This window comes from Leguminivora glycinivorella, chromosome 24 (genome assembly GCF_023078275.1).
Source record: "Leguminivora glycinivorella isolate SPB_JAAS2020 chromosome 24, LegGlyc_1.1, whole genome shotgun sequence".
NCBI classification, from domain to species: Eukaryota; Metazoa; Arthropoda; class Insecta; order Lepidoptera; family Tortricidae; genus Leguminivora; species Leguminivora glycinivorella.
Genome location: NC_062994.1, coordinates 4,308,835 through 4,423,004, shown reverse-complemented (window position 1 = coordinate 4,423,004; position 114,170 = coordinate 4,308,835). Strand labels below are relative to the sequence as shown.

The window sequence follows — 114,170 nt, the reverse complement described above, 5'->3', positions numbered from 1 at the left end:
CAGAAAAAAGGGGGGGGGCCTCGAGGGGGGAAGCATGAAAGAAAGATCAACGTAGTATTTAAAATAAGTTGGGTTAGCGTTTTCTTGTGACCTTTCAGAGCAAACAAAGGGGGGTTCGGGGGCAAAGCCCCCCCCATAAAAGAAAGATCAACGTTGTATTTAAAATAAGTTGGGTTAAGGTTTTCTTGTGATCCTTAAGAGTAAAGAAAAGGGGGGCTCGGGGGGCGAAGCCCCCTCATGAAAGAAAGATCAACGTAGTATTTACAATAAGTTGGGTTAGCGTTTTCTTGTGACCTTTAAGAGCAAACAAATGGGGGCTCGGGGGGCAAAGCCCCCCGCATGAAAGAAAGATCAACGTAGTATTTAAGATAAGTTGGGTTAGCGTTTTCTTGTGACCTTTAAGAGCAAACAAAGGGGGGCTCGGGGGGCGAAGCCCCCCGCATAAAAGAAAGATAAACGTTGTATTTAAAATAAGTTGGGTTAGGGTTTTCTTGTTACCCTTAAGAGTAACGAAAAGGGGGGCTCGGGGGACGAAGCCCCCCGCATAAAAGAAAGATTAACGTAGTATTTAAAATAAGTTGGGTTAGCGTTTTCTTGTGACCTTTAAGAGCAAACAAAGGGGGGCTCGGGGGGCGAAGCCCCGCATGAAAGAAAGATCAACGTTGTATTTAAAAGAAGTTGGGTTAGGGTTTTCTTGTGACCCTTAAGAGTAACGAAAAGGGAGGCTCGTGGGGCGAAGCCCCCCGCATAAAAGAAAGATCAACGTAGTATTTAAAACAAGTTTGGTTAGGGTTTTCTTGTTACCCTTAAGAGTAACGAAAAGGGGGGCTCGGGGAGCGAAGCCCCCGCATGAAAGAAAGATCAACGTAGTATTTAGAATAATTTGGGTTAGTGTTTTCTTGTTACCTTTAAGAGCAAATAAAGGGGGGCTCGGGGGGCAAAGCCCCCCGCATGAAAGAAAGATCAACGTAGTATTTAAGATAAGTTGGGTTAGCGTTTTCTTGTGATCTTTAAGAGCAAACAAAGGGGGGCTCGGGGGGCGAAGCCCCCCGTATAAAAGAAAGATAAAAATTGTATTTAAAATAAGTTGGGTTAGGGTTTTCTTGTTACCCTTAAGAGTAACGAAAAGGGGGCTCGGGGGGCGAAGCCCCCCGCATAAAAGAAAGATCAACGTTGTATTTAAAATAAGTTGGGTTAGCGTTTTCTTGTGACCTTTAAGAGCAAACAAAGGGGGGCTCGGGGGGGCGAAGCCCCCCGCATGAAAGAAAAAATCAACGTTGTATTTAAAATAAGTTGGGTTAGGGTTTTCTTGTGACCCCTAAGAGTAACGAAAAGGGGGGCTCGGGGGGCGAAGCCCCCCGCATAAAAGAAAGATCAACGTAGTATTTAAAATAAGTTTGGTTAGGGTTTTCTTGTTACCCTTAAGAGTAACGAAAAGGGGGGCTCGGTGGGCGAAGCCCCCCGCATGAAAGAGAGATCAACGTAGTATTTAGAATAATTTGGGTTAGCGTTTTCTTGTGACCTTTAAGAGCAAATAAAGGGGGGCTCGGGGGGCGAAGACCCCCGTATGAAAGAAAGATCAACGTAGTATTTAAGATAAGTTGGGTTAGCGTTTTCTTGTGATCTTTAAGAGCAAACAAAGGGGGCTCGGGGGCGAAGCCCCCTATAAAAGAAAGATAAACGTTGTATTTAAAATAAGTTGGGTTAGGGTTTTCTTGTTACCCTTAAGAGTAACGAAAAGGGGGGCTCGGGGGCGAAGCCCCCGCATAAAAGAAAGCTTAACGTGGTATTTAAAATAAGTTGGGTTAAGGTTTTCTTGTGATCCTTAAGAGTAAAGAAAAGGGGGGGCTCGGGGGCGAAGCCCGGGGCATGAATGAAAGATCAACGTTGTATTTAAAATAAGTTGGGTTAGGGTTTTCTTGTGACCCTTAAGAGTAACGAAAAGGGGGGCTCGGGGGGCGAAGCCCCCCCCATAAAAGAAAGATCAACGTAGTATTTAAAATAAGTTTGGTTAGGGTTTTCTTGTTACCCTTAAGAGTAACGAAAAGGGGGCTCGGGGGCGAAGCCCCCCGCATGAAACCTTTTGTGATGTGAATAATTTGGGTTAGCGTTTTCTTGTGACCTTTAAGAGCAAATAAAGGGGGGCTCGGGGGGCGAAGACCCCCGTATGAAAGAAAGATCAACGTAGTATTTAAGATAAGTTGGGTTAGCGTTTTCTTGTGATCTTTAAGAGCAAACAAAGGGGGGCTCGGGGGGCGAAGCCCCCGCATAAAAGAAAGATAAACGTTGTATTTAAAATAAGTTGGGTTAGGGTTTTCTTGTTACCCTTAAGAGTAACGAAAAGGGGGGCTCGGGGGGCGAAGCCCCCGCATAAAAGAAAGCTTAACGTGGTATTTAAAATAAGTTGGGTTAAGGTTTTCTTGTGATCCTTAAGAGTAAAGAAAAGGGGGGCTCGGGGGGCGAAGCCCGGGGGCATGAATGAAAGATCAACGTTGTATTTAAAATAAGTTGGGTTAGGGTTTTCTTGTGACCCTTAAGAGTAACGAAAAGGGGGGCTCGGGGGGCGAAGCCCCCCCCATAAAAGAAAGATCAACGTAGTATTTAAAATAAGTTTGGTTAGGGTTTTCTTGTTACCCTTAAGAGTAACGAAAAGGGGGGCTCGGGGGGCGAAGCCCCCGCATGAAACCTTTTGTGACCTTTAAGAGCAAACAAAGGGGGGCTCGGGGGGCGAAGCCCCCCGCATAAAAGAAAGATAAACGTTGTATTTAAAATAAGTTGGGTTAGGGTTTTCTTGTTACCCTTAAGAGTAACGAAAAGGGGGGCTCGGGGGGCGAAGCCCCCCGCATAAAAGAAAGATTAACGTAGTATTTAAAATAAGTTGGGTTAGCGTTTTCTTGTGACCTTTAAGAGCAAACAAAGGGGGGCTCGGGGGGCGAAACCCCCCGCATGAAAGAAAGATCAACGTTGTATTTAAAATAAGTGGGTTTAGGGTTTTCTTGTGACCCTTAAGAGTAACGAAAAGGGGGGCTCGGGGGGCGAAGCCCTCCGCATAAAAGAAAGATCAACGTAGTATTTAGAATAAGTTGGGTTAGCGTTTTCTTGTGACCTTTAAGAGCAAACAAAGGGGGGCTCGGGGGCGAAGCCCCCCGCATAAAAGAAAGATTAACGTAGTATTTAAAATAAGTTGGGTTAGCGTTTTCTTGTGACCTTTAAAAGCAAACAAAGGGGGGCTCGGGGGGCGAAGCCCCCCGCATAAAAGAAAGATCAACGTTGTATTTAAAATAAGTTGGGTAATGGTTTTCCTGTGACCCTTAAGAGCAAATAAAGGGGGCTCGGCAAAAAAGAAATACTTAAATTTTGTTTGAATTAGTTGAAATGTGACAATATTTTCTAATCGAGTCAAACAAAATCCCACTAGCTGAGAGCTTCAAAACAATGTATGGCGAAAGTATGTCTCTCTAATGTCTTCAAAAAGTCCGCGATGGCACATGTCTATATTGTCTACCTTTACGGATAACTTACTAGGTATAAACATTTTTATGATAATACCGTAATAAGAAGGTAGCCGCTAGTTATTATTAAGTAGCAATTAGCAATAAGTACACGTTAAGCCACAAATGGCATGTAAAATCCGCCTACTTGAAATAAATGTATGTATAAATGTTAAAAGTATTTCATTATTAATGACTAAAAAGTATCAAATAAATTAATAGTTTAAAAAACACTATAAAACACGCTTTTATAAATGCACGTAAAAGCCAAAAATAAATTATGGATCGTTCAAGTTGTCTCTATTTGTGGGCTGAAGTTTAAAAACTATGTGCTTTTAATTATAATATTTGATTGTAAAAGCGTGGGGCGTTGGAACAGGAAAGACTTTCTTGTAAACAAATACTAATCCGAACTTCCTGGCGAATGAAGTTGCATAAGAACATAACGTTTACATATGCCGCCTAAGGGTTACCAAAGAGAACCAAAGATATCTCGTCCACGAACAAGAACTCTGCATCCTGTCACTGTAGACACTTTCCCCTTTTGTACTTTTATACCGGAAAAAAGCGGCGTTCTACGTGTCGGTGACTGTCGACTCTCCTCGCTACTAGCGCATATTTTGTCTGAGTTCGACAAACTGGTACCTACTTTGAACACTGACTTTTAATTGATTTGACTGTTTAATGTAGAACCTACTAGTCATGCTGCAACTCCAGTTAGCGCGTCAATCTGTGTAACCTCCTTCCCGTAACATAGCATAATTTGATTTATCAGCAAGTTATACAAAAAGTCTTTCCTGTTCCAGCGCCCCACGCTTTTACAATCAAATATTATAATTAAAAGCACATAGTTTTTAAACTTCAGCCCACAAATAGAGACAACTTGAACGATCCATAATTTATTTTTGGCTTTTACGTGCATTTATAAAAGCGTGTTTTATAGTGTTTTTTAAACTATTAATTTATTTTTTCTAAATGTGTAGGTATTGACGTGATATCATGATTTTAAAATAAAGAAATATGTCATTTGTTCTTATAAAAAAATAAAAACAAGCAAAATATTTGGGGAAAATATGATTTTGGCCACTTCCAGGCTGCGATTAGCGCCATCTAGTTTTAAGCCTGAAAGGCCCATACATTTCAGGGGTACGCTTTTTTGTATGGGCTTTGTCAGTCCAGTATTAAATCGTTTTTGGTACTACTTTCGCCATACTACAGCCGCTACCGCCAGTCGGACTGTACACTTATTTACCACCAAATAGGAATAAAAAATGGCTAATGTAATATGAATGACAGTAATCACTTTTACATTTATGCTAACGGCCATCATTGAAAATGAGGGTAGTTTACGATTGGAAATGATTCGTAAAATACTCGTTTTGAAATAATTTTCAACACATTAAAGAAGTTTATGGGCGTAAGCAAAAAAATAACCGATTGATATTACAGTTGTCTTTTTTAATGTTACCTACCTACTGTACTGTACCTCGTCAATCGTTGCTAATACTTAAACTAAATAAGTTAAAAAAGTATCTTTAATTTACTTTAACTAATCCTTTATCAAGATAAGCTTAAGCCTGTTATGTTGTATCAATAACGGGGCGAGAAGAAACCAGTCATATTTACATTAAGAAATAAAAATAAGAATAAACAATAAAATGATTCTAATTTCAAGATGAAGCATGTCTTATTAAAAGAATGTGGCATAGATTGTAATAAAGGGGTTGTACTTGTATTGTATTGGGGTCAAATCTTGCAACCATTAACCTCATTTCGATAGAGCTAAAACTTTATAAACATAAGTCGGGTGTCAATGCAATAGGTATTCTAGCAAAAACTTACAGCTTTGACTCATTCAATCACCTTAAACTGTGCTTTCACTGATATTACTGTCCGTGGCTTTACACGAGTCTTTATCACAATTAAAATTTACATCATCTAATCCTCTTATTCATTAACGTTAACTCAAGTTAACAAGCTGATAAAAATCGTTTGTCCTTTTCTATCACATCAATACGGAATGGGACAAACGATTTTTGTCGGCTTGATAACTTTAGTGAACGTTCATGAATAAGGTACTAAATCTACATGTATGCTCTTTAAACCAGTTGAAGGTCAATGAAGAGATTACACGACTAAATAAGGAGGTTAAAATTTTAACTTAAAAACAGATTGCTTAGTACCAGAATTCCTTTCCTCCCTGCATAAGGATGCAAAGGAAAGAAGGCTTTCCTTTGCATTTGGTCCCTTTTTTTGGTTTGTCCTTTCTTTTGCATTTGGTTGGTTAACCAACCCGCAAATTTACAAATAAAATCTAAAAGTACCTACAGAGTAAAAACCTACCGTTTATGTTAAGATCGGACCCCCAACCGCAAATTCTTTATTATTATATTAGTACAAATCGTGTTTCCCATTCGACCATTAGATTAACGGTTTATTTGGTCCGGGGTTCGGGTCCGGCATAAATCTTCGGGTTTTTGAGTTACACGAGCGAATGAACACGGATTTAGAATGGTGACTTTAGTTTCATTTAGTGAGTAAAGAGGGAAGTTTTTGCATGTTTTACAGGTCGATTTTTTAATGTCGACCATTCGATTTCGTGAATTTCGTTCAATAATATACTAATAACGATTTAAATTCTACTAATAGGATCAAAAACGAGTGGTCTTTACCACTAGATTTAACATTACTAGCCGTCCTTTTTCAAAAATAGCATTACGTCGTTTTCCACAGACTTTCGAACGACGAATTCATGCGTGCGAGATTAAAAAATCGGTCCCACTAACCATGTCATGATTAGACGTACCGAATTATGGGAGGGAAAGGAGGGGAAAAGCCAAAGGACATAGGTACTGCATAAAACTCTGCCAATAAATCTTAAAATTATCAATAACAAATTTGTTTTTCTCAAACATGCAATGAAATATTGTCTTTACGTTCCTTAAAATGGGCTGGGAAGTATCGCTTTTTGGGCGCAACAACTCGAGAGGACTGTAAAGGGATTTCATATTATTTTTCAGGCCTAGGCCTGCAAAGTTACTTTTTTTAATAAAATATTGTCCTTTAGAGCATTTTTTTTTTATTTCATTGTATGTTTGAGAAAAGCACTATACATGCCTCGGCGTGAAAACGGATTCCCGGCCTCGTATCCCTATCCGGGATATACCCACTTGGCCGGAAATCCTCATTTTCCCGGCCTCTGATGTAATGTACTATTTTATCATGCAGAAACGTCTGCGAGCGATATTATATATTTTTAAATTAAAGGAAAAATGGAAAAATTCACACCTCCGGCAGGCCTCGAAGGTCACAGGTTCGACGCCAAAGGTCGCAGGTTCGAGTCCTGCCGGAGGTGTGAATTTTTCCATTTTTCCTTTAATTTAAAAATATGTAATTATCAATAACAATTACGACATGTTGATTTCTTTGTGTTTTTGTCTGTACCACAGATCATGTCTGTACGACCTCAATAGAATAACATTTGCACAGCTATACCATCTCCTTGTCACAGAGAACTCTTTATTGTAAATATTTGTCATTTGTCAAAATCACAAAAATGTTGCCTCTGTCAAGTCAATCAGTTTAGCTCCTTCGAAAAACGTATATTTTGAAGATTTCCTAGTTCTTGCAGGTGTAGATGCCGTTTCTTCGGAATCCTTGTTTAGTACAGGATTCCTGCTCCTACTTCTCCTTGTTGATTCAGTTTTCTTATGCGACATATAGAAATTATAAAATAATTATTTTTTTATTTAAAACCTTCAACCTGCATTGTAAAACGTTATGTCGTGTGTCCAACTCCAGTTTCTAATAGGTCGGCAACTCGCATATGACACCCCTTGAGTTGCAGGCGTCCATAAGTTACGGTGATCGCTTTCCATCAGGCGGGCCGTATACCTGTTTGCCACCGACGTGGTATAAAAAAAACCGTTTTCCGGAATCTTACATTGGAAAACTGCATCTACTTCACTTATAAAAGCCATCGCTTTAAAGCAATAAGTTCTTTAAAACGACCTCAAAATAACCCAACCCGCTTTAAATCAACTAAAATCGACACAAAACCGCAAATGAGCGCAAAATTAAAAACTGATTCCCACCAATAATACCCTTTAATGGGTTTTAGGGTCATTCTGCCCCTTATTAATGTCCTTTCTGACCCCCCCTGTCGTTGTTTAGTGCCTAATATTATTAATGTGGCCTGTAATGAGGGTCCCAAGGCTTTTTCTCAGTAAATATTTTTTATTACGGGCGTATAAAATATCTGGTTGATAATTTATTTTAGTGTTTAGGTGTCTTGTTGTTTGTTTGGACAAAGATTAGGGATTATTTTTAAACGTATTTCGAATATAATTGTACATATATGTACTACGATGGTTTTGAACTTTTTTAATCCTTAAACGATGCGTTGCGTCCAGATTTTTAGTTAGGATAGCGTGGAAAATAAATATGAACATCGAGTTTTTCATAAATTTTAAATAATGAGTATAAATAATTTTGGATTTAGAAGGAAGAATTTTGGATCTTGTAGGCACAGAATTTTGTTGAAATATTAAGGGCCATATAATCCACTAAAGGTTTTAAGGAAACAAGAGGTTACAAGAGCAAAATTTTATAAAGCCAGGATTTTAGGTGGACTGCCGGTTTTTTTTTTCTATAAGTATTCCAATTTTTTCCACACATACTTTGGATACGTCAGTTTAATTTATTAGGTACAGTGAGCTACATAATTTTTAATTCGTGATACCTATAGATGAGAATAGAAAACTGATGCTATCTCATTCGCACACCGCAGCGGCTTGCGGATCAGAAAACCATAAACACACAAGGTAATCATAGCAACACTAATGAGAAAGCTTGACGAGGGTACACTATCGATCACGCCACCGTGCACCGCAAGTCATACTAAGTCGGATATTAACATTTTGTCAAAATAGGTTAGAACAATATTTATACTATTTATACACCGTGTTTTATTGAATTCCGTTAATTTCAGCAAATACTTAGGTCCATTATAAGAAACAGAATTTCATAGTTAGTTTTCTTTAATGGCGTTTCATTGCTTAGTCGTTTAATTGGCGATAGTTTTCTTTAATTCGTATGTTTTTCTTTAAAAAAAACCATACCACCTACGATAGATGTTATATCAATTGCTGTTAAGAAACTGCTGTTCTGTTTCCTATAATGGACCTAACTGTATACCGAAGTTAACGGAATTCAATAAAAATACTGTGTATTTAGCGAGAAAGAGTTAGCAAATTCGCGCCTTTTTATTTTATTTTTTATTTTTATGAAAGTTTTTTTTTAGGCCAACCTCTATAACACGATTTTTGTGCAAAGCAAGAGAGCGAAATAAGTTTTTTGTTCGACGAAAGCCGATGTCGCGTATATGTTTCAGGGTTCTAGGACATATATCAATGGATATATATCAAGATATATATCCGATATATATCGGATATACTAGTGTATATATTAAGCTGGGTTCGACGATATATATCAATGGGTATAAATGTCTGATATATTATATGTTTTTTTTTTTATAAATATTGTAATACAAAAATGGTTCAAAAAATGTAAAATTGTTAAAAATATACTTTTTTTGTGTTTGTTACTGTTTGTTCTACTAAATTTTATGTTTTTTAGTAGACCTTTCCTTATTTAAAGTAGTATTCATAAACAATGCAACAAAATAATAATATGCCTTCCATACAAAATGGATATATATCAAAGTTGATATATACCAGATATATCATAAATATCCGATATTGGATATAAATATCGGATATTTTCGAACTCTGATATGTTTGGGGAGACTCTTGGGGTGCGCGCCCACGGGCGACAAAGCTGCTCGGCGACTTACGTATTTGTCAGAAAAGTTGCGTTGCTTCGTGAGCGCTATTTCATACTAGCACATGGTCGCGACAAAAAAGTCCCTTCGAAAAGTCACCCGTGGGCGCACCCCCTTAGCCGGCTGTTCGCGGTCGCTTAAGACCCAGCCCAATAGAGCGTAGTTGAAAAATCTGCTGCGACTACGAGTGAGTGGCCGCACGATAAATTATGTGGACTGTACGCGACAGGTGGGATTAACAATCGGTTGGGTTTTATGTTGCAGTTTTTTCGTCAGGCCTAAGGTCTAATAGTCTTAAAGTCACTTTATTACATACTAGCTTGTGCCCGCGGCTAGCTCGCGTTAGAAAGAGACAAAAAGTAGCCTATGTCGCTCACCATCCCTTCAACTATCTCCACTTAAAAAATCACGTTAATTCATCGCTCCGTTTTGCCGCGAAGGACGGACAAACAAACAGACACACACACTTTCCCATTTATAATATTAGTATGGATTGACTGGTAAAGTATTCCTCAAGGTTCGCCATTTGTACTCTTTTTGTAGTAATAATAAAGTATATTATAAATAAAATAATAAAATAAAATTATAAAATACAAGTACTGCATTAATATTGTACTAGATATAAACACCAATAAGCGCAGTCCAGTTGACAGTTGTGTCATTAAAACGGGGTTAGAAAATTTGGGATTGTTCTGATAATTTTATGACAGCAACAAAAACATTTTTTTATTTTTATTAAAGCTCTTCGTGTTACTAATTAGATTATATAATGTGTGATGTCACCTACTGTTAAAAAATATTTCACTTAAAAACTGATTTGTCACAGTCACCCCTGTATTATAATACCCCGTTCATGCTATCGAACTGTCTTAAAACATTTAGCTTTCGTGTAATTACCCACGTCGCAACGTATCTAATAATATTTTTTTATTGTTTCAGATAATCAAAGAAACTACACAACAATCAAGTCAAAAAACCGATCATTTCTTGCATTTTACCTAGTAACTATGTCACACATAGCTTACATTTAGGATGCAGGAAAGAAACGCCATCTATGTTCCGCCAAACGAACTAAAAGTTTCACTACGTTAGTTCGGCTACTCGCCGGCAGATGGCGCTGTGCTCGACAGTTGAAGGGAAAATGAAGATTTTAGATGTATTGTGATGTGCCCTTGTCATTCTTCTTGCCTGTGTGTTTATACTACTGGACGGAGAACTGATAAGGGCATATCCTTTACGATTTCGTCGTGGGACCGAAGAAGACAGAAGATTTTGTGTGATACTCTAATACTATTTTATGCCTTTGCTCTTTTCCTTTAGATAATGCCTAATGTGACAGTAGAAAATCGGAATTTTAATAATGTATACTTATTTAATATTTATATGTATGTGTATTGGCTACGTGCACGACAATTACGCCCACTACCATGTGAAATTGAAGTGGAAAATGTCAAAAAATTACATGTAAACAAACATATATTTTAACGATTTTTCGTTAATTTTAAATAAAGAGCTACTTTTTCAAGTGTAATTTATGTAGATAGATTATAAAGACATGGATATAATAATAAAAATCAGTTTCCAAAGCATTACTCACGGTATAAACTTCCAACCCCAGACCACAGAAAGAGGCAATAAATTGGTGCTGGCAGGGCATATAAGGAATCTTGAAGAACATAGGAGTAATGGTAGAAGTTCTACGAGCGAGTGATATGGTACTCGCTAAACCTCCGTCCCGTTAATGCCATATAAAACAAATCTGAACGTAAGTACCTAGTCATGTCCGCGGCCGCAGAAATATCCGACACGGGCCTATTCCCAGGCTAGGCCTGAATCTTTAAGCATAATCTTTTACGGTAGGAAAAATTCTAAGAGCGTATTGAACAATATTAGGTAGGTAAACAAAGCTTAAATATAATTTATTATAATGTTTTGTTTTGACATGTCACTTACGTTTTCTTTTCACGGTAGCTATCCATTTAGTTCTTTGATCCAATTTCCAGCGTGCTCTAAGAAACGCATTGAACGTGCAACGACTATTTATGCCATTATTTTTACAATGAACAACGAAACAACATTGGTGCCCCATATCAAACATTACACATTGTATTATATTTTATGAGTTTTGATAGATGACAACCACAATCAGTGTCGATTTTGACCACCGCAAGCACTGCGATCGCTTTGCTTACCCCCTCCATGCACTTCGCACGAAGCCAATACACGGTGCTCATGAGCATTACGAGAGATTTTAGCGACGCATTTAAAATTTTCAAAAAACCCTCGACATAGTGGACCGATTTTAATGAAACATGGCTAAGAACACTCCCGACTGACAGCTTTAAAAAAACTATATCTAAATCGGTTGATCCCGAACAGCTACGATGCCACAGACAGACAGACACGTCAAACTTATAACACCCCGTCGTCTGGGGTAAAAAAAATAATTAAAAAAATCCAGGGAATATGCTGTTAAATTATCTCTCAATGCTCACGAGCACCGTGTATAAATAATAAATAATAAATAAATAAATATTATAGGACATTTTTACACAGATTGACTGAGTCCCACGGTAAGCTCAAGAAGGCTTGTGTTGTGGGTACTCAGACAACGATATATATAATATACAAATACTTATATACATAGAAAACATCCATGACTCAGGAACAAATATCTGTGCTCATCACACAAATAAATGCCCTTACCGGGATTCGAACCCGGGACCGCGGCGTAGCAGGCAGGGTCACTACCGACTGCGCCAGACCGGTCGTCAAATGTATAGGAATGGTGTCGTGATTTCTCATAGCATCTATCATCCTGATACAGATTGTCGTGCTGGCTAGGCCCCCTTGTGTTACCCTTACCACCCCTTACCATAGCGGAATAAGTAAGGGAAGATTTGTAACTCACACTCACTACATCAGTAAATCCAAGTTATTTGTAGTGACATCTAGCGTCATCCACGCATCAATCACGCGTCAACTAGCGTAAATTATCAGTACTGCTGTTTGTCAATAGATGTCGCGACAAATAAAAAGTCTATAATGCTCAACACTTTTAGCTAATATTTTATTTTACATTTTTGGCAGACGCAACACTGTTGGCAGCTAGTGTCGAGTAGTGGTACTGATAATTTACGCTAGTTGACGATAGATGTCACTACAAGTAACTTGCATTTACTGATGTATGGAGTTACAATTCCTCCTACTTATTCCTCTATGCCCTTACCCTATAAAGACGCGTATAGTACCTACTGCAAACAACAAAGGAAATTAAATATGCCAGGGGGCCGATTTTTGAGTCTACCTGTCACTAAAATACCGGTTGAAAATGGTGACTTGCCTATTATTTTCAGTGACAATTTTCTGAATTCGAACGCCGTGAGACTCAAAAATCGGCCCCCAGGTGTCAAAAATAGACCCTCAATTATTTTATAGTTACTACTTTTAGTATTTCTTTATTGTTGCTGTTATCGTACGTACCTATATTATGAATATGAATGACATGAATTTGGTATGTTACCTAGGTATGCCCCGTATGTCTTATTGATTTTTTGATAATGATATATTTATTGATTTAAACTAACACGATCTTCACTCATATTATTAAATTAAAACGGGACAAGTACGACGGGACGGGACGGGAAGTGCGACGGGAGTTAGGGACGGGGTAAGTTTTACGCGATTAAGTCCCGTTTTAATTTAATAATATGAATGATATATTTATTAATTGTAAGATGTAGGATGATTTTTAAATTTAATAGTATTATTTAGGTATTTAATTTATTGCATATGAGCTTCTTATAAAAAATAAATTTTAGTGACTTAATATATTTATCTCAAATTAAAGTATTGAATGTATCAACTGATATTCATCAATCAATCATCAATTTTTTTATCTATATTAATTTTCAATGTTACCTAAACATGCTGTGCTTTACCAAGGAATAAGTAGGGAAATAAACTTTTCACCACACCAACTGGTAAAGGCTTTCTTTGCTATTCGAAAACAGATAGCAAAACTGCATTTTATCCACAAGGGGGCAAAGTGATTTCATACAAACTCGATGTCTTAATCTGGCTGCTAGAATTTACCTATAAATGATGATTTTGAATCATAAAATATTGAATAAATTGATAGATTTCATATAATTTGATGTTTTATAGTCAGTATTTTGTGTTGGTGTGGTGAAAAATTTTGTGTTTCACTCGGTGGCAAAGTTTGTTTAACCTTCGTGCCTTGATACCCTCGCAACGCTCAAGATTCCACTTTTTGAATCACTCGCTATACGCTCGCGGTTCAATATTGGCATCTTACGCTTGCTCGGGTATCAATATTGGCACGTGCGGTTAAACAACTACTTTGCCCCCTTGTAAAACAAAGAACTATATTCCTCTATGGATGTTACTAAATTCTAGGTTACTTGATGATCTGACTTAAGTTTTCTATGCGTCCTCCTAAAATGTTCTATGCTATTGTTATATATTATATTTTTTGTAATGTGTCCTTATATTAGCGCATTTCATTATCTGTGATAACTGATAAACAATAAAGAAATATTACTTAGAACTGTCTTTTTATTTCCAATTATAGATTTCTTAAGAACAAATGGGGAATTTCTCAAATGGGGTGAATAGGGGTGCCGGGGTAAATAGGGACGAGACTTAACATGTGATTTATCGGACATTTACTAAATATCTACCTGCACAAAGTGTATCATAACAATTGAATGATACAATTTCTGTAGTAGGTATTTTTTAAAGAAATGGGAGGGTGACGGGTTAACAATTTCACCACCCCATTTCTTCCCGTGGGTGTCGTAGAAGGCGACTGTGGGATATGGGGTAAATTGTGCCGTAGGCGAGAGGCTGGCAACCTGTCACTGCAATGTCACAGTTTCGTTTTCTTTCAACCCCTTATTTGCCAAGAGTGGCACTGAAACCTGAGTAGTTTCATGTGCTCTGCCTACCCCTTCATGGGACACAGGCGTGATTGTATGAATGAATGAATGAATGAATGGGAGGGCAAATCACATTTTAAGCCTCATTTCTTATTCACCCCGTTTGACGAAACTAGATTTTCTAAGTTTGGCGAAAGACAGCAGAAAAGTCTTAAGTATCTTGGAAAGAAGTCAATAAATTGGATTCAACTTTCTTCTTACACACTATAATGATGATTATTTTTTCGACTGGTTAAGATAAAATAGAATCTATACTCTATAACATTCTTATATCTAAAGCCAGGGGGCCGATTTATGAGTCTCACGCGTTCGAATTCAGAAAATTGTCACTGAAAATAATAGGCAATTCACCGTTTTTACCGGTATTTTAGTGACAGTGAGACTCAAAAATCGGCCCCCAGACCTGAAATATATGACTATTATCAAGGGGGCGTGTTATTCTGATGTACGCAGTATAGTATGAAATTCCGCAACATGGCGTTTAGTCCTATATGTATTTCTAGGCGGCTTTATATTTATGGTGAGCATTGTAGGCAGATATAAACAATTTAATCAACATAAAATCAGTTAAGTAGTTTAATAGTTATTTGTTATACAAGAGTGCAAAGTTATATTTTAACGCAGAGTGTGGAATTGAAAAACGAGCAAGTGAAAAAAGGATGAAAAAAATGAAAATGAAAATGAAATATTTATTTTTCAAGTAGGCATATTACAATGCGCATATGAACGTCAAATAAAGCTACGCCGGCTCTAACCCTACGCCTCAGCCTCGAGAAGATTTCAGTCCCCCCTCAGTTGGGAGGGGGGTATCCACTATGGGACCGGCAAGAAACTGTAGTTGAACCACGAGCGAAGCGAGTGGTTCGAGAATAGAATCCTGAACTTGCGAGTTTTTTAACACACGAGAAGTAAAATACATTTGCACCCGTGTGTAACATAAAACTTTTCCCCTCACTATAGCGAGGAAAGTACAACGCAAAAAACGCGTTTATCACTGCTTCCAGTACTTTCACAGGTGGTAAAACATCGTCATCACTAGATTCACTCACTTTTATCAATTTTAAATACTATATTCAAAGTCAAATTACTTTATCCATTAGTGGATAAAATACGTTTTTATCCGCTGGTATTAAAGGACAAAACACGTGTTTCCGAGCTAGTGAGGGGAAAAAACCATTTATATAGATAGATAGATAGATAGATATATTCTTTATTCATACCCACAACATACATGGCATTGACAATTTAACATCCAAAAAAAAAATTAAAACAAAAAACAGTAAAAGAGTTACATGCAAACTTAACTAGTAACATTATTTTAACTAATACCTATGCCATGCATCGTGGCAGAGAAAAGGCGCTGACTCAGCGTCGTGATGCGGCAAGCCACATCGCTATATATTATACAAGATCTAAAAAAATGCAAATCTTCTGCTCTAAAGAACTCAAAGCTACAGCAAAAACAATTGCCTATTAAAACAAGATCCGGGCTCTTACATGACGATGATGATGATGATATATTTTGAAAACCCCGACATAGTGGATTGATTTCCATTAAACATGGCTTAGAATAAAGTTATCAAAAAAAAGTACCTTCGAAAAATGGATGCTTGTTTTGAATGTACCTGAGCATTTCTTTTTTTTTTGGCTATATTTTTTTTTATTGTTTTATTGAATTTTAGGTCAATTGTACTCAGAATCACGAGTACTTTCAATCTCACTGGGAGACAAAAGGTGTCCAAGAATTTCCATACATTTTTTTCTTTCCTCTTTTGTTACCCCATACAACATATACGGAAAATGGTAACAAAATAAGAAAAAATCGTATGGGACAATTTTGAAAAGGATTGAAAAATATCACACTTCATAAAAGTGGCAAAAAAAAATGCTCACCTAGCTTTTTATTGATAATTACTCGGTTGTTAGATGGCGACACTATTAATATCTATTGCCAGTGAACCAATTTAAATCAATTTTACTATATCCCCGTACCAATGGTACATACCAAATTTTAGATTATATTCGTTTCAAGATACAAAAAACATGATACTCTTCTCAATTGACGTCTCACGGACGCGAAGCTGTGGGCAGAAATGACAAAATGTAGCGTAAGTACGAGTATTTAGCAATTCAGTAAGTATGGAAAAGTAACGCGTATGTATGTACATACAGTCATGAATGACTTAGTCAGTAACACCATTACATACATACAATCACGCCTGTATCCCATAAAGGGGTAGGCAGATCACATGAAACTACTAATGCTTCAGTGCCACTCTTGACAAATAAGGGGTTGAAAGAAAACGATACTGTGGCATTGCAGTGACAGGTTGCCAGCCTCTCGCCTACGCCACAATTTAACCCAATATCCCATAGTCGCCTTCTACGACACCCACGGGAAGAAAGGGGGTGGTGAAATTCTTAACCCGTCACCACACAGGCAATCTTTATTATAATATCATGATATAACGCCAATACACATTTTGAAAAAATAATTGTAGGAATCATCAGTTTAGTCGTGATAGTACCTATTTATTAGGTGGCGCTAAAAAATCAAGGTACGATTTTTAGTATGAAGATATAAAATAATCCTTGTTTCGATAGAGAGAAACATTAGAGTATCGTACGCTGCGCTGTAAACGATTGGCCATATTCAGACCAGGGTGGCCAGGCCCCGTAGCCGAATGGCATTTCTCCGACGCCAAACGAAAGCGATACGCCGCTGGCTCTGTCGCGCCAATACGCAAGCGCGATAGAGATAGATATCTACTAGCGCTTCGTTTCGTGAGCGTTTCGTGAGCGATTGTGCCATTCGGCTAGCCACCCAGACATTCAGTAAAAATCATAATACCTACCTACAAAGGTCATTGCATATCGGATAGGTTTTTACTCCAACTAATAAGGCTTAAAAGTCTTATTAGTGGGCCTATTTATTGTTTTTCTTCCTTTTGATGTTTTTAACCCCTAACGCAAAAACGACGGGGTGTTATAAGTTTGACGTGTCTGTCTGTGTGTGTGTCTGTCTGTGGCGTCGTAGCTCCCGAGCGGATGACCGATTTAGATTTTTTTGTCTGAAAGCTGAGTTAGTCGGGCGTGTTTTTAGCCATGTTTCATGAAAATCGGTCTACTATATCGCAGTCGAGGGTTTTTCAAAATTTTAATTTTGTCGTTATCTAATAACGTGACAAACGTTACTCTGAAGCTATTTAAGCTGGGCTATTTAAGATCTTCAGGTCTAGCTAAACTTACTGCGTTTTCACATTATCCAATCCGATATCGGATGTGGGAAGGAATTCAAAGGCAAAAATAAAAGATGGCGGCTTAAATGTATGGTATATCGGTCCTACATCCGATATCGGATCGGATAATGTGAAAACGCACTTACAGTAAACGACCATATAAGTAAAGAATGCAAATCGGTTTTTCGTCTTCGTAGAGCGTTGTCTCTTTCTTGCTTATGTGTCGTTAATTGTCTCTTTCCAAAAACTGATGTGCATTCCTTATGGCTGTTTACTGTACTCAGATGCACTTCTGTAGATTACATATCGTTACTAGTTTGGGATAACCACAAAAAAAAAAAACCCGACATAGTAGACCGATTTTCATGAAACATGGCTAAAGAACACTCTCGACTAATCAGCTTTCAAAATCTAAATCTAATATTGTCTTCGGTTACCGCGATAGTTACTCATGAAATAAAACTATGGAAACGGATTAAATCGCGTATAATGAATCTTAAATTTCATAAATCTAAATCTGTTCATTCGTCCGGGAGCTACGATGCCACAGACAGACACACACGTCAAACTTATAACACCCCGTCGTTTTTGAGTCGGGAGTTAAAAATATACAATACTAGCTTTTGCTCGCGGCTTCGCTCGCGTTAGAAAAAGACAAAAAGTAGCCTATGTCAGTGTCACTCTCCATCCCTTCAACTATCTCCACTTAATAATCAGGTCACCGGTTAGGTTTTGCCGTGAAAGACGGACAAACAAACAGACACACACACTTTCCCATTTAGAATATTAGTATGGATCAGTCCTGAGGAAACTCGGTTTTTTTACCGAACTTTTAAAACCTTAAAGGGGTCTCCGTTGACTGGATTACAAGGTGACTTAAAAACGTACCTGAAAATGCATATAAACCCGCGCGTGCCCCCGCATAAAATCGTGCCTAAATACGCCCCTGCTATACGATACATATAGCTTACATATGTATACGACTAGTTATATTATAACACATAATATTTAATCAAATATGGGCATTTTCAAAAATTAGTGAAAGTTGTTGACAAAAATTAACTCGATGTCACGAAGTTTTGTGACGACAATTAAGCACGAAACAATAAAAATATTGCCTTTGTAATATTGTCTTCGATTACGGCGATAGTTACTCATGAAATAAAACTATGGTGCGTTGACCACGAACGCTGTAAAGTGTTCGAAACGTCGGGATGAATTGTAAATTCATTATACGCGATTTAATCCGTTTTCATAGTTTTATTTCATTGCCTTTGTGTTAGTTACATAAACTTTGAACTATAATGTGTATAAATATATTACACGAATTTTATTCTTAATTTTCGTCACAAAACTAACATCGAATAAAAAGAAAATACTCTTTATTTACATGAACATATTTACATAATTATATAAGAACTAAGACTAAACTTAGAAGCTAGCTAATGTCTAAAATAGGCCCTTGAGGCATTGTACCAAGGACACTTAACTGGCGACATTTCCTCGCTGTATCGCAATGCTGATACGTTATGCGAGGAAGTCGCCAGCTCTTCGGTCACCAGTTACCTCAACCAGACGCTTCGCTACTTCTGTGAACAACGACAATTAAGCACGAAATTTCAATAAAAATATTGCCTCTGTGTTAATTACTTTACTTATACATAAACTTTAAACTATAATCTATATAAATATTGTTAAAAGTGCAACTCAAACACTCCTCGATGATCTATGGTGTAATTCTATATTATCTATGGTCGCTCCTCTCCGCCATGATCCTTAGAACTAGCAATGTTGCTGTGTAATGTTTTAATTCATTTAAATAGTAATAAACAGTGTTATAAAATAAAAGAATGTTTAATTGACTAGAACAAACTCAGATCCACCAGACCTCACATTAGTTATGGGCCCAGTTGTCGTGAAAAACAAGAAATAGTGAAATTAAAGAGACGGCGTCAGGGCGTCACTGCGAAAAAATAAAAATGGCGAATGGAAAAGAGAATTTTCATCGTTTCAACATAGAGCAATTTAATGGAGAAGGATTTAACAATTGGTCTTTTAGAGTTAAAAGTATTTTAAAGGAAAATTCGTGTCTCGAAGCAATTCAACAAGATAAGTATGCGGCTGATAAGGAAAACGTAAAATTAGAGGCAAGGGCACAAGCTATTTTGATTGCCGCTGTAGCAGATAGCCATTTAGAATACATAAGAAAAGATACGGCATACGAGATGTTCAAGAACCTTGAAACGAGTTTCAAAGACAAAGGCGTAAGAAGCAAACTGTTTTTAAGAAGACAGCTAAGTGAAATGAAATATAAAGATACAATGTCATTAATGCAACACTTAACAACAATTCAGGAAATATGCACGCAGCTGAGAGAGGCCGGCTCCACCTTGTCTGACGAGGAACAAATAAATTATATACTATTGTCCATGCCAAAGACATATGAATCTGTAGTGACAGCGTTAGAAACAATAGGGGATTTGAAATTAAATATAGTGAAAGACCGACTTTTAGCAGAAGAAGAAAAACAGAAGAAGTATTATAATAAATATCCGGATAATCGAGGTCAATCAACATCATTTAATTGTTTCGTTTGTGGTAAACCAGGACATAAAAAATATCAGTGCCGAGGAAATGGAAGAGGAAATATACAAGGACACAGAGGTTACCAAGGACAAAGAGATTATCATGGACAAGGACAGAGAAATTATCAAGGACAAGAACATAGAGGATATCAAGAACAAGGACATGGATCTGGAAGCTGGAATCGGGGGAGAAGTTTTAATAGAGGACGAGGAAGATATAATGGACCGAACAGAGGAACTGGATATAACCAAGGACGTGGACATAGCAGCACAGGAAGACCGGGCCAGAGTACCAACTTTGTAGAAGATGAATCGACAGCTTTCTATTGTGGAAATGTGAGTAATGAACCAAATTTAAAGTTTTATGTAGATTCAGGTTGTTCAGATCATTTAGTGTACTCCTAGACCATTTTACAGAATATATTGAGTTGAAAGTGCCAAGAAAAATAGCAGTAGCAAAAAATAAGATAAGTCTAGATGCTTTTGGAATAGGAAATATTGAAGTAATGTTCAGAGTAGGCAAAACTTTAAATAAATGTGTAATTAAAAACGTATATTATGTTCCAGATTTAAGAAAAAATTTGTTATCAGTGTCAAAAATGGATGATGTCGGATTGAGAATTCAGTTTGCAAATGGAAAAATAAGAGTTTATAAATACAATTACTTGTTAATGATCGGAAACAAAGAGGGAACACTATACTCAGTAGAATGCCAGGTGAATAAAAACTCATGTCAATTAACTAATACAGTAGATACAGATTTAGATTTATGGCACAGACGTTATGGCCACTTGGGCTCACAAAATTTAAATATTCTTGTACGTAATAATTTAGTAGATGGTTTATCCGAACTAAAAAATAAATTTGTTAAAGATGGTATATGTGAAGCATGTGTTTTGGGAAAAAGTCGTAGACAACCGTTTAATAGAATAGGGACTAGAGCTAAGAAACCTTTAGAATTGGTACATTCAGATGTCTGCGGACCAATCACTCCTGTGACTTGGGACGGTAATAAATATTTTGTAACATTCATTGATGATTACACCCACTTCACAATGGTATTCTTAATAAAAAATAAATCAGAGGTTTTCAAAAAGTTTGAGACATATTATAATATAGTAACAAGACATTTTAATTTAAATTTGCTAAAGCTGAGAATCGATAATGGTCGTGAATATCTATCAGATGAATTTAGGGAATTTTGTAATAGGAATGGAATCATCATGCAACATACAGTACCTTACAATCCAGAGATGAACGGAGTGGCTGAAAAAATGAATAATACCCTTATGGACAAAGCGAGGACTATATTGATAGATTCAGGCATGAAAAAAGAATTTTGGGGCGAAGCAGTCTTATATGCGACATATGTAACAAATAGAAGTCCAGTTTCAGGAAGAGAGAAAACACCTTATGAAGTATGGGAAGGTAGAAAGCCTAATGTATCAAATTTAAGAGTATTTGGATGTGCAGCCTACAATCATATACCAAAAGAATTGAGAAGAAAACTTGATGACAAAAGTAAGAAGATGATTATGATAGGATACAATGTAGGAGGATATAAACTTTTTGATGAAGAAAAACAAGTAGCTGTGACAGCAAGAAATGTTGTTTTTGACGAGAGACCCATAAAATCGAACAAGACAGTTAACATACCGGCTTATGACACTCAGGAAGAGATAGAAAATAGACCTAGACAAGAAAATGAGAATATGGAAATAGAAACGGCTGAAAATAAGATAGAGGAAAATAAAAGTATAGAGACATCAAATAATATACAAGAATGTGAACCAGAAAATGAGGTAAGAAGCAAAGAAAGAGGAAGAGAGAAGAGGAATATTCAAAAACCAAAATGGCAAGAAGATTATGTACTGGATTTAGAAGAAAATAATGATGAAGCACTGATTGCTCTACTTAGTAGTAACTATGAAGATGTTCCAACAACATATGGTGATATTCAAGAAAGAGAAGACAAAAGAGACTGGGAAAAGGCAGTAATAGAAGAACTGAAAGTATTAGAAGAAAGTGAGACTTTTGAGATAGTACCAAGACCAAATGAAAAATTGTTAGATGCAAAATGGGTTTTTACAAGGAAAGATACAGGAAATAATACTATATGTAAGGCAAGACTAGTAGTTCGAGGTTATCAACAGCAAGAAAAATTTGAAGATGTATACTCACCAGTTTTAAGACTACAGACACTTCGGACATTATTATCAGTTGCGGCTAGGAGAGATTACCATATACATCAGATGGATGTTAAAGGGGCATTTCTATATGGAAGAATTGATGAGGATGTGTATCTTAAACCTCCAGAAGGAATGAATATACAGGATGGCTATGTACTAAAGCTTAAAAAATCTTTATATGGGTTGAAAAAGTCACCGAAATATTGGTATGAAAAATTTAATGAGACAATCATATCATATGGTTTTAAAAGATCAGATAATGACTATTGCTTATTCACGAAAGGAAACTTGTACTTACTTTTATACGTAGACGATTTATTGATACTCAGTGATAACTTAAAAGATGTAGAGTCAGTAAAAAAATTTTTGAAAACCAAATTCCGCATGAAAGTTATGGGAAATGATAATTTAATGTATTTAGGTATATCCATTAAAAAACACTCAGAAGGCATCTCAATAGACCAATCTAAATATTTACAGAATGTACTTAAGAAATTCAATATGGAAAATTGTAAAGGTTGTGATACACCAATGGACATTAATTTTAAATTTGATGAAAATGAACCTGTAGATATGTCATATGAACATAAATGTAGATCATTAATAGGATCACTTATGTATGCAACTGTTGGCTCAAGGCCTGATTTAGCAGCTTCTGTGTATTACTTAAGTAGATTTCAATCTAAGCCCAATTCAGGGCTATGGCGTGCTTTGAAAAGATTACTAAGATATGTAAGAAAAACTGTAAATTTATCATTACTGTATACAAAAGATGTGTCAAGTGAACCTTTGGTAGGATATGCAGACGCTGATTTTGCTAGAACTGATGACAGAAAATCAACATCTGGGTATCTTTTCAAAATATTTAATAATAGTGTAGTTTGGAAATCAAGAAAGCAGACTACTGTTACTTTAAGCACAACGGAGGCTGAATTTGTAGCCCTTTGTGAAGCTATTATGGAGGCTTCTTTTATGTTAAAATTGTTAGCGGATCTAAATATTAAAATTAAAAATGTAACCATTTATGAGGATAATCAAAGCACAATTAAAGCTATTAAAAATTCAGATCAGAAAAGATTAAAACATGTTGATGTAAAGTATAATTATATTAAACAAAAGGTTGAACAGAATATTGTCAGTGTAAAATACATAAATACTAAAGAACAGATTGCAGATATTTTTACTAAACCGCTTGGTAAAACAATTTTTGTTAATCTTTTAAATAAACTTGGTATGATCGAGGACTGTTGTGTTGAGGAAGAGTGTTAAAAGTGCAACTCAAACACTCCTCGATGATCTATGGTGTAATTCTATATTATCTATGGTCGCTCCTCTCCGCCATGATCCTTAGAACTAGCAATGTTGCTGTGTAATGTTTTAATTCATTTAAATAGTAATAAACAGTGTTATAAAATAAAAGAATGTTTAATTGACTAGAACAAACTCAGATCCACCAGACCTCACATTAAATATATTACACGAATTTTATTCTTAATTTTCGTCACAAAACTAACATTGAATAAATTTTTGTTAACTGTCACTAATTTTGGGCCCTAATTTCTGAAAATGTCCATGTGACACTGTTTGAGTTGCAGGCGTCCATAGGTTACGGTGACCGCTTTACATCAGGCGGACCGTATACTTGTTTGCCACCGACGTTGTATAAAAAAAAATATAGAGTTAGGTTATGGAAAAAGCGCTGGTAGCCTAGCGGTAAGTACGTTCGAAGGTCGCGGGTTCGAATTCGAACCCCGGCTCACACCAATGAGTTTTTCGGAATTTATGTGCAAAATGTCACTTGATATTTGCCAGTCGCTTTTCGGTGAAGGAAAACACCGTTAGGAAACCGGACTAATTCCAATAAGGTCTAGTTTACCCTTCGGGTTGGAAGGTCAGATGGCAGTCGCTTTCGTAAAAACTGGTGCCTATGCCAAATCTTGGGAGTTGTCAAAGCGGACCCCAGGCTCCCATGAGCCGTGGCAAATGCCAGGATAACGCAAGGAGGATGATGATGATAGAGTTAGGTTATGGATGAATTTTTAAAAAGTACATTTTCTTGTAATTGTGGCGTAGGCGAGAGGCTGGCAACCTGTCACTGCAATGTCACAGTTTCGTTTTCTGTCAACCCCTTATTTGCCAAGAGTGGCACTGAAACTTGAGTAGTTTCATGTGCTCTGCCTACCCCTTCATGGGATACAGGCGTGATTGTATGTATGTATGTATGTATGTACATTTTCTTGTTTAGAAGAGGAAATCGACTACGAAGTACGAACGCAGAATTCGCCAACACTGCCAATACCGCCTCTTAAATAACCACAAAATTAAAATTTAAAAAAAAAACCGACTTAGTGGACCGATTTTCATGAAACATAGCTAAGAACACTCCAGACTAACGCCGTGTCTTGCGTGGGCGACGGTCGCGCGACCGTCGCCGTCGCGTCTCATCGCATCGTCTACTTCCATATCGATAAGGTTTGATTTCGTATGCGTCGCATCGCCGTCGCGCGACCGTCGCCCACGCAAGACACGGCGTAACTCAGCTTTCAAACGACAAAACTAAATCTAAATTGATTGATCCGTTCGGGAGCTACGATGCCACAGACAGACACAAACACAGACAGATAAACAGACAGACGGACTGACAGACAGAAAGACACACACGTCAAACTTATAACACCCCGTCGTTTTTGCGTCGAGGATTAAAAATACATAAACAAAAAAAAATTTTTTTTCTGATATTTATTACCTAACACTCATAGGTAACATTTTAACCTTATTTTGGCCTCAGAATTGCGTAGGTACCTAGATAAAATCTTTTCGGTTCCCTGTATTACATCATACCTATATTGAAACTTGTGACGACCGGTTTGGCTCAGTCGGTAGTGACAGTATCTTCTTAGTAGTTTGTGGTAGTGACCCTGTCTGCTGAGCCGCGGTCCTGGGTTCAAATCCCGGTAAAGGCATTTATTTGTGTGATGAGCATAGATATTTGTGGTGAGTCATGGACGTTTTCTATGTAGGTATATAAGTATTTATATATTTTATATATTATATATATCGTTGTCTGAGTACCCACAGCACAAGCCTTTTTGAGTTTACCGTGGGGCTCAGTCAATCTGTGTAAGAATGTCCTATAATATTTATTTATTTGTACATAATATGACTGTATTGATAGATATCAGCTAAACATTGAAAACTTGTCAATTAGGGCTCAAAATAGCCCTTTTCAAAAAACACATAGTATCAAGTCCAAGGTAAAATAGCAAAGGCTAAAAATTCCGGGCAAGCATCATTGGCGCATGTACTTGTAAACATACTCAGTTTGGGAGTATTAGAGTAGGGCTGGGCAAAACCAGTTATCGATATCGATAGAAAATATATTATCGTACGTGTCTGTTTGTGTTGTTGTACGTGTTGTGTTGTGTGTGTGTTTGTTTATGCCCCGTGTGGTGAGATAAGAATTTCACCAACCCCTTTCTTCCCGTGGGTGTCGTAGAAGTCGATTGTGGGATATGGGTTAAATTGTGGCATAGGCGAGAGGCTGGCAACCTGTTATGTCTTGTCTTTTTGCCAAGAGTGGCACTAAAACTTAGTAGTTCATGTGCTCTGCCTACCCCTTTATGGGATACAGGCGTGATTATATGTATGTATGTAATGTATGTAGATGTTTAAATCTACTAACTAATTGTGGTATACTTAGAAATGTCACTTTATTGAAATAACCTAGTAACAGTATTAGTAAATGTGACATTCTCAGTTTAAAGGCTTTTTTAAAGGAACGTAATCTAGTAAAGTTATTTATGCCCTTTAAGACGATACGATACAGGTCAATTCTCCATACAAACGATCTCGACTATTTCCTCCCTGGTTTTTGAAGATAGAGCAATTATTTGTTCAACACAGATTATTATTATTTTTATCTGTGTCGGACCGTTTTGATTTTTTTGCTATTTTTCCAAACAAACATTTCTAAAAACGGCCTTTTTCATTATGGCTCAAAAAAAGATCGGTAACAATTAGCCAAAAAATCTGAACGGTCCGACACAGATTATTTCATTGTCATTCAGATTCTCAAATTTCGTTCCGTTTAAATAAGTTCTGAAGGAGGAAACAGTCGAGAGCGGAACCTCGATTTAAAAATAATTTCGCAATATCTTTTAACTGAGTTGTTCTTATTTTTTTTTCGATAAATCTAGTTAACTGAAATTCCCAAATTGAAAGGAGGACCCCTTTCCATTTTAGCAGTTTCGCTCCCGTAGCGTCTTAAATCTCTTTTTTTGGCTTATTAAACTGTCTAACAAAAGTTTTATTGCCAGCAATGTACAGCACAGACACATGTCAACTGTCAAGTGAGGGCAATGACAGCTCACAAGTATGAGTGATATGAGTAATGACAAAATATTACAAAGTGCACGCTGTACAGTCTCACCAAAAAGAGGAGAAATTAAAAAATGGCAACATTGTACTGTTATCCCTTTCAAAGAGCCCTAAGGGTTTCCACGGAATCGTCCCTAGCCGACCAAAAATCGCTCGTTAGTATGAGCGAGTTTTGGTCAACGAAAGCCGGTACCGCGTTGATATTGGGGGAGACGCTAAGGCACGCAAAATTCTATCATAAATTAAATATAAGAATACCATCCCATACATTAGAATGCGACCGCCTAAGAACGCACACACACTACACACATAGATGGCGCCACAAAAAAAATGTCTTGTAGCTTTCGATTATATCTGTAGATAGCGTTAAGTGTCACTTTCGACGTAGATTTATGGCTCGAAAGTGACACTTAACGCCAATCTACAAATAATCGATGGCAACAAGGAATTTTTTTTTTAGCTTTATCTATGTGTGGTGTAGTGTATGCGCGTTCTTAGGCGGTGGCATTTTAATGTATAGGATGGTATGACCTTCTTATGTCTATGATTCTATCGATATGTGAATCGACATAATTTACACTTTTCCCTGCACTAACCCCTCTCAACGGTGCATTCAAAAACCTTATATTTCGTACTTTTTGCGGAGCAAACAGTTGCATTCATTTTGAATTAAAAATATATATTTGAAAGGCTAATTCTTTGGATATGAAATTCGTACTTTTGATACATTGATGTTTTTCGTTAAGTTTTGTATGGTATGGTGATTGGATAGTTCCAATGAGTTACTCAAAGCAAGTAATAATGTTCGGAAAAATGTATGTTTATTTGGATTTCTTTTAAATATCCTTATTTAGTGCAACAGAGACTGTTGCGTATCATTAAATTCGCCGCAGAGCGTTATCGACTATAGATACTCTTGACTACAGGCAGGCTACAGGCCTTGGAATCAAGTGGATTTGATTTTAAATTCATACCTAGAAGGGTCATTTTTTTTCAAAATTTTTTTTGGATTTGGAAATTTTTATGTGATTTCCACTCAGAATCGCGAACTCTTTCAATCCTAATAGGAGAAAAAAAGTATCCCAAGGTCTTTTTTCTCATTCCGTTACAAGTTTTTTGCATTTTTAACCGACTTCAAAAAAAGGAGGAGGTTCTCAATTCGACTGAATTTTTTTTTTTTTTTGTATGTATGTTACTCGATATCTCCGAGAATCATGGACCGATTTTCAAATATTTTTTTTTAATCGGTTAGGTATAACCCCGAGATGGTCCCATTGGCATCAAGTCAGGGTCTGATGATGGGATCCTGGAGAAATCGAGGGAACTCTTCAAATGTTATAGGCACATGTAATGTTTTTAGTGTATTTTTCAAAGGTACACCAGTATTTACGCCTCATGGTAATAATTGTATGTGGCTGTGCTGATGATGGAAGGTCAACTCGTCAATGGTTAGGAGTTAAAGGATAATTCTTTCACTACTGTACATATATTCGGACTGATACATATAATATCAATAGGAACCACTAAAAATCAACAAATAAATAAACTTTTTAACAAAAAATAAAACCGCCTTCAAAAATAAGCGCGTTACAAAACACGGAGAAACTAAAAAGCAAAAAATAATAAACCTTTGAATTCAGATTTCTTATCGGATTGCAATAATCTAAACATCCAAATTATAAACAAATCAATTATTTTTGGAGTCGGGGCCAGCCTGCGTATGGTTGGGTGGGGCAAACAGGAAATAGCAAGGCGACGAACAGGTCTGGTACCGACTACAAAAATAATTGATTTGTTTATAATTTGGATGTTTAGATTATTGCAATCCGATAAGAAATCTGAATTCAAAGGTTTATTATTTTTTGCTTTTTAGTTTCTCCGTGTTTTTTTCATACATTTTGTATAGCGGTAACGGAATGGAAGTCTGGAAAATGTATGGAAATCTTGGGATATTTGTTTGTCCTATCAGGATCGAAAGACCTCACAATTCTGAGTATGAATCGCGTAAAAAATACCCATGCCATGTTACAAAAAAGTGGGGTGACAACTTTGAAAAAAAAAAATGACCCAGAAACTAAGAAAAAGAAAGTAAGGTATAAATTTCAGAAGTGCATATTCTCCATCTACAGGTTGTAATTTTTATACCATCACCTTACCTTGTAGATGTCTCATAAAATAAATGACACGACACAGTGACACTGAACATTGACCAAACTTCGAAATCTTTCTAATTTCGAAATACACACTGGCACTAACCAATTTCAATATTATAATGTTAATTAAACCTAACCACAAAATTACAATTTTGAAAAAACCCGGGGTTACATAGTGGACCGATTTTCATGAAACAAGGCTAAGAACACTCCCGACTAAGTCCGTTTTCACCATGTTCTCACACTATCCGATCCGATATCGGATGTCAGAAGGATTTCAATGGAAAAATCCAAAATGGCGCCAGTAATGTATGGGATATCGTATCGGATAATGTGAAAACGCACTAATTCAGCTTTCAAACAAAAAAACTCAATCTAAATCGGTTCGGTCATCCGTTCGGGAGCTACGATCCCACAGACAGACAGACAAACAGGCAGACAGAGACGTCAAACTTATAACACCCCGTCGTTTTTGCGTCGGGGGTTGAACACGGCCAAATCTTTTGAAATAGAATTGTTTATCAATGTATTTTGATTTGAGAAAAACGGCTTTATTAAAATCTAGGTAGGTGTATAACTATAGAAAATACGCAAGTACATATAACGGGTTAGCACTGATTGACTTGAACGTTATCTATTCGCGGATGAGCAAAGGAATGTTCTAGATTTTGATAAAAATATTTAGCAATATAATTGCAGAAAAAACTTTTTTGTCAATTTAAACGAGTAAACTTTGAGCTTAGAACCCCAAGTTTACATTTCGAAATGCCAAATCACAACTATAACGGTATAGTTCGAACGCTAGGGCTGGCACAATGCCGCGCGCGCCGGACGCCGCTAATTGGTACAGCCCTGGGCGCTCCAAGTCAGCGGATGCATATTTTTCTGGATTAAAAAGGAGTGGAGACGCGTTTTGTTGCGATGAAAAAGTTTTCAAGATTTCTGTGAATGAAAATATTTAGTGAAAGAAACAAAAGGTGGTCTTATCACTAAAAAGCGATCTCTTACAGACAACCTTTGGGTAGTTGGAAAAGCAAAACTATTTACCAAAATCTAGCAAGCAATGCAAGGACAAAACGATTTAAATTATTTTATTTAAAATTAATTGACTCAAAATATAATTACTTAGCTACAAATAAATATTTAAATTTAAATGAAGACCCTCATGACATTGTGTCAAAGGCTAATGGCAACATCTATGCGTTGCGAGAGAAAGCTGCCAGCTCTCTGGTCACCGGAGTTTCATGGAGTTTGGCGCTCACTCTTTTTGTATTAGGAAATCATTAAGGTTAAATATTTATATAATAATATTATAGCATCGCTATTCAGCGCGGCAGTGCTACCACCTATTATATTATTGTCAGAGTAAGCGCCTTTTCACATTATCCGATCCGATATCGGATGTCGGAAGGATTTCAAAGGCAAAAATCAAAGATGGCAGCTTCAATGTATGGAATATCGGTCCTACATCCGATATCGGATCGGATAATGTGAAAACGCACTTATGCTTTTCTTCTTTTTTTAAATATTTTTTTTTATGTGTGTTAGATTAAGTTTAGCTAAGTTTTTATGGATCAGAGTTTAAGAATTTTACAGCGATGGCTACTCCATACATTACCCTGTCCGCCGAAGTTGAGTAAGAATGTTAGTTATCCTCAAAAATATATAATATAGTGCTCAGGAAGCAAACTGTGTTGATACTTGCTCTTGTTAGCTCCATACACGACATTGTATTTTGTACGTGTATTTTAAAATATGTTTTTCTTGGTACATTTTCTAGTATTAACTAAAACAATTTTATGAAATATAATTAAACTTACTGACACTGACAGCAGTAAAGCCGGCTACTCACACACCTGCCGCAGGAGCAATCTTAATTGCCACGTGTGTAGGCAAGCAGAAGCGATTTCCTAGATTGGAACTGCGGCAGGACGGCATCGGCAGGAGCGCAAACACTTCCTTGCTCCTTAGATTGGACCAACCGCCCTGCCGAGTTGTCGTGTGTGTAGCACGATTGGATCAATTCCATAGTCAGTTCATTGGCAACAACCGAGCGAAGTAGAGGTCACAAATGGAGAAGGAACAAGAAATGTGGACAAGAATAATTGATTTCTATAAAGATGTGGGATAAAAAAACAAATAATCTGTATCGGACCGTTTAGTTTTTTTTTTTGGCTAATTGTGATCAATTCTAAATACCACACCATTTTTTGCGCCATAATCAAGAAGTCCCTTCTTGGAAATTTTTTATGGACTCTTGGGTCTTTAAAAATAAGAATATCAAAAAATCATAACGGTCCGACACAGATAAAAATAATAATAATAAGTGTAGAAAAAATCATTGCTCTATATTCAAAAACCAGGGAGGAAATAGTTGAGAGCGTTTGTATGGAGAATTTACCCCTCCTGTATAGTCTTAAGAAGGTTAGTACTCTTACGGTAGATGTCGTTACGGGTCCAATAGACCTAAGTGGGGGAAAATTTCCCAGGCTTAGTTGAAGGTGACTCAGTTGGCAGAGCGCTGGAGTATCGATCCACAGGCCGTGAGTTCAAGTCTCATCCATCCAAGGCAAAATTTTCCAATTTTAAAATTTAATTATACCTTCAAATCATATAACTCAAACCAGAATTGCAATAAAATTGACACCGAAATCCTATCACATATCATTATCCGAATTAAACATCATTACCGATTAATGTCAGCACAAATGTGGTTACACGAATCATTCACTCAATCCATTCACTCATTCCATTCACTCAACTCAATTGAGTTTTGCTGTAGGTTGATCGCCTGCAGGTCTGTTTCAGTATTTTCGGAACACAGCTCTGCACTTGAACGGTATTGACCATATTGTGTTTTTGGGACATATTTGTCCATTACAACTATTAATTAAGTGCACAGGAAATAAATTGCCCGTGTGGTGGCTAAGAATTTCACCATCTCCTTTTCTACAACTTTTCGACTACGGGTTAAGTTTACGATACAGCGAGGAAATGTCGCCAGTATCCTTGATACAATGTCTCATGGGCCTATTTTAGACATTAGCTAGCTTTTTTTTATGTTTAGTCTTAGTTTCTTATACACCGTGTTTTTTGTTTTCCGTTAAATTCGACACGCGGTTCCTGATGATGAAACTAAGTTCATCATTAGGAACCACCTTGTATATAGCTTTTTGTTAAATTTGAAGAAATTTTTTTTTCGTTTTCATACATAATAAATAGATTAATTAGTGTGAGAGGACCTTAATCATAACATTAAAGTCATTGTTTCCTAGTTCGGGCGCACGTAACACTGCACGTACTATAAGTAAACGCATAAATGTAACATTAGCAATAAGGTTTTGTGATGTGGGGACTAAAGGACAACTCACTTGTACGAGATATAGGTTTATTGTGTCTTATGTTACAGAGTAGCTTCTTATATATAGGGTAAGGTGAAGCAGTGTGAGTGAGGTGTTGCACTCACACTACATCTCCCTCCTTAATGAAAAAAAGATTAATTTTATTGTTAAATATTGAAATTAATCTTTTTTTTTTTTTTTTTGTAAATTAAAGAAAGAAAGACAATGCATAAAAGTTCAAATTAAATAAAATCAAATACTTAACTGTTTATTCCTATATAAAAAAATTGAACCTACGTATTTTTTCGAAAAAAACACTTGTTAAATTTCGGAAAATTAAATCAGAATTCTCCTGTACATTTTTCATATAGGTAACTTTACAGAAATAAAATCATGAAAAAGAAAAGGACAAATATGAACTAAAAAAAACACTGTAAATATTAAATTTGAAAAAAGTAAATGCTTAGCAAATGTTATTTGTAACATATGCACTGTCTTAAATACATTTTTAAACTAAACTAGAAAATTCATTTTTAATGATGGATTAAGAAAAACTTTTGTACTTAATTCAAATGATAAGTACTTATAAAATTTGGAGAAATGTAATTTGATAGCAAATACACACTATAAACAGTATTAATTACAAAGTAATTTCCAATATAAATCTAAGGGGAAAACATTGTATACTCCTAAAGTGTTAACAATAATGAGAAAAAAAACACGTTTTTTTTTTTTTTTTTTGAAAATTTTAGGTAGAAACCAATTTATGAGCGCTTTTATGACAAAATGGAACTCGAAAAAAAAAACTAAGATTATATTAAAACTTTAAAACATTACTTATAGGTAGTTATATTGTTGAAATCAACGTGAAAAAATAATTCAAGTCCTAACTAAAAGTAAAATTAAAATAAGTATAACTTAATTTTAAAGTAGGTACGTGGTGTATTCGTCAATACACCACGTGTATTTGTCAATTCAGGTAGGTATTTCAATAGATTATTTTTGTTTGGTACCACATATCATTATCACTTGCAAGTCATTTACTTTATGGACGTCTCATCACAATATTTTCTTTAATTGTGCATCTTAAGCGTGCAATACTTGGCAAGGGTACACAACGCATTTACTTGGTCGGCCGACCTTTTATTTATTTATTTATTAGCTCAGGATACAAGTATATTTATTTTAAGCGCGCACACATACATTTTTTTTTTACACATACAGGCAGTTCTTTTAACACACATCCTTACATCAAAACCTTCCACGTGTCCAAGGTGTCCCCACGATTGATACTCGACCAAATCATGGTCAGACGGCCAAGGATTCCGTGCCTGCCTTGTATCCTGGCGTACCCTTGCTAACCTAATCGCACAATGACGCCTCTCGGGCCATCGTTGATGCGACAGGCATATTTATTTATACATATTCAATTTATTCCTTTCACATTACCCTCTCACGAAAAAAAAAAAACATTCAAAATCCAAACACTTACTCAACACCGTGAAACCTTCAACACATAAGAAATTCAAAAACTCTTAGTTGATCAGGCCAATCGTTTACTGAAAAACTTATGTGCTTGCAGTTTACTCAAACACTGCTGAATACCATATTTTAATCGAACAATTTCATTCTCTTTCGTTCTTATTCCATCTTAATTTCAAAACTCAAATAAACATAATATTACTTTCCGTATCTTCTCATTAGTACACACATTCAATTTCAAACTTAAAACCTCCAACCATAAAATCCAACCTTCAAGCAAATGTGACCATAGCACACCTATACCTACACTGTAAAACAAATCATACATATCCCGTTACTATTTTTTTTATACATTATTCATATTCATTATTATAATTTAACATTTTAATTTCATATCCATTATTACAAAAACATGTCATATCCGATAATTACAAATATTCATACGATATCCGTCATCTTAAAAAAGAATTCTAATAGTCTAATTATAACATTATTCTCTTAATTAATATTAACTAAACCAAATCATTACATCATACATAGGTAAGTATTAAAAATTAATCTTTATTTTATCAAGAAATGTTATGGTGAAATTTATATTGTACCTAAAGGATCTAAACAGGTGCATAATAATGACACAATGTTTACTGAAATTTGATCTGTAATTACAGAAGGCGCATACTTTACCATCGCGGTGGCATCGTGACTAAAGCTATGTTGAAATTACCTCTAAGTAACTTGCGCAATGTATTCGCGATACATTTAAAACATTGACACATTTATGAAATTATATATTTGAAATTGAAAACATTTAAGGTATAATCATACAGTTTAAAATGTTCGGATTGATTTGATTTCATTAAAAATTACATTTAGATACACAATAACTATGTACCAAATACCTATCAACCTTTAACCATAAGTATAAGTATTAGTTTCGTCAGCAAGGGGCATAGTCCTGCTCAGTTATGTTATTTAGTTTATTATTTTAAAATCAATTTAGCTTACAAAATAATGAACAAGAAAAAAAAACTGTCATAAAAACTAAACTTATAAAATGTCCTTTTTACTCAGTTCTGGCACGGTTCACTTACGTTACTTTCTTAGTTTTTGATTTCCTACACGGCCTAACTTTTGTCAACACTGCTGCAGCAGTAACAGCTGCTCCTGGACCCGTAGACGCCATTCTCGACAAAGGACACGAACTACTCCCTGCTCCAAACCATCCTTACGCTTTCCGCCTTTTTCCTTTACCGATGTTGCATAAGTCCATTTTTATGTATTTCACTTTTCCGACTTCCTTTTTTTTTATCAAAGTAACACAAGTAGTTCACCGAGTGCTTATCCGACGATTAGTCCGACGTACTTTATAAGAATACATAGTTAAATCCACTGTCCACTATGCTGCACTGTCACATTGTCAATATAACTTTTGATTTATGTTTCGCACATTTGTCCATTAAATTCGTATATGATTTTTTCCATCGCTGGCGCGGCGCGCCGCCAGTGCAGCGCGATGCCGCACTGGCAGGATCGCCATGTGATGTGGGGACTAAAGGACAACTCACTTGTACGAGATATAGGTTTATTGTGTCTTATGTTACAGAGTAGCTTCTTATATATAGGGTAAGGTGAAGCAGTGTGAGTGAGGTGTTGCACTCACACTACAGTTTTTTCAATAAATTATTCTTATTCTTATTCTTATTGTCAAGTGTTTGACGGCACATGTCAAAACAAATAACATTAGGAAGTGGTAAGAGATGCTGATGCTACACACTTGTTCAATATATTTTTTTTTAAGTTAAGAAGCTAGTTTCTTGAGAAATTGATTGAATTTGAACTAACGAATCTTCCCTTAAAACAGTTTCAATTCAATAAAAACAGGGTGTATAATTATGTACCTATAATATATGTTGATGTAAATAAAGAGGAATTGAAGTAAAGTTTCTACATTCTCCTCCACGATACAGGCTACGCCTAGTGTGGAGGTCAGTATAATGTACCACTGACTAAATTTATATTGCCAAATAAACAATTTTGTTTGTTTGTTTGTTTCCAAAATTTCGAATGTGCTCAAAGTTAAAAATTGTTGAAAGTTCTCGATATACTTCGCACATGTGCCTATATTGCCCAGCGTTATGTAGTCAATTTTAATTACAAAAACGCTTACATCCAGGGGGCTTTTGAGTCTCACTGTCACTAAAATACCGGTTGAAAACGGTGAATTGTCTACTATTTTCAGTGACAATTTTCTGAATTCGAACGCCGTGAGATTCAAAAATCGGCCCCCTGATCTTAAAATTCTTAAATGGAATATTTTCAATGGCAACCTGATGGAGGCCCATTTTTGAATCTCGGCCATTCGATTTCGTGAAATTCGTTCAATAATATCTCCACTACTAGCGATTTAAATTCTACTAACAGAATCGAAAAAGAGTGGTCATTACCACTAGATTTAAAATTACTAGCCGTCCTTTTTCAAAATAGTACATTACGATACAAGTGCGTAAAAAAGGAAATTCGAAACGATTGGCGATAAATTAAATCGACACGAGTTACGAATTTCCTTTCCGCACGTGTATCGTACGACGTTTTTCAGTACAGATGAGCCTCTGAAGAGTCTGAAGTTTCGACCTATCATATAATGAACCACTTCTCGCACTAGTGCGTAAAAAACACCATCTGTACTGAAATAGTTATTTGTTATACAAGGGGGCAAAGTTGTATTTTAACGCCGAGTGTGGAATTGAAAAACGAGCAAGTGAATGGATTCTATAGTTGAACCACGAGCGAAGCGAGTGGTTCGAGAATAGAATCCTGAACTTGCGAGTTTTTTAACACACGAGAAGTAAAATACATTTGCACCCGAGTGTAACACAAAACGTTTCCCCTCACTATAGCGAGGAAACTACAGCGCAAAAAATGCGTTTATCACTGCTTCCAGTAGTTCCACAGGTGGTAAATCATCTTTATTACTAAATTCACCTACTTTTATCAATTTTAAAGCAGTTAATTTGACTTTATTCAAGGTCAAATTACTTTACCCACTAGTGGATAAAATACGTTTTTACCCGCTGGTATTAAAGGACAATACACGTGTTCCTGAGCTAGTGAGGGGAAAATAGCATTACGTCGTTTTCCACAGACTTTCGAACGGCGAATTAGTGCGTTCCAAATCCAAAAATCTATCCCCTGAATGAGAATTTTCTCATTTGATTTCCAATAAGCAGAGAGCGGATCTCAGGTAGCGATTTTTAATATGGATATGACTAGTACATTTTTTAAATACATGTCATGTGGTTTATAATAAGGTCTTACAATCTATTATTATCAATAATCTATATTATCGCACACCGCAAATAATTAGATTCGCTGAATGATGAGATTAAATGAATGTTATTTTTGCAACAAACTACAGAAAAACGTGGAAAAACTAAAGAAAAGTTTTTTATTCTAAATAAAGAAGTTTGTGTACAGGAACTCAGGAAGCTAATTATTTTCATTTTTCTATTCTTTGAGTCGCAATAGAAGTGTGCAAAACGTAGACGAAATATTAAAGAAGAGGAGCTTATATAAATAAGCTACTTAAAAAATTTACAAACATTTATTTATTTATTAATATCATCATAATTTTTGCCCAATATTCACAAAAGCATCAAAAAGGGTTTTATTTCTATGTTCCGATACATTTTTTTTTTGTGTGTAGAAAAATAATAAATTATGCGAGTAGTATAAGTCATAATTATTGATTTCAGGTAGCGATTAATATTTAAATCGCTACCTGAAATCCGCTCTCTACCAATAAGTTACGAAAATTTGAAAATGTTCTGCACTTCTGCAACTTGAAAATTGCTAAGTAGTAGGCTTGTAGGTTGCGGATAAATCCATTTCATGGGATCTTAGGAATTGTGTAGATTTTTTTTTTGTTATCAGTTTGACGTGTCTGTCTGTCTGTCTGTCCGTCTGTCTGTCTGTCTGTCTGTCTGTCTGTCTGTCTGTCTGTTTGTCTGTCTGTCTGTGTGTGTATGTCTGTGGCATCGTAGCTCCCGAACTGATAAACCGGTTTCGATTTCGTTTTTTTTTGTTTGAAAGTTGAGTTAGTCGGGAGTGTTCTTAGCCATGTTTCATGAAAATCGGTCCACTATGTGGCTGTCGGGGGTTTTTTCAAAATTTTAATTTTATGGTTAAGTATGTTATTATGCATATGTACGCTATGCAGTTTTAACAATTCGGATCAAGGATAATTTATATAAATTAAAGGATTTATAATCTTCAGTGAGCCGCCCCTGGTATCACGCGACATGTGTAGTTATATCGCTTGGATCAGAGATGGCGTTATGAGTCTCGTACGGAACAGTCTGATTCGGCCAGTTTCTCATCCAAACTGAATCGTATTTATATAAAATACTTCCAATTACCGTAAACGATGTGACAGGGCTAATTTGTATGAAATTAATGACGTAAATAAATAACGCGGTCGCAAACTTTGAGCGAGCGTCTCAGGGGACCGGTGGCACTGGGGCTTAACCGTGCTTTAATCTTCGGTCAAATTATTTTGTTTTTAATCTGCCGTTTAAATAATGACGCTTGTGTTAATTTGTCATATTTTATTTGGTTCCGTGTGGTGACGGGTTTAGAATTTCACCACCCCCTTTCTTCCCGTGGGTGTCGTAGAAGACGACTGTGAGATATGGGTTAAATTGTGGCGTAGGCGAGAGGCTGGCAACCTGTCACTGCAATGTCACAGTTTCGTTTTCTTTCAACCCCTTATTTGCCAAGAGTGGCACTGAAACCTGAGTAGTTTCATGTGCTCTGCCTACCCCTTCATGGGACACAGGTGTGATTGTATGTATGTATGTATGTATGTATTTTATTTGGAGTTCAATGATTGGTTTAAATAGTATTGTACTGCTAAATTCTCTGAAACTTCTTAGTTTTTTATACTACGTCGATGGCAAACAAGCATACGGCCCGCCTGATGTAAAGCGGTCACCGTAACCTATGGACGCCTGCAACTCAAACAGTGTCACATGCGCGTTGCCACCCCATTAGAAATTTGTACATTCCCTTTTGCTGTGTTAAGAACACAGCAAAAAGGAGTGTACAAGTTCTAAGGAGGGTTCGGGTTGCCGACGACTCAAAAGACAATAGACGGAACAAGTGCTAAAAAACTGCGCCTAGCCAAGAGGAATGTGGCAGCCTATAAAATCGACCAGAGAAACCGAGAGAAGCATGCGGTGAAGCAAATAGTTGCAAGTTATGTGTCGAGAGGCCTGCCGTACTAGCCGAAATGACCATCGTTGTCGCTAAACGCCGATCGAAACGCAGTCTTTCTTTATCGCACCAATACTGTAGGAGGTAGGGCATAAAGAATGATATTTCGCTTTGTGTGGTAGGGCACAGCACAGCGGATATCGTCTCGCTCGAATCTAGAGCAGAGCCCAACTGGGGTAGTACCTCCGCCTTACAGAAGACCACAGCCAAATAGCACTAGACCCTACTCATAGTGTTGTGTTCCTGCCGGTGAGTAAGGCTGCCAGAGCTCAACTAGGGTGCGGTGTGCTGATGACGGGAGGACTTACGGAACTAACTTGTTCCGTATATTGTCCTTTGAGTCGTCGGCAACCCGAACCCTCCTTAGAACTTTTGCACTCCTTTTTGCTGCGTACTTAACACAGCAAAAGGGAATGTACGTCTAATAGGGTGGCAACGCGCATGTGACACTGTTTGAGTTGCAGGCGTCCATAGGTTACGGTGACCGCTTTCCATCAGGCGGACCGTACGCTTGTTTGCCACCGACGTAGTATAAAAAAAAACCGGAAGAGCAATAGAAATAACAATATTATCGTAAGCGTAGGGGAAGAAAGGAATCCCGTTTGGCTACGTACCCAGGCCCCGTAGCCGAATGGCATTTCTGCGACGCGAAACGAAAACGAAACGCCGCGAAAGGTGGTCTGGCTCTGTCACGCCAATACGCACGAGCGATAGAGATAGATATCTACGAGCGTTTCGTTTCGTGAGAGTTTGTGCCATTCGGCTACGCACCCTGGTTTGCAGCAATTGCAAGTGTAGCCAACAAACTATTTTTCCCCTCACTGGCTCGGAAACACGTGTTTTGCCCTTTAATACCAGCGGGTAAAAACGCATTTTATCCACTAGTGAGTAAAGTAATTTGACCTTCAATAAAGTCAAATTAACTGCTTTAAAATTGATAAAAGTAGGTGAATCTAGTAATAAAGATGATTTACCACCTGTGGAACTACTGGAAGCAGTGATAAACGCATTTTTTGCGTTGTAGTTTCCTCGCTATAGTGAGGGGAAAAGTTTTGTGTTACACTCGGGTGCAAATGTATTTTACTTCTCGTGTGTTAAAAAACTCGCAAGTTCAGGATTCTATTCTCGAACCACTCGCTTCGCTCGTGGTTCAACTATAGGATCCTTTCACTTGCTCGTTTTTCAATTCCACACTCGGCGTTAAAATACAACTTTGCCCCCTTGTATAACAAATAACTATATAATACATCCCAACTTTGACCAAGAGCGCTGTAAAGAGTTGGAAACGTCGGAATGTATTATAAATTCATTATACGCGATATAATCCGTTTTCATAGTTTAATTTCATGAGTAATTATCACGCTAAGCGAAAAGAAATTTTATATTTCAAATAAATGATAGGTATTTAATTAACCGTCGTTTAAACTCCGGTTAAACCCGTGCCACCGGCCCGGATCAGGTGTTCCGTTAATATCGTTTGAGTGACTCGTCCTTTTTTGTTAACAGTCTGATGTAACACCGGCTTTTGTGCGTGTATTGTATAAAATGTACACTTTTCGGGAAATTATAAACACTGTGGAATTCTACGAATAATGATAATTAAAGTTATAAACCGTGAAACCGCGGGAAAAAACTCGTTAAATATATGTGGATTAACTAGTTACATATACAGTCAGCTGTAGAGAAAAGTAGACCCATAGATTTGTCTAGGAGGTAGGGCATAGCGAATGGTATTCCGCTTTGTGCGGTAGGGCACAGCACAGCGGATATCGTCTCGCTCGAATCTAGAGCAGAGCCCAACTGGGGTAACCTCCGCCTTACAGAAGACCGCAGCCAAATAGCACTAGACCCTACTCATAATGTTGTGTTCCTGTCGGTAAGTAAGGCTGCCAGAGCTCAACGAGGGTGCGGTAAGCTGATGATGGGAGGACTTACGGAACTAACTTGTTCCGTCTATTGTCCTTTGAGTCGTCGGCAACCCGAACCCTCCTTAGAACTTGTACACTCCTTTCTGCTGTGTATTTAACACAGCAAAAGGGAATGTACAAGTTTCTAATGGGGTGGCAACGCGCATGTGACACTGTTTGAGTTGCAGGCGTCCATAGGTTACGGTGACCGCTTTACATCAGGCGGGCCGTATGCCTGTTTGCCACCGACGTAGTATTAAAAAAAAATAGAAATTTGTCTCCTTTTCTCTGCAGCTGACTATACCTGATTCCAATGACAATGCTATGTGGTAAGTAGCATGTAATCTGTAAATAGAAGTTACGGAAAGAACAATGAAGCTGAGTAGTTACAGCTGAATACGGGTTCAATAATGCGGCTCTGGAGAGCTGTGTTGCGGGAATATGCATAACCAGTATAACCACAAAATTCAAATTTTGAAAAAACCCCCGACCGCGACATAGTTGACCGATTTTCATGAAACATGGCTAAGAACATTCCCGACTTACTCAGCTTTCAGACAAAAAAAATCCAAATCGGTTCATTCGTTCGGGAGCTACGATGCCACAGACAGACACACACACAGACAGACAGACAGACAAACAGACAGACAGACACACACACAGACAGACACGTCAATCTTATAACACCCCGTCGTTTTTGCGTCGGGGGTTAAAAATAGGACAGGTTTGTAAATGGTTACATTTTTTCTAAATTCAAGAAAACTACTGACCATAGAGGAATAAGTAAGGAAAGAGTTATAACTTTATACATAACTAGCTTTTGCCCGCGGCTTCGTTCGCGTTAGACAGAGACAAAATGTAGCCTATGTCACTCTCCATCTCCTCAACTATCTCCACTTAAAAAATCACGTCAATTCGTCGCTCCGTTTTGCCGTGATAGACGGACAAACAGACACACACACTTTCGCATTTATAATATTAGTATGGGTATGGATAATATTATAAGTTATTTGTAGTGACATCTAGCGTCATCTACAATCATGCGTCAACTATAGCGCAAGTTATCAGTACTGCTACTTGTCAATAGATGTCGCAACGAACAAAAAGTGTAACACTCAACAATTTTTAGCTAATATTACAATATTATTAATCAGTACTCTGTTTTCAATTCCTTATAAACTTTATAATTCGTTATAAACTGTTTTAATATTACATTTTTGGCAGACGGGACACTGTCACACCTCGGACACTGGCGATCAAATACATGAAAGAGGCGCGTTCCTAGCACACAGTGTAAGCTCGTGTAGGTGAACGCGTGCTATGCTTGTATGAGTGAAATATGACAGGTCGACCGTTCGCGTTTTTGACATGCGGTAACGGTAACCGAGAGGACCCTGGGTGACACTTTCAGCGGGGAGAGGGAGTGGCCATACTGTACGATAGTCGATAGTACTATTTATTATACTGTGACACTGTTGACACATAGTGTGGAGTAGTGGTACTGATTCCTTCCTTATTCCTATGTTGCTGCATGAGGATCGCAACCATGTAAGAAGCTTCTCCAGGGCATATGGTCTTGCGCCATTTGTGTTGCTGCCGCCATCTTCACAGCATCTAACCATCTCAAGGATGCTACCCTGAGCACGGTTGCCATCTATTTGTTTCACAATGATCAGCTTCTCTAGATTATGCTTATCGGAGCACAGTCAAGTGCAATAATATGTATCGAAAAAATCGTCTCATTAATATGGTACTACGCTCTTATTACACCGGACTAAGATGCTATGGGATATATTTTTGAGTAAGATGTGTACACCCATATCTTCACACTTGACTGCACATAATTGTCTGAAGAAGCTGAACGCGCCTTGTTGGCATACTGAGGACAGGTTCATGCGCGGATCCAGGGGGGGGGGGGGTCATGGGGGTCATGACCCCCCCCTGGAGCCTAAGTTGGCCATACAAATAGACCACGTGACCCTCCCCCTGGGGCCCCGGGCCTTTACCACGTGACCCCCCCTTGGGCACGAAGCTGGATCCGCGCTTGGACAGGTTTGTGGATATTTTTAACTCTGGAAGGACTCACGGACTTATGATTTGTGAAAGCAACAAAAGCACCGAGGAAACGGTTTCAATTTCTATTTTCTATATTTTCTATAATAATATAAAGCTACAACCCGACTGACATTTTTCCAAAAATAGCCAGAAGGGGGATTTGAAGGTGGCAGTGTTTGGTGTTATCGTATAGAGTTTGGTCCTGCGACCCCGGATAGATCAGACCGTCGGTCTACCGGTTCCGGGTAAAAAAATGTTGGACGGCCTGGCCAAACGGCTGGAGTTAGCCGGGGAGTGTTCGACCAAATGTCATAGAGGACCTTAGGCAGTTTTTGACGCCGCCATTTTTTTTTCAAAATGGCCGACTTTTTTTTTTTGACGATTTTTCAACTTTGTCGTAGAGAGCTCAAATTTTGGTCATAGAATCTCCAAGTGGCCTTGATTCGAATGAAATAGAAAAAAATTGAAAAATGCTACAAATGTGGGAAAACTGGCCACTTTTATTTTGTATGGCAACTTTTAAACCGTACGAGATAGCCGGGGGGTGCTCGACCAAATGTCATACAGGTATCCGAGTAGAAAAAAGTTGCATTAAAAAAAATTCAAAATGGCCGACTTTTTTTTTTGAAAAATTTCAAAATGGTCCTAGCGCGCTGAGATTTGGCACACGGGTGGAAGGTCGCGCTAAGATTAGTATTCAAAAAGAAAATTTTGAAAAATTCAAAATGGCGGCCTTTGAGGGCCAATTGAAATTTGAATGGAGGTTTTTCTTTTAATTACCATAGCTCCGTAACGGTACAAAGAAGTGAAAAGTGCTCAAACAAATGTTATACAGTCACCCGAGGTCCATCGAATGGCATTAAAAAAAAAAATCAAAATGGCCGACTTTTTTTTTGAAAAATTTCAAAATGGTCCGAGCGCGCTGAAATTTTGCACACGGGTAGACAGCCACCCCAAGATTAGTATACAAAAAGAAAATTTTGAAAAATTCAAAATGGCGCCCTTTGAAGGCCAATTGAAATTTGTATGGAGGTCCTTTTTTTAAATCCCCATAGCTCCGTAACGGTAGGGAAAACGTTAATAGTGCTTGAACTAATGTTGTACAGTTATCTGAGGTCCATCGAATGGCATTTACAAAATTTCAAAATGGCCGACTTTGAAATTTTTTTTTTTTATTTTCGGTCCGAGCGCGTTCAAATTTGGCACGTGGTAAGAACGGTCGCCAAAAATAGAAATGAGAAAAAAAAAATTTGGAAAAGTCAAAAACGGTGGCGAGAGGGGACAAAGTCAAATTTCCCTACCAGTTTGTATGGAGGTTTTTTTTTTAAATCCCCATAGCTCCGTAACGGTAGGAAAAAGGTTAATAGTGCTTAAACTAATGTTGTACAGTTATCTGAGATCCATCGAATGGCATTTACAAAATTTCAAAATGGCCGACTTTGAAATTTTTTTTTTTATTTTCGGTCCGAGCGCGTTGAAATTTGGGACTTGGTAAGAACGGGGGCCAAAAATAGAAATGAGAAAAAAAAATTTTTGGAAAAGTCAAAAACGGCGGCGAGAGGGGACAAAGTCAAATTTCCCTACCAGCCTGAGGGAGCGTTCTACAGCCCGACGGTCATTGCTCCGGTCCAAGTTCCGAGCTGCGTACAGACAGTGCTCCCAAGCAAGAAAATATAAGTATAAAAGTGTCTAAAAAGCGACGCGGCGGGCCGGAGGCCGCAGGCCGGAGGTCCAACTTCCCTACAAATGTTACAATTCCCACAGTAACTACGCGGAGGGCCGAAGGCCCGGAGCGTGTCTGACAGGCTCCCAAGTACGCGAAGGCCGCAGGCCGAGCTGCGGGCAGAGTGCTCCCAAGCACGCGAAGGCCGCAGGCCGAGCTGCGTGCAAAGGCCGAGCTCCGCGTAGGGCCGAAGGCCCGGAGCGTCCCTGATCGGCTCGTCGGCGGATCGGGAAGTTGGAGTTTAAACACGACCCAATAGTAAAAGTGTCTTCTCAAGACACTTTTAATATTGGGTTGTGTTTAAGCTCCAACTTACCTACAACTCTCACAGTAACTACGCGGAGGGCCGAAGGCCCGGGCGTGCCTGAAGGCTTCCAAGCACGCGAAGGCCGCAGGCCGAGCTGCGTACAGACTGTGCTCCCAAGCAGAACGATAATCAAAGTGTCTAAAAAGCGACGCGACGGGCCGAAGGCCCGACGCGGAGCTTCGAAACGAAACCCAGCGAAGGCCGAAGGCCGAGCTCCGCGTAGGGCCGAAGGCCCGGAGCGTCCCTGATCGGCTCTCTGGCGGACCGGGAAGTTGGAGCTTAAACACGACCCAATAGTAAATGTGTCTTAGAGAAGCGAAACGACGGGCCGGAGGCCGCAGGCCGCAGGCCCGTCGTGAGCTTCTCAAGACACTTTTACTATTGGGTCGTGTTTAAGCTCCAACTTCCTCAACCCCCACAGTAACTACGCGGAGGGCCAAAGGCCCGGAGCGTGTCTGAGAGGCTCCCAAGCACGCGAAGGCCGCAGGCCGAGCTGCGGGCAGAGTGCTCCCAAGCACGCGAAGGCCGCAGGCCGAGCTGCGTACAGACTGTGCTCCCAAGCAAAACAATAACAAAAAGTATCTTAACAAGCGAAGCGGCGGGCCGAAGGCCCGACGCACAGCTTCGAAACCAAGCGAAGGCCGAAGGCCGAGCTCCGCGTAGGGCTGAAGGCCCGGAGCGTCCCTGATCGGCTCGCCGGCGGACCGGGAAGTTGGAGCTTAAACACGACCCAATAGTAAAAGTGTCTTAGAGAAGCGAAACGACGGGCCGGAGGCCGCAGGCCGCAGGCCCGTCGTGAGCTTCTCAAGACACTTTTACTATTGGGTCGTGTTTAAGCTCCAACTTCTCTACAACCCCCACAGTAACTACGCGGAGGGCCGAAGGCCCGGAGCGTGTCTGACAGGCTCCCAAGCACGCGAGGCCGCAGGCCGAGATGCGGGCAGAGAGTGCTCCCAAGCACGCAAAGGCTAAAGCAAAAAAGCAAACAAACAAAGCAATAAATCAAACAAGCAAAGCACAAAAACAAAAAAGCAAAGCACAAAAACAAAAAGCAAAAGCATAAGCAAAGCACAAAAAGCAAAGCACAAAAGCCCAAAAAGAACACCGCGGGGCCCTCGGGCCCCGCGCACCTTTAAAAAACTAGTCTTTTGATGTAAGGAACAAATCAAATTATTTTATTAAATATTTTTTGAATTGTTTTTTTAAGTAGTAACACTACTATATATAAATTATTAACTGAAATAGATACCATACACTAAAGAAAACGCGATCAAGCCCACTGGTGGCGAAGCCGGGAATCGAACCCGGGTCTCGAGCTAACGCGGCTGACGTGATAAACCGCTACACCACCCCGACCGCCGAGGTGCCCGTCGAAATTTCTCTAGTGTATGTTATCTCTGAAGGCTAGGCGCCTTTGACCAACTCTAAGGGCAAGCAATTTGTGCTTGCACCTCCTATATGAATCCTTTTTGCAGGATTACGATATAGCGAGGGAGATGGTGTTGCCATCTATCGATGTAAGCCAGCCAGTGGGCTTGATCGCTTTTTCTTTAGTGTATGGTATCTATTTCAGTTTTTCAATTTCTTTTATCATAATTTCGAATACATATATTGTGATTGGAAGATTAGCCATTTCATATCTACCCTAATTCTTCACTCTCCCAGCGACGTAGAGTCTTTCACAAATGTTTCAAATCCAGACTTATTGCGGACTGACTGCGCTCCGTCATTTCTGAATGCACGGCGATTGTAGAGCTGCTAACACCACCTGCAGAAAAGAATTGAGGGCAGCGAGTTGATTAGAGATTGATAGTCATCATTATCATCCTCCTTGCGTTATCCCGGCATTTGCCACGGCTCATGGGAGCCTGGGGTCCGCTGTGACAGCTAATTCCAAGATTTGGCGTGTGCACTAGTTTTACGAAAGCGACTGCCATTTGACCTTCCAACTAGGCTTTATTGGAATCAGTCCGGTTTCCTCACGATGTTTTCCTTCACCGAAAAGCGATTGGCAAATATCAAACGACATTTCGCGCATAAGTTCCGAAAAACTCATTGATACGAGCCGGGGTTCGAACCCACGACCCTCGGATCGAAAGTCGCACACTCTTACCGCTAGGCCACCAGCGCTTTAGATTGATAGTATTGATACTGTATATAAAATGAAACCATGCCGGAAGTTATTTTGAACACAGCTTAGATAATTGAACCCCTGCATACATTTGTAGGAGAATTAAGTAATTTCTGCAGCTGACTGTGTTCAACGTTTGCGTAATGTTGGGGATATTACCAGGTGGATGATGAAAACTACTACTTGTTATCACAAACATAATAACAACTAATTTACAATAAGTATTTCAAGACTTCTTCACTCCAACTTGTTTTTACTCAAACTGGCCAACCGTCACTGCATTCCCGTTGTTTTATAACAATCCAAGATGGCGGGAATCAGTCACTAGTATGAATCAATTGATATTCTTTAATACGCTCATCATTTAGTAGTAAGATAAAATAAAATCGTCATCCTCCCTGCGTTATTCCGGCATTTCCCGAGGCTCATGGGAGCCTGGTGTCCACTTTGACAACTAATCCCAAGATTTAGAGTAGGCACTAGTTTTGCGAAAGCGACTGCCATCTGACCTTCCAACCCAAAACTGGCAAATATCAAATGACATTTCGCACATAAGTTCGGCAAAACTCATTGGTAAGTATGAGCCGAGGTTCGAACCCACGACCTCTGAATTGAAAGTAAGATAAATCAAAATATAAGCCATTAATAAATAATTACTAACAGTACAATTCAGTACATACCTTCTTAAATTCACGCCTGAGGTATCCCCAAAAGAGACAACTGGAAAGCGCATATGAAACTGCTCAATTTTCAGTGCCACTCTTGGCAATTAAAAAGTTGCAAGACCTAACCCAAGTACTCCTAGTTGTAGGAGGTAGGGCATAGGGAATGATATTCCGCTTTGTGTGGTAGGGCACAGCACAGCGGGTATCATCTCGCTCGAATCTAGAGCAGAGCCCAACTGGGGAAGTACCTCCGCCTTACAGAAGACCACAGGCAAATAGCGCTAGACCCTACTCATAGTGTTGTGTTCCTGCCGGTAAGGCTACCAGAGCTCAACGAGGGTGCGGTGTATTGGTAACGGAAGGTAATTTGTTCCGTCTATTGTCCTTTGAGTCGTCGGCAACCCACACCCTCCTTGGACTTGTACACTATTTTTTGCTGCGTACTTAACACAGCAAAAAGGAGTGTACAAGTGTCTAATGGGTTGGCAACGAGCACGTGACACTCCTTGAGTTGCAAGCGACCATAGGTGACGGTGACCGCTTTCCAACAGGCGGACCGTATGCTTGTTTGCCACCGACGTAGTGTAAAAAAATAACCTTAATTTTGATATTACCACCACCACACCTGAAAATGAATCCCACAGTCGACTTCTACGACACTCGCGGGAAGAAGGGGGCTAGTAAAATATTAGCCCGTCACCACGCGGATTATTCTCCGTTTACAAAAGTTCTATGTACTAATCCAAAAGAAAAGCAATCTTTTGCGGGCGGTTTACCAACTCTATAAAAACTCCGCAGGGTAATAATTTAGGATTAAAATATGCATTCGTTGCCTTGCGTTTTCTTTCATGCCTCTTGCCTTTGTGGCTGATCCCCCATGCCTAACCAAATACCAGGTTCCTACAATGAAGCTAGATTATTAGTTTTCTAACATTTGTGGGGATAAAGCACCAATACTTGCCGAGATTGTAGCTGGTGCCTAATATACTTACATTATAGCAGGGGCGGCTTACTCCGCGATTCTATCGCCGCACTACAAGTACATAACGTAATAAATAAATTAATTAGTGTGAGATACCCTTAAGAATAATGTTCAAGTTAGTGTTAAGACTGTTAAGTGATTGACGGCACATGTCAAAATAAAATAAATAACATTTGGAAGTGTTATAGGCTGTCACACACGTGTTCAGTTTTTTTTTTATAACTCGATAACCGTAAAAGTTAAGACGCTAGTTTCTTGGACAAATTAATTGTATTTGATCTAAAGAACCATCGCTTCAAGTTAACGGAATACAATAAAAACAGGGTGTACAAATATAATAATAGAAAACATCGAACTCAGGAACAAATATCTATGCTCATCAGTCATCACACAGATAAATGCCCTTACCGGGATTTGAACGGCCAACGGGCCAAATCCCTTTGCGAACCCTGCTCACCCCAAATTACGGGATATATATTCTCAACCGACAAGCTTGAACATACCTGAGCATATATAATTACTCTTGAACTCATGTCGATATCCAAATAATGACGAAACTAGAGGCAATGAACTAGTATTATAAATATTTCCACTTTGTACTGGGCAATTATGTGGAGCCAGGAAAATGGCGGGATGATGAGCGGAGCGAATCGCTCGTGAGTTGTGATTGTTACAACTTGTCACACGTTGGAAATAAAATAAAACAAAGGGCCCTTTTATATTACTAATTAAAAAAATAGTAGGTTAATAAAATAGTGCACTGTGCCCGCTGAACATGTGTGCCATGTGTGACCAGTGGACACTGTCCTATACTCTGGTTAATAGTTTAGTTTAGTTTTATTCATTTCATAATAATAAATTACATTATAAATTATGCTATGTTAACCTATATGAATTTACATTATGATCGTCAATATAATTATTTCACATGCATTCATTCAATTGTATAATGTCAATAATAATAATCAAAACACAAAGAGTTAAAACGAATTCAATAGTGTAAATTATGTAAAAATATATATATTACTTATATAATTAATTATAGTTGAAATTTCCCCGGTGCACTTTATATTTTTTTTTTTTATAAATGGGCTTACTCTTGACCACAGACTAGCCAAAGGCAAAGACGTGGCCTACGATGGAGTGAGCTCGCCCAGAAGATGCCTGTTCACTCTTGATTTGAAGGTTGCCGGGTATTAAATGTGTAAATGTAATTATAGTGAGCTGCAAAAGTACATGGCAAGTTATCAATTAGCTCATTCATAATTTCTCCGTGCAATTTCGCAGCTCTCTACCTACCTATTTGACCATATAATACCAGGACGGACAAAGCCCATACAAAAAAGTGTACCCCTGAAATGTATGGGCCTTTTAGGCTTAAATCTAGATGGCGCTGTTTCGCAGCCTGGAATTGGCCAAAATCATATTTTCCCCAAATATTTTTGCGTGTTTTTATTTTTATAAGAACAAATGACATGCTTCTTTATTTTAATAGCATGATATCACGTCAATACACATTTAAAAAAAAATTGTAGGCATCATCAGTGCAGTTGTGGTAGTATTTAATAGATGGCGCTAAAACTGGAGGTACAATTGTTAGTATGAAGATTGTAAATCCATACTAATATTATAAATGGGAAAGTGTGTGTGTGTGTGTGTGTCTGTTTGTTTGTCCGTTTTTCACGGCAAAACAGAGCGACGAATTGACGTGATTTTTTAAGTGGATATAGTTTTTTTTTATACTACGTCGGTGGTAAACAAGCGTACGGCCTGCCTGATGGAAAGCGGTCACCGTAACCTGCAACTCAAAGAAGTAGTAGTTGAAGGAATGGAGAGTGACATAGGCTACTTTTTGTCTCTTTCTAACGTGAGCGAAGCCGCGGGCAAAAGCTAGTCCTATATAAATAATCATTGCTCCTAATAAACTGGCCAGCGCCTTTCTTAACCTTTACTATCTTATGCCGATGTACTTACTTGGTGGCCGCTAGCACAGTATAATAAAGAGTATTATCATACAGTATGGCCACTCCCGCTCCCCGCTGAAAGTGCCGCCCACCCCCTCTCATTTACCTCACAGTTACCGTCTGTCAAAAACGCGAACAGTCGACCTGTCATATGTCACTCATACAAGCATAGTACGCGTTCACCTACACGAGCTTAGACTGTGTGCTAGGAACGCGCCTCTTTCATATATTTAATCGCCAGTGGCCGAGGTGTGCCGCTAGTGTCGTGGCCACACCAAGGAACAGGTTATCCGGTAATCCAAACCTTGTACAGTTAGCCGTTGTTGACACCTGGACACACGGGGAGTTGAAAACTTATGATAGATGCTGTGTTGACGTTACTTGATTAATATTTTTTTTATACCACGTCGGTGGCAAACAGGTGTACGGCCCGCGATAGAAAGCGGGTACCGTAACCTATGGACTCCTGCGACTCAAGGGGTGTTACATGCGCGTTGCCGACCCATTAGAAACTTGTACACTCCTTTTTTGAAGAACCCCATACTGTAGTTCATCGGAAATACCTCGGGAGCTTATTCCACAGCCGCGGGAGGAAATTCCTTTGAAACCGAGGTTGCAAGGTGTTCAGGATGAGCGCCCTGTCGATGGCGAGCGGTGCGATGATGAAAAGTGGACGTTGGCATCATATCAAACAGTTCCTCAGAACACAATCCGTTGTACAGGCACACCTTGGCCACTGGCGATCAAATATATGAAAGAGGCGCGTTCCTAGCACACAGACCACAGTCTAACGCCGTGTCTTGCGTGGGCGACGGTCGCGCGACCGTCGCCGTCGCGTCTCATCGCATCGTCTACTTACCATATCGATAAGGCTTGATTTCGTATGCATCGCATCGCCGTCGCGCGACCATCGCGCGACCGTCGCCCACGCAAGCCACGGCGTAAGCTCGTGTAGGTGGACGCGTACTATGCTTGTATGAGTGAAATATGACAGGTCGACTGTTCGCGTTTTTGACAGGCGGTAACTGTGAGGTAACCAAGAGGGGGTGGGCGGCACTTTCAGCGGGGAGCGGGAGTGGCCATACTGTACGATAATACTCTTTATTTTACCGTGATACGGTTAACAAACAACTTCCAAATATGGTATTGACGTTACTTGACTAATTAATAAAACTGATGACTTGACAAGCAACGCGGACTGTACTTACATCACACGTTTTGACAAGTCTGACAGCTCGATTAAACAGATATTTGTTTAACTGTTAGTTAACTGTTACTGATGGTTACTTGTGTACTTGACCTTGATGAGTGTGTGAGATTTAATTAAAAGTTATATCAATATGGAGATGAGTTTGGATAGGTTTGAATGACTAGTCAAATGAGTTTATTTTTAATCAGAAAAATAAGTGAAATCATGATCAAGTTTTATACCTGGGTGAATTAACTTTTTCTTGCCTGTTATTGCCATGGTTACGGTCCCCTGAGTCACGCTGGTTTTATGCAAAATTACGCTACTTAAACTATGTAAACATGCATTTTTCTGGTGTTAACAAGTCCTTTCCTTAATTTGCCACCTACAAACATGACTACATGCATGCTTGTATTTTAGTAGCATCATTTTGCATAAAACTAGCGTGACCCAGGGGACCGTAACCATGGCAATAACAGGCAAGAAAAAGTTGATTCACCCACCTACATAGTTTTATTTTTTGTATAATTTTGTTGATTTACTGTGCAAAAATAAAATAATAAATAACGACGATGTTTTGTAATAATTTTTCACATGAAGTACAGACGAAATAAAACAAAGGAAGTGGATAGTAAAACATAGATACTTAGTACCTAATAGTTTCGTATGCTACCTATCTAGGTAGGTAGTAGTAATTTTTTGCCTCAATTTTCACTTGATCATTGACATTCTGGCATTTTTAAATTAAAACGGGGCTTAATCTCGTTTAAATGAGTGAAAATTATAATTATTTGGTTATAATATAGGTAGATTATCTTTTGCCCGCGGCTTCGCTCGCGTTAGAAAGAGACAAAAAGTAGCCTATATGTCACTCTCCATCCCTTTAACTATCTCCACTTTTTTTTAATACTACGTCGGTGGCAAACAAGCGTACGGCCCGCCTGATGTAAAGCGGTCACCGTAACCTATGGATGCCTGCAACTCAAACAGTGTCACATGCGCGTTGACACCCCATTAGAAACTTGTACATTCCCTTTTGTTGTGTTAAGTACACAGCAAAAAGGAGTGTACAAGTTCTAAGGAGGGTTCGGGTTGCCGACGACTCAAAGGACAATAGACGGAACAAGTTAGTTCCGTAAGTCCTCCCGTCATCCCACCCTCCCGCACCCTCGTCGAGCTCTGGCAGCCTTACTCACTTAAAAAATCACGTCAATATGTCGCTCCGTTTGGCCGTGAAAGACGGAGAAACAAACAGACACACACACTTTCCCATTTATAATATTAAGTATGGAAGTATGGATACCTACATTTGTGTCCATGTAATTTTGCAGCTCACTCTACAGTACCTATATAAAACGATAATTTAATGTTTCACCTGCATTCCAATTTGTTCTAAAAATAACGTACACTAGCCAGCAAAAAACCCTGGACAGTAATTTCAGTATATTTATAATCCGCCATCACTTTTAGATTAAAGACACCAAGAATAAGAATAACTTGTATGCACAGATCTAACTTTCTAGATGGTGCGTTAAATATAATCTTTTTTGGGCATTCTCAAAAAAAAAATCTTCAAAAATAACTTTTTGGGGCATTCTCAAAAAAAATATGCAGCGAGGAAATGCTGCCAGCATCTACGGAACATTGCCGAAAGGCGACTTTTTATATTAGTACAAATTTATGGCTTTTGTTTATCAATTTAGGTTTACATTATTTTTAAGTAGTTTATTTAATTTTCGTTTTATTTATCTACTTATTAATTTAATTTATTGTACATCCATACCAATATTATAAATGGGAAATTGTGTGTGTCTGTTTGTTTATCTGTCTTTCGCGGCAAAACGCAGCGACGAATTGGCGTGATTTTTTTAAGTGGAGATAGTTGAAGGGATAGAGAGTGGACATAGGCTACTTTTGACTATTCTAACGCGAGCGAAGTTACGGGCAAAAGTTATTTTTCTATATATTCAATGGTGTAAAAAGATTATTGTTAATGTTAATATCTTGAGAGAAAAATTGGGAATTCGTTCGTATGAAAAACCATACTTTATCTGATTTAGGCATTTCAGGTTTAAAACTTTAAATCCTGTGTCGATAAATGGCATTAAATCACCGTGACTATAAAATTTATTTATAAGTAAAACTTATATTGACCGGGATATACATACATACATACAATCACGCCTGTATCCCATAAAGGGGTAGGCAGAGCACATGAAACTACTAAAGCTTCAGGGCCACTCTTGGCAAATAAGGGGTTAAAAGAAAACGAAACTGTGGCATTGACCGGGATATAAACCGTGATTACCTTTTTGATTTTTATTGACGTCCCGATATTTCGACGCATTAATATAAGTTTTATGAAACTAACCGTAAATCATTTAAAACTCTTAAATTTGATTTTGTCAAAAAGTGTATTAATGCTCAAGTATCCTCTCTTATCATATCGGACCTTCAAATCAAACCTTCAAGAAAAGAGCGTACACCCGTCTTAAAGGCCGGCAACGCATCTAGTGTATCGGCTGCCCATGGGCGGCAGTGATCGCTTACTATGTATTGTACCCGTCTGCTTGTTTACCTACTATCGCATAAAAAAAGTCTCTTTGACAAACCGCACAAAATGCAGACTCTAGAGGATGTAGTCAATAGTTCTAGAGCAATAAAATCAGTATAAACTATTATAAAGTCATTGCACGCGGTTTCTCACGTAAAACATTGACATACAGATGTATCTAATTTATACAAGTGGCTATAGTCGTATTAAAAGCGTCCATAGTAGAGATGGGCCGAATACGGACTTTGCCGAATACGAATATTCGGCCGAACATTCGGTCCAGCTGTTACCGAACCGAACATTCGGCTGAATATTCGGTTCCACCATATTTTAAATCCTGGCTTATAGTTAAAAAAATGGTTAATGGGTACATTCTGTACTTACTAAGGCTCTTAATGTTCCTATAATTTAGTGCATAAGAAAATTTAGATTTTTGTTTCTTAAGCTATCTTATTTTTACTTTTTTACATAATTATTGTAGGTACTTATATTTAACGCATTTATAACCCCCTTTGGTCCTTAGAATCCTGAAATAGGATGTCATTTTCCCATGAATTACGAAACAACTTTCGCTATTTATTTACTTTGTTTATTCGGTAAATATTCGGCAATATAACCGAACTATTCGGCCGAATACGAACATTGAAAAACTTGCCGAATATGCCGAATACCGATTATTTACCGAATATTCGGCCCATCTCTAGTCCATAGTGCTTAAGCGGAGCGATTAGGGGCTCCCCATATCTATCGAAGCGGAATTAACTTCCGTTGACCAAAAATCGCTCGTTAGTATGAACATGAACATGCGCACGCATGCGTTCAGCGACGACAGATAAAGTTATTTTCACCACACCAACTGGTAAAGGCTCTCTTTGCTATTCGAAAACAGATAGCAAAATTGCATTTTATCCACAAGAGTGCAAAGTAATTTCATACAAATTTTAACTTGATGTCTTAAGCTGGCTGGTAGATTTTAGCTATAAATGATGGTTTTGAATCATAAATATATTCTGTCAAACAAGTATGTCAGTAAATAAGAACAAAGAAAACTATAGGTATTTTTTTCTCTAGCACCCTAAAAAAAAGGACGCATATAGTTTTCTTTGTTCTTATTTACTGATAGACTTGTTTGACAGAGTATAGTGAATAAATTGATGAATTAGATTTAGTTAGATGTCTTATAGTTAGTATTTTGTTCGTGTTAGTGTCGTGAAAAATTGTGTTTCACTCGGGGTCAAAGTTTGTTTAACCGCACGTGCCAATATTGATACTCGAGCAAGCGAAAGATTCCAATATTGAACCGCGAGCGTAGCGAGTGGTTCAAAAAATGGAATCTTGAGCGTCGCGAGGGTATTAAGGCACGAAGGCAACGGCAACTTTGCCCCCTTGTAAAACAAATAACTATTTCCCCTCACTAGCTTGGAAACACATGTTTTGTCCTTTAATACCAGCGGGTAAAAACGCATTTTATCCACTTGTGGGTAAAGTAATTTGACCTTTAATATAGCCAAATTTTATGCTTTAAAATTGATAAAAGTGGTTAATCTAGTGATGAAGATGTTTTACCACCTGTGGAGCTACTGGAAGCAGCGATAAACGCGCTTGTTGCGTTGTGCTTTCCTCGCTAGAGTGAGAGGAAAAGTTTTGTGTTACACGGGTGCTATTAATGTATTTTACTTCTCGTGTGTTGAAAAACTCGCCAAGGTCAGGATTCCATTTTCGAACCACAAATAACTATGAATACTACTACTTAATTCTAAAAGATGGAGGACATTTAAAAAAAATGTAAATCCGCTTCTCGCTCCGCTCATTCAATACAACCGCAGCCTAAAACAGGGATGCTGATACGCAATAATGTGTTATCCCACATGCATTTTGCAATAAGATGTCAACTCAAAAATTTGACGATTAAAGTTGACATTTTATTGCAAAATTCATGTGGAATAACACATTATTGCGTATCAGCATCAGATGAGAAAATAATAATATGGCGCCTGTATCAAGAACACTTGTAATAACTATTTTAAAGCTTTGTTAATCAAATTAAAGAATGTTAATTTCTTTTTATTCGTTATAGACGAGGCTCCAAGGGGATGTTCGTTTGCAAAAATAGTGCACCTCATTCTGACTTCAGATATATTTTAAATACCTAATAATAGTCCATTGTTTACGAACCAATAGTTCGTACAGTGAAAAAATTGCATGGGGGAGAAGGGGGAGCAATCAAAGATGGCGAGTTTCGATATTTCAATATATTTCTTAAAATTTCGGTTTGTGAGTGGAATTTCATTGCGAGACAATATAATTGACAGATTAAGGTGCAGGAGTAGAAAAACAATCTAAAACAACAGTTATACACAACGATAGGCCACGAGAGAAATATCGAATCTCGCCATCTTTGATTGCTCCCCTCGCTCCCCCATGCAACTTTTTCACTGTACCAACTGTTGGTTCGTATACAATGGACTATTGTTAGTTATTTAAAATAATAATTATTAAAGTATATTCATAACTTCTCAATCAATAGTGGTTTAAAATTAACTCGAAAATGGAGCATTTTCGTAAACTTTCTAAAAAATTCTTAGAGAAAGTGTAAGAAATGTTATAATATGATATATATTCGTGAATTACTCAATAAGCCCTTTCATTTGATACCCCACACGGCATGGTTTGATGATTTTTTTTAAATCTCTGTATGCTAAATATCTTTAATTGCCGGGGTGGGGGGAGAGGGACCACAAAACTGGTTTGGCAACATCTGTTTATAGGATGTCTGGGATTTATACAATATATATCTGAAGTCAGAATGAGGTGCGCTATTTTTGCAAATGAACATCCCCCTGGGGTCTGCACTATTACACAAATTTCTTTAAATTCTACGAGTAATAAAGTTAAAAATTTTAATCAAACGATTACGTAAGAGTAAGTAATACAACTAGTTACTAACGTGCATGGACTTATAATTATTAGTACCTAAGTGCGTTTTCACATTATCCGATCCGATATCGGATGTCGGACCGATATCCCATACATTTCAGGCGCCATCTTGGATTTTTCTATTGGAATCCTTCCGACATCCGATATCGGATCGGATAGTGTGAAAACGGCCTATTATGACTGATGAAGTTATAAACACAATATAAATCAACACAGGAAGCATGGTCGCGCGATAGAAGATAAAATATCAGGCCGTCCCTATCGCACTTACAAATAGTGCGATAGGGACGGCCTGTTATTTTATCGTCTATCGCGCGACCATGCTTCCCGTGCTGATTCTGTGTATAAAACTGTAAAATACAAGTTCTTTTGTGACCACATCAAGTTATTTTTAACATTCATTAGCATAAAGACTAGCATAATATTTATATGTACAAATTTATGCACATTTTGGGTTGATCGGTCTTTCTTTACCATCATTTGTGTTGCCATTTTTAACCCCCGACGCAAAAACGACGGGGTGTTATAAGTTTGACGTGTCTGTCTGTCTGTCTGTCTGTCTGTGTGTGTGTCTGTCTGTAGCATCGTAGCTCCCGAACGGATGAACCGATTTACTTAGATTAAGTTTTTTTTTGTTTGAAAGCTGAGTTAGTCGGGAGTGTTCTTAGTCATGTTTCATGAAAATCGGTCCACTATGTCGCGGTCGGGGGTTTTTCCAAAATTTTAATTTTGTGGTTAGGTTAGGTTAGGTTAGTTCCAATCCATCTGAAATTGTCATTGAAATGAAAGACTTGTTTTTCATACAAGATCTAAAACTTAATGACAATTTCATGTGGATTGGAACGTTATTGCGTAACTACGTCCATTTAAAGACAGCAAAAAAAGTAAGATTAGTTCCTCAAAAGTTCAAAATGTTTGGAATTCAATGTGCAAGTTATTAACTTCCAATTTTTGGAAACATTCATGAGAATATTCTCGTGCAAGTTTCCAGCCGTATTCAGGAAAACTTTTCTAAGATATGAGTAAAATATCACTGAAATATAATACCGATTTTTCAGTGTGAAAAGTTAATTTTAACACATATTTTCGACATATCTAATATTTTACATATTTTTAAGTTCGAAACAATCCTTTCTGACATTCCCAATTCCCATTTTCTATAAAATTCTTATCATCAAATCATTTTAATTTAAGAACTTGTCTTTACGCAAAGTTGCCTCTCATATACATTTTTAATATTTATTTACTAAATAAATAGTGTAAGCATTATGAGAATATAGTATTAGTGAATAAAATCCACGTGCACTAGACAGTCTAGATACCAACTAACTGTTTCAAAAACATAATCTAAAGAATTATAGCTAATTAATACAAATGCAAATAAAATCCAAGAAAAAACTACACAAATCTACACTTTATTCCCAAGGTGATAAAACCAACTTTTTTTTTCGATAAAATGCGTTGTCCAAAGTTCTTTGACCTGTCTGTTTGTCTGTCTAGAGTGCTTAGGCATGGAGATTGACTCTAGAGGTATTGCGTAAAGGGTAAATATTAACTACCATACGGGGCCAATGACTGCCAGATTGAAATTGATGTCATTTCCATTGATGTGAGTGTCCAGTTCAGTGGATTATTTCACCACTGTGACATTGACAATAGGGATGACGACTACATAAAAAAAACCGGCCAAGAGCGTGTCAGGCCACGCTCAGTGTAGGGTTCCGTAGTTTTCCGTATTTTTCTCAAAAACTACTGAACCTATCAAGTTCAAAACAACTTTCCTAGAAAGTCTTTATAAAGTTCTACTTTTGTGATTTTTTTCATATTTTTTAAACATATGGTTCAAAAGTTTAAAAGTTATAATTTTTTCCTTTAGGAGCGATTATTTCCGAAAATATAAAAAAAAATCTGTCCCCTCTGGTACCCTAAACAAAACATTTTTTTTTCACTTTTTATTTTACCACTTTGTCGACGTGATTGATATACATATTGGTACCAAATTTCAGCTTTCTAGTGCTAACGGTTACTGAGATTATGGACGGATGGGCGGACGGACGGACAGACAGACATGGCGAAACTATAAGGGTTCCTAGTTGACTACGGAACCCTAAAAAAAAGACATTCTGTTTAGTCCGTCAGTTAGATCGCCCAAAAATACTGAACACATATTTTTCGCTTTTTCTAATTGATGAAAAAATACAAAGATTATATCATCAAAGTTCCGAAGTTAGGGCTCGTGACGTCACTTCTAAGTAAAAACAAATTCAAAATCGGTCCAGTAAAGACGGAGATATCGAGGAACAGACATTAAAAAAAAACATACAGACGAATTGAGAACCACCTTGCTTGAGATTTGGGGCGGCGGTTAATAAAAGATCAAAATAAATCAAATCCATCAATTTATTCAATATGTAATGATTCAAAATCACTATTTATAAGTAAAATCTATCAGTCAGCTTGTGATATCAAGCTAAAATTTATATGAAATTAATTTGCACTCTTGTGGATAACATGCAATTTTGCTGTTTTCGAATAGCAAAGAGAGCCTTTACCAGTTTGTATGGTGAAAAATATTATTACGAGTAGGTACATACCTACTTATCCCATTATTATTTTCATACAAATACGTTGTATACATCTAGGTTTTAGGTCAATTCTTTATAAACAAAAATATGTTTTGGGTTATGGATATTTTATAATTTGCATGACTTATTTAAGTCTAGATATTATGAAACTATATTTTTGACTACGATCTGTAAACACTCATCATCATCTCCTCCTAGCCGTTTTCGGCTACGGCGACTGCATTTTATAGATGAGAGCGTCGCTGGTGTGCCCTCAGGTGACTGACGAAGCCAATTTTTGCTACGAATGTGCGACCACACTCGCGGCAGGTCAGCACCCCTCCGACATAATTGTAGGTAATAGCCACAGGTGGTCTGGCTTTTAGCTCGTCGCGCTTAGCGTCGAGTTCTGTCTGCCTTCTAGCTTCAAACTGACACACCTGTGTCTGCACGGTATGCCTCCACCGTGGGCGATCACTGGCCAGACTCTCCCAAGTCGTTGGCTCTATATGAACTCTCTTCATATGTCGCTTCAACACATCTTTGAACCGCAAAAACTATATCTATCGCAAATAAAGAATTATGAATTATGAATTATATGTGGCTATTCGAGCAACAATTTCGGGTTCCATAGTCCCATAATCAATCGCGATTTTGTTCTCTTATCAATTATAATTAGTTATTTATTATACATAATTTTATTAAGATAATATATATTACCTACTTACTATAGTACATCATCATCAGCAAAAGCGATGTCTCTCGGACATTGCACCATAAATCGTCTGAAATAGACGCTAAGGCCAGTAGTAGTAGTATATATTACATACATTCATACATACAATCACGCCTACATCCCATAAAAGGGTAGGCAGAGCACATGAAACCTCGTTTCAGTAAACACTCTTGGCAATAAGGGGTACTATAGTTTACTTAACTTAAAAATCAAAAATATCTTCTCTACAAGAGCGACAGAGACAGACATACACATTTCGCGTCTCCTATAATGACGTGTAATCACGTTGCGTAAGAAAGAGTAAACATGACCCGTCGGACATTGACTGCGCGGGAGTGGAAATTGAAGAATGCGCGATTGAGAGGTTTTATATTTGACGACAGGTGTAGCGCGTAGTGACCCTGCCTGCTATGCGGTCCTGGGTTCGAATCCCGGTAAGGGCAGTTACTTGTGTGATGACTTGATGAGAATAGATATTTGTTCCTGTCCTGAGTAATCCCATGTAACCATTTTCGGTCGTCGTTCCTACGCAAATCGGGATAGTTTGCGTGCACACAGATGTTAGTGTCTCAATTCTTAGTCGCAGTATGGTCGTCATTTAGTCGAGACTACCCAAATGGGGACGATTGGTAACAGGCACAAATGGTCACAGAACTGTGCACTACCCGTGCACAAACTGTTACCGTTTCGCGACTGTTTTCCCAAAATCATTCGTTCAATTCATTCTTTTCAAATGGCGAACTGTCAGAGACGTCAGAATGAAAAATAAATGAAACATATGACATTAAAACGTAATTGACGTAAGAATTTGCGAAGGGTAAATATTAATTATGTGCATTTGTATTATTATGTGAGTTAATTACCATGGGCAATTAAACTGCTCGATTGATTTCATAAAATAAGTCTAAATTTATCAACGCGCCATCAATTTACCTCAGTTTAACGAACCAGCAATAATATTATTTACTACTCAGTGTTTTTGTACATAACTACATTGACTGTTGATTTTTTTGTGCTCCGGTGCATATACTATACTGGAATAATAATAATAATTAGTTAATTATTTTTAACATAGTAATGGTAAATTTTTTGAATATTGTATAACTAGCTTTATACCAGTAAATGCGGGTGTCCGACAAGGGTGTCTTCTTTCTCCTCTCCTCTTTCTTGTTGTTCTCGATGGCATCATGCACCACGCCATTGCAAATAAGCGCCGCGGCATAGAGTGGGGACTGTCCAACATTCTGGAAGATCTGGACTATGCCGATGACCTATGCCTGCTGGGCCACACACGCGCTGATATGCAAGCTAAGCTGGACGACCTTTGTAGGGAGGCAATGAAGGCGGGACTCAAAGTTAACACCCGGAAGACCCAGGAGATGAGGTGCAGAGCGACAAGTACAGTGCCGCTCCAAATTAGCACAGAGGTTGTGGAACAAGTCCACAAATTTACTTACCTCGGGAGCGTCGTGTCAGAAACTGGAGGAACCGAAGAGGACATCGCTTCGAGAATAGCCAAAGCCAGAGCAACCTTCGCACAGCTCAGCCCAGTATGGCAATCGAGTAAGTTGACACGGAGAGTAAAGCTCAAAATATTCCGGTCAAACGTAAAAACCGTATTGCTGTATGGGTGTGAGACGTGGAAAGTGACAAAGAACATCTCGCGCCAGCTGCAAGTCTGCATCAACCGCTGCCTTCGTCGTATCCTCGGTATATACTGGCCCGAGAAAATATCCAATGTACACCTGTGGAGACTCTGCAATGAAACCCCGATCGATCAGCAGATTAAGCGCCGGAAATGGAGTTGGATTGGGCACACACTTCGAAGGGGTCTAAACCATATACCGAGGCAAGCCTTAGACTGGAACCCCCAAGGAAAAAGAAAAAGTTGCCGTCCAAAGCAAACTTGGCGACGGACTATTATTGCAGAGGCTAAGGCTATTGGAAAGACTTGGAGCGAATTGAAGCACGAAGCTCAAGACCGATCGAGGTGGCGGCGCACTGTGGACGCCCTCTGCCCCACCTAGGGGATATAGGACATTAAGTCAAGTAAGTCAAGCATATACTATACTGGAATAATAATAATAATTAGTTAATTATTTTTAACATAGTAATGGTAAATTTTTTGAATATTGTATAACTAGCTTTATTAATAGTGTGTGAACCTGCCTTAGAAATCTATATTATTTGTGGTCATGGTTCGTTAATATATTTTTCTTGTATGTGGGTAGCTTTTGCACATTTTAATTTTTCCTCAGTCACCCGTTGACCACGAACGCTGTAAAGAGTTCGAAACGTCGGGATGTATTTTAAATTCATTATATGCGATTTAATCCGTTCTCATAGTTTTATTTCATGAATAAAAATAATGCTTAGAAAACCAATAAAGTTGTTAAAATATGGATTAAGGCTGGGAAATATTCCAGTTAAAAAACAGTCGAAAATGGTCCTAGAGTACACGCGTGACCGAAAGCAGTGAATACGTTGTTGGATTTACAACATGGCTTCTTCTGACAGTGACATTGACATTTTGTTACCGTAATGAGTGCGTTCGGCGACTAACAAAGTGTAGTTAGAAACAGCCTGACAGTGACATTGACAGCCACAAATTCGTACACATTTTGTTACCGTAATGTGTGCACACAGCTACTAACAAAGTGAAGTAAGAAACCGTTCTGACAGTGACATTAACAGTCAAAATTTGTACACATTTTATTACCGTAATGCGTGCATACGTCGACTACATTTTGTTATTGTACCACGACCACACATTGTGTGCACGACATTACCACGCGTTATGTCACATTTGACATTTACTGACTAATTTGAAGATTTTGCGACCGAAATAGTTATATGGGGGATGTTTTCATATATCGTTGTCTGAGTACCCACAACACAAGCCTTCTTGAGCTTGCCGTGGGACTCAGTCAATCTGTGTTAGTAAAGTAGGAATGTCATATATGATGACGTTGAGTTTTGGAGTTTATTGTTTCACTAGCTTTTGCCCGCGGCTTCGCTCGCGTTAGAAAAAGACAAAAAGTAGCCTATGTCACTCTCCATCTCTTCAACTATCTCCACGATCACGTCAATTAGTCGCTCCGTTTTACCGTGAAAGACGGACGGACAAACAAACACACACACTTTCCCATTTATAATATTACTTAAACAAAGGATGATATGGCGAAATAGTACATTACGGAACAAGTGCAGAAAAGAGGGAAAATTTAAAACTAGTGGCGGTAAATTAAGACTCTACCGAAGGAAACATTTGTTTAGTATGTAAATAACTATTTCTCAAACATGCAATGAAATATTGTCTTTACGTTCCTTAAAATGGGCTGGGAATCGCTTTTTGGGCGCAACAACTCGAGAGGACTGTAAAGGGATTTCATATTATTTTTTAGGCCTAGGCCTGCAAAGTAACTTTTTTTTATAAAATATTGTCCTTTAGAGCATTTTTTTTTTATTTCATTGTATGTCTGAGAAAAGCACTATACATGCCTCGGCGTGAAAACGGATTCCCGGCCTCGTATCCCTATCCGTATATACCCACTTGGCCGGAAATCCTCATTTTCCCGGCCTCTGATGTAATGTACTATTAATTACGTTACAAGTTACACGGTTATCTACATACCTATAATTACATAATTTACTATTATTTACATTCAATAAGTGTGAGTGTTACTTTTCGAGCCGTTCGATTAGCGTGTGTAAATACCTACCTACCTCAGTAGGCCTAGCACATGATGGTTATGTCGCCGCGAGATAGACTACCCGTCCTTATGTCATTAATACAGTTAGAAGAAGACGTGTCATCTATCTCGCGGCGACATACTCTCGCGGCCATCATGTGCATGGCCTACAGGACCGGGATACATGGCGTACTAGAAGAGAGGCCTATGCTCAGCAGTGGGCGATAAAGGGCTAACATGATGATGATGATGATGAAATACCTACCCAGTTATAGATAACCAAATGCCTACAGATAACTCATAATTAGGCTTAGGACTTTTTATGGCATACCGTGGTTCTAAAATTCGTGGAGTCGACATATGAAAAAGGTTCGAAGTCAAAGTCAAAGTCCAACAGTATGATGTCATATTAAATATAAGTATTTATACATACTGTCACAACGTTACCTAGTTAATTTTAATCAAACGTAGTTAATATTAACTAATAATGTTATTTATTAGTAAATTTTATCATAATCCTATATAATAATACCAAAAAATTACTATTAAGATAAAATCAACTACGTTCGATTAAAATGAACTCAGTGACGATGTGACAGCGTGTATAAAATAAATATTTATATTTAATGTGACATCATACTGTTGGACTTTGACTTTGACTTTGAAAATTTTTCATATGGCGACTCCACGGATTTTAGAACCACGGTATGCCATAAAAAGTCCTAAGCCTACTCATAATAATAACTCCACGGCCGAATTTGGCCACGGCGACTGCTGTGATGCTGTCAGCTCCGGTGCTGTCTCTGATGTGCTCGCAAATGGCTGACGAAGCCAATCTTGGCGGCAAATGTTCGCGAACATATGGCTATGAAAATTGTGAAAGTTTAAAGAAGGCAAAAGTGAAAACTTCAGTATAAAATAGTACATTGCGATACAAGTGCGTTAAAAAGGAAGTTCGAAACGAGTGGCGATAAATTCAAACACAACCGAAGGGAATGTTTTATATCGACACGATGGCCAAAATCGACTTATTTGTATAGGCATAGTTAAGTGACATCTAGCGACAATCACGCGTCAATCACGCATCAAATAGCGTAAAATTATCAGGCCCCGTAGCCGAATGGCATTTCTCCGACGAGAAACGAAATAAAACGCTAGTAGATAAAAATTATATTCTATTCTATCTATCTCTATCGCTCTTGCGAATTGGCATGACAGAGCGTTCACGGCGTTTCGTTTTCGTTTCTCGTCAGAGAAATGCCATTCGGCTACGGGGCCTGATAATTTACGCTATTTGACGCGTGATTGTCGCTAGATGTCACTTAACTATGCCTATACAAATAACTCGCATTCACTGATGTATGGAGTTACAACTTCCCTTACTTATTCCTCTATGATCCAAAATTATTATAAGTAGCGGTAGCGACAATGTTGAAATAATTTCATATGCATAGTAGGTATCTCATCATCAAAATAAACTTCCGTATAAACTTACTGTACATGTAAGTATATGTAAATTTAATATAAATAAATAAATAGAACAAACTAAATACTCGATAGAGCGTTCCCTACAATTTCTGTTTGTATCGGTAGGTAATTCAAAAAGGTTATAACACTTAAATTCGCTATAACATCTGACCATTCGATTCGTGATCTCTCTTGATGCATACGGCATACGTGAAAAAAATTATACACATACCTACCTATACATAAATTCACGCCTGTACCCCCTAAAGGCGTAGACAGAGCACGTGAAATTACCAGTGCCACAGCAATTAAGGTTTTTTTAATAAATGGGCATACTCATGGCCACACACTAGCCGAGGCGAAGACGTGGCCTACGATGGAGCGAAGGTTGAAAGAAAACGAAATGTGATATTGAGACAATTCTCATGCCAGATACCATTGAGAACAATCTAAAGATGAGATTATCTAAAAGAGACAAAAGACAATCTAAAAAACTTAATAAATTCAACTGTTTGCCTTAAAAAAAAAATCTAAAGATTACGCATTGTTCTCAAGTCCCAACTGTTGATGACCCCTTCGTATGATGTTTGACACATAAGTGTGTCAGTGCACACTGATGTTTATTATCAACACATCATATTATGCCATGGAAATCGACCTAAAAGGTCTAAAGCTTTGAACAATAAATGTGCGAAGAACAAAACCGAAATTTTTGCGTGAGAACATTTATTTATTTTCCCCTCACTACCTCGGAAACACGTGTTTTATCCTTTAATGTCAGCGGGTAAAAACGCATTATATCCACTAGTGGGTAAAGTAATTTGACCTTGAATATAGTCAAATTAACTGCTTTAAAATTTAAAAAAGTAGGTGAATATAGTAATGAAGATGATTTACCACCTGTGGAACTACTGGAAGCAGTGATAAACGCATTTTTTGCGTTGTAGTTTCCTCGCTATAGTGAGGGGAAAAGTTTTGTGTTACACTCGGGTGCAAATGTATTTCACTTCTCGTGTGTTAAAAAACTCGCAAGTTCAGGATTCTATTCTCAAACCACTCGCTTCGCTCGTGGTTCAACTATGGAATCCTTTCACTTGCTCGTTTTTCAATTCCACACTTGGCGTTAAAATACAACTTTGCCCCCTTGTATAACAAATAAGTATTATACTTTATTGCACATAAAAAATAAGTACAAAGAAGTACCTACAAATGGTGGACATTCGCAATTTTGGAAACTTCTCTTCGGTACATTTGCTATTTATAGTCTGGTCCACAATATAGAAGTCGCTGCTTGTAAGATAGCTTCGTGAATCGCCATAGACTGGAATCGTGTTCGTCTGTAGGGCAATGCCAAGGCCCGCTATAAAAGCCGACGCTAGCGTACGAAGAAAGCTTTCTGACGAAGGACGCTCGTGATCACGTACGTACCTATTTCAATTTTTTCGCAAAATTAAGTGAATTCCATTGTTCGTTTCCGGAATATTTAGTATATTACTCGTAAGATTTTCCGGTCAAGGTTTTTCCGTCAAAATCCCTAAAACTTTATCAATAAACGTTTTTTTTACTCGGCAATTATTAAATATAGAGGATATAATTGAAAATAATACTAGAGTTTTGTCTTACATAAATTATGGAATAGTTATGATTTTTTTTACTTAACCGATCTATTTTTGTGAAAAATGTGTATTGTTTATGAGCGTTAACAAAAAAAGGTGTTTGTAAGAAATGCTTAGATAATTATAAAGCCTTATAATATAACTTGTATTAGTTCATATAGATTAATGATATTTGTAAATCAAAAAAAAAATCAATAAAAAATAAATACACAACTAAAAATAAAAATTATTAGCCTGACAATCCAGCGACGAAATGTTGCCAGAGTTTTCAGTACTATGCCATAGCCCAGTTTTTAGAATTATATTACTTTAAAATTAAGTAGGTGCACTACCCATATAATAAGGGATCTCTTCCAGCTAACCTTAGATTAGATGAGAGGAACATTAAAGTAGGCAAGATAGACAAACTTACAGAAGTACAATAAAAGTCAGAAATAAACCAAAATAATGTCCACAAGTAAATAAACTACATAAATACTAAATAATATTATTGTGAGAAATGATAAAACTTTTATTAAAATTAACACCACGCTTGAATATTTAATTATACAATAAATGAAGTTGTTTATTTTTTCTCAACTAAAATTATGAAAAATGTATACCCACAGCTAGAAATACTGCTACAGTTTCAATAATTTAGTATTGAGTAAATATAATAAATCAAAAAACAATACATACCTACTTACAAAAAGACGCTCAATTTTATAGTGGTATTCCCAGCTACAATCTACCTTTTCGCAAGTCAAAATTCCAGTAAAAGTTCAACAAACCAAAAATGTGCATACTTACATTGGTCCATCCGCATTTTCTCTAACCAGAAACCTAGGGTCTAGGCCGACAATACCTAATTTCTCGTCTTTACGATGTATTGTGTAGAAACATTCAGACAAACTTTCTTTAGTTTCCGTTAAGCTATTACAAAACACATCACTGACTGACTAAATGACGTATTCACATCACCCATTGGGAATGAGGACTTTTCTTCCCTGTTATATTTTTCTGTTCAAGGAGATTAATGTTGCAAGTAATCCCAATTTAACGAAAGCGACTGCCATCTGACCTTCCAACCCGAAGGGTAACTTAGGCCTTATTGGAATTAGTCCGGTTTCCTCACGATGTTTTCCTTCATCGAAAAGCAACTGGCAAATATCAAATGATATTTCGCACGTAAAGCCCCATTTAGATGGTACGAGTTTCTCGCCTCGAACGTACGATTATCGAAGTACGAGAAAAAATATCGCATCATGTAAAATATGCGTACGATATTGCACGGGAGGAGGCGATAATCGCCTCGCCTTTGATGTTTGTATGTCTCCGTGTAAACAAAACACGTATGCGAGAATCGTATACGAGTTTATGCGCTACTCAGTCGAAATGAATTCTTTTTACCTAGAAACAGAAATCATGTAAATCATGGTATTTTTATATTATCTATTAACTCTCAGTAACTGCTAAAACCAAAAATAAATTAGGGTTATCATTATCAACATTATAGTGTTAATGTTTACTGGCATTTTACCCCATATGGAGTATAATGCTATCATTTAAAATAAATTTTATCTATATTCTATGCTCAATTATATCCTGACGCGATCGGTTGGTTGCGTAACCTGGATGTCGACTTATAAGTAACGCTAAGGTCGAATTCATTATTTTCCCAATTATATAATTATTATTTAGACCGTCATAAATAATTTATAGTGTTTTTAATATTATTGGGTACTATTCAACTTAAATTCAAATAAATCCAAAGTAAATTATATCCAATATTATAAAAAAGCATACAATATATGTGTTTATAATTAATTAATTAGCAACTAAGCACGCAAGTTGACAGGCAAAACTCGCATGAAAATCGGTTCGCTCCGATTCGTGCGATAATCGCACGTTCGAGAAGAAATGTCATACGAGAACCGGTTTAGACGAGTCGAGAAATGTTATGGAATTATTTCCCGAAAATTCAACTCTCCGTCTAAACTATTTCGCCTGGCGATAATCGCCTGGCGAGTATCGCATACGATACTCGTATGCGAGTTTTTATTTCTCGCACGAATGTAAACGTTTTCGAACGATAATCGCCAGGCGATAATCGCATACGATAATGTCATACGAGTTTCTCGACCAGAACGGGCGAGAAACTCGTACCATCTAAATGGGGCTTAAGTTCCGAAAAACTCATTGGTACGAGCCGAGGTTCGAACCCGCGACCTCCGGATCGAAAGTCGCACGCTCTTACCACTAGGCTACCAGTGCTTTGTAATGAAAAGAGTATGCACATAATAATAAATCGACAACATACATAGAGGTATTTGACTAAAAAAGCTGGCCAATAGTTATTTGTTACACTCGGTGCAAAGTTGTATTTTATCGCCGAGTGTGGAAATGAAAAACGAGTAAGTGAAAGGATTCTATAGTTGAACCACGAGCGAAGCGAGTGGTTCGAGAATAGAATCCTGAACTTGCGAGTTTTTTAACACACGAGAAGTAAAATACATTTGCACCCGAGTGTAACACAAAATTTTTCCCCTCACTATAGCGAGGAAACTACAAGCCAAAAAATGCGTTTATCACTGCTTCCAGTAGTTCCACAGGTGGTAAATCATCTTTATTACTAGATTCACCTACTTTTATCAATTTTAAAGCAGTTAATTTGACTTTATTCAAGGTCAAACTACTTTACCCACTAGTGGATAAAATTCGTTTTTACCCGCTGGTATTAAAGGACAAAACACGTGTTTCCGAGCTAGTGAGGGGAAAAATTATTTATATACATTTTTATAAGTAGTTCCATTGTGTTAATCCAAATATCGTCACTACTTTGAAAAAAACTTGTATCTTCTTCTGTTAATGAAAAGAAAATTGTAGTAAGTATGTATGGAATGCATATAGACTTACTGCGTTTTAACTTTGAGGAGAAGCATGAGATACGAGATTTTTTCAAAGTAGTGACGAAATGCCATTTTAATTTATTTTTATTTTTACTTATTTAACACTTTCGCTACCAAGAACCCGACTGTCGGGTACACCACTCGTAGAAGCGTAGCCGATTACATGGGTTTCCCCGTATGTAGCGAAAATGTCGTAGCGCCGCGTAGAGCCCGGTTTCGAAAGTGTTAAGTATATCGACTAATAGCCAGCTTTTTCAGTGAAATACCCATGTGCAACATCAACAGATGTGAAACGTCAACGCGATACCGCGTTATATTATATATATCGTTGTCTGAGTACCCATAACACAAGTCTTCTTGAGCTTACCGTGGGGCTCAGTCAATCTGTGTAAGAATGTCCTATAATATTTATTTATTTATTTATTTATTTATTTATTAATTTATTTATTTATTTATTTATTTATTTATTAGTAAAACGTCCCACTTTGTCGGTTACCATTAAGACGAGATTTACTTGTATCTTTTACACAAAGAGGCTTTATAGCAATCGACAAAGTGGGGCGTTTTCCCGTGCACACTCACAAATAATTTACCCTTAGAGCGTTTTCACATTATCCGATCCGGTAACGGATGTAGGACATATTAAATTCCTACATATTAAAGACACCATCTTTGACGTCTGCCTTAGACATCCTTACTACATCCGATATCGGATCGGATAATGTGAAATCGCAAGTGATAAATACAAATAGACCCAGTGTGGGACTTTGTTTTATAAGGTGTTGTAGTGATTAACTGTTAATCTGGGCCCAAACATTTCTCAAAGATTAACTGTAGTTTAGCGCAAACTGCATTTAAAGTCGTTGAACCTTAACCGGTTAGCACTATTGGTATACTACCGAACCAATAATAACTTTTACCTAATAACTATCCAACTAAAACTACCCAAAATCGACTTTAAAACGTCTCATCAAAGTTGAAATTCATTTGAATCTTACGACTAAGTTCAATTGTTTATCTAAAAGCGGCAATTGATTTTGATTCTTAATACAAAAGGTGTAGGGGATAGATTTGGTTAGATTTAATAAATTACCGGTTTCTATAGACCGCTAGGCGATACTCAAATGATTTCGACATGAACAGAGTACATACATAGACACCGCATTTTGAAGAGTTTACAAACGCGTGGTCACCAGACATGATGTGTTTTTAACCCCCGCCGTAAAAACGACGGGCTGTTATAAGTTTGACGTGTCTGTCTGTCTGTCTGTTTGTCTGTCTGTGTGTGTGTCTGTCTGTAGCATCGTAGCTCCCGAACGGATGAACCGATTTAGTTTTTTTTTTGTCTGAAAGCTGAGTTAGTCGGGAGTGTTCTTAGCCATGTTTCATGAAAATCGGTCCACTATGTCGCTGTAGGGGTTTTTTTCAAAATTTTAATTTTTACTGGTTAAATACCACGATTTGAGTAGCGAAATTGAGTAGCATCTTACACCATTACGTATAACCACAGTATAATATAGAGTACTATCGTACAGTATGGCCACTCCCGCTCCCCGCTGAAAGCGCCGCCAACCCCCTTTCAGTTACTTCACAGTTACCGCCCGTCAAAAACGCGAACAGTCGACCTGTCATATTTCCCTCATACAAGCATAGTACGCGTTCACATACACGAGCTTAGACTGTGTGCTAGGAACGCGCCTCTTTCATATATTTGATCGCCAGTGTCCGTGGTATAACAGCCCAGGTTCAACACTAGAACTACTATTTTTTCAGTTGTAATTAACCTGGGCTGAATGAATGCATCACGCGTTCGACAGCTCGCCTGCTTCGGGCCTGGCAAGATGTAGGGTGGGGACGCCATATTCTTTCAGTTCCTTTTGCCCGCACTAGTACGCAAAGTTATTCATTTCTTATCAGGGCTGCATGTACAGAAAATCGTCGTGCGAAAGGGGTACGTACCTACTTGTAACTTGTGTCGATTTAAAACACTCTCTTCGGTCGTTTCTTTTTTAACTTATAGCCACTCGTTTCGAATTTTCTTTTTTCTGCACTTGTATCGTAATGTACTATTTTATAAATATTACGGTTGCATTTCCGTATACTAAATTACTACGGACGAACATACCTATATTATGTGACTTTGAGTTGACTTGAATGCTCCGTCTATTAGGTGGTCTGTGGACAAGAAACATCGATGTTTGGAAACGTCATATAAAACTATAATAAATCATAAGAAATTGAGCTTAAAGCTTATTAATGTAAAACTCAATTCTGCAGTTATATTACTAGTCAGATACGATGTTTATCGATTTAACGTTAATCAATATGTTTATGGTTGATTGATTAATATTTTTAAACTAAATGGGAAACAACTGTGAATCTATTTTTGGATACTTTAATTGGTAACCGTTATTTGTAATTTGTAATTTATTATCTTAACTGTTTTAGTATGTAGTAACTATTAACTATTAGAAATACGACCGCGTGAGAGCATATCAACATAATTTATATAGGTACTTAATCGCAACTCTCAACTATAATGGGAATCTCTTATTTTATAGATAATAAAAATAACTAAAATTATGAAAACTGGCACTGAAGCTTTAGTAGTTTCATGTGTTCTGCCTACCCCTTTATGGGATACAGGCGTGATTGTATGTATGTATGTATGTATGTATGAAAACATAAAAAAAAATCGGTGAAAGAATATTGCAAGGCAACCGAACTATGGTGCATTAGGGTAATTCCGAAAGTCGTCTAATTACGAAAGTCGCAAAAAAATCACAATTATTTCCATCATATCAAGATTCCCCTTTCGGAATTATCTGAGCATTTCTGTCATTCGGAATTACCCTAATTACCTATATGTTTAATGTTATTCTGCTATTTGTAATCTGTTATCTTTGTGGTGCAATAAAGAATATTTACTTACTTATAATTCCAATAAGGCTTAGTTACCCTTTGGGTTGGAATGGAAGGTCAGATGGCAGTCGCTTCCGTAAAACTAGTACCTACACCTAATTTTGGGATTAGTTGTCACAGCGGACCCCAGACTCCAGGATGACGATGAAAGCATAAATGCTCAAATTTCGCGTATTTCATAGAGATCCTCGAAATGACCCATAATTATTCTTGTGGTGTTTCCGGTATCACTCAAAACCTCAGACACCCCAACTGATTTTTATTTTTTTTCCCCTCACTAGCTCGGAAACACGTATTTTGTCCTTTAATACCAGCGGGTAAAAACGCATTTTATCCACTAGTGGGTAAAGTAATTTGACCTTGAATAAAGTCAAATTAACTGCTTTAAAATTGATAAAAGTAGGTGAATCTAGTAATAAAGATGATTTACCACCTATGGAACTACTGGAAGCAGTGATAAACGCATTTTTTTCGTTGTAGTTTCCTCGCTATAGTGAGGGGAAAAGTTTTGTGTTACACTCGGGTGCAAATGTATTTTACTTCTCGTGTGTTAAAAAACTCGCAAGTTCAGGATTCTATTCTCGAACCACTCGCTTCGCTCGTGGTTCAACTATAGAATCCTTTCACTTGCTCGTTTTTCAATTCCACACTCGGCGTTAAAATACAACTTTGCCCCCTTGTATAACAAATAACTATTAAACTCATCTAGAGTATTCATCTTTTAATCTGATCGTTACTTTTTTCTTAATTGAATTTTTAATTTTCTGTACAGCTCTACTTGACTTTTAGCTCTACACTCAATAAAATAATTGCTAACTACCATCATAAACCATAAGACTATTTATTTGTGTACGTTACTGCAACGACATAAGGTTTACCAATAGACAGCTAAGATGTCACTGTAAAACACTTTAAAGCTTTGTCACAGTAAACTTCAAGTTGGACAGGTAATCGCAGTAAGCAAATAAACTCAATATTCAAAATGACAAGGTTGTAATTAGGTACGAGTTCAGTTTGTTATGACTTATGATAAACATTAAGATTAAACTGACAAACAACGTCAAACTAGTAGCGGAAAAAATAATCGTCCAAGTAACCGGCCAGTATTAATACCCCTAAATACTGAAAAAAGGTAAACAACCTCTAGCAATGCGATATACACAATGTTGTATTACGAGTACAATAGAATGGGCACGTAAAAAATAACTAATAATACTAATTTAAATAAAAATATTAACCCCATCAAGATATAGCTCAATCGATTCTACTCTCGATTCTGAACAAACTGTTTTCAGGTTTTTAGTGTTAAGTGAAACACGGTGTAGAAAATAGTTTAAACGAAAGATAAAGAAGAATTGAATAAAATTTTATAGATTTACATAAATGTTTTAAGAAAACTTCTCTGCATACATAGAAAAAAAAATTTAAAAAGAGGGAAAAATGGCTGTCAATTGTTTAAAAGAAAATAAGTCTGCTCACCTAACGCTCATAGCGTCTTTTTCCAAAACTAACTAGTGTTACGTGTTGCAGCTACTCAACACAAGATGGCGCTGTCTACAATAAGCAGATTAGTTCTGCTCGTCGCCGTGGCGTACAGTGAGGCGGCCGACTTAAAGTTATCACGAAGTAAGTATATTCTCCGCTAGATGGCGTTTAATTCAAAAGAGTAAAGGCAAAAGAGACCGCATCGTACGGTACGGTCATTCCGTTTTCGCACATGTATTGATATCAAATCACATTACTATTGTTTCAAGGGAAATAAATGTCACACACATTACATAGGAAAAAACTTCTAACACCTCATGTCCACTTTGGTTAGTATTTTTTTGTTTATGACAATTATTTCCTTTAATAAGTTAAATTGTATAGTGTGTCTACTTAAAAATACAGAATAAAATATATATCCCTTTCAAGCGATCAATGTCAATTAAAGTGTGATTAACGCTTATATAGCGACGTCTATTGGGTCAATCCGAGGCAAGAGTAACAGGAGCCACGATTTTATGGCATGTTGATTTATTCACCATGCAAGTTAAAGTGATAATTTGTCTCTAAATAAGTGTTACTTTCTCGATATACGCATAGATCCTTTTATTTGCAGCTGTAATTCAAATAAACACTCAATGAAGTCGTGACTACTTTTACCTACGTGGATTTACCCTATAGACATTGCTCTCTCGAAAGGGATATTTTCTATGATAAATAAATAAATAAATATTATAGGACATTCTTACACAGATTGACTGAGGCCCACGGTAAGCTCAAGAAGGCTTGTGTTGTGGGTACTCAGACAACGATATACATAATATATAAATACTTATATACATAGAAAACATCTATGACTCAGGAACAAATATCTGTGCTCATCACACAAATAAATGCCCTTACCGTGATTCGAACCCAGGACCGCGGCTTAGCGGGCAGGGTCACTACCAACAGTACCAACTGAGCCAGACCGGTCGTCAATCCCGATAATTTGATATGTTCTTAAAACTCTTATTTAATTTTCAGCAATCAGACAAGCCCCCGGAAGCATATTCACCGTCGGCAATGGGGAGCAGTGTCTCGGCTCAGACAGAACTACTGGCGGCGTCTGCTTGTCTAGGAACCAATGTAACACGCAAGGAGGGAAGGCTATTGGATTCTGTGGAGTGTTCGCTACGTGTTGTTCCCGTGAGTATGCCGTTTTATAAAATTTTAATAGAAAAATTAAAACCAGATAAAGTGCATAAATCAAGTCAAACAAGTCTGTCAGTAAGAACAAAGAAAACTATAGGTATCCTTTTTTCTAGCACCCTAAAGAAAAGGATGCATATAGTTTTCTTTGTTCTTATTGACTGACAGACTTGTTTGACAGAGTATAAGAACCTACAACTTGATATGCTGTACACTTACGAACACCTAAAGTCAGAAAACGCTTAGAAATATCTTCTCTTATATATAAATCAACACATTTGAGTCAGCTGATATCTTTGAGTAGTTTAAAACATTCACTACCTGACAAAAAATGACGCAACTACGTCAGAAACCGGTCGTAATTTATAAACACCCGTTCGTATGACGAGAACCCGCTCAGCGGGTGCTCTGGCATCTGTAGGCCTAGCACATGATGGCCGCGGGAGTATGTCGCCGCGAGATAGATGACACGTCTTCTTCTAACTGTATTAATGACATAAGGACGGGTAGTCTATCTCGCGGCGACATACTCTCGCGGCCATCATGTGCTAGGCCTACTGAGCATAGTAAAGTTCACGAGTGCCCACCAGGTGGGACTTTGGTGTCGGACGTGTTAAGTAGCCAACACCACTCCAATATGAAAGTAAACGTGGTATAATACTTACTAAGAGAGGGTAAGTTTGACACCCATCAAAAAACAAAACGTAAAGTTTAAATTTTATTGATGATTTAAATGTGCGACATTTAAACATAGCTGGGCATTAACGCGTTAATCCGTTAATCGTTAATTAACGAAGTTAACATTTCGATTAACGGATTAACTTTTAAGTTAACATTAAAAAATGTTAACGGATTCGTTAACTTCCGTTAAATTTCATCGAGTCCGTTAATCGTTAATCCAGCACCCCAAGCGACTCGCTGAGCCGCGAAAACCACGTTCTTACTGCTACTGTAAAAGCCCCGTAGTACGGCAAAACCTAGGTTTTATCGGTAAAAACAGATGCGTCGGTTATAAACAGTCAAAAGACCAATTGACGACTAAATTTGGATCACTTATTCGAGATCTTCTAAATCTTATTAGGCGTGCTAGATCGATCACTAACCTGGGAATAGAGTGCAATCATCAGGCATGACAGACAAATCGCGCAACCGACGCATCGAGTTAGAGTCTGACACGGGCCTTAGATTACTTTACCAGTATGCTGTATTGTGCTGCATCGAGTTGTCATCTCAATCTGAAGAACCGACGCACCACGATCGCGACCGCATGAATGACCCAATAATTACCAACCCGAAATAAAACCTAGGAATTAGGCAACCAACGGCGGTAAAACCCCGAAGAGACCGTAATTATTACATTTCGGTTTTTTACTGATTGGCGTCACAGGTTTGGTGCAATGGTTTTTGGTGCATACTTAGTAAATAGAAATACATAATACCTACAGTGGAGTCCTATTTTTATGACGTGTTAACGGATTATCGATTAACTTTAACTTCCGTTAAATCTACCGAAATGTATCGCTTTAACGATTAACGAAGTTAACTTTTTAAGTAACGGATTAACGATTATCGAAGTTAACTATTTGATTAACGGTGCCCAGCTATGCATTTAAATCATCAATAGTTAAAAACCATTAAGAGAAGCGGTACGAATAATTATGTGAGATTTTAATGTGCATTATTCACGGCCCACTCTGAGAGACAGTTCAGTATCTTATTTAGTATCTTAAATTTCAGTGAACGCATGTGATGTCCGCACCAACACAAAAGTGGCCGTCTTCATCAACCCCCCACTAAACCGCGAGTCATCAGGCCTGGAGTGTTCATACAATGTTGAGATTAACAACAACAACGTCTGTCAGATGAGGATCGACTTCGAGACGTTCAACCTGGCGCCGCCAACTACGGTAAGTTCCGCTAGTTGTCGATAGATGGCACCTGTGGTAATGGTAAGAATCTTTTTCGAGACGAACGAGGTTTTCTGATCAATAAAGACCGTACATGTCATAGAGGAATAAGTAAGGGAAGAGTTGTAACTCCATACATCAGTAAATGCGAGTTATTTGTATAGGTATAGTTAAGTGACATCTAGCGACAATCACGCGTCAAATAGCGTGAATTATCAGTACCACTACTCGATAATAGGTGGCAACTGTGTCTCGCCTGCCAAAAATGTAATACTAGAACAGTTTACGACTTATATTACAAGCAGAAGGAATTGAAAACAGAATACTGATTAATACTATTGTAATATTAGCTAAAAACTGGTGAGCATTAGACTCTTCGTCCGTCGCGACATCTATTGACAAGTAGCAGTACTGATAATTTACGCTATTTGATGCGTGATTGTTGCTAGATGCCACTACAAATAACCCGCATTTACTGATGTATGAAGTTACAATTTTCTTCTTATTCTTCTATGTTTACTGATACTATACATACTGCATAGAAAGTGCTGCCCCCTACTGTGCAGCTTAACGCTTCTTTAGACCTTTAATGTTCAATCTACAGACAGCCTAAAGATTTTTTAAACTGTTGCCCATAAAAAAAACTACAACAGATGGACTTAATGCCTTTAGGTATTGTCTACCAGTCAACCATGTTGCGAAAGGAATACATCAAGAGTAATGTTGAATGAATGAATGAATGAAAGTTTATTCACAAGAACATATGGTGCGTTACAGTAGATGTTATAAAGTGTTTACATTGGAGATCCTTAATATGCTCTGCCACAGGGCATGTGAAAATTTCCATGTTCACTACATGTCAAGCTATGTATGTGAATATTAATTGCGTACATGCAATGTCTTCCTGTCTGTTTAATTGTTTGTTATTTTATCAGGTTGATCCAGTTGAAAACGTGACCCAAAGGCCGGGCTATACGTGCAGAAACGATATCTTCCAAGTGACCAACTTGCAGGCCAACTCCGACTTCCTCCCGCCTCTGTGTGGTGACAACAATGGACAACATTGTAAGTAAATTAATTTTTCCCCTCACTAGCTCGGAAACACGTGTTTTGTCTTTTAATACCAGCGGGTAAAAACGCATTTTATCCACTAGTGGATAAAGTAATTTGACCTTGAATAGATGCAAATTTTCTGCTTTAAAATTGATTACAGTGGGTTAATCTAGTGATGAAGATGTTTTACTACTGGAAGTAGGGATAAACGCGTTTTTTTGCGTTTTACTTTCCTCGCTATAGTGAGGGGAAAAGTTTTGTGTTACACTCGGGTGCAAATGTATTTTACTTCTCGTGTATTGAAAAACTCGCAAGTTCAGGATTCTATTCTCGAACCACTCGCTTCGCTCGTGGTTCAACTATAGAATCCTTTCACTTGCTCGTTTTTCAATTCCACACTCGGCGTTAAAATACAACTTTGCACTCTTGTATAACAAATAACTAAAAAATACAATGAGTATTTCCATTACTGATGGGTCCCTGCGTCAAGGCCCTTATGAGCTTAAGAACTCCTCTGTGCAGAAAGTTACAAATGATGATGATGATGACTGTAGTGTGTGAGGTGTATATGTCGCTAGGGCACCTACTTAACGCGCGTCCATACGCACTTCACTCAACACACTTCACAACGTCACTTCACACAAAATAAATATTATCACCATTGAAAATATTTCTTTTGTGTGAAGTGAAGCGTCGGTACCGGTAGGTAGGAGGCAAAGCGCTGGGCAAGTGATATAGCCTCGAGATCATATCACAGCACAATTTCCTAAATACTGTAAGTGCCCAAAAAAAATCTAAATTCCGAACTTGTGTTAGTTTTGCCAATAACCTATACGAGTAAACTTCAGTGTAAAACTACGAGTATCTAGCAGCCGTTGCATTCACATCAGATTTGAACTTGTGTTAGTTTTGCCCCTAACTTAAACCGCTTTGCCCCACAGTATACGTCAGGGTAAACGCGTCCACCAACAGCCGCTCCATCCGCATCAACTTCAAAATCGCTGACCGCAGCTCTCAGCCCAACTTGCCCCAGGCCACTTGGAAAATCAAGGTCACTCAGCTGGAGTGCTTCAATACTTTGGGGTAAGTTTAACTTTTTGTGTATCCTTAATGTTAATGTCACAATTCTTTTATATTTAAATATACGTTACTTAAGAACGATGCAGACTAGGTTTAATTCTGTACAACAGCGTTCTATTAGGTTTCTCTTTTTTTACCGTAGGAAAGACACTGCCCTGCTTTCGATTGACGAAACCACAGTATAATAAAGAGTACTATCGTACAGTATGGCCACTCCCACTCCCCGCTGAAAGTGCCGCTCACCCCGTCTCGGTTACCTCACAGTTACCGCCTGTCAAAAACGCGAACAGTCGACCTGTCATATTTCACTCATACAAGCACGTACTATGCTTGTTCACCTACACGAGCTTAGACTGTGTGCTAGGAACGCGCCTCTTTCATATATTTGATAGCCAGTGTCCGCGGTGTGATGAAATTAAAAGCAATCATTGAATTGTCGTAATACAGCCTCAAATTCGACTAAGTAACTAACACTGTCTCTTTGGCTTTTAGCAAATACCGCGATGGCATCCTGAACGCGATCACATCGTCTCTCCCGTCTTCACCGCTATCCAGCTCCGCTGATAGAGACGAGTACCTTATTGGTAAGTCTATTACCACATTGTCACCCAAACCACAGAGGAATAAATACCTAAGGGAAGAATTGTAACATTTGTAACTCCATACATCAGTAAATGCTATTTGTAGTGACATCTAGCGATATTCACGCATCAATCACGCGTCAACTAGCGTAAATTATCAATACTGCTACTTGTCAATAGATGTCGTGACGAACAAAAAGTCTAATGCTCAACAATTTTTAGCTAATCGTACTCTGTTTTCAATTCCTTCTGCTTGTAATATAAGTTGTAAACTGTTTCAGGGCCGGTTACATCAAACCGTCTGCCACGGTTAAAGCGTTCGTTAAATTTTATTGTATGGGAAGTTTCATAGTCGTCGGCTGCGTAACGATGATGTGTCTGTTAAACGTGGTTGCTGCAACTGGTCCTAAATATTATATTTTTGGCAGACGCAACACTGTTGGCTCCTAGTGTCGAGTATGTAGTGGTACTGATAATTTAAGCTATTCGACGCGTGATTGACGCGTGAATGACGCTAGATGTCACCACAAAAAACTTGCATTTACTGATGTATGGAGTTACAACTCTTCCCTTACTTCCTCTATGCCCAAACAGACATTCGCATCAGGCCACAAAAATAATGTAGGTAAGACCCGAACTCGAGTACTTATGTTGTACGTACTAATCGAACGTTGTGTAATGTCGATTATTACACGCCAAGATTCTCAAGATCCATCGGGTTTGCCTTTAAAGCTCGGCCACACATGCACGTTTTGAGAGCGTAGGCGGAGCGTTAGCGGAGCGTCAGCGGTGCGCCGGACGAACGCTGGCGTTGCGCCCAGCGGACGCCGGCGGGAACTAACGAGCGCGGATTGCGAGCGGAACGCCAGCGTTCGTCCGGCGCACCGCTATCATTGCGCTCCGCTAACGCTACGCTATCAAAACGCTTTATGTGTGGCGGAAGCTTTAGACGTTCAGCTTAGTAACGTACCTAATCATAAAATACCCGATGGTCAGTTGGTCGACACTGAATGTATTTAGGAACTAAGATATTGACAAATCCAATATTTAGTTCATAATTTTCTGATAGGCTTAAAATTTACTTCTAGTATACTTTTTCAGCGCCCCCCGGTTGCCTGCAATACTACCCAGACCGTTCGGGCTCCTTTGAATCGCTCAACTACAACAGAGGCGCCGGTCCATACATCGCCAACCTTGCCTACGCGACGTGCTTTAAGCGGACCTCTGACGTTTGTGGCATCAAGTAAGTACAAATTTAACGTCTTTTCCCCCTCACTAGCTCGGAAACACGTGTTTTGTCCTTTAGTACCAGCGGGTAAAAACGCATTTTATCCACTAGTGGATAAAGTAATTTGACCTTGAATATAGTCATATTTTCTGCTTTAAAATTGATAAAAGTGAGTGAATCTAGTGATGACGATGATTTACCACTTGTGGAACTACTGGAAGCAGTGATAAACGCGTTTTTTGCGTTGTACTTTCCTCGCTATAGTGAGTGGAAAAGTTTTGTGTTACACTCGAGTGCAAATGTATTTTACTTCTCGTGTAATATTAAAACTCGCAAGTTCAGGATTCTATTCTCGATCCACTCGCTTCGCTCGTGGTTCAACTATAGAATCCTTTTACTTGCTCGTTTTTCAATTCCACACTCGGCGTTAAAATACAACTTTGCACCCTTGTATAACAAATAACTATTAGTTAGGAATACTTTGGTGAGACGTATAAATTTAGTTTTCTCAAACATGGTATGAAATATTGATGTTATGTGCCTTATAATTGGCAGCGAAGTATGACGTTGCAGGTGCGGCTAGGACGATTGATAGATAATGGAATTTCATACAAACCTTGCAGGCCAAGGCCGGCAGTCTTCTTTTTTAATTTCCAAACACAGATAATTGTGACATAACATCCAGGTATTTAGCCAATTAAAAAAAAAACTATAAGGGGCTTTATAGACGTGCCGACTGCAACTGGTACGGTAATATTTGATTTTGGGTGCGTTTTCATACAAAAAAAAATTTTTTCGTTTTTTTTTTTGAATTTTTTTTTAACTTTTTGTTTTTTTATAAGCGTATACGGGGTAACAAAGGGGAACGAAAATTCGATTATTTTTGCGCTACGACGCACCGTTTAGGAGATACAGCCATCCAAAGTTACTATTTTCGACTTTATTTATTTCATACCATGTTTGAGAAAAGCACTATACATACCTCGGCGGGAAATGGGGTTGCCCGCCTCAGACCTATCCGGCCTCGCTTCGCTCGGCCGTCTATATGTCTTCGGCCGGCAACCCCCTTTGTCCCGGCCTCTGTAGTAATGTACTATTATTTGTTTTCCCTTTTACCGTCATTTTATATAGCTTTACTACCACTGATGTGATGACCACGACCACTCTTTTGACGACGAAGCAATAATATGCCATTCTCTGAAGAAAAATGGTACCAAATGAAGAATATCACGGAATATCAAACCAGATATGCGTTCACAAGAGTATCGGGAAAGAAAATCATTGTACCAAGTTTCTAATGGGTTGGCAACGCGTATGTGACACTCCTTGAGTTGCAGACGTCCATAGGTTACGGTGACCGCTTTCGTATGCTTGTTTGCCACCGACGTAGTATAAAAAAACCTCTTGCGTGTTTCGCTTAAATTTCAACTATTCAATAAACAAAACACTTTAAAATACACTGCCTTAAAAAATTTAGAGATCTCTGAGGAGTATGAAGGTACTACGATTTTTAATTTAGGTCACGACAATTACAGCGGTCACCCTAAGGCCGATAGTCCACTATCATATGTTTGTCATAGAAATATGATCATAGGCAACATGCCGTCCTTTTTCTTCACGTTGGAGTTTATAATAATAACAAAAAATACAGACCTAATGATCATATTTCTATGATAAACATATGATAGTGGACTATCGGCCTTAGGGTGAGAATTGTAATTGTGGTGACCGAAATTAAAAATCGTAGGACCTTCATACTCTTCACAGAGATCTCTAAATTTTCTAGTTTCAGATCTTGATTTTTTTTTCCACAGACTAACAGCCGCAAGCTTCGACATGGCATACCGGCAAGAAGACAACCTATACCTGGACACCGACTGTCAAATCAACCCCTTCACGCAAGGGTTAGCGCAGTCTGAGGACTACCTGTTCATCCCTGAAGCTGAGACAGCCGACGGGTTGAGAGGGGCAAAGTTCTGCGGACAGAGTGCCAGCAACCAGATTATTGCTTGTAAGTTAATAAATAAATAAATATTGGGGACACCTTTTACACAGATCAACTTAGCCCCAAACTAAGCAAAGCTTGTACTATGGGTGCTAAGCGACGATATACAAACTTAAATAGATAAATACATAATACTTATATTACATAGAAATCATCCATGACTCGGTAACAAAATATCGGTGCTCATCACACAAATAAATGCCCTTACCGGGATCCGAACCCAGCACCGCGGCTTAACAGGCAGGGTCACTACCGACTGAGCCAGACCGGTCGTCAAATACCTACCTTTCTTTTGGAGATAAGTTATTACGCTCTTGATTCTTCGAAAACAGATAGCAATTTTGAATTTTATCCACAACGGTGCAAAGTAATTTCATACAAATTTTAACTTAATGTCGTAAGCTGGCTGGTAAAATTTGCCTATAAATGATGATTTCGAATCATAAATATTGAATAGGCTGATGGATTTAATTTAGTTTGATGTTTTACAGTTAGTATTTTGTAGGTACGTGTTGGTGTAGTGAAAAATTTTGTGTTTCACTCGGTGGCAATTTGCTTAACCTTCGTGCCATGAGACCTTCGCAACGCTCAAGGTTCCACTTTTGAACCGCTCGCTACGCTCGCTTCAATATTGGAATCTTTCTCTTGCTCCAGTATCAATATTGGCACGTGCGGTTAAACAACAACTTTGCCCCCTTCTGTAACTAACTATATTTTATTATTTATCTTTTTCACAGCTACCCCTCCAGGCCCTCTCTACGTTCACTTCCATAGCGACAACCTGGTGACAGACGATATCAACGAATTCGGCTACAGATTCAACTATAACGTCCTCAACAATTGCGTGCTCAAGTGAAAGTGAGCCTAAATTGCTTAGAGTATAAGGCCTCGGCTGGCTTGTATTATGAAGCTGTTTCAAACTGGGTCTATGGTCACTTTTTTTTTAATTCCCCCCAAGCCCTAAGGGCGTCTTTTTTGCCAGCACTTGTTTAATCTGTAAAATCATTTCAGACACTAGAAAAAATACACATTTTAAAAATGTAGGCAGTTCATCGCTCATACAAAATTTGATATTCGTGCCTTTTTCTAGTATTAACAAACTTGTTTGACCAGCTATATATCTATACTAAATAGCGTAGGGTATAATTATTTGCCCAAAGTCAATGATACATAAGATACATTTGCCTCTACTGTATTGTGAAAGATAAGTATAAAATTGAGGCAAAGTTAACTATTGTTAATGGGGCACTTTTGTATAATTGCATTAATGTATGTTTTTAGCAAAAGGAATTTATTGCCAGACCTAGTTGAAAAAAAAAAGCTTAGTATTATATTTATTTTAAAAATAAACAAATAATATATCCAGCCGATGCAAAATTAAAAGGGTGTTTTGATAAAATAAATAATATTTAAGTATAACTATGCATTTATTAAGTGTCAATAGTATTTCGTAACTTAATACAATAAGTTCAAAGAATAAACATACTAAAAAACCTCTGTGTTCACTTATTTGTACCATGGGGTATAGTAATGCCATAGAGAAAAAAAAAGACTTTTCTCATACAAATAAAAGGGAATATAAGTAAGGTTCAAGTTTTCTCTCTATGGATACATTCTTAGCAAAATGCTTATTACTTTCAGTCGACATCTAACGTCAAGTAGTGGTTTTGTTAGTACTGCTATTTGACAATAGATGTCGCCAAAAATTTGTGATCTATCATAGAGGAACAAGGAATGAGTTGTAACTCCATACATCAGTAAATGCAAGTTATTTGTAGTGACATCTAGCGTCATCCACGCGTCAATCACGCGACGACTAGCGTAAATTATCAGTACTGCTACTTGACAATAGATGTAGCGACGAACAAAAAGTCTAATTCTCAACAACTTTTAGCTAATATTACAATAGTATTAATCAGTCAGTACTCTGTTTTCAATTCCTTCTGCTTGTAATATATGTTGTTAACTGTTTTAATATTACATTTTTGGCAGACGCGACACTTTGGCACCTAGTGTCGAGTAGAGGTACTGATAATTTACGCTATTTGACGCGTGTTAGCCACATGATTGAGGCTAGATGTCACTACAAATAACTTGCATTTATTATTTATTTTTTATTTACTTACTTTTTTTTATGGAGTTACAACTCTTCCCCTACTTATTCCTCTATGGTGCTCTGTTGACTTTATTCTCTACAATTTTTTTTTAAGAGATTTATTCATTCTCTGTCTTACCTAACTAATACAAAAATAAAGTATTAAAGTGGTGGGGAAAGAGCAACTTTTTGTTTTCATTATTGCAATGAGGAGGCACACTGACATTTTATCCCCGCAGGTGGCGCCTGTGCAAGTGTCCAGGCATGTCACTGTCATTCATGTGTGAGAGAGTGAAAACAAATATCATCTTCTCGCTCTCACGTATGAAATTCTTTATCTGTGAATGGACTAATAGGGTGGCGCCATCTGTCATAACCTTTGAGTGTGCCTCCTCATTGATGCAAGATAATAATATAAAACCTAAATAAATCCTTCTCTTAAAAGTGATCTTGTGTTATACCTTTACCATAAGTATAAAAATAATAACTTAATGTAAGCAGTAGTATCAACACAGCCTCATCCTCATAACTAAATTTAATATAAGCATAGATTAAATTTAATATCATACCATCCCATCCCATACATTAAAATGCGACCGCCTAAGAACGCACATACACTACACCACACATAGATGGCGTCACAAAAAAATGTCTTGTAGCTTTCGATGATACTAGTAGATGGCGTTAACCCTTAAATGCATGATTTTTTTCTTTTAACTAGAAATTAATAATGTGATAGACAATGGTTTTCTGACTCTAGGAAAAATAATAAAAAAATATTTAACATCGATTTTAATACTAAATCAGTGTTAGAAGTAAAATAGGCTAAATCTTACTTATATAAATATATAATTACTAGTAAAATTTATAAGAAAACTTTTACTACTATTAAAAAGGTACACTATTTGAGAAACCCCTATGATAAAATGATTAAACATAAAATAGTTACTAACTCTGAAAAAATCTGCCTGAATCATGTACTAAAAATCACCATCATCCAATTTTTTCACACTTTTCCGCCATTTTTTCTTAAATGGTTGGAAATAATGTTTTTATTTAGTAATTGAGATGTAGGATCTAAGAAAAATAAATAAAAAAGTCCAGCTTATATTTTGGCTATAAACTAGCCAAAATATACATACATATACATACATACAAAATATACATACATTGTAGCCAAATGGCAACAATATGCATTTAAGGGTTAATGTAAGCAGTAGTATCAACACAGCCTCATCCTCATAACTAAATTTAATATAAGCATAGATTAAATTTAAGATCATACCATCCCATCCCATACATTAAAATGCGACCGCCTAAGAACGCACATACACTACACCACACATAGATGGCGTCACAAAAAAATGTCTTGTAGCTTTCGATGATACTTGTAGATGGCGTTAAGTGTCACTTTTGACATATATTTATGGTTCGAAAGCACAGAATTACAGTTAAACCAGAATGAGTAGTTAGGTCAAAAAGTGTGTCCACATGAGAGGTCATTGTTTGGGCTGGTGTCCCTCTCGCACTTACTGACAATGTCAACATTATTCAGTGACGTCATCACTGTCATACATTGGGGATACCAGTCAATTTTCAAAGTTACTACCAAATCTACTAATACCCATTTGAACGTATTTTTTAATTATACAAATCTTTGATTTATTGGCATCAAAATAATTACATTATAATTATTTTCCAATTCTTTGAAATATATGAAAACCCTAGTTTGAATATAACACTAAAATAATATAAGAAGTTATAAAGTAAGGTAATATACAGATAAAAATACTACTACTATGGTAACCTCATTAACACTGGCAACACGTGCGAGAGGGACACCAGCCCAAACAATGCCCTCTCATGTGGACCGTTTTCGCTAGTCTGATACAATCACCTTTATGTCTTAGTGATAAGGTTCAATTTAGTATGGCAAAAAATGTGATTCCACAATCTAGTTTAATAATTCTAAATCTATGTTCGAAAGTGACACTTAACGCCAATCTACAAATAATTGATGGCAACAAGGCATTTTTAGTGGCGCCATCTATGTGTGGTGTAGTGTATGCGCGTTCTTAGGCGGTCGCATTTTAATGTATGTGATGGTATGATCTTCTTATATTTAATCTATGATATAAGTACTTAAAGCTGAGTTTAGACATATTGCTGCAAGTTTTGAGACAGAAGTATATGCAAGAAAGAGATGCAGATATTTGCCACTCACTCTTACCTATAGTCCCGTCTCAAAACTTGCAGCAATAACTTGCACGTCCAAACTCAGCTTTATAATTAGCTTTCAGACAGTTGCATGCAATTTTTTAAACAAAATATACAAAAAATATAAATGAATCAAGAATAATCAAAACAAGTACAAACAGTCTTATTGAATCCAACAAATTATGATCTGATTAACTTAACAGATAAAGAAAAGTAAGAAACTTAACGGGACAGTGAACATGTGAAGTTAGATCTTTCTAGTAATTTCCATGTTTATCCCAGTATTTTTACCTTCAAAGCCAAAGCTGGATTCACCATCATCTGCACAGCGCACATTAGTTCAGGTATTTTGTATATCACGGACAACTCAATCAGCCTACTCCAATCCTCCGGCTTACAAGTCAACGCCATCTTTGAAACGCATTCCGTTTTCAAACTATCAATCAAATAGTACGAAGCGAGTTTCAGTAACTGTTCGAGGCCTTCTTCCGGGAGTACATTCAAGTACATAAAATCCTTAAGGTGCTGAAGTGTTTGTAAGGTGACTCCCTCTATCTCAATCCGGCCTTCCGATGTCTCCTTCCATTCCCGGCTCAGCATAGCTTCAAACACATCACTGCATGCTGCTAGACATGCTCGATGAACTGACACACTGCCTTCAGCTGTGCTCAATTTGAAATCAGTAAAGTAAATATCATTGTAAAGTTTCACAATGAAGGACTCATGGAGTTTACACGCAGTAATGTTAACATCCAAGACATCTGTGGCTACATTCAGAAAATCAGAATCGCATACACTCTTTTTCCCAAATTCTCTCCACTGCTCATCACATGTCCACGCTGAATAAAATGGAGTATCTACATCTTGACAAGAAACATTCACTTTTACTTTACAATTTTTAGCCATTTCATGATTAACAGCCAGAACCTTGCATATAAAAGCAGTTTTATAGCTTACAAATTCTAATTGAACGGTAGCCAAATCATTTATATGAAATTTCTCACTTTTCACTTGAAGCGATTTTTCGTTCGCTTTTGTTATTTTTGTACTGTGGTTAACTACACACCTGAGCCTTAAGAAAGTACCCAGATCCTGCTTTTTTACATATCTGAAACAAATATTATAGTTTTCTTATCACCACTTAATTTCAAACTTTTTGCGAAACGCGTACCGATATCGGATTCGTACAATGGTTAAGTAATAAAAAAATTGACTTACAATTCTATGAGCATGATGCACCGAATATGTTCCTTGGCTGATGTCACTAAATAAACCACTAAAATATGAGGAGTTTCACAAATAAAATGAATACAAACGGTTATACGAAAGGAATAAAACTTTTCAAACAAGAACGTCAAAAACACAGATAAAGAAAGGATATTTTTTTGCTTTAAAGCTGTAACAGACGAGCGCACCGGACCCAATCTTGCATCGAACTTGTAGAAAACCAGATTTTTACAATATTTGAATTTACTTCTTGTTATGGTACAAGTGCCATAATAATGGAAATGTAACGTTTTCGATTATTTTTACATGTATTTCTTTTAATTAATGTAGGTAAGTACTTTATTCTGATATTTCGTAAAACGGAAATTGGCTAGTACTCTGTCATTCAACTGTCATTCCGTGCAGGAACTGCGTCTGCGGCCTTAAAGCGGTTGATTTGATGTATTTGAATTGAATAATAAGTTATTAAGTGAAAAGTGGATTAAATAAGTACACAATATTCATTTATTCTATACTCTGTCAAACAAGTCTGTCAGTAAATAAGTACAAAGAAAACTATAGGTATCCTTTTCTCTAGCACCCTAAAGAAAAGGATGCATATAGTTTTCTTTGTTCTTATTTACTGACAGACTTGTTTGACAGAGTATAGTTCCTAATACTTATTAAAGTTAAAAAAATTGGTTGTCTGTAAAGTCGGTTTACGGACGGTAGTTTAACGTGATAACGTCAAACATTACAGTAGTATAGACAGGGGCGGTCAGAGTATAGCAAAAGGGGCCCGATTCTGGGACTTTTTTCACGTTTTTTTATTTATTTATTTATTTATTAAAAATACACAAAAGTTAACAGTATTTCACCAAAGCACTTATGTGGTAATATAAATATGTACATGTTAAATTGACATAAATAAAAGCAAACACACTTAAAAGTTAAACTATGGTTATTACATTAATCACCTAAAGAGTGTAGAGTCTATGAACCCTAAGAGTTTTCTGTAAAACACACCAACACTATCAGCAAATATGTCAATATCGTCTGTCTCCAACATGATGCGGTTAAGAGCAGCTCGGGCTCGAGCGGTGCGCCGGCCGCCGTGAACAGGCGCCGCCGCCGCCGCGCCGGCACCGCGCCCGGCATGCCAACCACCACATTCGCTCTTGGCACTTGCAGCCCCATTCTCTCAAGCACGGATGCGTCATCTACTCTATGGTGAAACAGTTGGCGGTAATGCATAATATGCAGCAGTTTCCGTCTGGTTTCTAGAGTTTGAAGACCAACCATTCCTGTTACGAATAGAGATGGATACATATATGGGTAATATCCGTACAGTCGTTTGTAAATGTGCCTACAGAACTTCCTCTGCACTCTTTCTAGCATAGTGTTTTGTTCTTATTAGAAATAATGCATTAAAATAAGCATCTTTTAAAATTAAAGTTTTTTTTAAAACCTCTAATTTAGGAGTTAGAGTGGTGCAAAGTTGCAAAATTTTCCCGTAGCATTACTAAGGCGCCAGAGACAGAAAGCGATATCGACGGAGCCCCGCTTATTACAGAAACTGCACAGAATAGGAGCCTTCGGCCGTTTGAAGATACCTAACGAACCTAACCTATACCTATATCTTCTTCTTCTTAGTCGTATACTCTTGTCAGAGTAGTCGTGGTCATTGGGGTCGTTGTGCTGCCTTTTTAATGCAGCGCAGAGATTTAAGGGTGACCCGGTGAGAGCCCTCACTTGGTCTGTCCATCGCATTGAGGGGCGCAGTCTGGGTCTTGTACCGCCCACTCTTCCCTGAACAACAAGTCTCTCTATGGCGGAGTCTTCCCTACGTGTAACGTGACCGAAATAGCCAAGGGTGCGAGAGTGAACGACATCTGACAGTCTTTGTTTGACTTTGAGCTCCTGAAGAATAGACACATTAGTGCGCCGCTGGGTCCACGATATCCGGAGCATTCTTCTCCAGCACCACATTTCCAAAGCGTCAATGCGTTTTCGTTCACTCTCTCTTACTGTCCATGTTTCAGCCCCGTAGAGAAACACTGGGAAAACGAGAGATCTTACGAGACGAGTTTTCGTTGCCCTTGTGATGTCACGGTCTCTCCAGACCTTGGAGAGTTTCTCCATTGCGGACCGAGTGATGGCCATGCGTCGCTTGATTTCGTCTTCGGAGCCTCCGCCATCTGAGACCAGTGACCCTAGGTATATGTATGAAGATACAACTTCACAGTTCCCAATCGCTTTTGTCCTATATAAAAGTCGTCATTTTGTATCCTAGACCGTTTGCGAGACACGCGTTAATTTTATTAAAGTGCTAGTGCCATTGTTCCGTACAATGAGCCCATTTAAGCTAGGAACCGCGACCGATCAGTGTGCACGGTCTTCGGGACGTGGCTTCGGCTGACCAAAACATCCAGCGAGCCAGATTTCTATCGGACGTCCGTGCGCTCAAGGCCACGTCCACGAGCGACGACCGATAGTTTGCACGGTTAAGTGTATTGTATATTCATTGTCTAAATCCGCGCGACGGCGGGGCGGCGGATGTTTCTTTCTTAGCTTCATTATCCACATCCTATATAAAGACAGTCAAGCAAATCTTGACATTCTTGACACTATAAACGCGCGGTCGCTCGACGGCGAACGTTCGCGTAAATATGTTCCTAGCTTAATTCCTGTAAATTATCAGCAATAAGATGAATTTAACCTTGAATTTTAGCACGATAAATACTTTTATTAACGTCAGACGCGCGCTTTTATGAGCGTCGTATGCGCATTGTATTAATGCCTACTTGAAAAATAAATATTTCATTTTCATTTCAGACGTCTGATTACTTACACTTGTATAAACACAAAACTGATGTATGGCGCGGAAGCAAATAATAATGTCACCTGAATGTGTCAAACGCAACAGGGTCCGATGGTTCCGTACAATGAGCACATTTACACTCCTCGCAATCCGCTTAAGGGCCCATTTAGACGGTACGAGAACTCGCATACGAGTTTTATTACATTGCGGTATTTGATGGCTGTGCAAAATTGTATATACCCTCAACAGCCCGCAATGTAACTAAAATCGCATGCGAGTTCCTACACCGTCTAAATCAGGCCTAATTATCCACATCCTATATGTATAAAGACAGTCAAGCAAATCTTGACACTATAAAGGCGCGAAAATCAATTTTTAACCCCCGACGCAAAAACGACGGGGTGTTATAAGTTTGACGTGTCTGTCTGTCTGTCTGTGGCATCGTATTAGCTCCCGAACGGATAAACCAATTTGGATTTAGTTTTTTTTGTCTGAAAGCTGAGTTAGTCGGGAATTCGGGAGTGTTCTTAGCCATGTTTCATGAAAATCGGTCTACTATGTCGCGGTCGGGGGTTTTTTCAAAATTTTAATTTTGTGGTTAGGTTATTTCTAATTTTCTCTGATCGATAAACCTTCGCCTCTACATTTTTAAATTTTCTTGCGAATGTGGGATTAAGGTGCCTTTAACATTTGAAGAGTTCCCTCGATTTCTCCAGAATCCCATCATCAGTACTGGGTTCTGATAAAAATGGTACCAATCTGTATATGATACATTCGATCAAAATAAAAAAATTCAAAACAGGTCCAGTCACGACGGAGATATCGAGTAACAAACATAAAAAAAAATCGAATTGAGAACCGCTGCGCGAAACGCTGGTGGCCTAGCGGTAAGAGCCGTGCGGTCAGTCCGGAGGTCCCAGGTTCGAACCCCGGCTCGTATCAATGAGTTTTTGTGCGAAATAGCATTTGATATTTACCAGTCGCTTTTCGGTGAAGAAAAACATCGTGAGGAAACCGGACTAATACCAATAAGGCTACTAAGAAGATACTACGGGCCTAGTTACCCTTTGGGTTGGAAGGTCAGATGGCAGTCGCTTTCGTAAAACTAGTGCCTACACCAAAGCTTGGGATTACATGTCACAGCGGACCCCAGGCTACCGCAAATGCCGGGATAACGCACGCAAGGAGGATGATGGCAGACGAATTGAGAACCCCCTTCCTTGAGATTTGTGCGGCGACGACGGTAAAGTAACGTCAACACTATAGCATCTACCATAAGTTTTCAACTCCCCGTGTGTCCAGGTGTCAACAACGGCTAACTGTACAAGGTTTGGATTACCGGATAACCTGTTCGTTGGTGTGGCCACGATACTAGCGGCACACCTCGGACACTGGCAATCAAATACATGAAAGAGGCGCGTTCCTAGCACACAGTCTAAGCTAGTGTAGGTGAACGCGTACCATGCTTGTATGTGTGAGATGTGACAGGTCGACTGTTCGCGTTTTTGACGGGCGGTAACTATGAAGTAACCGAGAGCGGGATGGCGGCACTTTCAGCGGGGAGCGGGAGTGGCCATACTGTACGATAGTACTCTTTATTATACTGTGGCGGTGGTTAAAGAGTAGACAGTACCCTAACTCATTAGTTTGATTAATTAATGTTTGCAAATAACTCTGCCTATACTGGTAGACTCTTATTCAAGAACAAATTCAGTTGTTGAAAGGCTCAACCAGTTTATAATAGTAAATTTGCTCAATGAATAAATTATTTATTTCGTAACACCTGAGACTATAAAAAGGAAATCAACTGAAAAAAAAAACAAGAAAAAAACAGAGACAACGATGCAGAAGTTCTTAGTACAGTTGTTCCTTTTTGCTCTATTTGCTAAAATGAGCTTAGCAGCAGGTATGTACTAGCCACACCGTGGACCTTAATAACCCGAAAGATCATAATTATCCATTTTTGATGTCGAAACAAGCTAAAAATGTTATGACTTTTGTAATTTTGTACAAAAAAATTTTTTGTAATTTTTTACAAAAAATATTGTAAGTATTTTTTTTTTCATATTTTTGTATACGTTTGAAAAATTGTAGTTTTTCTGTTCATAATTTACTTGAGTAAGTTTCTACAAAGCTTTTTTTTAACCCCCGATGCAAAAACGATGGGGTGTTATAAGTTTGACGTGTCTGTCTGTCTGTCTGTTTGTCTGTGTGTGTGTCTGTCTGTGGCATCGTAGCTCCCGAACGGATGAAGAGAGTTTCATGAAAATCGGTCTACTATGTCGCGGTCGGGGGTTTTTTCAAAATTTTAATTTTGTGGATAGGTTATTTCTAATATCAGTCAATTAGTACGACAAGACTAGAATAGGTACATAGTTAAAAAATGCGTTTTTGTCCGAGTTATGACGAAAAATAATTTTTCTCAAACATGCAATGAAATATTGTCTTTACGTTCCTTAAAATGGGCTGGGAAGTATCGCTTTTTGGGCGCAACAACTCGAGAGGACTGTAAAGGGATTTCATATTATTTTTTAGGCCTAGGCCTGCAAAGCAACTTTTTTTTATAAAATATTGTCCTTTAGAGCATTTTTTTTATTTCATTGTATGTTTGAGAAAAGCACTATACATGCCTCGGCGTGAAAACGGATTCCCGGCCTCGTATCCCTATCCGGCCTCGCTCGCACGCTCGCTCGGCCGTATATACCCACTTGGCCGGAAATCCTCATTTTCCCGGCCTCTGATGTAATGTACTATTAGAGAAATATGAAATTATCTCTGATTCTAAGCCACAGCCAGGTATTTTATAATGACATTTTACTCTCTCATAAATTAACTTTTTAACAAAAAATAAAACCGCCTTCAAAAATAAGCGCGTTACAAAACACGGAGAAATTAAAAAGCAAAAAATAATAAACCTTTGAATTCAGATTTCTTATCGTATTGCAATAATCTAAACATCCAAATTATAAACAAATCAATTATTTTTGTAGTCGGTACCAGACCTGTTCGTCGCCTTGCTATTGCCTGTTTGCCCCACCCAACCATACACAGGCTGGTACCGACAATGGTCAGGAATACGCCCTGTTAAAATGTTTCGAGTTGTTCAGGACCACAAGTGTGGTAATATAGCGCCATATGTACAGTAAAAGAGGATCGAGTATTATAGAGAGTTACTGTCAAAGTAAAGTGTGTAATCACAGTGCATAGACTGCCAGTGCCATCTCTCGACACAAGCTTAAAACTTTTGAACCTCAGTTTTGACAATTTGGCCCATATTGTTAGCTTGATATGTATTAAAATCTCAAATATTAATATTAGCGCCAGCTAGCCGAGCGTTCTCCAAAGGTGTAACGCCATCTAGGCCACCGTACCGTTTTCTCTATGGCTTTGAGGTACGTTTTTAGGGTTCCGTACCTCAAAGAGGAAAAACGGAACCCTTATAGGATCACTCGCGTGTCTGTCTGTCCCTCTGTCACAGCCGATTTCTCCGAAACTACTGGACCGATTTACTTGAAATTTGGCACACGTATGTAAACCTGTGGCCCAAAGACGGACATGTAATTTAATTAAAAGAAATTTAATCATAGGGGTCACTTTTGTGGGGTAAAATTGAAAATTAAAAATCAAAGTTATTAAAACTATATTGTGTTACATATCAAATGAAAGAGCATTTTGTCAGCATCTGAAATATATTTTTTTTATATTTTTTATTTTGGTAATTTAGAAGTAATTTAAGAACTAAAGCAAAAAATGACCATTCCCCCCCCCTTATCTCCGAAACTACTTAGCGTAAAATTTTCAAAAAAATACACGAGATATCCCTCTCCCTATAGATTACAGGAAAACCTATTACAAATCTACAGTCAAGCGTAAGTCGGACTTAAGAGAAAAAAACTCAGATTACGAATTTCACTCACTGCCGCTGCAAGTAGTTACTAAACGTCTTAAAATTGTGTATGCGCGTTGGACAGGTATAAAGAAATTCATTTCTGTCTTTTTCTTTTTAGAACTTGTTCAAATTTTTTTTCATTTGTACAAAATGACTTAAGTTCCTACTAAAAAGGAGGCGCTTAAGACCGTTTATAAATTGACTGAGCAAAATTTTATTCAAATCGGTCCAAAAAAAGGTGTCTGTTGACGAAAACATAGAATTTGTGCCACCGAAAGCCCAAATCTGAAGTCCATTTTGCTCTATCTCTTATCGTTTCCGAGATATATACGAAAAGTCTTGAAAGTGCGAAACGTTAACTTTGCCATCATAGTCGTTCAGGCGCTCGTGAGTTCTTTGTATGGAAAAGTCGAAAACCGACTTGCACTTGACCAATGTTCATAGAACGTTGTGGTTTTTTTTTATTACCAAAAATGACTTAAGCGCCTTAGGAAGTGCAGGTGCTTAAGCCTCGTGGCGCCGTATGTACTTTTTAAAGTACATAATGGTTTCAATGGAATTTTAACTCTCATGTAAACAAATAAAATATAATTTCTTTTGTTTCTAAAATTTTTCGAATAACTGAAATTGAATTCAATCTCAAGTACAATAAGAATCAAAATTCCCTAGCAAAAATTTTGTATGGTGGGCGCCACGAGGCTAGGGAACTTTAAATCGATGTTATCGCATCGATCTACTGAGGGGGGCGGTGCCTACAGCAGTTGTAGTTGTATGCATACCCAGCTCACCCACACAGACGCGTCCACTGGCGCCGCACCGGTGTCCGCGTGCGCTCTCTACAAATCTCTGCAAATTCTATGCACAGCGCAGAATATGCAGAAACCACATGGTGGTCTGTGGCAGAAACTCAATAGACATTTTTAGGGTTTTTAAAATAAGTACCTGTACGTGAAGTAACATGGTAAATTAAAAATTATTATTAGATACTTATTTGCGGAGGTGTAAACAATTTCCTTCGTTTTGCCATATATCAATAATTACCTATCTATATTAAATTCATTAATCCGTATACATTACATTTTTACAATTAAGTGTATGAATTATACTTTTTATCGTACGGTCACCTACATAAATATCTATACACCTGTATTCATTGAATTTTGAACCTTCTTCTTCAGTAATAAGTTTCGATATGTAAAGAAATTGAAGGACGATACACAGTCGGGCGGAGACACCGCGCGCCGCTGCGGGCGGGTTGGGAGGGAGGAGGGGTGTCGATGGACGATGTCACGCGGGATTCGCCGCGCGAACTATTCATTCGCGCGGTCGGCTCCCTTCGCTGCCTGCACACGTTCGCTGCTCTCGTACGACTTGATATTATACAGGGTGCCCTACTAATTAATGGACAACCTTTTAACCACCAAGAGGGCACCTTATACTGGTCCAGAAAATCGACTTTACGGTTTAGTAAAAGTCGCCTGATTTTCGAGATTTTCACACGTTTTAAAATTTCAATGGATATTAATGGACAACCTTTTAACCACCAAGAGGACACCTTATACTGGTTCAGAAAATCGACTTTAAGGTTTAGTAAGAGTCGCCTGGTTTTCGAGATTTTCACACTTTAATGGATATTAATGGATACTATATATATGTACTAAATGGGTACTATATATGAGGAGTGTCTTTTCAAAAGGGCTTATTTCCACTTTGACCTTTTTTTGGGAAATCGAGAAAAACATAATTCCACGGTATTGATTTTGAAATTAATATTTAATTTGCAAAATTGTATCTAATATGTATTGTAAGTTAACGTTAATGCTATGATTACATCAAATGTAACATGTGTACCTAAATAAATATTTAATTACCATATGTTTTTGAGAATTAAGCACTTTTGATGCGAACTTTTGGGAATTAAGCCCTTTTGTTGTGGCCTCGTAGCGTAAACGTTATTATTTTAAAATAGTTTTAATTAATTTTTGGATTTTGTATTAAATTAGTTGATATCAATGTTGTTGTACTACATAGGTACATTGGTTTATCCACATAAATAATCATTACACATTTTTCAAAATGTGTTCTAAACTTTGATGTTACTCTTTTTTTTAAAGATCAGGGCGAGACTTTTCGAGCTTTAATCTCAAAACAACACGTAATTTTCTATACAAAAAAAACTGCATACATAGTTTAAAAAAAAGAAAAAATGGAAATAAGCCCTTTTGAAAAGACACTCCTCATATATGTATGTATATGGTTGTATTTATATATGTATGTATATTGATGATGCATAATAGTATTTAGATAGTGACTTATATCTATTTAAATTTCTGTTTTATTTTCCGCACCAATTGTAAGTTTTTGTTTTTGGTCCAATGGTTGACTGGTAGAGAATGCCTTAAGGCATTAAGTTCGCCATTTGTACTTTATGTTGTGCAATAAAGGTTAAATAAATAAAATAAATAATGGACAACCTTTTGACCACTAAGAGGGCACCTTATACAACATACATACAACAACATACAATCACGCCTGTATCCCATAAAGGGGTAGGCAGCGCACATGCAACTACTAAAGCTTCAGGGCCACTCTTGGTAAATAAGCCTGGCCTGTGTGGTGACTGGTGACGGGTTAAGAATTTCACACCCCCTTTCTACTACCTAAAATTTTAAAAAGTGTGAAAATCTCGAAAACCAGGCGACTTTTACTAAACCTTAATGTCGATTTTCTGTAAGGTGCCCTCTTGGTGGTTAAAAGGTTGTCCATTAATTACCGGGCAGGGGCACCCGGTATATTTGTCAAGCGATTTCTGTCGTAAGAAAGCGCGACTCATTCGCGCAGTCGGCATATTTTTTCAGCTACCATAACCAAATTTGGATTAGATTAAAAAAATCTTTAAGTAAAACTTAGAACCTTTCAGATTGTTTTACTCACCCTTTCTGATGTTGACCATACTTACTTACCCCGTTATTCATAAACGTACACTAAAGTTATCAAGTCGATAAATTTCGTTTGTCCCTTTCCGACGTATTGGTGTGATAGAAAGGGACAAACGAACTTTATCGGCTGGATACTTTAGTGTACGTTTATGAATAAGGGTGTTAAAATTTATAGCTACGAAATTTTACATAAAATACCTACTTTAAAATAAAATAAAAAATGTTGAATTTGGTTAACATTATAAAAGACCTCAAGCAAGCTGTGTTAATTAGTTCGCGAATTCGTCGAGAGGTGGCGCTAAACACAATTATGCTCATTAGAGAACCTATACTTCTAGCCTAGCCCAGTTTAGAATTATGTGAGTGACGTAAAAGTTTTGTAGGTACGGAACCCTCGGTGGGCGAGTCCGACTCGCACTTGGCCGGTTTTTTTCTTAGATCTTATCCGTCTATGCGGAGTTACATTCGTCACTACTTTAAAAAAAATCTTCGTCTGTCAATGAAAAGAAAATTGTAGTAAGTATGTATGGAATGCATATAGACTTACTGCGTTTTAACTTTGAGGAACAGCGTGAGATACGAGATTTTTTAAAAGTACTTAGTGACGAATATGTCTTTGATACAGTTAAACAAATTTAAATATTTTTTGTCGTTTTTGTACAGATGATGCCTGTTCCCTGCCCATAGTGACTGGACCGTGTCGAGCCCATGTGCCCAGGTATGCAAAAAATAGTTATTCGTTATACAAGAGTGCAAAGTTGTATTTTAACGCCGAGTGTGGAATTGCGAGTGGTTCGAGAATAGAATCCTGAGCTTGCGAGTTTTTCAACAAACGAGAAGTAAAATACATTTGCACTCGTGTGTAACACAAAACTTTTCCCCTCACAATAGCGAGGAAAGTACAACGCAAGAAACGTGTTTATCACTGCTTCCAGTAGTTCCACAGGTGGTAAAACATCTTCATCACTAGATTAACCCACTTTTATCAATTTTAAAGCAGAAAATTTGCCTCTATTTAAGATCTAATTACTTTATCCACTAGTGGATAAAATGCGTTTTTACCCGCTGGTATTAAAGGACAAAACACGTGTTTCCGAGCTAGTGAGGGGAAAAAATACATTCCAGTCTAAAGTTTAGAAGGTCAGCTAAATCTTCCCGTTTGCCGTTCGTAAATTGTATGATCCAAGTTGGACGAAATTAAATAATTTAAAAATCTTGGCATAAAAATGGCGCGAAATTCAAATTTTCTATGGAAATTAAACCTACATTTTCAATCACTTTTAAGTTTTATGGCTCGTTGATAATGAGGAGGCAAACTGACCTTATCCCGCCAGGCGGCGCCTGCGCAAGTGTCTAGGCATGGCACTGTAATTCATATGCGTGAGAGAGAAAAAACATATCATCTCGTTCTCACGTATGAAAGCAATAGACTAAGAGGCCGCCCACGGGCGACATTTTTCTCGCGACCATGGGCTAGTATGAAAGTGCGCACACGAAGCGACGCAGCTTTTCATACAAATACGTAAGTCGCCGAGCAACTTTGTCGCCCGTGGGCGCGCACCCTAATAGGGTGGCGCCATTTGTCATAAACTTTGAGTGTGCCTCCTCATTCCGCCAATGTCAAGGTTTACAGTCTGACCAAAAAGAGTAGAAATAAAAAAAAAGATTAGTGTTGTCCCGTTTTCTCACACGGATTGAGGTAGAAATTAAAAAATGGCAAAAAAATCAATAATTATGTATATGTACCTATTGATTTTAGTGCCATTTTTTAATTTCTACTTTATGGTCATAGGTACTCTACGGTCCTACTGTAGGAAGCCACGCCTTTTATTAGGGTGCGCACACTTGCTGGTCTGTCCACTGTCATACTATCCCAAAGACTACATGTGAGCGAGAAAAAAGTCGCCGAGCAACTTTGTCGCTCGTGGGCGCACCCTCTTATCGTCCATAGAAATTTACAATTTAGTTAGTGTTATATTATTAGTTCCAATATTTTTTAGTTCCAGAAGTGTGTTTTCATGGTACGGTTTTCTGTAAGTAATAAATACCTACTTACTAAAGTACCTACTACTTTAGTAAGTAGGTATTTATTACTTACCTAATGGTTTTTTTCAGTTACGGATACAACACAACATCAAATGAATGCGAACGATTCGTCTACGGAGGTTGCGAAGGAAACGACAACAGATATGCCTCTTTAAAGGATTGCGAACAAGCGTGCAAGAGCGAATGATCATGAGATAAGGCTAAAAATGGAATTTTCGACGACTTCAGGCACATTGGAAAATAAAAATATTATGTTCAGTTTGCGCTTTTCATTTCGATAACAGTGACACTTAACTTCAAACTCTGGTAAATCCATTCTGATTTAAGGTTGATTGTATAAAAATATTATATAATCTGAAAAAGAATCAACCTTACAGCTATACTCAGAAAAAGTTATACTTTCGAAGTAAAAAAGGCAAAAAAGCTTGTCAAAAAAGAGTGGACATGGAATTATTTCTTTTTCAGTACAGATGGTGTTTTTTTTTACGCACTAGTGCGAGAAGTGGTTCATTATATGCTAGGTCGAAACTTTGGAGGCTCATCTGTACTGAAAAACGTCGTACGATACACGTGCGAAAAGGAAATTCTAAACTCGTGTCGAGTTAAAACCCTCCCTTCGGTCGTGTTTTAATTTATCGCCACTCGTTTCGAACTTCCTTTTTACGCACTTGTATCGTAATGTACTATTTCATCACACCCGCACTTTAAATGTGCTATTGCACGCAGGCGGAGCGTGAGTTATAGAAAAATCGTTCTCCCAAGGGAATAATGAAATTTCTTGTACCGTACTTTTTTAAATCTATTTACTTACATATTTTTTACCTTGCGAGTGTGATGAAAAACATTGTGTGTAACTCGGGGAGTATGAATATTACTAACTTACTCTCGTTACTAATATTGAACTTCCTCCCCTTGAACACTTAGGTACTTTCCTCACTGAGGGTGCGCGCCCACGGGCAACAAAGCTGCTCGGCGACTTACGTATTTGTCTGAAAAGTTGCGTCGGTTCGTGTGCGCACTTTCATACTAGCCCATGGTCGCGACAAAAAAGTCGCTTCCAAAAGTCGCCCGTGAGCGCACCCTCTGAGGTGTCAAAATAAATAGCCACATACAATGAGAACGCACACTACAAGTGTCTAGGCATATCACTATCATTCATATGACATGTGTGAGAGAGAAAAAAGATCTTCTTCTCCCTCTTACGTATGAAATTCTTTATTTGTGAGTGTGCACGGGAAAACGTCCCATTTTTGTCGATTGCTATGAAGCCGCTTTGTCAGTTTATTCATATAAAGATACAAGTAAATCTCGCCTTAACGGTAACCGGCGAAGTGGGACGTTTTACTAAACACTCACATTTGTGCAATGTTACTAATAAGGTGGCGCCATCTGTCATAATCTTTGAGTGTGCCTCCTCATTCATACAAAGTGGTTGACATAGACGGTGGCGCCCCTATTATTTTCAACTCTTTTTAGGCCGGCATCAGACAGTCTTAAAAATTCATAATCTTAGAAAAGATTTGTATGCAAACTGACACTGACAGATCTGACAGTGTCAGTTTGAACTGTCAGTTTGCATACAATTTTTTTTTAAGATTATGAATTTTTAAGACTGTCAGTTGCCGGCCTTAGATTGTATGGTAAGTTCAAAGCTTCTCGTCTACATATTGTTGATCGCTTCAATAAGGATGCGTTCGAATTACGATGGGGCTGTGTCGTGCGGCTGCGTTCGTGGTCTCACAAATGGTCTCGTCGGAAGATCAGCGCTGACCTCCGGATCAGCATTATGCCATAGTATAATAAAGAGTACTATCGTACAGTATGGCCACTCCCGCTCCCCGCTGAAAGTGCCGCCCACCCCCTCTCGGTTACCTCACAGTTATAGCCTGTCAAAAACGCGAAAAGTCGACCTGTCATATCTCACTCATACAAGCATGGTACGCGTTCACCTACACGAGCTTAGAATGTGTGCTAGGAACGCGCCTCTTTCATATATTTGATCGCCAGTGTCCGAGGTGTGATTACGCTGAGACGGGACCATTTCGTGATAAACTTATCAATCCCTTGTAAGTTTGTAGTTTTAGTAATACTGTTTTTTTTTGCATATTGTGTAGTTTTAAGTTATACGAATAAATATTTTGATTGATTGATATTACAATTTTACTACTAGCATAGCTCAAGGATAAGCAAAGGAGCGAAAAAATAAGGGAAAAAACTAAAATAATAGACGCTGTACAACACACCCAAAGACTCAAATGGAAGTGGGCCGGGCATTTGGCCCGCGCTACTGATAACAGATGGACGAAACGCGTTACTAGATGGATGGGCCCAAGCGGGAAAAGACGGTCAGGAAAACCCAAAGAGCGATGGATAAACGAGATCCAAAAAACCGCAGGCAGAGACTGGATAGACAAGGCCCAAAACAGAGAAGACTGGAGAAAGCTGGAGGAGGCCTTTACCCAATAAGGGGCCATGGCTTATTTTTATACCTTTATTTTTAGATTTATTTAGATTTTCTTTTTTAAGCTATGGAATAAAAAGGCTATTTATTATTATTATTATTACTAGCATAGAGGAATAAGGGAAGAGTTGTAACTCCATACATCAGTAAATGCAAATTATTTGTAGTGACATCTAGTTTTTTTCTTAGACTGTAGCTGTCTATATGGAGTTACATATGTCTTTGCTTCTATTAAAAGGAGAATTCTATTAAAAAAAAAAAAAACTTATAAGGGTATATTTTTTTTTGTGACAAGATTTTCCTTGACCGTAATAACATTTTATACAGGTTTAAAAAACATTACGATAGTGTAAAATAAAACAATAAAATAGATTTTCTTTTTTATATTCACCACATCAACATACATTTTATCTAATATAAGAATAAGAACAAATCGTATAAATAAGTTACTTATTTAATTTCAAATTTTACAATGATGTTACTTTTACTGATTTCAAATTGTGCACTACAAATGGCAATGTAGGTACCAGTTCACAGGGCATACTTAGCGGCCCATAGCAATGTCTTCCAAGCGATGTTAAGCCGAGAATGGAAGGAGACAACTGAGGGCTGCATAGAGACAGATGGAGTCACGCTAGAAACTCTTCAACACCTTAAAGTGTACATGTACTTAGGGACTTTGCCTGAAGATGGACTTGAATCATTATTGCTGCTGGCTTCATATTACAGAATAGACAGTCTCACAATTAAATGCATATCAAAGATAGTTCTAACCTGTAAGCCTGGAGATTGGAGTCAGTGGCTCGAGTTTGCTGCGGTAAACAAAATACCAGAACTAATGCAGGCTTTGCAAATGATGGTGAATCCAATGATGGCCATAGAAGGAAACCGTTCGGTTCAATAACATTTCAGAAATTCTCACATTTGTCAGGCCACCGCAAAAAATTAAATTAGATAACAGAACAAACTTGAAAATAGTTATTTGTTTTACAAGGGGGCAAATTTACTGTTGGCAACACCACATCTGGAATTCCCCAAGAAATGTTTGTCTTTTGAATGTTTATCGAATTAAAATGTACGTTAAATAGCAAGGTTATAGTTACATATTAAATCACGAAAAACCGTAACCGTCTTATTATTTCTTCATCTAAAAAACCTTTTTTAGAAAAAAACAATGAGGCCAGTCGTTTTTCATGTTTTTATTTTCATTGACAAAAAATGTGAAAATCAAAATATTTATATTAATTTAAACTAACACGATCTTCACTCATATTATTAAATTAAAACGGGACTTAATCGCGTAAAACTTACTCCCAGCCAGTCTACCCGTGACCACGGACGTAATGTCATGTCCGAAACGTCGGGTTAAATATAAAACGTAAGTTTTACGCGATTAAGTCCCGTTTTAATTTAATAATCAAAATATTTGTTAAAAATAATTTGATTTGTTATAAATAATTTGAAGGTGTCAAACGCAACAGGGTCCGATGGTTCCGTGTACATTACAATGAGCCCATTTAAGCTAGGAACCGCGACCGATCAGTGTGCACGGTCTTCGGGACGTGGCTTCGGCTGACCAAAACATCCAGCGAGCCAGATTTCTATCGGACGTCCGTGCGCTCAAGGCCACGTCCACGAGCGACGACCGATAGTTTGCACGGTTAAGTGTATTGTATATTCATTGTCTAAATCCGCGCGACGGCGGGGCGGCGGATGTTTCTTTCTTAGCTTCATTATCCACATCCTATATAAAGACAGTCAAGCAAATCTTGACATTCTTGACACTATAAACGCGCGGTCGCGCGACGGCGAACGTTCGCGTAAATATGTTCCTAGCTTAATTCCTGTAAATTATCAGCAATAAGATGAATTTAACCTTGAATTTTAGCACGATAATAGTTATTTGTTATACAAGGGGGCAAAGTTGTATTTTAACGCCGAGTGTGGAATTGAAAAACGAGCAAGCGAAAGGATTCTATAGTTGAACCACGAGCGAAGCGAGTGGTTCGAGAATAGAAGCCTGAACTTGCGAGTTTTTTAACACACGAGAAGTAAAATACATTTGCACCCGAGTGTAACACAAAACTTTTCCCCTCACTGTAGCGAGGAAACTACAACGCAAAAAATGCGTTTATCACTGCTTTCAGTAGTTCCACAGGTGGTAAATCATCTTTATTACTAGATTCACCTACTTTTATCAATTTTAAAGCAGTTAATTTGACTTTATTCAAGGTCAAATTACTTTACCCACTAGTGGATAAAATGCGTTTTTACCCGCTGGTATTAAAGGACAAAACACGTGTTTCCAAGCTAGTGAGGGGAAAATACTTTTATTAACGTCAGACGCGCGCTTTTATGAGCGTCGTATGCGCATTGTATTAATGCCTACTTGAAAAATAAATATTTCATTTTCATTTCAGACGTCTGCAATAACAATTAGTTTACTTATTACTTACACTTGTATAAACACAAAACTGATGTATGGCGCGGAAGCAAATAATAATGTCACCTGAATGTGTCAAACGCAACAGGGTCCGATGGTTCCGTACAATGAGCACATTTACACTCCTCGCAATCCGCTTAAGGGCCCATTTAGACGGTACGAGAACTCGCATACGAGTTTTATTACATTGCGGTATTTGATGGCTGTGCAAAATTGTATATACCCTCAACAGCCCGCAATGTAACTAAAATCGCATGCGAGTTCCTACACCGTCTAAATCAGGCCTAATTATCCACATCCTATATGTATAAAGACAGTCAAGCAAATCTTGACACTATAAAGGCGCGAAAATCAATTTTTAACCCCCGACGCAAAAACGACGGGGTGTTATAAGTTTGACGTGTCTGTCTGTCTGTCTGTGGCATCGTATTAGCTCCCGAACGGATAAACCAATTTGGATTTAGTTTTTTTTGTCTGAAAGCTGAGTTAGTCGGGACTTCGGGAGTGTTCTTAGCCATGTTAAAATCGGTCTACTATGTCGCGGTCGGGGGTTTTTTCAAAATTTTAATTTTGTGGTTAGGTTATTTCTAATTTTCTCTGATCGATAAACCTTCGCCTCTACATTTTTAAATTTTCTTGCGAATGTGGGATTAAGGTGCCTTTAACATTTGAAGAGTTCCCTCGATTTCTCCAGAATCCCATCATCAGTACTGGGTTCTGATAAAAATGGTACCAATTTGTATATGATACATTCGATCAAAATAAAAAATTTCAAAATCGGTCCAGTCACGACGGAGATATCTAGTAACAAACATAAAAAAAAAAATCGAATTGAGAACCGCTGCGCGAAACGCTGGTGGCCTAGCGGTAAGAGCCGTGCGGTCAGTCCGGAGGTCCCAGGTTCGAACCCCGGCTCGTATCAATGAGTTTTTGTGCGAAATAGCATTTGATATTTACCAGTCGCTTTTCGGTGAAGAAAAACATCGTGAGGAAACCGGACTAATCCCAATAAGGCCTAGTCAAGACTACTAAGAAGATACTACGGGCCTAGTTACCCTTTGGGTTGGAAGGTCAGATGGCAGACGCTTTCGTAAAACTAGTGCCTACACCAAAGCTTGGGATTACTTGTCACAGCGGACCCCAGGCTACCGCAAATGCCGGGATAACGCACGCAAGGAGGATGATGACGCTCAGGAAGCGTTTAATCTCTTCTATGACTTATTGAGGCTTTTCTATGATTTGTGTTTCCCCATCATTAGAGTCAAAGTCAATAGCGGACAAAAAGGAATTAAGTGGTTATCTAAAGGTATACGCAAATCTTGTCAAGTTAAACGACAAATGCTTTTTCAAAGCAGATATAACACTAATGGCGATACTTCATCGCTTAAAATGTATAGTAAATTATTGAGAAAATGTATTCATAAGTCACAACAAATTTGTAATAGTAAATATATATCCACAAATAAGAACAAATGTAAGGCAACATGGAACATCATTTCCTCACAGGTTTCAAGCATAGATCAGACAACAAACATAAATAATTTAAAAATTGATAATAACATGTATAATAATCCCGAGGATATTAATTGTACTATACTAAATAATAACTTTATTGAAATATGCAATATTAATAAATTAACAAACAATAATAAGACTAACATAACTGTTGAAAATAGATTAACCACAATGTTCTTAATGCCTACAGACAGCAAAGAAATTCTCAAAATTATTATGTCATTGGGTAATAGCAAAACTTCTGGAATTGATGATATTACAACAGAACTAGTAAAATTAACTGGACTATTTTTAAGCAAATCTCTCGCTCATGTAATAAATCTATCATTTAGTCAAGGGCTCTTCCCCGATCAGCTCAAGATTTCTATTGTTAAGCCATTATTCAAGAAAGGGGAACGGGACGATCCAAACAATTATAGGCCCATATCCATTGTTCCAATATTATCAAAAGTAATAGAAAAAGTGTTTTACAACAGATTAGATAACTTCCTAACAAAACAGAATATTTTACACACTGCTCAGTTTGGTTTTCGTAAAGGACATAGTACAGAGTTAGCTTGTTTTGAATTAGTTAAATACGTAACTGAACAGATTAATAACAACTCTCCGGTTCTGTCAATATTTCTCGACATGACAAAAGCATTTGACTTAGTTGATCATACAAAGCTTCTCCAAAAATTAGATGCTTATGGAGTGAGAGGTCTAGCAAATGACTGGCTTAGATCCTACTTAAACAATAGAAAGCAGTGTACGCAAATAAGTAAATTTGTCGAAAATAAAAACCAAATTCATAAAATAGTTTACAGGTCGCCCTTTCGTACGATAGTTTCAGGAGTTCCTCAAGGGAGCAATTTAGGTCCACTTTTATTTTTAGTTTTTATTAATGATCTCCCTACAGCCACTAAACCTAAATCTATACTTTTCGCAGACGATACCACTATAATAGTTAGTGGTCAAGAACAAAGTACTTATGAATCTGATGTAAATAATGCCTTAACAGACTTAAATAGATGGATACAAAACAATAATCTTCTTATTAATCTCAGTAAAACACAATATATGCAATTTCACTCATATGGATCAACACCTCCTCAACTCAACATTAATATTAATGAATCTGCGTTAGTTAAAACCGGTAACATAAAATTCTTAGGCTTAAATATAGATTCATTTTTAAATTGGAAGGACCATATTAATTCCGTATGTTCAAAACTGGATCGTTTCATTTTTGCATTGCGTAAATTACGAATAACGGTATCTCGTGAAGCAGCCCTCACGGCGTATCATGGTCATGTCTCATCCGTAATTAATTACGGACTTATTCTTTGGGGTAACTCCGTGGATGTAGAAAGAGTATTCATAATCCAAAAAAAATGCGTGCGTGCCATAGAAAATGTTCATATAGGTACCAGTTGTAAGCCACTATTTAAGCAGTTGAACATATTACCTCTTGCTTGTATGTATATACTCAACATTTGTATTTTTACAAGAAAATATCCAAAATATTTCAAAAAACGGTCAGAAATGTGCCCTGTTAACCCAAGACCACAATACAGAGATATCTTGCACCAACCACGCTGTATTAAAGACATTTACAGAAAAAATGCGTACAACATGAGTATAAAGATATACAATCATTTGCCTGCTTACATAAAGTCACTAGAGGGTAATAGGTTTAATAATGTATTAAGAAGCTGGCTTCTTGACCGCTGCTTTTATAGCATAACTGATTACCTGGCTTACAAAGAATGACATTAATATTAAAAATTGTTACTTTTTGAAAATGTTTTATTAATGTTTTACTATCATTGTCTGTTATAATATTTATTTTAGTGTTAAATGTAGTCTTACGTACGTAATTTAAGATTTTGTGTTAATGCATCATTAACAATGTACCTACAAATTTGCATGCTGTTTATGAACAGCAGAATAAGGTGAAACTGTTGTATTTTTATTATTAACCTAAGACCCTTGTTATACCCTTTTTCTGCAAATAAAACATTTCTATTTCTATTTCTATTTCTATTTCTGATGGCAGACGAATTGAGAACCCCCTTCCTTGAGATTTGTGCGGCGACGACGGTAAAGTAACGTCAACACTATAGCATCTACCATAAGTTTTCAACTCCCCGTGTGTCCAGGTGTCAACAACGGCTAACTGTACAAGGTTTGGATTACCGGATAACCTGTTCGTTGGTGTGGCCACGATACTAGCGGCACACCTCGGACACTGGCAATCAAATACATGAAAGAGGCGCGTTCCTAGCACACAGTCTAAGCTAGTGTAGGTGAACGCGTACCATGCTTGTATGTGTGAGATGTGACAGGTCGACTGTTCGCGTTTTTGACGGGCGGTAACTATGAAGTAACCGAGAGCGGGATGGCGGCACTTTCAGCGGGGAGCGGGAGTGGCCATACTGTACGATAGTACTCTTTATTATACTGTGGCGGTGGTTAAAAAGTAGACAGTACCCTAACTCATTAGTTTGATTAATTAATGTTTGCAAATAACTCTGCCTATACTGGTAGACTCTTATTCAAGAACAAATTCAGTTGTTGAAAGGCTCAACCAGTTTATAATAGTAAATTTGCTCAATGAATAAATTATTTATTTCGTAACACCTGAGACTATAAAAAGGAAATCAACTGAAAAAAAAAACAAGAAAAAAACAGAGACAACGATGCAGAAGTTCTTAGTACAGTTGTTCCTTTTTGCTCTATTTGCTAAAATGAGCTTAGCAGCAGGTATGTACTAGCCACACCGTGGACCTTAATAACCCGAAAGATCATAATTATCCATTTTTGATGTCGAAACAAGCTAAAAATGTTATGACTTTTGTAATTTTGTACAAAAAAATTTTTTGTAATTTTTTACAAAAAATATTGTAAGTATTTTTTTTTTTCATATTTTTGTATACGTTTGAAAAATTGTAGTTTTTCTGTTCATAATTTACTTGAGTAAGTTTCTACAAAGCTTTTTTTTAACCCCCGATGCAAAAACGATGGGGTGTTATAAGTTTGACGTGTCTGTCTGTCTGTCTGTTTGTCTGTGTGTGTGTCTGTCTGTGGCATCGTAGCTCCCGAACGGATGAAGAGAGTTTCATGAAAATCGGTCTACTATGTCGCGGTCGGGGGTTTTTTCAAAATTTTAATTTTGTGGATAGGTTATTTCTTATATCAGTCAATTAGTACGACAAGACTAGAATAGGTACATAGTTAAAAAATGCGTTTTTGTCCGAGTTATGACGAAAAATAATTTTTCTCAAACATGCAATGAAATATTGTCTTTACGTTCCTTAAAATGGGCTGGGAAGTATCGCTTTTTGGGCGCAACAACTCGAGAGGACTGTAAAGGGATTTCATATTATTTTTTAGGCCTAGGCCTGCAAAGCAACTTTTTTTATAAAATATTGTCCTTTAGAGCATTTTTTTTATTTCATTGTATGTTTGAGAAAAGCACTATACATGCCTCGGCGTGAAAACGGATTCCCGGCCTCGTATCCTATCCGGCCTCGCTCGCACGCTCGCTCGGCCGTATATACCCACTTGGCCGGAAATCCTCATTTTCCCGGCCTCTGATGTAATGTACTATTAGAGAAATATGAAATTATCTCTGATTCTAAGCCACAGCCAGGTATTTTATAATGACATTTTACTCTCTCATAAATTAACATTTTAACAAAAAATAAAACCGCCTTCAAAAATAAGCGCGTTACAAAACACGGAGAATTTAAAAAGCAAAATAGTTATTTGTTATACAAGGGGCAAAGTTGTATTTTAACGTCGAGTGTGGAATTGAAAAACGAGCAAGTGAAAGGATTCTATAGTTGAACCACGAGTGAAGCGAGTGGTTCGAGAATAGAATCCTGAACTTGCGAGTTTTTTAACACACGAGAAGTAAAATACATTTGCACCCGAGTGTAACACAAAACTTTTCCCCTCACTATAGCGAGGAAACTACAACGCAAAAAATGCGTTTATCAGTTATCACTGCTTCCAGTAGTTCCACAGGTGGTAAATCATCTTTATTACTAGGTTCACCTACTTTTATCAATTTAAAAGCAGTTAATTTGATTTTATTCAAGGTCAAATTACTTTACCCACTAGTGGATAAAATGCGTTTTTACCCGCTGGTATTAAAGGACGAAACACGTGTTTCCGAGCTAGTGAGGGAAAAATAATAAACCTTTGAATTCAGATTTCTTATCGTATTGCAATAATCTAAACATCCAAATTATAAACAAATCAATTATTTTTGTAGTCGGTACCAGACCTGTTCGTCGCCTTGCTATTGCCTGTTTGCCCCACCCAACCATACACAGGCTGGTACCGACAATGGTCAGGAATACGCCCTGTTAAAATGTTTCGAGTTGTTCAGGACCACAAGTGTGGTAATATAGCGCCATATGTACAGTAAAAGAGGATCGAGTATTATAGAGAGTTACTGTCAAAGTAAAGTGTGTAATCACAGTGCATAGACTGCCAGTGCCATCTCTCGACACAAGCTTAAAACTTTTGAACCTCAGTTTTGACAATTTGGCCCATATTGTTAGCTTGATATGTATTAAAATCTCAAATATTAATATTAGCGCCAGCTAGCCGAGCGTTCTCCAAAGGTGTAACGCCATCTAGGCCATCGTACCGTTTTCTCTATGGCTTTGAGGTACGTTTTTTCTTAGATCTTATCCGTCTATGCGGAGTTACATTCGTCACTACTTTAAAAAAATCTTCGTCTGTCAATGAAAAGAAAATTGTAGTAAGTATGTATGGAATGCATATAGACTTACTGCGTTTTAACTTTGAGGAACAGCGTGAGATACGAGATTTTTTAAAAGTACTTAGTGACGAATATGTCTTTGATACAGTTAAACAAATTTAAATATTTTTTGTCGTTTTTGTACAGATGATGCCTGTTCCCTGCCCATAGTGACTGGACCGTGTCGAGCCAATGTGCCCAGGTATGCAAAAAATAGTTATTCGTTATACAAGAGTGCAAAGTTGTATTTTAACGCCGAGTGTGGAATTGCGAGTGGTTCGAGAATAGAATCCTGAGCTTGCGAGTTTTTCAACAAATGAGAAGTAAAATACATTTGCACTCGTGTGTAACACAAAACTTTTCCCCTCACAATAGCGAGGAAAGTACAACGCAAGAAACGTGTTTATCACTGCTTCCAGTAGTTCCACAGGTGGTAAAACATCTTCATCACTAGATTAACCCACTTTTATCAATTTTAAAGCAGAAAATTTGCCTCTATTTAAGATCTAATTACTTTATCCACTAGTGGATAAAATGCGTTTTTACCCGCTGGTATTAAAGGACAAAACACGTGTTTCCGAGCTAGTGAGGGGAAAAAATACATTCCAGTCTAAAGTTTAGAAGGTCAGCTAAATCTTCCCGTTTGCCGTTCGTAAATTGTATGATCCAAGTTGGACGAAATTAAATAATTTAAAAATCTTGGCATAAAAATGGCGCGAAATTCAAATTTTCTATGGAAATTAAACCTACATTTTCAATCACTTTTAAGTTTTATGGCTCGTTGATAATGAGGAGGCAAACTGACCTTATCCTGCCAGGCGGCGCCTGCGCAAGTGTCTAGGCATGGCACTGTAATTCATATGCGTGAGAGAGAAAAAACATATCATCTCGTTCTCACGTATGAAAGCAATAGACTAAGAGGCCGCCCACGGGCGACATTTTTCTCGCGACCATGGGCTAGTATGAAAGTGCGCACACGAAGCGACGCAGCTTTTCATACAAATACGTAAGTCGCCGAGCAACTTTGTCGCCCGTGGGCGCGAACCCTAATAGGGTGGCGCCATTTGTCATAAACTTTGAGTGTGCCTCCTCATTCCGCCAATGTCAAGGTTTACAGTCTGACCAAAAAGAGTAGAAATAAAAAAAAAGATTAGTGTTGTCCCGTTTTCTCACACGGATTGAGGTAGAAATTAAAAAATGGCAAAAAAAATCAATAATTATGTATATGTACCTATTGATTTTAGTGCCATTTTTTAATTTCTACTTTATGGTCATAGGTACTCTACGGTCCTACTGTAGGAAGCCACGCCTTTTATTAGGGTGCGCACACTTGCTGGTCTGTCCACTGTCATACTATCCCAAAGACTACATGTGAGCGAGAAAAAAGTCGCCGAGCAACTTTGTCGCTCGTGGGCGCACCCTCTTATCGTCCATAGAAATTTACAATTTCGCGCCTTTTTTAGTTCCAGAAGTGTGTTTTCATGGTACGGTTTTCTGTAAGTAATAAATACCTACTTACTAAAGTACCTACTACTTTAGTAAGTAGGTATTTATTACTTACCTAATGGTTTTTTCAGTTACGGATACAACAGAACATCAAATGAATGCGAACGATTCGTCTACGGAGGTTGCCAAGGAAACGACAACAGATATGCCTCTTTAAAGGATTGCGAACAAGCGTGCAAGAGCGAATGCTCATGAGATAAGGCTAAAAATGGAATTTTCGACGACTTCAGGCACATTGGAAAATAAAAATATTATGTTCAGTTTGCGCTTTTCATTTCGATAACAGTGACACTTAACTTCAAACTCTGGTAAATCCATTCTGATTTAAGGTTGATTGTATAAAAATATTATATAATCTGAAAAAGAATCAACCTTACAGCTATACTCAGAAAAAGTTATACTTTCGAAGTAAAAAAGGCAAAAAAGCTTGTCAAAAAAGAGTGGACATGGAATTATTTCTTTTTCAGTACAGATGGTGTTTTTTTTTACGCACTAGTGCGAGAAGTGGTTCATTAT

General features: G+C 37.8%; 3 protein-coding genes across 3 annotated transcripts; all 3 read left to right on the top strand.

Moving 5' to 3' along the window:
* The first annotated feature begins 67,141 nt into the window (after positions 1-67,141).
* LOC125238872 lies at positions 67,142-85,261 on the top strand. Its single transcript, XM_048146346.1, has 10 exons — positions 67,142-67,224; positions 74,761-74,856; positions 75,742-75,903; positions 77,644-77,813; positions 78,749-78,878; positions 79,808-79,949; positions 80,439-80,530; positions 81,629-81,770; positions 83,570-83,766; positions 84,498-85,261. The coding sequence occupies exons 2-10, from the start codon at positions 74,775-74,777 to the stop codon at positions 84,614-84,616; spliced, it is 1,236 nt and encodes a 411-aa protein (XP_048002303.1). The 5' UTR covers positions 67,142-67,224; positions 74,761-74,774; the 3' UTR covers positions 84,617-85,261.
* Positions 85,262-93,865: 8,604 nt separating this feature from the next.
* LOC125238721 (kunitz-type serine protease inhibitor conotoxin Cal9.1d-like) lies at positions 93,866-101,232 on the top strand. Its single transcript, XM_048146134.1, has 3 exons — positions 93,866-94,005; positions 99,591-99,645; positions 101,043-101,232. Exons 1-3 carry the CDS (start codon positions 93,942-93,944, stop codon positions 101,158-101,160), a joined length of 237 nt encoding a protein of 78 aa, XP_048002091.1. The 5' UTR covers positions 93,866-93,941; the 3' UTR covers positions 101,161-101,232.
* An 8,766-nt stretch (positions 101,233-109,998) lies between these two features.
* On the top strand, positions 109,999-113,914 carry LOC125238563 (trypsin inhibitor-like). Its single transcript, XM_048145900.1, has 3 exons — positions 109,999-110,137; positions 112,296-112,350; positions 113,726-113,914. The coding sequence occupies exons 1-3, from the start codon at positions 110,074-110,076 to the stop codon at positions 113,847-113,849; spliced, it is 243 nt and encodes an 80-aa protein (XP_048001857.1). The 5' UTR covers positions 109,999-110,073; the 3' UTR covers positions 113,850-113,914.
* The last annotated feature ends 256 nt before the right edge of the window (positions 113,915-114,170 follow it).

What these genes read in the sequence shown, in the direction of transcription:
- LOC125238872 (XM_048146346.1), top strand. Translation starts at nt 74,775, where the DNA reads ATGGCGCTGTCTACAATAAGCAGATTAGTTCTGCTCGTCGCCGTGGCG. An exon ending in ACCTGGCGCCGCCAACTACG is followed by an intron (nt 77,814 to 78,748) that starts GTAAGTTCCGCT and finishes TTATTTTATCAG; the next exon opens with GTTGATCCAGTTGAAAACGT. An exon ending in GAGTGCTTCAATACTTTGGG is followed by an intron (nt 79,950 to 80,438) that starts GTAAGTTTAACT and finishes TTTGGCTTTTAG; the next exon opens with CAAATACCGCGATGGCATCC.
- LOC125238721 (XM_048146134.1), top strand. Translation starts at nt 93,942, where the DNA reads ATGCAGAAGTTCTTAGTACAGTTGTTCCTTTTTGCTCTATTTGCTAAA. An exon ending in TAAAATGAGCTTAGCAGCAG is followed by an intron (nt 94,006 to 99,590) that starts GTATGTACTAGC and finishes GTTTTTGTACAG; the next exon opens with ATGATGCCTGTTCCCTGCCC. An exon ending in TGTCGAGCCCATGTGCCCAG is followed by an intron (nt 99,646 to 101,042) that starts GTATGCAAAAAA and finishes GGTTTTTTTCAG; the next exon opens with TTACGGATACAACACAACAT.
- LOC125238563 (XM_048145900.1), top strand. Translation starts at nt 110,074, where the DNA reads ATGCAGAAGTTCTTAGTACAGTTGTTCCTTTTTGCTCTATTTGCTAAA. An exon ending in TAAAATGAGCTTAGCAGCAG is followed by an intron (nt 110,138 to 112,295) that starts GTATGTACTAGC and finishes GTTTTTGTACAG; the next exon opens with ATGATGCCTGTTCCCTGCCC. An exon ending in TGTCGAGCCAATGTGCCCAG is followed by an intron (nt 112,351 to 113,725) that starts GTATGCAAAAAA and finishes TGGTTTTTTCAG; the next exon opens with TTACGGATACAACAGAACAT.